Genomic DNA, 144,179 nt, shown 5'->3' with positions numbered 1-144,179 from the left:
CTTTGTTGAGCACCTAGAGATCCAGTCTCTGAGGAATCAAGCCATGTAATACCCACAAAAATCATCCAGTAGGTATATTATATTTTACATATGAGCATTTAGAAAGATTTAGGGTGTTTATTGCAAACTATCAGTTAATTATTATCTGGGTCTGGCTTTTGCTACTTTCTGATTAGGTTCTCAGAGAGCTAATTCACCTCCAACTCTGGGGGTGTTGCCCTGCTGTTACCTAACATGAACTGACCACATTAATAACATCACACAATGTAATTTACAAAACTGAAATTTAATAGGTTATATTTAATTGTTAACAAATTATTAGAAGTGGTAGAATTAGATTTAGATTTTCTGCCTCTAAATCTAGCAGTCTTCTCTGATGATTTCTAAAATGTGATCAAGTGGATATAATACAACAGAAAAACATTTTTTCCTTTTCATCATTTCTGACATGTAGCTAGAAACGAACTGGGCTATCCTTTTGACACACTAATGTTTGGCCACTTTGTTGATTTTCCCTGCAAGGATTCTATGTTTTTCTGTGTCCACTGTGTTCTAGAAAAGATGGGGTTGTGGTAACTACTTACAATTTTAGAGAAAAAGAGAAATGAGGAATGATTTGGATGATGTGCTTTTTGTCCTGGTCTAAAACCAATAGGAGAAGAATCATCCTGTAATCCTGACAGGAAATTTTCTCTTTGGTAGACTGCTTTTATAATATATCATGGCTCAGAAAGCCTGGAATTCTACTACTGGCCTATAAAATATAAAGAATTGGGACAACTGTTCTGTTCAATTGAGACCGTCACTGCTATACCTATGGGAACTTCCTAATTGATACATGTTCAAAATAATTTGGAATTGAGAAAAAGAAAACACCAGCTATTTTTGAAATAATGAGACACTTTCTCAGCTATTATACACCAACTGAAACCTGTGCCACTGCCTAGAGTATTATAATTCCTGCATGAACAAAATTGGCCCAAATAATTATCCAATGCTTAAGGCAACATAAATAAAAGTTCTTACACTTCTAGGTTTCCAGTTAGTAAAAGATGTGCAGGGAAGGGAGAAAAAGAGAAAAACACATTTGGCAGTGATCAGGTTAAAAAAAATAAATAAATTCACGCTCAGCCTTGCCGTTTAGCAAAATAGTGAAGTTGTTAAAGTTTCTGAAACTCTTTAACCCCACTCAACAGCTCTCCTTTCAACATACAAATGACTAGTAGATGGTTTTTCTTGGTCTCTTGTTTTATATATTTTGCATTCAGAGGGTTGTAAACTAAAGGACAGTATTAACCATCAGTTAGGGTATTGCCCAGTTAAGGTGACTGCCACATCAGAAGAACGTGCATACAAATGAATGCTTTTGAAAGCTTTAAAGACTTAAATGAGAACTCTACTGGTACATAGATGGAAATTAGGCTGTGCAGAGTGACGGATGATCTTGTCAATCATATGGAGGTGGTAGTTTGTCACCACATAGGGAACGGGTAGCTCAATGACAGGCATCCAGAACTTTTAACCTTAGGTAAAACTATCATGACTGGATCAGAACTTTCAACCTGGTTTAAAATGGTAACACCTTTTGTTTTATTTCCTTGTATCTACCGCCTTAGAAAGAAAGAACACATTTGTTTTCACTCTTGTTATTTTCTGGCAATTGCCTAATTATGTTTAATACGGATGAAAAGGGGACTGACTTTCCATTCACTGATTATTTGAGTGCCACTTTAATGGGCCACCAGAGTTTTCTGTAAAAGGAAAAGATGAACATTATAGTTGGGAGTTTGGTAAGACGAGAAAGAATAAAAGAAGAAAGAAGGGCAGGAACATAGGAGGATAGAGGAACATGACACTGGGGTCACCAGGTGGGGCCCAGAAAGCAGGCTGCTGGTACCAGTCCAATAGAAAGGCGTCTATCTTTCTATATGACCGGTTAGTGGACCTGTATAAGGGGTATGTGAAGGACACTGCTTGAATATTCAGGAGCCCTACAAGAGGGAATTTTCTGCCAGTTAATTGGGCAGCTTCAATAAAAAAGAGAAATTCCCATGTTCAGTAGACAGGGTTGACACCAGTGTATACTCGTCCCAATGCAGATGAGAATTCTGCCTCATCTGAACCAGCTCCTCACCTGTTATCTACCCCATCGGTGGGATGCTTGGCTGGATCCCATGGCTATTCCCGGGCTCCATCTGACCACAGTTCATGTTACATATGAAGATGCTTGTTAATGCATAAGAGGATTGTTCTTCAGGTACCAGGTAGAAGGTGGTATTAATATACCAGGCTAGTCACCTTTCATTTATTTAGCAAATATGTTAGGAAACTTTCCATGTGCCAAGCACCCTGATATATTATTGGTGATAGATGAAGCACTGTGTGTTCCTACCTCAAGCACTGTTTAACCGGGAGGAATTAATTACAGCTTTTATTTTCAGTGCCAAAATGGAAATTAGGCCAAAGGGCTACAAAAGTTTCTCCCTGGAACACAGCAGAGGGAAGGGGATCCATTCTTCTTGGGAAGAGGCAAAAAGGGAAATCATAGATCACAACATATTTTTTAAATTTTTTTTATTATACTTTAAGTTCTAGGGTACATGTGCACAACATGCAGGTTTGTTACATATGTATACATGTGCTATGTTGGTGCGCTGCACCCATTAACTCATCATTTACATTAGGTATATCTCCTAATGCTATCCCTCCCCCCTCCCCCAACCCCACGACAGGCCCCGATGTGTGACGTTCCCCTTCCTGTGTCCAAGTGTTCTCATTGTTCAGTTCTCACCTATGAGTGAGAACATGCGGTGTTTGCTTTTTTGTCCTTGCAAGTTTGCTGAGAATGATGGTTTCCAACTTCATCCATGTCCCTACAAAGGACATGAACTCATCCTTTTTTATGGCTGCATAGTATTCCATGGCGTATATGTGCCACATTTTCTTAATCCAGTCTATCATTGATGGACATTTGGGTTGGTTCCAACTCTATGCTATTGTAAATAGTGCCTCAATTAACATACGTGTGCATGTGTCTTTATAGCAGCATGATTTATAATCCTTTGGGTATATACCTAGTAATGGGATCACTGGGTCAAATGGTATTTCTAGTTCTAGATCCCTGAGGAATCGCCACACTGTCTTCCACAATGGTTGAATTAATTTACACTCCCACCAACAGTGTAAAAGTATTCCTATTTCTCCACTTCCTCTCCAGCACCTGTTGTTTCCTGACTTTTTAATGATTGCCATTCTAACTGGTGTGAGATGGTATCTCATTGTGATTTTGATTTGCATTTCTCTGATGGCCAGTGATGATGAGCATCTTTTCATGTGTCTGTTGGCTGCATAAATGTCTTCTTTTGAGAAGTGTCTGTTCATATCTTTCACCCACTTTTTGATGGGGTTGTTTTTTTCTTGTAAATTTGTTTGAGTTCTTTGTAGATTCTGGATATTAGCCTTTTGTCAGATGAGTAAATTGCAAAAATTTTCTCCCATTCTGTAGGTTGCCTGTTCACTCTGATGGTAGTTTCTTTTGCTGTGCAGAAGCTCTTTAGTTTAATTAGATCCCATTTGTCAATTCTGGCTTTTGTTGCCATTGCTTTTGATGTTTTAGACATGAAGTCCTTGCCCATGCATATGTCCTGAATGGTATTGCCTAGGTTTCCTGCTAGGGTTTTTATGTTTTTAGGTCTAACATTTAAGTCTTTAATCCATCTTGAATTAATTTTTGTATAAGACATAAGGAAGGGATCCAGATTCAGCTTTCTACATATGGCTAGCCAGTTTTCCCAGAACCATTTATTAAATAGGGACTCCTTTCCCCATTTCTTGTTTTTGTCAGGTTTGTCGAAGATCAGATGGTTGTAGATATGTGGTATTATTTCTGAGGGCTCTGTTCTGTTCCATTTGTCTATATCTCTGTTTTGATACCAGTACCATGCTGTTTTCGTTACTGTAGCCTTGTAGTATAGTTTGAAGTCAGGTAGCGTGATGCCTCCAGCTTTGTTCTTTTGGCTTATGATTGACTTGGCAATGCAGACTCTTTTTTGGTTCCATATGAACTTTAAAGTAGTTTTTTCCAATTCTGTGAAGAAAGTCATCGGTAGCTTGATGGGGATGGCCTGGAATCTATAAATTACCTTGAGCCAGTATGGCTATTTTGATGATATTGATTCTTCCTACCCATGAGCATGGAATGTTCTTCCATTTGTTTGTGTCCTGTTTCATTTTGTTGAGCAGTGGTTTGTAGTTCTCCTTGAAGACGTCCTTCACATCCCTTGTAAGTTGGATTCCTAGGTATTTTATTCTCTTTGAAGCAATTGTGAATGGGAGTTCACTCATGATTTGGCTCTCTGTCTGTTATTGGTGTATAAGAATGCTTGTGATTTTTGCACATAGATTTTGTAACCTGAGACTTTGCTGAAGTTGCTTATCAGCTTAAGGAGATTTTGGGCTGAGACAATGGGGTTTTCTAGATATACAGTCATGTCATCTGCAAACAGGGACAATTTGACTTCCTCCTTTCCTAATTGAATACCCTTTCTTTCTTTCTCCTGCCTTATTGCCCTGGCCAGAACTTCCAACACTATGTTGAATAGAAGTGGTGAGAGAGGGCATCCCTGTCTTGTGCCAGTTTTCAAAGGGAATGCTTCCAGTTTTTGTCCATTCAGTATGATATTTGCTGTGGGTCTGTCATAGATAGCTCTTATTATTTTGAGATATGTCCCATCAATACCTAATTTGTTGAGAGTTTTTGGCATGAAGGTTGTTGAATTTTGTCAAAGGCCTTTTCTGCATCTGTTGAGATAATCATGTGGTTTTTGTCTTTGGTTCTGTTTATATGCTGGATTACGTTTATTGATTTGCGTATGTTGAACCAGCCTTGCATCCCAGGGATGAAGCCCACTTGATCATGGTGGATAAGCTTTTTGATGTGCTGCTGGATTTGGTTTGCCAGTATTTTATTGAGGATTTTTGCATCAATGTTCATCAGGGATACTGGTCTAAAATTGTATTTTTTTTTGTTGGATCACAACATATTTGAACTAGCTCTGGAACGATAAAATAGTGCATTAGGCAGAAAAGGAGCAAAAGTAATCTAAGACAGAGCGGGCAGTATTCGCAAATCTTAGTGGCATGAACATGCTTAGGGAATTGGAGAGTCTTGCTGAACACAAGACATGGGAGAAGAGAGCAGAAACTGGGTGTGGAAAGAGAAGCAGGGGCTAGATTAAGAAAGGTCTTTATAATGTATCTTAGGGGCATAAAGGAGCTATCAAACCAGTTTAGGAAGAAAAATGTCAGGATGAGAATTATGTTTTAGTGATATGAAGCTGGTATTAGTATGCTGGATGACTTAGTAGACAGATTATACTCAGAAAGTATATCAGATATTTCTCCTGGGAAAGCCAGGAAAAGGAAAAATAGGTGTGCAGACAGAAAATAAAAGACAAGTCAAGGTCTAGCGAAAGATTAGGGGTGAAGGGTGTCATGGAATCCAGAAGCAAAGAGGCAAAGGAATGAGGTGACAAGTAAATAAAAATAGCCCATTTGGTATGAAAACTAGAGAGGAGTTGACTTTCTGGAGGTATAATTCCAATGGAACATTGAGGTGAAATGTGTCTTTGTTTCTTCCAACCCCATATCCACTTTCACCACCCTTCTTTACTTGCCTGAAGCCTCAAAAAGCTGACCTGCATATTTCATCAATGTTTTCCCTTATTGTCTGGCTTTTATTGGGTTTTTCCAAAGGGGAATGCCAAGAAGAATAGAAGGAGGAAGGAGACAAAAGTCAGGATATCTGTTTCCCAGCTTCTCCCTGTAGGGTCACTTTGGGCTGGTATGGTCCTGGAATCACCATGCTTCTAAAGTGTCCTGTCTATGACTTTTTCCTTCTGGGTTCCAGTAAGTACTTCATTTTCTTATCTTCTTGGGCCTAGTGGTGGCTCTCATGGCTCTTATAATACTTACCCGGGGTTATTGCACCACCTCTTGTAAATATTATCTTTGTAAATAATATTTTCTTAAATCATTCTAACTTGAGATGATGTGTTTCTTATTGGCACTCAGGCAGATAGGGTGGAAGAAGTGATTTTAGGAGTTAATTGAATGTAAGAGAGTAGAGACAACACATACAGGCCACTCATGGAAGATAGTTATGTAAAGACACAGATTGTAAGTTGAATGGGGACCATAATGGAAAGAAAGTATTTCAGATGGAGAGAGATGACTATATTTATATGTTGAGTCAAGGATACTCCCTTTTCTTTAAGTTGGCAGCTTAATTAGAATCAAATCATCTATGTAGGAGGCCTCTCATACACCCTAAATTTTGGCAAATTGTCACCTTTAATTCTATTCTTTCTTAATTGCCACATATGGGAGGTAGAAAATGGGAGTCTCAATGCTTGTTTTGAACTTAGAACCCAGAGAATGAATGTAGCATTACCAGTCCTAATTGCTAAGCAGAATGATAAAAGTCACTTTATAATCACTGTGAAACCATGAAATGACAGTGAAGAAAGCTGCCACATGATTAAGCGAGGCAGAAACAGGAGTAGAGTTAATCCTAGCCAGAAGATTAGTCACAGAAAAAGAATGAACAAGAGAAGGAGGCATCAGTGGGCATGATAAGGGATAATAATTACGTCTGTAGATTGACCACTGCAGAATTTTGACATCATTTAGTGACATTCACATCTTAGAGGGCTGCTGCAGTGGGCAAGTCGTTGTATTTTTTCCCCAAAATTTAGCCTTTTGCTTCAGGTACTTGCCTTCTTTGAGAATGTACTTGATTAAGAGAGAAGCAATCAAGGCTCTATAACATAGTGTCTCAAGGCATTTAGAATACTTTTTCACCGAATGAACAGTGCAAGCAATAAGTGCTATGAGTTCACACAGAGAGAAAGGACCACTGAATAACAGACATGTACAAATGACTTATCTATATTTGCAAATCCATTGGACAATCCATTGAGTGTGAGAAGGAGGCAATGTTCTCATTTTGTATATAAAATTCATTAAAGTCTTATGGTCTTCATTGCTTTGAAGACTTCCACAACTTGTATACAGACTCAGAAAACTGTGAACAGCTTTATGTTTTTTTTTTTTTTTTTAAACCAGCCAACCCCATTAATTACCTAAGAGTGCTACATGCTGAGCACAATATCAGGTAAAATATAGCCAGCCCTGAAAGTCCATGGTGTTTTTTATTTTGCTGATATTTCTAAAATGTTTCAAATAACTGTGATACACAAAGAAATAACCATAGGCTTGAGCTTGGAAGATGTTAACAGAACGATATCAAAATAAACGGTTTTTCTCCATATAAGTGATTTTACCTCCAATCCTCCCAAAGAAAAAATAAGCATAGAACATCATAATGTGATAATTATAACACATTACTTAGTACTGGTCCTCAATTTTTGATGACATCCCTGAAGCTCAGATATTTATTGGAAAAGTTAGGGCAGAAATTCTGAATAGAAAGAAAGGCAAACTAAATGTAAATAGTATGAATTGCTGTACAGGCTTGAGGGTATCTAGCATACTCAGGTCTCTTATTTTTTCAAATAAACTGCTCAATCTCTCACCTGCTTGACATCAAGAATGTCAGTGTCTAATTCCTTTTCTATTTAATTGTAACAGAATCCTAGGGAGTTTTTCATTCTATAGGAGTTTCTGCACCATTGAAACCAGGTTGCCACTGTTTCTCACTGCTACAGTGTGACAGCTGATGACTGGTAACTTACAGGCTGATGGTCAGGTCAGCCCACTCTTCTGACGGTGTTACTGCTTGTTGAGGTTCTGCAGAAGCCACAGTAGTTTTTGAAAGAGAAGGATCCCCTAGCCTCCAGGGCAAGTGTCATCATTCCTCAGGTTCCCAGGATCATAGCTCTTAATAATCATCTATTTAAATTTATACACCTAGCCCCAGACTCAAAGTATTGGATCAGGACTCATGCCTCTGTCTGCATCCTCCAACATCTGGAAAAATTATCCACTTTTCCTTCTACTGACCACCTCTCCCAGGCTGTGGTACATTTTTTTTTTTAATCCCCACAAATCAATGGATCTTGTTATACTCCTCTCTATGTGTAGGATTTGCTCAAATAAAACCTCCTGTTTAAGGGTGGCATCTCTCAATAATTTTTAAAAAATTATATGTAGATTATAATATAAAACGTAGCATTTCTCTAGCATGAGAAGAGGGGAAAAAAGAATAACAAAGTCTAAAAAAGACAAACAAAAATGAATTCTTTAGCAGTGCATCCTCTGGCAGGGCACCTGACCATATAATATCTTATAATTGTACTAATTGCTTTAAAATATTGTTTTGTTTAAAAGGTTCCACTTTCCAGGGTACAAAAAATAAAATCAGAGTGGTGGATACTTAAGGTGACACATCTACTGACAGGCATATGTTGGGACTTCATCTTGATGTATGAGGTCACAGCCATGTTCCTCATCATGTTTCTGATGTGCTCTCTCCTAATAGTGGGTGGGGCATAAAAGAAGTCCATCCCACAGTCCTTGAAGAGTTTGCATTAATGGGAGAGAAGGAAAATTCTATACTTATACATATAGAAGAGTTGGATACTAATATAAGATAGCACATAGCACAGTAATAAATTAAATGCAAGCATCTAAGGTATTGAGAGAACTTCTCAGAGGAGTTCCACTCAACAATATTTATTAATAGTAATAAAAGTATAATTGACTGACAGACTTTTGCCTTTAAAACCCCTTTAAAGTACAAAGCACTTGGCTACACTGTGCAGATTGGCTCACTCAATGCCAATGCCAACTCCTCTTTAGTGTATCTCCCTATCTTTTAGAAGCTGGAAAGCTAAAAAAATTTCAGCAGGCTTCTGTGTATGACCTAAATTCCACAAGCAAAGCCATCACCTGAGACAGGGAAAGAGGAATTTGACAATGTGAAGGGGCAGCATGGAGACTGACTCTTTGGATAATGCAGAATGGCACAGGTGTCATCATAAAGTAGAAGTGACTGTGGGTTTTGTTACAAGAGTCCTGTTTTACTAAAAGCCTTTTCTCTTGCCTCTATCATCTAGCCTACTAGAAATTCTGAAATGAACCCTTTTCTGCCTAGTATAGCTGCAGGAGACTATGACATCTGCAACTAAGAAATTCAGAAAGGTATAATAGTATCAGAATGTTTTCAGGTGAGACAGATGAAGGACATGGAGGTTGGAGTTGTTTGTCTGACCTACTGGGTTGAAGGTAGGGTAGACTAGTTAGCAGTAGAGATTGGAATGCTGGTAATCTGTAGCATCTACTGATGGAAGAATTATTAAATTATTGCCTTTGGTTACTGGGAAAGATGCACCTATTAAAGGCAATGGCTATGCTTAAGTAGGCCATGTTGATAGGTGTGAAGAATATAATGACAATAGGCCAGGCTGTTGCTTCCAACTGAACTGAAGAGCACAAAGCAAGAAAGTAATGGGGTCAGGTTTTAAAATCCTGATTCAAGTCCTGAAAAAAGAACTAAAGAGTTTCTATAAGTGCCCTCAAAAGAATCTTGTATTCCTTTGGGTTTATGTAACTAAACATCAAATCCAGAGACTGATTCTGAGTTGATGAAATAAAATGGAGACAATTTAGAGTCTTGCCAGGCCTTGACTAAACACACAAGGGTATTGGCTGAAAAAAAGTTAAGCCTAAAAATTCTTAGGTATTTGAGGTGACTTAGTTGATTTTGAGTATTCTGAACCTCCAAACTTTACTGACTGTCTCAGACAGCACTAGCAGCTACTCCTCACCACCAATACAGGGCTGATGAGATTCTTCCTGTTTTATTTGAAGACCTTGTAATCAGTGCTTTTGCAAGAGAACACCTACACTCTCCATATCCCACCCTACCGTCTATATGATCTCAAACATGCCTCAGTTTGACTTGCAGGACCAAAAAGAGATTCAAGTCCAGGAGGAGAAACTGTTTGCTAATTCGTATTAGCAAATATCTAGGACTTGTTTACTGAAAACTAAATATAACAGTGTCTTATGTTAAGTGAAGTTAAGATATCAGAAATTCCTTAGTTTTGTATACTAAATGCAAAGAGCTTAAAAAGATGGCACGGTCTTATCAAATGCCAATGGCTCACCTGTACTTAAACATGTACACAAAGATGAGAATGAAAATGTCCATTTCCTATGACAATGAGGAGCATCAAATATAGTATTAGTTCTGATTCTCTGACAGAACTTTGACTGATCCAATGAGTCAACAAGTCATCATATGTGCTATTTGAACTGTTATCATGAACTTGTAAACCACAGAGCTGCATGTGCTCAGCAGGACACCAACATCAATAGGAAATGAGATAAACAGGATTGGGCCTAAGCGTGTTTAAAAGGTCTCAACATGTTACATAATCAGATTACTAACACTCCCAGTGTGCCCAGTTCTGTGGGTTCACTGTCACTTTTTATAGCCAAACTATGACTTCATAAAGAGTTCCTCTAGTATCAATTGACTGAGGAAAAATAAGTAAGCTTTATTCATAGATGACTTAATCTAATATGTTGACATCAGCCAAAAGTGTATTGTCTCACTCAGGGATACTCCTGAATAACAATAGCTATGATAATACACCTATTGGGCAAAATGTAAAAACTAATTATGATGATCACTTTGTTTGAAAAAAGAAACGACTGAGGCTTTAGATATACATCAATTCCATGGGTAGGAGTCGATCATGGTTTGGAAAGATGGTTAGAAACTTGGAATCAAAGAAATATCAGAAGATTATTAACAAGGCCGTTTTGGTAATCGATTCACGAATGAATTTCTTAAAGTTGTCCAGAACGTAAGGGCATTTTGTATTAGTCCATTTTCTGCTGTAAAGATACTGCTGGAGACTGGGTAATTTATAAACAAAGGAGATTTAATTCACTCAGAGTTCTGCATGGCTGGGGAGACCTCAGGAAACTTACAATCATGGTGGAAGGGAAAACAGGCACGTCTTAGTTGGCAGCAGGCTAGAGAGAGCGTGGGAAAGGGGAAAAGCCCCTTATAAAATCATCAGAGTTTGTGAGCACTCACTATCATAACAACAGAATGGAAGAAACCACCCCCGTGATCCAATCACCTCCCACCAGGCTCCTCACTTGACACGTGGGGATTATGGGGATTAAAATTCAAGATGAGATTTGGGTGGGGACACAGAAACAAACCATATCACATTTGTACCCCAGGTGGATGCTCCCATGGTTATTGTGGCCACACTAATCACATGAAAAAAGTAATTATCACTGTTGGTATTATTCAGCCTCTCTTCCCTGACATTCCATATTTGCTCACTGGACTCATGAATAAAGGTGGCTATGAGGACAGTGAGGAAAGTTAGGCATAGGGTCAAAAACATGGATTTCTTACTAGATTGCTCAGGTAACTGCCACTGCTGAGAACTCCATCTGCCAGCAGTAGAAATTAATGTTACATCACAGCAGGCTCAAACCCCAGGACACTAACTGGCAACTCATGGCAGGTCAATTACATGATATTCCTTTTTGTCCACAGAGAAGAAAGTGATTTATTGTCACTGGAATAGATATTAATTTTTGTACTCTGCGAGAATATGGATTTGCCTTTCTTGCATTCTCTAAGTTTTGGCCCTGGGGATTTATCAGATGCCTTGTTTACTGTCATAGTATCTCCCACAACATTGCTTCTGACCAACAAACCATTTTACAACCTACCAGGGATATCTGGATTTATTCTTACTGGGACCTGGAGGAAACAGAGATAGAGATACATGATTAAAAAACAAAACAAAAACAAAAAAAAACCAACAACAACAAGAAAAAGGTTGGGAGGGAAGTGCAGTATGGTGGAAAGTGCTTGAGGCTCAGAGCCCAAGAATGTGAGTTTGTGTCTGATTTCTACATCTTTCTAAGTCTTTGACCACTAACAAATTACATACCCTCTATGGGTTTGAGTTACCCTCACTGTAAAATGTGTAAATAATAGGTAATTCATAGGATGGTTTCAATAGAAAATGTTAATCACAAAAATTATTTTTTAAAAAAATTTAGAGTCTTATCTTTACCCACGATACCTGAGGATGCATTTAAATTATTTGAGAGAAAAAGTCTCAGAACCTGGGAGGAAGGGACATTTGGTTACAGGTCACTGTTAGGTATTCCCCTACAGCATGTAAATTCATGTTTGGTTTCCAATGAACATAGTCCATAATATCATACACCGTAAAGATAACATATATGTTCTTTTGTTCCTAACCTTGAGGGCCACTTCTTTGATTCTTTCTAGTTTCAGATGAAATCTCTGGCTATTCTATTGAACAAATCTAAAACTAGAAAGGACTTGCTGGTGCTTCATGCCCTCTGTGCTTACTTGTTACAGTCATTTCTATTTCTCTACTCCTGAACCACGATGGGATGACAGAGACTTCCCTACAAAAATTTCTAACTATTGGAGTTGTATTTAACGTGCCCCCTTTGTTCTGGCCTGCCCATGCACACTTGGGTTTCTTTAGCATCCTCTTTCAGATGTGGCCCTGGCCTGTATAGTTAGTCCATATGGGCTCCTGTACAGGATCTCTCAGTATCAGAGCCCCTTTACCCTTTCTGGCTCTCCTCTCCTCTTTCATCATTTTTCTCCAGACTATGGAGTCTTTTTCTAACCTGAGGACAGGGTGAGCTGACTCCCGTTCTTGTCTTCCTTAAGCTATTTTTATGGATAAAACTTAGTCCTTCAAATGTTAAACTCTTCAAACTAAAATATATCCAGATACTTCAAATCCTGTCCTCTTTGTGAGTTTCAAATATCTATGTTGAAATTTTGAAAGTGAAGAATTATTTTGTTCTCTCTGCTTTATTTTCTCTCTTTGCTGAGATATTACTTGGAAAACTCTGGCAAAATAAATGGGAAATAGGTAAAATAATAAAAAATGGAGAGAGAAGACACACACATTTATAAAATCCGTATTATACCCCACTACAAGTAGATAGAAGTCAAAACATCGATATACAAATAAACACTCATATATACCAGGTATGTATTTGTGATGAGATAACTAGACATAGACTTTTCAAGAGACCTAAATTTAAATGTTTTGAACAGTTTCTATAGATAAAGAAAGCAAGTTACTTTGAAATATACCTTTTTGTTTTGTTTTGGAATAGCCAACAGAATCACTATGTCATCACTCAAATATACGACACATATTTTATTCATTGTTCATGGTGAAGACTCTGCATGGTGGAATGATGCCAAATATGAATCCTTCAGTCTAGAATGTTAACTATTCTTTTTATAAATATAAAGCACTCCTCAGTGATGAAAGCTGCACTCCTTTGTGTGAGGAGCCTGTTTGATTCTCTATGTGGGTGTTAGAGAGCAGGGCTTTCGTTTCTCCTATGGAGGCAGTTTGACAGCAAAGCAGAGGCCTCAAATATGAAGGTGAGGGCCTGTGTGCTCTGTTATTAACTGCGGAGAAAACTTGCAGTTAATCCAGGCAGAGAGATAACACTTTGTATTAGACAAGTCATGGGAAGATGAACAATGTGCAAAAGGCTCTGAGAAAATAGCACCTTAGGGTAGAGTCAACAGATGAAGGTGACAAAAGACTGGTAGAATGATTGTACCATGTAAAAATACCTTTGGTGAGTCTCAGAAATAATGGGAAAACCATGTTTGATGGAGGGCTCAAGTTCATCAAACTCGCCAATTTGTTCAAGACTTTCCTGGTTTGAGGACTGACAGCCCTGCATATCAGGGAAACTTAGTTCTACAAACAGAGGGATGGCTGGTCCTTGTACCATCTGCAGATGTTGTGACTTACTTATTCTGGGCTAGGAGGAAAAAAACTGAGGATTACTGATATATGCAGATATGGCTAGATGAGTGGTGTTGGGGCTGGATTGTGGAGGCCCTTGAATTTCAGGCAAAGGAGTCTGTGCATTGTTTGAGAGGATTCAGTGCTATTAAAGAGCACTAGGTTATTGAATGGCAAACCCGGGAATGGTAGATTAGAGGGAAGTTGGAAGAGAGGCCGTTTGATCATTACACATTCTATGCATGTAAAAATAATGACATGTACCCCATAAATATGTACATATATATCAATAAAAAAAAAAAAAGAATCAGGCAGTTAAAGTGGGCTAAGATAAGAGTGGTTGTGGGAATGTGAATGTCTTCCAAAGGGAAGAGTTTGACTAATCACCTTGTATAAAGAGTAGAACGAACAATGTAGATATCTTTTCCCCTTTTTGTTCACAAAATAAAAACGACCTGGGTCAGGTAATCATTATTACATAATGTTCTCTAACTTCAGGTTATGTGACAGGTAGACCATCTTAGAGACATAGAGGAAGGCTTCTATGACCTTTCATGGCCTGGCCTTGCATTGTATGCCGTAAAAGTGTACAAAATCACATTCCCTATTATGAATTTCCTTTGCCCTTGGAAGGCAAAGATTTGCTTTGTATGTGCACATTTGTGGTTGACAGGTAAAAATATTTGCAGGAAGGTCACTAGGCTGTGTAGAGCATAAGGGAACAGGACATTTGGAATAAATTTCAGAGCCAGAAAATATACTTACAGATTCAGAAATACACAGCACACACAGTGTTCTTCACTCACACACAAGTATATACACTCACACATGTTCTTACACATCGTCGTCCACACACACATGCACATGCTTAGACACACATACCTCTACATTTCTTTTTAAATATCAGGCCTGCTGTAAGCAAAAAAAATTTGAAAGGAAAATGGATCAAGGAAAAAAAATCACCTTCATTTTGTAGATTTTTTAAGAAACCTTTTTGAGAAGGATATTGGTTTATCATCAGGTAAATAGTTTCATCTCTCATGAAATCCTATAGACCCTACAGCTGTTCCTGAGGAAGCTCTTAGCTACTGGTCCCTTGGAGGTGGCAGGTAGCAAGGTATCAGATCCCATAATCAAAAGAGGCCTCCAAATCCTTTAATAGCCAATCATCATGTGAGAAAACTGACTCTTCAGGTTTCTTCACTAAAGAGACAATGACTGGTTTAAGCCTCGGGCAGAAAACATTCTGTCCTTTAACAAAGGGACAAAAGGTTGAGAACAGAGAGGAGAAAGAAAGATATTTGATTGAATGTGCCCTGCAGGTAAATGAATGATTCTGGTGTGAGTGTAAAAATAGGGATAGGCAATTTATATTGAGACATAAATAAATACATTAATATATAGATACAGATACAAATATAAATATAGCTTTATCTAGAATAGAAATAAAGAAAGAAGTAAAATCCTAAGGTGGAGATTTAGGGCAGGTTTATTCTGAGGGTATAGTATACCATTTTCTTTGGAGAATTTTGAGAGTAAAGAATAATCTTAGGTGAATTACAAAACAATGAAACTGAAAAAGACTTTAAAGGTTCTTGTTTGACAGAGTAGTCAATGTTCACAGAGGTGGGAAATGGTCATATGCCATCATTAGTTGTCTAACCACTAATCCAGTAATCTTCCATAATAATCTGCTCAAGAAGGGGTGGAAGAGGCCACCCACAAAGTTATCCTGAGAGACTGATTATTTAAAACCAAAGTAGAAATAAAGAAACAGACAGTGACTTGGAAGTAGCTAGGGAGTCTGTGGGGAGGAAGAGGAGGAGAAATTTTTTTCATCTAAAGCCAATTAGGGGGGAAACAAAACAAAACAAAATAAAACAAACATACAAAAGAAAAACAAAATCAAACCAGCACATACTTAAGTCCATTAGGGTCTCCTAATTTTATCAACGGTGGACAGGGCATTCCTTCCGTGCCTTTCCTGGAAGAGAGGAAGGAGGTTGGAGCACTTCTGGAATGTCTAGAATGTCTTTCTCTCTGTTCTTGGTGCTAACTAGTACCTGACTTCCTCTGATCAAATAAAGTTGTGTGTGTACACCTAGCATGAATTTCTGTGAGCTCCTTCTTCCTGGAGTCTGTCTTAGGCCTCACATCTTGGAGACAGCCAAGTAAACATTTTACAATTGTTAAAATTAGTATAAATTACAGGGCTCTGGGACGGTCACAGCTTTGAAGGAGGGTAGTACAGTAGTTCCATGGGGGCAGTTTATCTTTTTGTGTGTGTTCTTCATGGTTTGCCTCCCCTCTGGTTTCCTAGTGATTACAAACCCTTAGCCATACCCTCCTCACTTTCCCTTCTCTCCAGGGCCAGCTTTGTAACTGACTGATCCTTGGCATCTATCTGCTCAGCACTCTCTCCTCTGCTGTCCAAGGTCTCATAGTCATGACTCCCTTACCACACTCTCCTTCTCCCTAACCCTGTTATTTCTAAATCAGTGCTCTCTTATCTGCAACCTCAAAGAAGGTTTAATAATCCATTTGGGGCCAGGCGCGGTGGTTCATGCCTGGAATCCCCGTACTTTGGGAGGCCAAGGCTGGTGAATCACATGAGGTCAGGAGTTCGAGACCAGCCTGGCCAACATGGGGAAACCCCATCTCTACTAAAAATACAAAAATTAGCTGGGCATGGTGGTGGGCACCTGTAATCCCAGCTACTCGGGAGGCTGAGGCAGGAGAATTGCTTGAACCCCGGAGGCGGAGGTTGCAGTGAGCCGAGATCATGTGATTGTCACCAGCCTGGGTAACAAGAAGGAAACTCTGTCTCAAAATAATAATAACAATAATCTGTTTTGAACATTGGTGAATAATAATTGTAATAGGCTATTTTCCCCCCATTTGCACCCTATCTGGGAACTTGCATGCCTGCTATTTGAAGCCAAAGGACTAACTCCTCAAGGACTGAATTTTAGGCAGCCTATGATTCCGGTAAGGAAGATAATTTTAGGCAAGAGGATATTCAAGAATTCTGTAAATTATACCAGTTTTGATGATATGTACCATGTTTATTTACCTTCCCCTAAGTGTGTTAAATAAGCAATGCCTATCCCTACCTGCCCTCATACCTAACCTCAGGGTAGGGAACTGGGGGCAGATGTGACTGGAGGACCTTTAGGAGTCCTCTCTCTACTGCATTGTGAACATATCACAACTTCTGTCTACACTGAGGGTTTGCCTTTGCTGTCTCTCATGTTCCCTTTCTCTTTTTTCTGTTCTCTAAAACGTACACAAGGAAGAAGGCAACCAATACTGGAGAGACTCCTCAGGAGAAAACAACAAGCAGGAGAAAGGAGTGGCCCCAGTCCATTCATTCTCTCCACTGAGGGTGACTTGTCCATGGTCACGCAGGACAAGACGGGCAGCCTGAAACCAAGGACACAGGGCCACTCCCTCCCACCATAGCCACCTCTCCTACACTGATGCACTGTGCTCTACACAATGTTCACTTTGGGGAAATGGAGAAGCAGAAGAATGGACCCTGTCATAGAGGAGATGCGGCTTCAGGTTGACTAGGTAGGAAAGGATATTCTTTTCCTCTTGTGTCTTTTTAGAAAGTGGCTCACATGGGTTAAAATTCTAGTCAGTAGTGTCATCAGAATAAACCCTGGGCATAGGTGACATCAAGAGAAACTCAAATGGAGTGATTCCTAAGGGTAGACTCATGGTAATAATAATGTCAATAATTTTCATTTATTAAACACTTTAGATCTATATGTATCTGTGTGTGTATACAGACACACACATACACACATATATAATACATTTAATTTCAATCTTCATTTTACAGGTAAAGGTCCTAAAGATTAGTGATTTGCTCAGGGTCACTCCAAGAATGCTGGAGATAGCAGTTGAACCCAGTTTGTTCATTTACAAGCCTATGGCTTATTTTTTCTGTATTCTGTCTCAGATTCTGTGATCACAGGCTAATCTCAAGACTACTCAACTGCAGCTAAAGTTATGCTAGGCCTCTGCACAGAAAGAAAGGAATAACTTCTATAGCAGACACAACACCAGGAGTTTGTGCATATCCTATTTAATCATTGCAGTGACACAGTCAGAGACTTATTATTATTATCCCCATTTTATAGATAGAGGAGCTGAGGTCCAAAGGGTTTCCAAGTTAATTCAGCTGCCAAGAAGACTACACATAATGGCAATATTTATGATGGCTTCTTATGTGCTACGCACAATGCTAACTTTTTCATATTTCCAAGCCAGTAGGAGGTCTGAGAAGTGAGCCATCTCCAAGAATTTAAAACATTGTTCTCCAAAGGCCCATGTGAAAATGCAAACATTTTATTTATGATTAAAGAAAGTCCTCACTATCAGCAGGGATCAGTTTGCCAAAATGCTTACCAGAGGAGAGGGCCATATGGCATGTAGATATTTGATTGAGGGAGAAGTAAACTAAGACACAATCATTCCAAGATGAAGAAGAAATACTATAAAGGTAACTGATACCTTTGCTGATTTGAATATTTATTTGAATAAATTATGAATATTCATTTTTCAGTGTTTTTATTCTTAGAAGGCCTGTTACTGGTGGATGGAAACTATGTGGTTCCAAAAAAAGTTATGTGGTCTTGAAGTGCTTTTTCAGGGGGATGGCTGATGTTTCCCTGGGGCATTAAATAGCATGATTTCTCTTTGTGGTCTCATGTCATAATGGTGTCAGTGCATTTCCAATGATAATTCATTGAGTTTTCTGACTGGTCCTTGTGATATGGAAGGGAAATGCTGAGAAGGGAAGGGTGTGGCCCCTTTAAATGATAGGGAAGGGGGAAGGGAACTGCTGGGTAGAGGAGGGAGTGGTCCTTGGCTAGGGCTCCACCCCCAGGCCTTTGCCCATGGACCTAGGTGAGGACAGGGATTTTTGCTGCACAGGCAGCTGGACATCGAGAGGAATGCACCAGTGTAGGATCACACTGGCACGCAGACAGGCCATCAGGCAGCAAACCAAGGCAGTTTGGCCGGGGCAGTTGTAGGAGAGCCGAGGCCAACAAGTGGCTCGACTCCAGGGGAAAACCATCTTCCTTCTGGCTCCCCCAACTCCTGAGAGCTACTTCCACTCAATAAAACCTTGCAGTCATTCTCCAAGCAATGTGTGATCTGATTCTTCTGGTATACCAAGGCAAGAACCCCAGGGTACAGAATGCCCTCTGTCCTTGTGATAAGGCAGGGATCTAACTGAGCTGACTAACACAAGCCACACATGGATGGCTAAACTAAAAGAGCGTCCTGTAACACACGCTCACTGGGATTTCAGCTGGAAACATTCACCCCTAGACACTGCCATGGGGTCAGAGCTCCACAGCCTGCCCTTCCCTGTGCTTCCCTAGAGGTTTGAGCAGCAGGGCACTGAAGAAATGAGTCACACCCCCATCATATGCCCTGTGAGAGGGACAAGGGAACTTTTCCCATTTCACTTGCATTTGTGTAGACGAGTATTCAGTGGTGCAATAGACCCATGACATACTTGGCAAAAATGAATACACAAAACACTTCCAAATGGAATAGATGGGCAAGTAACTTTGGGAAGCACTGCATTTTATATTCTTCTTCTTTCTTAGGGATTTATAATTTCCATCAGTTTACTAAAAGTTCTGAGAAATCCTGTAGTGAAGAAACCAGTCTTCCAAATTTATTTGCATTAGGATCTTTTGGAGTGTCCAGTGGGAGGAAAATCTCCTGGTGTATTATCAGACTCTATGATCACAGAGAATTCCAAGTCCAGTTATCTATTGATGTTGCTGCTTTTCTCCAAAGTAGCTGGTGACTTTCTACAGGATGGATCTTTACTGAAAAATCCTTAACCAAGAATCTATGCCTGCTTATCTTTTTTTTTTTTTTTTTGACAGAGTCTCGCTCTGTTGCCTAGGCTGGAGTGCAGTGGCGCTGTCTTGGCTCAGTGCAACCTCCGCCTCCCGGGTTCATGCCATTCTCCTGCCTCAGCCTCCCGAGTAGCTGGGACTACAGGCGCCTGCCATCACGCCCGGCTAATTTTTTGTATTTTTTTTAGTAGAGACGGGGTTTCACTGTGTTAGCCAGGATGGTCTCAATCTCCTGACCTCCTGATCCACCCGCCTTGGCCTCCCAAAGTACTGGGATTACAGGCATGAGCCACCACTCCCGGCCACTTATCTTTGTTTTTACAGAATTCCTGCAAATCAGTGAGTAAGCTGGTTCTAGGCGTTGGATGTTATTTTGTGGGTTTTGTTTACATGGCTTTTTCTATATTTTTTCCTACCCCCTCATTTAATGTCTTCTTTAGGATTATTTATCTTCTCTCACTTATTTTTCTGCTTTTACTTTTTTGGACATAATGCAATCAAGGTCTATTAGTGAAGAGGTTGATAATTTTAACATGCATACATAATTTTAATAAGATTATAATTAATCAACATTATCTCTTTTGCCCTCAACTCAGAAAGAAACATGGATTTTATTCTAATACTCCCGTCTTATGTATTATTGCCATCAACAATTTCTTAGATTTACCTACACATTTTATAATTTTTAACTCCTCCTTGCTGCTTTTTTTTTTTGGGGGGTTTTGTTTTTTATTTGAGATGGAGTCTCCCTCTGTCACCCAGGCTGGAGTGCAGTGGCACGATCTTGGCTCGCTGCAACCTTTGCCTCCCAGGTTCAAGCGATTCTCCTGCCTCAGCCTCCTAAGTAGCTGGGACTACAGGCATGCGCCACTACACCCAGCTGATTTTTGTGTTTTTAGCAGGGATGGTGTTTCACCATATTGGCGAGGCTGGTCTCAAACTCCTGACCTCATGATCTGCCTGCCTTAGCCTCCTAAAGTGTTGGGATTATAGGACCACGCCCGGCCGCTTCTTATATTTTAGCTCTTCCTTCAGTGTTTAATTTCTGTCTCAAAATATATTTTTATAATTTACTTTTCTAATAAATTTATATTCACAGTAATTTTATCTCAATATTTTCAAATATTATTTCATTGTCTGATAGCTTCTGTGGTTGATATAGAGATACTCACTATCAGTATAATGGAAATTCCATTCCAGAAAAATCTATATGTTATACACAAAACCCTAAATTGGTCTCTAAGTTCTAATCCTCCTGCACTCACCCTTTATAATCCTCTCCCTCCACACATGGGAGAGGTGGGATAACACTCCCATGATTGGTTACTTTATTGGGCAAAGTAGAAGAGATTTTGCAAATGTAATTAAGTGTCAAGCAAGTTGACTTTAAAGTAAGCAAAAGAGGAATGATCTTGAATGAAACTCACATAATGAGGTGAAAACTTTTTTAAACTTTTGTGAGTACATAGTAGGTGTATATATTTATGGAGTAGATGAGATGTTTTGATATAGGTGTGCAATGTGAAATAAGCTCATTGTGGAGAATGGGATATTCAACCCCTCAAGCATACAACCACTGTGGAAAACAGTTTGGAAGTTCCTCAAAAAACTAAAAATTTAGCTTCCATATGATCCAGCAATCACACTATTGGGTATATGCCTAAAAGAAAGGAAATCTGTATATTGAAGAGATGTACACTCCTGTGTGTTTTGAAGTACTGTTCACAATAGCTAAGATTTAAAAGCAACCTAAGAATCTATCAACAGATGAATGGATAAAGAAAATGTGGTACATATAAACAATGGAGTACTACTCTGTCATAAAAATTAACGAGATCCTGTCATTTGCAACAACATGGATAGAAATAGAGATCATTATGATACATTAAATAAGGCAGACACAGAAAGGAAAACATGTTCTCACTTATTTGTGGGATCTAAAAGTCAAAACAATTCAACTCATAGACATAGTTCTTAAAAGATGGACATGGACCTTTCTAAACAGAGAGGTACTCTTCTGTTGCCCTTAAACAAAAATTTATGCTGTGAACTGCCTACAATGAGGACAGGCCTGTAGAAGCTGGGGACTTTAGTTCTAACAATTGCAAGGAACTGAATTCTGCCAGGAATCTGAAAGAGGCCCTCAAGATCCAGATGGGAAAAGTACCTGGCTGACAACTTGATTGCATCCCTGTGAATTCTGACCAAAGGACGTAGTTATGACGTGCTCAGACACACCATGGAAACCATGAGATAATGAATTTGTCTAGAAGCACCAAGTTTCTAGTAGTTTGTTAGCAATAGAAAACTAATATATGGCTGGGCGCAGTGGCTCACACCTATAATCCCAGCACTTTGAGAGGCCGAGGTGGGCGGATCATGACGTCAGGAGTTCGAGACCAGCCTGCCCAACATGGTGAACCCTGTCTCTACTAATACAAAAAAAATTACAGAAAATTAAAAATATAAAAAATTAGCCAGGCATGCTGGTGCACACCTGTAATCCCAGCTACTCAGGAGGCTGAGACAGGAGAATCACTTGAACCCAGGAGGCAGAGGTTGCAGTGATCTGAGATTGTGCCATTGCACTCCAGCCTGGGAGACAGAGCAAGACTCTGTCTCGAGAAAAAAAAAAAAAAAGAAAAAAAAAGAAAACTAGTATATTACATGTTCTTTCTTGCAATTTTGAAAATCTTTTTTAATGGCACTCTGCAGTTTCACTATAACATGCCTATGTGTGAATCTAGTTTTATTTATTTTACTTGGAACACAATATATTTCCCATACCTGAGGATTTTTAGTTTTCATAAAGTCTGAAAAAAATGCGGTCATTATATTCTTCTTATATTCTCTCTACCTCTTGATATATTTTCCTAGCTTTATCATTCTGTGACTTATTCTGTGTACATTCTTTAAATTTAATCTCCAGCTTACTAAATCTATCTTTAACTGTGCTGATGCATTATTTAAAGAATCCAGGCCGGGCGCAGTGGCTCACGCCTATAATTCCAGCACTTTGGGAGGTGGGTGGATCATGAGGTTAGGAGTTCGAGACCAGCCTGGCCAACATGGTGAAACCTCGTCTCTACTAAAAATACAAAAATTTGCTGGGTGTGGTGGCAGGTGCCTGTAATCCCAGCTACTTGGGAGGCTGAGACAGGAGAATTGCTTGAACCCAGAGGTGGACGTTGCAGTGAGCCGAGATTGTTTCAAAAAAAAAAAAAAAAATCCACTGATATTTTAAAATTTCAATGACCTTAGTTTTTATTTACAGAAATTGTATTAGGTTATTTTCAAAGTATGTCTTATCTCTTTAATAGTAGATCTTTTTTTGTCATATTATACTTTGTTCTTTATTAAATTTTAAACATAATTATTTTATATTTTTATCCAATATTATATTGTCAATGATTTTTTCCAGATATAATATTACTCACAATAATTCATGGTAATTTGTTTCCTTATGAGTTATTAATTTTATACTTTGAGCTCAATTCAAAGTGTGACCTGACTGATTGGTCTTTGCTTCTGCCCAGGTTGTTTGGGCCTCTTTTCATGTGAATACTCAGTGTGGTGGATTCTGAATCATGTAGAAGCCCTAGTGGGTTCAGGGCTGAGTTTATAACTTCTCTGGGAAAAAAAAAAATGCCTTAATTTTTTTTTTTTTAATTAGAGTCTGGGTTAAGATCTTCAAGCTTCCTTTTTTCCTCTCTAAGGTGACCCTGCATTTTTCATTTTGTGCATCAAGGAATCTGGCTTTCTATCAGGATCTCACTTCTATCGTCACCTCCATATGAGCCCAACATTCACCTATCATTTTGATGTCATTTAAATTCACACCTCTTGGTTAATAAGATAAGTATATGTTGTTAGGGCAGCCAGAGCCTTAGCCTACCCACTCTAGACTCAGTTCTCCTTCAGGGTCTGGTAATTTGAAATTTCCCTAGCTTTCCTATTTCATCAGATCTGTATCTTAAAGTATGTTAGTAGTATTTCTTCAAAACATCACAATTCTCTTTAGAGAAAAGTTGTTTTATTCTTATTAACTATTTGGCTATATTGTTGAAAACAGATTTTAGAAATGTCTTAGAGGTCATCTAGACTAATGCATTATCCAGTGTTTGAATTCTCCTACTTCTAGTAATATCACTGTTTACGGAAAATTGATGTGTGCCAGGCAGTTTGCTAAGTGTTTTCATGCATTATTTAACATATCCTTACAAAAAATTCATGATTTAAAAAATTATTTGTAATATATATAGAAAAAAATGAGACTGAGAAAGATGAAATGTTCACATGCCAACAAAGCAATTGCAAAGTCTGGATGCAAATCAAGGCTTTTTCTTTTTTTCTTTCCTTCTTTGTAGCCCATTGGTTCCTACTGCAGATTCCATACTACAGTTTTGGTACTAAATGCTTACTCAGATTATTCTTAATTGCTAATAATAATGTCAAATGTACTGCTTTATTTTATGTAATATCATTCCATGTAAAGAATTAGCTTATTGTTATGTTATTAGTAGTAATTCTTTTTTCTAGTGAGTCACAGTACTTCACGCATTGGTTTTAATCTAAATCTTTGAGTTCACACCATGTCAGCACTTCAGTATTGAATATTTAAATTTTTTTATAGTTCCTCATATAAAATTTTTTATCTTTTCTGGTCATTCTCTAGATGAGCTCCAGTTAATCTAATATCATTCAAAAAATGTTATCAAGGACTGAATATAATTTTCTAGGTATCAGATGAAGAGTAATGTGTGGATTTGATGGACATTTCTAAGATCTGAATTTCTTTGATCACCTTGTGGTAGCACTCTTTAGAAAATTATATTTGCCACTGTTTATTTTCCTTTCTTCTACACTTGGTGTGAATGGCTCTGGATTTTTTTCCCCTTTTCTACTGAAGTCAGCTCATATTTCAAAGATCACCCATAAGTACAAGTCTTATAGCCAAAGTCTTTTATCTGTGCCTTACTGAGACATTTTAATGTCTTTGGTCAACACCTGGCAAGACAAGTTTTAATGAATGTCATGATAAATATGTGATGTGAATCTGTGAGTTATTCTGTCATTTACTTCTGTTGGGGTAGATCATGACCTTCTTTTGAGACAAAGCTTTGCTATGAGGTTGGCAAAGATGGAGTGGTCAGGAGTGATTCTTGCTAATTCAGTAGGTGGGTGGGGTGATGGTTGGGCTCAGTTCAACTACATATTTGTGGGATGTTTAGGTTGAGGTAATCAACAAGTAGTCTTCTATGTAATTCTGGAATTCAAGAGAGATATGGGGACAAGACTCAATGCTTGAAAGTTCTTAATATATTGGAGATATGTTAATTTCCTATTGTTGCTATAACAAATTACCATATACAGTAGCTTAAAACAATATGAATTTACTATCTTACAGTTCTGGAGATCAGAAGTTTGAAATCAGTTTCATTGGACTTAAAGGTGTTGACAGACCTGTTTTTTTGTTTGTTTGTTTTTTCCTGGAGGCTCTGGAGGAGAATCTGCCTTCCTTAAATTGTCCAGCTTCAAAGGGTGCCTATATACTTTAGCTTGTGGTCCCCTTTCTCTCTCTCATGCCAGCAGCATAGCATCTACTCTTCTTTCTGGTTTCTGATTCTGTTCTTATATCTTCTCTTTCTTGACCATCTTGCCTTCCATGAGGCTCTTGGGATTACAGGGGGTCCACCTAGATAATCCAGGATAATCTTCCTATGTCAAGATCTTTCACTCAGTCATATCTGAAAAGTCTCTTTTGCTACATAAGGCTATAAATTAATAGGTTTGGGGCACTAGGATATGTATATCTTTGTGTTGCAGGCAATTGAAACTGTAAAACTATAACACTACACAAAGAGTGTGTAGACTAATAAAAAGAAAAGAGAAGATGATTTGGAGAACATTAACCTTTAATGAGCAATAGAAGAAAGAATCTTTAATATAAGATCATTAAAAAAGTGATAAGAAAAGTTGGAGGGAACTGTGATGTGGGGGTATAACCAAGACCAATGGAGAAGAGATTTTCAAGAAGGTGAAATAGTCAAGTGTGTGGAGTTTTTAAAAGACGTCAAGGAATAGGAAAGGTGACTATTGTTTGACATATTTGGCCATTAAAAGGTTCCTGAAAGTTCATAAAGAAAAGCCTTTATATGTTCAAAACCCTGCTATACAAGGTAAAGCCATAGAGCTTGCATATTTTCAAAGAATTTCACTGAAAAAATTAAAAATTTAGAAAGTGTTGACATTTCCAGACTTATAACTTAGCAACCTGAATGTCTGAACTCTTCAGCACTGTGGATTCCCTCAACCAGCATGTTATAATGGATAGACTTTGGTGTCACCAGCACTCTTGATTAAATTGTAGTTCTATTACATCCTAGCTTTGTGTCTTGGGGTTAAATACTAAAGCTTTTAAATATTTACTCAGTTTTCTCTCCTATAAATTAGGATAATAATATTTAGTTTGTAAAGTAATTGTTAATACTCCAATGAGAACAATATAAAATGCCTGGCACACAGTAGCTTCAATAAATGATATTTAATATTATTACTACCACTATGGAAGTACTTTCTTAAAAATATGTAAAGTGTAACAAAGAGCAACTGTTATAATTTTAAAAGTTTTTGTAGATTTCAAATCAGGGATGGTGTCAGCAAAAGTATGTGCACGCCTAATAGGCTTTAATTCAAGCCAATACCATGTCTTACAATTACTATGTTCTCTCTTTAGAAATAGAACATCAAATGAGAAGATATTTTTGTTTTCTCCCATCACCAATGACAGCAGTCATTTTCAGGATTTCGACTGATAAGTTTCAGAGTTGCTTTGCCTAAGGTTCATGTCCCTGATCTGCACCTGTACCCTGCCCAGCCTCACCCTTTTTCTGCCCAAATAAATCAGTCTGGGATTAATCTTTGCAGCTTCATTCCTCACTGCTCCCCTCAGTGAATAAAATTTGGGCCAGAGTGGGGGAATTCCTGAATGTGCCATGTTCTTTCATGCCTCTGGGACTTTCTTTTCCCAATCCAGAACATTTAGTGCATCTGTCTGCCTTTGAGATTCCAAATGGCCTTCTTGGATCAGCTCAAACGATCCTCCTTGATGGTTTATGTGCCCTTGAGTTTAAATTTGTGGCTTTTATGTATTAAGATCTCTCCAACATATTAAGATTTGTTTCCAGTCATAAACTAGCTTTTTTTTTTTTTTTTCAGCAAAGCTTCCCTTTCCAAGCCTGAGAGAGAGATAGCTAAAGGGCAGAACTCAGAAGTGGTTCGTTTTCTGATATTTATTATTCAGGAATGCTTGTTAAAATAGTAACCTTTCCTATTAATGAAGAGAGTTGATACAAGGGCAACAAGTGACAAAAATTGCTCTTGTTCAGCTGTAGAAGGTAGCATCTTAGTAACCCAGAGGGTTAATTCATCAAGAGGATATTCAGAACGGTTTGAATACACAGATGCATTTTGCAGAAGGCAGAAATAGATCTGTCGTTTCCTTCTGTTTTCTCCAAGACTCCAGTGGCATTGAGGAAAGCAGGAGAAACTAATTTAATGTTTTATTTAAATATTTCAGGTATTTTTATTTGCTCAAAGCAAAATATCTCATTCAATATCTTATTCAATAAAGGCACGTCAGGCCCTGGAACTGATGACAGCCAGGTGAAAAGTTTGTCTGGATAGGTAATAAGGCTCAAAGTCCTGATTTTCCTGCTGCAGATTCAAAAGACTAATAGGAGAAAAGAACAGGAGTTGTAATCCATAAGAACATTCAGTTCTTCCCTTGTACTGACATCTCTGGGTTACAGAGCTCTTTGAAAAAGAGTTCTCACTTTACAGGGGTTTTTTGGTTTGCATCTAAAGAAGTTGAAACTAAGGGCTGGGCAAAGTCTTAGTCTTGAAGAGGCTGACTTCAGATTATGCACAAACACACACTTTAGAGTAGAGACCAGATAGGTTTGCAAGTGAAATGTTTTCTGGTTTTATTCAAAAAATAATTTTCATGAGATGCTGTGCTTACTTATACAGGAAGCAGAATCTTTTTTTGTTCAGCAAAATACTTTGGTTTGTTAGTTTCAGATGACCCAACAGGCACTTGCTTACAGGAATTAGGGGAAACAATCAGGTGATTATTCAGTTCCTATGTACATTGAGGTCAACAAAGTGTGGTCTAATAGCCTAATAACAGTTTGCTCCTGAGCATGACTATCCAAGGACAATGTTAGAGAGGCAGTATTGCATTACAGGTATAGGGTATAGGAAGGAATAGAAACAAGAGATCAAGAGTTGAAAAGATTAGAACACTTGGTGAATATCACAATGCAGCATGACCCTAAATTATCTGGGACATAATTAAATAACAAAGCTAAGGTGCCATACATTTATTCTTATTGTGTGCTGGTCACCCTATATACAGATAGTCTGATGGATTTAAAAGCAGAGAGACAGGATAGAAATAGATAGGAAAGAAAGCTGAAAAAGAAATTTCTACCAGTTTTCTGCAGAAACAAGTCTAAAATCTAGAGTGTTATCAGAATTTTACTCTAGCTACTTCTGCCAAGTAGCTAGAGCTACTTTAACTTCTTACCTTCCTGTTCTTTATTCCCCAGCCAAAATAAGATATTCATCTCTGTGTTTCACACATGCTCACACCCCTCAACCCTGAGGCGTCAAATACTGCCCTCGTAGAGTCACTAAAGGTTTCTGAGTAGCGTTCAAATCTCTCTTCCAATTGACCATCCTGGTGGGAGTGGGAAAGAAGCAGCTGGCACTATGGAAATTATGCTACATGAAAGAATTTGGACTAAAAATGTAGACTTTTGTGCAATCAATACAAGAGTCAGGGTTAAGGCAATGCATGAGTGAGTTCACCTGGAGAATATAATAAGAAAGAATATAATGAGAGAAATAGAATATAATAAGAGAATATAATAAAAGAGAAAGAAAAGCCATAAGGACTGTCTGTCCATCCTTCAGTGGAAAGAGAAATTAAGACAGGAAAAGAGTAGTCAGAAAGAAAGGATGAACACAGGGAGGAATTTCAGAGTGACTGATCATTAGTGTCAATTGTAATAGAAAAATCAAAGAGGATTGGGGCTGAGAAAAGTCCTCCTGGACTGGGAGAATTGGAAATTAAATTTTTATGTCAGACGTTTGTTACTGTGGTGGCAACAGGACAAGATTGGCACAAAGTGAGTAGGGAATGAGAAGGAGGCAGCAGGGGAGGCCGTTGAGTAGTGACAACTATTTTGAGAATATTATTTGAAGAAAGGAGACAGATGGGACAGTAGCTTGAGGGTTGAAGTGAGATTCAAAAACCCACTTCTTTAGTAAAATTTCTCAATAACACATTCATCATAAAATATTTTTGTTTGATTTTTCCCAAAGCATTCCTAAAGGCCATCTACTATATATGTGGTTGAATCCTGGAAAAAGTCTTGAATTCTGGACAAATAACTAAATCTTGGCACCCTCCATATTTTCCACCTGAAAATAGGGATACTAATTATTGGTGTTCAACTGTATGTTGTGAACACTCCAGGAAATATAAAATCATTTTTAAACTGCAAAGCCCATACAAAATATGGTAGTACTATCATTGTAATCAACTATGTAATTTTTTAACATCTAATACAAAAGATTCCAAAATATTTATATATCAAAACATTTTAATAGAAAGTAGTTTGATATGTAACAGTTTGAAATTAAAGTAAGAAAATGACCATTTACAAAGTACTCATGCTATATGCCAGGCATAGAAATAGATGTGTAAAATTATTCTTTTAATTCTCTTTAGGGAACAATAAGGTAAGTATACATTTGTTCATTTTATTGATGGAAAACAGATCTGTGAGATATTAACTAGTACTCTCAAATTCACTTAACCAGTTACAGAAGAGTCAGGATTCAGGATTAAAACCTATGTTATAAAGTTATAAATCCACTTTGCTCAATCAATATAAATGTTTGTTTCTCAAATTTCATTGTATTATACATATAAACAAGAACTCTAATAAAACAGTTGTTTGATTTGGCTGGACATATTCATTAAAATAACTGCTTATATAATTATGAACTAAATTCAAATTTGAAGAAGAAATTCTTATGAAATGTAAAGCTTTCTGGGTTTTTTCTCTGTATGATTCTTTTTAGATGTCCTGTGTTGCCTGCAGAATTTAGGATCAGAAGTCCCAAACAAAAAATATTATTTACAAAGTGTTGTAAATATATTTTTAGTACAGAAATCCCAACTGTTTCTCATTAAAATGTTCCATTTCCATGCCTTGTTCTCCAAAGTGGTGCTAAGGGTGACTAACGGAGTCCTATTCCCAAATCAAATACTCTCAGTTATATAGAGGTGTAATTAGTAAGCCTGCTTTCGTATATTTGAAGAACGATGTGAATGCTATTTATCCCTATTTTCACTATTATATAATAATGAAAATTCTAACTTTATTAGGGACAAAGAAGATAAAGGGCAAGGATACAAAGATAATGCAGATGAATGGAAGAAGAAAATTTATTCCCATGTAAATCCCACTATTTCCTTTAAGCAGGAGAAGTGGCACAGAAATATAATGGTTAAAATCTGGGTTAAAATCTGGGTTTAAATCTAGGCTCTACAATTTACCAGCAATTTTGGGCAGGATTACCAAATTACCAGCGATTTGGGGCAGGATTACAAATTACCAGTGATTTTGGGCCAGATATTTAGCTGCTTGTGTTTTGGTTTCCTCATCTATAAAGTAAAATTTTATAATTATTAAATGTGAAAGAGTTATAAGAATGCCCAGCCCATAGAAAGCCTTATATGTATTATCTATTATTAATATTTTATTTTCAAAGTTACTCTGAAGATCTTTCTCTTGAATTTCTTATGAATAACCAAAACAAATACTGCTATCTAGAAAAACTAAATTTTCAGCTCTACTTAATAACAACATAAGGCTCCTCGAGGTAGGCATAAATTTAAAGAAACAATATTCGATCTTATTTAAGAAGAGGAGTTCTTTAGTTATAATCTATTCATTCATTAATTTATTCATATTTATTCAACAATCATTGTCTATTGTGTGCCTCCTACCCTACATTTATAAAATAACAGTCATCAATTTCTTCTCCACCTATATGTGCATGTCACTTCTCACATCAAGGGCTGGTGTCTATTAACTTTCCCTTGAATCTGGTTAGACTTCCTTTTGCAAATAAAATGTAGCAGAAAAAATGATGTGCCAGTTTCCTCCCAGCTATATGTGTATATATATATTATAATATATATTATATTATATATTATAATATATATTATATATTATATATAATATATATAATTATATATATTATATATAATATAATATATAAAATTTTATATATTATATATAATATATTATATATAATTATATATATTATATATATAAAATTATATGTATAATATATAATATATAAAAAATATATATTATATATTATATATATGTATTTTTTTTTTAGATGAAATCTCACTCTGTCACCCAGGCTGGAGTGCAGTGGCACGATCTCAGCTCACTGCAAGCTCCACCTCCTGGGTTCACGCCATTCTCCTGCCTCAGCCTCCCAAGTAGCTGGGACTACAGGTGCCCGCCACCATGCCCAGCTAATTTTTTTGTATTTTTTTAGTAGAGACGGGGTTTTACCATGTTAGCCAGGATGGTCTCGATCTCCTGACCTCATGATCCACCCACCTGGGCCTCCCAAAGTGCTGGGATTATAGGCATAAGCCACCGTGCCCAGTCCCTCCCAGCTTTTAAGATAACTGTCAGCTTCTACTCCCTGCCTTGGAACACAGTTTCTATGTAAGATGTTCAGCTACATTGAGACCCCATGTACTGTGAGAAAGCCCAAGCCAGACATATGGAGTGGTCACATGAAGAAGAGAGAGAAGCTTGTCATGTCCACAGTGGTTCTAACCATCCCCAGACATGTCAATGAAGAAGCAATTGCCATTCATAACAGAGTTTCAACCCCCTCAGGTGCCATGTGGAACAGCACAGCCCAGTTAAACCCAGCTCCTACTGCAGATTTGTGAGAAATAGTAAGTCATTGTTTTAAGCCACTTAAGTTTAGGGATGGTTTGTTAAATCACTAATGGGTAACCAAAACAATGCTTTAAACCCAGAAGCAATACGATGTGAATAGTACCTCTAGGTATAAAGGCTGAGTTGCAGCTAAGAGGTGAGATAAAATGAAATTTATAGAAATCTGTAGAAAACAGAGGGTAGTATATTAGTTTTAATGTCTTCTCATGAAGGCAGGTCTAGATACATTTATCAATACATTTAGAGATAATAGTCTAATAACTCAGAGTGCTAATATACTAATATATTATCCCAAATGACCCAGAATATATCCTCATCAGCACATTTACCCTGTGCCCCTCAAGCTACGTGGTCATCTTGTCATCAAAATGTTTCATGGAATCCAACACGAGGAATTAGCCGTATATTCTTAATGGCACCTAAACTGGATAAGCCAGATAAGGAGTGGAGAATATGCATATCAGCTCCTCTGAAAACCCTGTCTAGAGGGTTGCTGGACATACATTGCCAAATTCAAGTCATCTGATATTTTTTTAAAAGGCTTTATGCTGCATGCTCCTATTAGTTAGCATAGCCCTTTTTTTCTTTTTTGACAGAGTCTCTCTCTGTTGCCCAGGCTGGAGTGCATTGGTGCGATCTCAACTCACTGCAAGCTCCACCTCCCGGGTTCACACCATTCTCCTGCCTCAGCCTCCCAAGTAGCTGGGACTACAGGCGCCCTCCACGATGCCCAGCTTTTTTTTTTTTTTTTTTTAAGTAGAGATGGGGCTTCACCATGTTAGCCAGGATGGTCTCGATCTCCTGAACTAGTGATCCGCCCATCTCAGCCTCCCAAAATGCTGGGATTACAGGCTTGAGTCACCGCGCCTGGCCAGCATAGTCCTCTTTTAGATAGGGTATACAACAACTGATTATGATTCGGTTAGTTTTTCCCATTTACTACAATTGGGTTATATAGATTGACCCAAATATATTCTCTTGAAACAAAATCAAGAACACTTAAATGGCAACGTAAGCCCCTAAAATTCCTCATCCTTTGATTTCTGGCTAATACTTAGGGTAAAGTTTTCACTTTTTTTTGTTGTTGTTGTTGAGAGAGAGGGTCTTACACTGTTGCCCAGGCTGGAGTGCAGTAGGGGTGATCCTAGCTCACTGCAACCTCAAACTTCTGAGCACAAGTGACCCTACCACCTCAGCCTCCTGAGTAGCTGGGACTACAGGCATGTGCCACCATACCCAACTAATTAAAAAAAAAAAAAAAAGAAAGAAAAATTGTAGAGATAAGGTCTCGCTATGTTGCCCAGGCTGGTCTTGAACTTCTGAGCCCAAGCGATCCTCCTGCATCAGCTTACCAAAGTGCTGGGATTACAGGCATGTGCTATTGCACCCAGCCCATTTCCACATTTTTGCTATGCACATTTATACCCACATGTTGCCATCGTTTAGTATGTTATCTTGGCTGCATGTTTTACCACAGAAGCTTTTATGTAGATTCCCAGGCTTCTTTATTGCCTATTTGTGATAAGATTGCCTGAAATGTGGCCCTCCTGCCTGGACACAGAACTATACTTGTACCACTTGACTAATTTTTTTTTAATGGATGACTTCACTTTTTCTCAAACATAGCCATGGCCCAGGATTTTATTCTTAGGCCTCATCACTTCTTTTTCTACATGTGCATCTTCTCAAATTGTGCCCATTACAATAACATCTGTGTAAAAAACTTCTGTTTAAGAAAATTTCAGATCTTTCTGTTTATCCTGAATCTCTTCCAAATCCCGTCCTACCAGATAACTTTATTAAAGGCTTCTCCTGAAGCTTAAATAAACATGTTAAGTGTAGAATTTTCATAGTTCCCCTTAAGTCCCCAGAAACTATCTTTTCCTTTGACTTCATTTTCCATTTAATATTTTTTTAAGAGCATTCTAGGCTTGAAAACGAAGGGTCTTTTTATTCCCATTTCTCTAAGAACATGCAAATTATAACCAAAGTCTTCTAGATTTGGTCTCTGTACTGTTGCTCAAGTCTGTCTCTTTTCCATCTTCACCACCAGCATTCTAGTTAGGGCTCATTGATGTCCCTCCTAGAATTGCTGCAATAGATCTTTAACTTCCTCTCACCTCCAATTCGAGTTTTCAAATTCCAATTGATTCTCTGCAGACTGCCAGTCTGCCCTTCTTAGCCATTCTCCAATTATTCACTGCTTAAAATCCACCAGGGCTCGTCTTAGTTTAGCAAATAAAATCAGCATTTTTCAGTTTGAATTTCCAGACCTTCCACATTTAATCTCCTTACTCCCATGTGTATGTCCTGTGTTCTGAGTAAACTGGAATCTAGTAGTGTTTACTAAATATATTACACATTTTTTCAGTGTTGTGCACATACTTTATATCGAGAAGGCTCCTTGTCATCATTCTCTTACCTTAAAAAATGGTATATACCTCTAAAGCATACTGCAAACACAGGTTCTTTCCAAGTTTTTTCATAATCCTGTTTTCTACTTTTTTAAGTGATTGTAGCAAATCAATTTATCTGTATTTCTTACAATATTACTTGTAACTCCAGTCACTTAGGCACAAGACTATCCAATCTTTTCTGCTAAGCTCTAGGATTCTTCAAGAAAGCAGCTGTACCTTATTCAATTTCATAGTCTTAATGACACGCACAGTGCCTGGCACACTGTAGAAGCTTCATAATGTTTGTTAACTTGGAATAGACCAGAGTTAAGTAGGCTACATGGGAATCAAGTCCGTGACCTCTGTCTCATTATCACTGATGCCTGGCCACAAGAAAAATATGTAAAGTGGCAAAATTCTTGTTATACTGAAGCTTTAATTAAAGTACATTTAATTCTCAAGACAAGTTCCAGTTTAGTGACCCTGAAGAAGAATAGAGAATGTCGTCTATTCATTAACTGAGCAGGGGTAAATGCAAGTTCCTCTAGGAATTTCCATTTTAAAACAGCCAATATTGGCCAAGACAAACTGACAACAGAGATAAGTGCCTAGAGATAGAGACGTGGGCAGTCAGAAAGCTTTTTGAAGCTAAATGCATTTGATAAACTAGCAATGTTGTTACTTCCTGTGTTCTTAGACTAGCTTTAAGTAGTGAGAAGGATTAAAAATAAAAAAATGCAAAACATAAAATTGTTATTCTCAAAAAGTAAATGCTTCTCTTCACCTATTTATTCTGTGCCTATGTGTGTGTGTAGTTTTTAATGTTTACTTAATATAATGTATAATCTACTTACTGCTTATTGTGCATAACTTGCTCATATTTGCCTCTCTGCCACAACATCTCTATTCCTTAATACCTGGTATACCCTTCAATTGCATCTATGACAATCTAGGTAAGGATTCAGCAACATTTTTTACAAAGGCCTAGATGGTAAACATTCTAGTCTTTGGGGCCCAGGAATCCACATACGCTCTCTGTAGCAACTACTCAACTCTGTCATTGTGGGAAAGCAGCCCTGGACAGTACTGAGTGGACAAGGATGGCTGTGGTCACGGGCTGTACAGAATACCCAGAAGTCTGGATTTGGTCCATAGGCTGCAGTTTGCTGACCTAGATTATTCATAAGCTCCAAAGGTTTCTCCATCCAAGAACCCTTTGATATTTGGCTCTATCTTATTTGAATTTTTAATTGACTTTATTATTGGTTTGGTAGAGATGTAAAACCAAGAGACAGTGGAAAGGGATTGGAGACAAAAAGATAAAGCAAATGAGATGTTTGGTCAGAACATTATGGCAAGGATGAGGGTGAACCAAGGATAGAGACAATATCAGATAAATTAAAACATTCCGCTTGTTCTTTCTTAGGAGCCAGGGAGACTTGGGTCAAACCTAGGATCTTTCTGACACAATAAGACTTTCTTATTCATTATGGACAAAATAGCCACTGGCATAATCAAGAAATAAGCAACAGAGCCAATTCAAAGCCCCCTGAGCCTCCACTGTTAAAAGTAAAATCCTCTGAGCAGGAAGAAAAGTCAGCTGAGGAAGAGGATCAACATTCAATTCTTTCTCATTTTTACAGACTTGCTGCTCTGAGTTAGCTTGACCCTCCACTGTTAAGGTGGGGAAAGCAATTCAAGCAGCAGATTGTGAAACCACTCCAAAACATGGGGACACTGAGTGTCAGTTTCCTAGTCAGGTTTCATGTTATACGGGATTTCCTTCCTAATAACTATGCCAGCCTAGACCAGGCAAAATAAGGTGGATTGAAGCCATATGTTATAGCAGCGAATATTAACTGTGATTAAAATCAGCAAAAATTATCTGAGGCATGTGATACTCATTTAACCTTTAATAACCTTTAATCCCTGAGATTTAATTTTCTTCACTATGATGCAATCTTTTCTTTCTTTTTTTAAATCTGTGGAATACAATATTCCTTAATTCTTTTCTTTTTAATCAAAAATTCTTCTCAAGTGAAACTAACTAGGTAACATTAAGGCCTTGCCACTAATTAATTTTACTGTATGTATGGATTTTTACTGGAATGTTGATATTCTAAATTAAAGCATGGAATGAGACCTTACATTTCTTCTGGTTCTTGGTTACCTTCACTTTTGTGGTTAAAGTAATACACATCCATTCAAGTTCTGCGTATTGTCTATTACCATTTTGTTTTTCTCTCTTCATAAGAATTTACTTTCCCTTAAGGTCTCAATAACTAGCAGAGTTTTTTTTTTCTAAGTTTAATAGTTTACATATTTGATGTCTGCATCCCTCTTTCATGTAATAGATTACTTTGCTGATTGGTACTTACTACTAGTGGTATAAATTGTTAACTGTTTACCACAATCATTCCGTTCTCCTTCTGGACACAGAGCTAGATTGTATTTCACAGACTCTGTCACAGTTTAGTGTGACCGTAAGACTGAGACATTGAGATGTGGTGGAAGTGATGGCTGTCTCTTTCAGACCTGGCCTATAAAAACCTCTTAGACCACCCTTACTCTTTCCTGGCCACTGACTGACAGTGAAGGACTTAGAAGTCCTGAAAGATGGTGGGTTCCTAAGATGGAAAAGACTGGGCCCCTAAATCACCCTGTGAGAGTTCACCTCCTGATCATGCTCATTGAATTGTCACCAAGACAGTAATTTTTATTATGGTAAACCACTATGATTTCTGGGGATTTATCTATTACAGAAGCAAGTATTACCCTAATTTATATGCCACTTAGCCCTATTATACATTACACTCCATGTTGCTTTCTAATATTTCATTTTTCCCTTCTCTGTAATCTTCTTCATAGAAGGTACTTGACCCCCAATGAGAGGGATTTTGAAATTCAAAGTAAAATATTACAATGATTTTCATTCCATGTTATTTCAACAACAAACCTAAAATGCAGCTGTTGTTTATCCTTATTCTACAGATGAAGACAAGGAGGCACAAAGAGTTAAGTGGTTTTTCAAAATCATACAGCAAATTTCTGAAAGGCCAGTATTCGAATACAATCTAGTCTGGTGCCAAAGCTCAGGCTTTTTACATTATGTCACCTTTTCTATCATGTCCTGGAAACCTCTAAAGATGCTTTAATGTTATCACAACTCCAACTGTCTCTTTCTCAACCTACAATAAATACTAAACTGCTGGAGAATCATTTATGCCCTGCAATGTCAGTGAGACATTTAAGAATTAAACAGTAATAGGAGGGCCAAAAAACATTTTCTTAAACTTTATTAATAATTCACTTTGGACAACATCCAAGAAGTCTGGTTGTGCTGCATTCTGCACTTCATAGGGCTGGTTGTGATTCTACCTCTGTACCTAGGCCAATAAAAACATTGTAAAACTTCTGAATCCCAAATGCAGAAATTAGGACCAAACTCCAAGGACTTAAAATAAGTTGTTAAATATTTTTTTGAATGTGAAAATCTCATAAATCATGAGTTCTATGAGGTGAGGTGACACCTGACACTGAGATCTACACATCCTCTTTATAGATAAGTCACATCTCTTATTTGTACAGCATTTTGATGACCTTGCTAGCACCTTTCTTGTGAGCCCCGTGACTGTTCTCATCTTCCAAATGTCTTGTGATGTTCAGCAAGGAAGCTGTTGTTATCCCCAGTATAGTGAAAAAAAAGGTTTCAATCACTGATTCTCAGCTAAGCTCATTCATAAAGCCAATTGACAAAGGAATAGTTCTAAGGTTTGGGCATTTATTGAGTTTCTTTGTGCCAGTTATAAACTTGATAAATGTCATTTTACATTATCTTTACATTTCTTTAAATATTTATCAATCCCTGTTTTTCAAGTAGTATTCTTTGTGTGTGCTAGTATGCAATAGTGAACCAGATGGCAATATTCTTGATTTAAGGGTACTTATAACAATACTTTGAAAAAAAATATGCTCATCATTCTGATACAGGTGAGGACTGAGGCTTATAAGAGTAAAACAGCTTATTCAAGCTCAAATAGCTGAATTTATAGAAGCCAGAATTCAAATTCATGACCATTTGATATTAAGTGAGTAGTAAACTTGTCACCCAGGACAGGTCTAAGTTGAAAACATAGAAAAGAAAGTGGAAAATTTCCTAATTTTATGGAAATAATAACCTAATTAAGAAGAGAGTACTTACATACAAAAATTGAAGATAATATAATTTAGGAGAAAACTGTACTGGCAAAATGATAAATGTTTTAATAGATTCGTGATGAAGTTTAAGAAAAGGGATAAGGTTGGGTAGGTTTCAATGGAGAATTCTATTGTTCTTTGGGTAGAGGTCTACAAGGTAGTGAAGAGAGAGAGCCCAGGGGAGGTACCCCAACATGTTGGAAAATGCAGAAAAGGCAGAGATTTATACTCGGATGATGAGAAAATAAACACAAATAGAGTAGCTGGTTTAGAAAAAAACAAGTTTAGAGACGTAGATGGGATCTATTTGGAGATTGCTTTGAAAGCCAGGGAAAGAAGTTGATATATTTTAGGAGGATATTAGAAAGCAATTGTATTGATGTTTGTGCAAAAGTAAAGTACAAAAAAGTCTTCAGAGGATGTAGGCAGAGCAAAATGGTAGAACAGAAATCTCCGCCAGTCATCCCCACCCCCCAATTCCTGCAAGGACACCAACTTAAAAACTGTCTATACAGAAGAAACACCTCATAAAACAAAAAATCAGGTGAACCCTCATATAATCTGGTTTTAACATTGTTTCACTGAAAGAGGCAGTAAAGAGACAGAAAAAAATAGCCTGGAATAGTTGACATCACCCGTCCTCTACACTCCCCCACCCCCAACCCAGCAGCAGCTGCCTAGTGTGGAAAGTGTCTCTGGGTACTGAGGTAAGAAGAGCACAGCATTTGTGAGGCATTGAACTCAGTGCTGTCCTGCTAGTGCAGAAACAAAAATCAGAACAAAGTCAGTTGATGCCCACCCATGGAGGGAGCATTTAAAGCAGCCCTAGCTAGAAGAGAACCACAGATCCCAGTGGTCCAAACCTAAGTTCCCACAAGCCTCATCATTGAGGGCTAAAGTGCTCTCGGTTTCTAAGTAAACTTGAAAGGCAGTCTGGGCCATAATGACTGCAACTCTTAGGTGAGTTCTGGTGCTGAACTGGACCCAAAGACAGTGGACAGGAGCAGTACACACAATATAGTAAGATGCCAGCTGGGGTGACTAAGAAAGTAGTGACTCTCTAACTCCCTCCCCTAACTCCAGGCTGTACAGCTCACAGCTTTAAAAGAGACCCCTTCTTTCAGCTTGAGGAGAGGAAAAGGAAGAATGGGGAGAACCTTCTCTTGCATCTTGGATACCAGCTCAGCCACAGCAGGATAGGGCATGGTCAGAGTTGTGAGGCCTCTGTTCCAGGTTCTAGCTAACAGATTACATTTCTAGACACACCGTGGGCCAGAAGAGAATGCTTTTCCTTGAAGGGAAGGACCCAGTCCTGGCAGCATTCATCAAATGCCAACTGAAGAGCCCTTCAGCCCTGAATAACCAGTAGCAATACCCAGGTACTATATTGAGGACATTGGGTGAATCTCTGAGACCTGCTGGCCTCCGGTACCATCATGGACACAGGAGGGTAGAGCACCAAGTGGGCTCCTAGGGTCCCTGATTCCAGAATTTGGCTCTTAACTGGCATTTCTGGACCTGCCCCAGGCCAGAGGCAAGCCCACTCCCCTGAAGGGTGAATCCCAGGCCAGGCAGCATTCACCATAACTGACTTAAGAGTCCTTGGGCCTTAAAGAAATATCAGTGGTAGTCTGGCAGTACTCCCCATGGCCTGTGATAGTGGTGGCTATGGGGTAAGGTTCCTCTGCATTTGGAAAGAGAACAGAAGAGTAGAAATGACTGTGGTTTAAGTGCCAGCTCAGCCACAATAGAACAGAACACTAGGTAGACTTCTAAGGATTTGATACTAGTGCCTGCATCCTGGACAGCACCGCTGGACCCTCTTAGGGCCTGTGGGAACTCACCAACCTAAAGAGAAGAACATAGGCCTGGCTGGCCTTGCCAAGTGCTGACTGTAGACCCTCAGGTCCTTGAACAAACATAGGCAGTAGCCAGGGAGTGGTAACAGCAAGCCATGGGCAAGACCCAGTGCTGTGCTGGCTTCAGGTCTGACCCACCACAGTCATAGTAGTGGTGACCACAGGCATGCTTGTGTCAATCTAATTCCAGATTTAGGTGGCTCAGAACAGAGAAAGGAACTGTTTGTTTGGGAGAAACTAAGGGAAGAGAACAAGTATCTGTCTGGTAATCCAGAGAATTCTCCCAGATATTGTCCAAGACTGTCAAGGCAGTACTTCCACGAATCTGCAAGAATCACATTGTTACTGGGCTTGAGGTGCCCCCTAAAGCAGATACAGTTTAGATCACAACACCCAAGTCCTTTCAAATACCTGCAAAGCCTTCTCAATAAGGATGGCCACAAACAAGCCCAGAGAGTGAAGACTACAGTAACTACCTAACTATTCAATGCCTTAACACTGAATAACACCTACCAGCACCAGCACCATCCAGGAAAATATGGCCTCACCAAACGAACTGAATAAGACACCAGGGACCAATCCTGGAAAAACAGAGATATGTGACATTTCAGGTAGAGAATTCAAAATAACTGTTTTGAGGAAACTCAAATAAATACAGGAGAGCACAGAAAAGAAAGTCAAAGTTCCATCAGATAAATTTAACAAGTAAATTGAAATAATTAAATAGAATCAAACAGAAATTCTGGAGCTGAAAAATCTAATTAGTATAATGAAAAATGCATCATAGTCTTTTAATAGGAGAACTGATCAAGCAGAAGAAAGAATTAGTGAGCTTGAAGGCAGGCTATTTGAAAATATATAGTCAGAGGAGACAAAAGAAAAAAGAATAAAAAGCAATGAAACATGCCTACAGGACCTAGAAAATAGTCTCAAAAAAAAAAAAAAAAAAAAGATCTAAGACGATTAGCCTTAGCCTTAGAGGTAGGGAGAGAGAGAGACCAAGGTAGAGCGTTTATTCAAAGGAATAAGAACAAAGAACTTCCCAAACCTAGAGAAAGATATCAATATCCAAGTACAAGAAGGTTATAGAACACCAAGCAGATTTAACCTAAAGAAGACTACTTCAAGGCATTTAATAATCAACCTCCCAAAGATCAAGGATAAAGAAAAGACTCTAAAAGCAGTAACAGAAAAGAAGCAAATAACATGCAATGAAGCTCAAATATGCCTGGCAGCAGAATTTTCAGTGAAAACCTTATAGGCCAGGAGAAAGTGGCATGACACATTGAAAGTGCTGAAGGATAAAAACTTTTACCCTAGAATAATATATCTGCCAAAAATATGCATCAAGCATGAAGGAGAAATAATGACTTTCCTGACAAACAAAAGCTGAAGGATTTTATTAATACCATACCTGTCCTACAAGAAATGCTAAATGGGGTACTTCAATCAAAAGGCAAAGAATGTGAATGAGTGACAAGTAATCACCTGAAGGTAAAAAATTCATTGGTAGTAGTGAGTACACAGAAAAACACAGAATTTTATAAAATGATAACCTGATGTGTAACTACTTTTATCTTAAGTAGGAAGAACAAGCAATGAACCACTAAAAAATAACTACAACAACATTTTAAGACATTGATAGCACAATAAGATATAAATAGAAAAAAACGAAAAGTTTAAAAGCCTGGGAACAAAACTAAGGTGCAGAATTTTTATTTGTTTTCTTTTTATTTGTTTATGCAAACAATGTTAAGTTGTTATCAGGTTAAAATAATGGTTTATAAGATAATATTTGCAAACCTCATGATAATCTCCAACTCAAAAAACTTACAAGAGAGACATAAAATTAAAAGCAAGAAACATTTTTTTTGTTTGTTTTCATTTTTTATTCTTTTTTTTTAATCACAAGTAAAAAAAATCATCTTCACTAAAGGAAGACAGGAAGAAAAAAGGTAGACAACAAAACAATTCAGAAAAATAAATAACAAAATGGTAGGAGCAAGTCATTACTTAATAATAAAATTGAATGTAAATGGAGTAAACTCTCCAGTCAAGAGACATAGTGGCTGAATGGATGAGCAAAACAAGACCCATTGATCTGTTGCTTACAAGGAACACATTTCACCTAAAGAGTCACATAGAAAATAAAAGGATACAGAAAGATATTCCTTGCAAGTGAAACCTAAAAAGCAAGAGTAGCTATACACATATGAGACAAATAGATTTCAAGATAAAAACTATAAGCAGAAACAAGGAAGTCACTATATAATATTAAAGGGATCAATTCAGCAAGAGGATATAACAATTTTAAATATACGTGCACCCAACAGTGGACCACCCAGATACATAAAGCAATATTATTAGAGCTAAAGAGAAAGGCCCCAATACAATAACAGCTGGAGACTTCAACACAACACTTTCAGCATTGGACAGATTTTCCAGGCAGAAAAGCAATGAAGAAACATCAGACTTAACTGCACTATAGACCAAATGGATCTAATAAATATTTACAGAATACTTAATCCAATGGTTGCAGATTACACATTCTTTTCCTCAGCACGTGGGTCATTCTCAAGGATAGACAAGGTCACAAAACAAATCTAAAAACATTCAGAAAAACTGAAATAATATCAAGCATCTTCTCTGACCAAAATAGAATACAACGAGAAATTAACAAGATGGATTTTGAAAACTATACAAATAAATGGAAATTAAACAATGTGCTCCTGATTCACCAGCAGGGTCAATGAAGAAATTAAGAATGAAATTTCTTGAAACAAATTGTAATGGGAAAACAACATACCAAAACCTATGGGATACAGTAAAAGCACTACTAAGAGGAAAGTTTATAGCTATAAGTGCCTATATTAAAAAAAAAGCTTCAAATAAACAATCCAATGAGGTATGTTAAAGAACTAAAAAATCAGGAGTAAACCAATCTGAAAATTAGAAGAAACAATACAGATCAGAGCAGAAGTCAATGAAATTGAAATAAAGAAAACAATACAAAAGATCAATGAAACAAAAAGTTGGTGTTTTGAAAGAATAAACAAAAATTGACAAACCTTTAGCCAGACTAAGAAAACCATACAGAAGATACTAATAAATAAAATCAGAAAAAAAAGAGACATTACAAGCAATACTGAAGAAATTCAAAGACTCATTACTGGCTACTGTGAGCAACTATATGCCAATAAATTGGAAAATCTAGAAGAAATGGGACAAATACCTAGACACATCCAACCTACCAAGATTGAACCAGGAAGAAATCCAAAACCTGAACAGACCAATAACAAGTAACAAGATTAAAACAATAATAAAAATCTTCCAGTAAAGAAAAACCCAAGACCCAACAGCTTCACTGCTGAATTCTACCAAACATTTAAAGAAGGAATAATACCAATCTTATTCAAACTCAAATTCTGAATAACAGAGGAAGAGGAACTACTTTCAAACTCATTCTACAAAGCCAGTATTACCCTGATACCAAAACCAGACAAAGACACATCAAAAAAGAAAACTACAGACAAATATCCCTGAGAAATATAGACTCTATAATAAAAACTATAAAACACTGATTAAAGAAATTGAAGAGAACACCAAAAAATGGAAAAATATTCCATGTTCACAGATTAATCAATATTGTTAAAATGTCCATTTTGGATGCAAAAATCTTCAGCAAAATACTAGCAAACTGTATTAGTCCATTTTCACATTGCTGATAAAGACATTTTTGTCAGAGGCACTCAAGTCTCTAGAGAGTTCCAAACCTTCCCACATTTTCCTGTCTTCTTCTGAGCCCTCCAAGCTGTTCCAGCCTCTTCCTGTTACCCAGTTCTAAAGCTGCTTCCACATTTTAGGGTATCTTGTCAGCAGTGCCCCAATCGACTAGTACCAATTTACTGTATTAGTCTGTTTTCATGCTGCTGATAAAGACATACCTGAGACTGGGAATAAAAAGAGGTTTAATGGACTTGCAGTTACACGTGGCTGGGGAGGCCTGACAATCATGGAGGAAGGCAAGGAGTAGCAAGTACATCTTACATGGATGGCAGCAGGCAAAAAGAGAGAGATTGTCCAGGGAAACTCACCCTTAAAAAACCATCAGATCTCGGGAGACTGATTCACTGTAATGAGTACAACATGAGAAAAACCTGCCCCCATGATTCAACTACCCCCAACTGGTTCCCTCCTACAACACTTGGAAATTCAAGATGAGATTTTGGTGGGGACACAGCCAAATCATATCACAAATCAAATTCAATGATACATTAGAAAGATCATTCATCATGACCAAGTGGGATTTATCCCTGATGTGCAAGGATGGTTTAACATATGCAAATCAACCAATGTGATACATCATATCAACAGAATGAAATGTAAAAAATTACATAATCACTTCAATTGATGCTGAAAAATTATAAAATCAATAAATTGAATTTATCAAGGAATAAAATTCAACATTCCTTCATAATGCATACCCTCAAAAAACTGGGTATAGAAGAAACATACCTCAACATAATAAAAGCCATATACAACAGACCCAAAGCTAATATCATGCTGAATGAGGAAAAACTGAAATCCTTTCCTCTAAGATCTGGAACATGAAAAGAATGCCCACTTTTACCACCGTTTTTAAACATAGTAGTGGAAGTCCTAGCTATAGCAGTCAGAGAAGAAAAAGAAATAAAGGACATCCAAATTGAAGTGGAAGAAGTCAAATTATCCTTGTTTGCAGATGATATAATCTTATATTTGGGAAAACCTAAAGACTCCATAAAGAAACCATGAGAACTTCTAAATAAATTTTTAAAAGTTGCAGGATCCAAAATTAACATACAAAAATCAGTAGCATTTCTATATGTCAACTGTGAACAATCTGAAAAGAAAATTTAAAAAGCAATCCCATTTATTATAGCTGTAAATAAAATATCTAGAAATCAATGAAGGAAGTGAAAGATCTCTATGATAAAAACTAGAAAACACTGATGAAAGAAATTCAAGAGGAAAGAAAAAGGAAAAATATTCCATATTCATGGATTGAAAGAATCAATATTGTTAAAATGTTCACACTACCCAAAGAAATCTACAGTTTCAATGCAATCCCTATGAAAATACCAAAGAACCAATGACATTCTTCACAGAAATAGAAAAAATTATCTTAAAATGTATACAGACCCACAAGAGACCTATAATAGCCCAAGCTATACTAATCAAGAAGAACAAAATTGGAGGAATTACATGACTTCAAATTACACTACAGAACTACAATAAGCAAAAATACATGGTACAGGCATAAAAACAGACACATAGACCAATGGAACAAAATAGATAACCCAGAAATAAATCTAAACATCTACAGTGAACTCATTTTTGACAAAGGTTGTAAGAACTTAACACTGAGGAAAAGGCAGTCTCTTCAATAAATGGTGCTAAGAAAACTGGATATTCATATGCAGAAGAATGAAACTAGACCCCTCTCTGTCACTATATACAAAAATCAAATCAAAAGGGATTAAAGATTTAAATCTAAGATCTCAAACCATAAAACTACTATAAGAAAACATTGGGGGGCCGTGCGAGGTGGCTCACGCCTGTAATCCCAACACTTTGGGAGGCCGAGGTGGGTGGATCACGAGGTCAAGAGATTGAGACCATCCTGGCCAACATGGTGAAACCTTGTCTCTACCAAATATACAAAAAATTAGCCGGGCGTGGTGGCAGGCGCCTGTAGTTCTAGCTACTCGGGAGGCTAAGGCAGGAGAATGGCATGAATCCGGGGGGCGGAGCTTGCAGTGAGCCGAGATTGCGCCACTGCACTCCAGCCTGGGCGACAGAGCGAGATTCTGTCTCAAAACAAACAAACAAACAAAAAACATTGGGGAAGCTCTCTAGGACGTTGGTCTGTGCAAAAATTTCTTGAGCAATACCCCACAAGCCAGGCCACCAAAACAAAAATGGAAAAATGGGATCACATCTAGTTAAAAAGCTTCTGCACAGCAAAGGAAATAATCAAAGTGAAGAGACAACCCACAGAATGGAAGAAAATATTAGCACACTACCCATCTAAGAAGAAATTAACAACCAGAATATATAAAGAACTCAAACAACTCTAGGAAAAAAATCTAACAGTCTGATCAAGAAATGGGCAAAATTTTGGAATAGACATTTCGCAAAAGACACAAATGGCAAACACACGTAGGAAAAGGTGCTCAACATCATGAGTCATCAGCGAAATGCAAATAAAAACTACAATAAGACATGTTACCCCAGCTAAAATGGCTTATGTCCAAAATATAGGCAATAACGAATGCTAGTGTGGGTGTGGAGAAAAGCGAACACTCTTACACTGTTGTTGGGTATGTAAATTAATAAAACCACTAGGGAGAACAGTTTGGAGGTTCCTCCAAAAACTAAAAATTGAGCTACCATATGACTCAGCAATTCCACTGCTGGATATATACCCAAAAGAAAGGAAATCAGTATATTGAAGAGATATTTGCACTCCCATGTCTGTTGCAGCATTGTTCACAATAGCCAAGCATTGGAAGCAACCCAAGTGTCCATCAACAGACAAATGCGTAAATATTTTATCCATTTTCTTTATTCATTAATCCATTGATATCCATTGGTACATATACACAATGAAATACTATTGGTACAATGGTATCCATTGGTACATATACACAATGGACGACGGGATATAGAGTATGGAAGGATTGTTACCAGAGGATGGGGGTTGGGGGGAGAAGGTGGGATGGCTAATGGGTGTCAAAAAAAGTAATTAAAAGTGTTAATAAGCCCTACTATTTGGTAACACAGCAGAGTGACTATAGTCAATAACTTAATTGTACATTTTAAAATAAGTAAAAGAGTGTAATGAATTGCTTGTAACACAAAGGTTAAATGCTTGAGGTGAAGGATACCCCATTCTCTGTGATGTGATAATTCTGTATTGTATGCCTGTATCAAAATATCTTATGTACCCCATAAATATATATACTTACTATGTACCCAGAAAAATTAAATAAATTAAAAACCAAAAGACAAAAAAAAAACTTTATTTTTTTTTTCTAAAAATGCATCAGCCTCTACCCAGGTATAATAGAGTGGAAATTCTCAGGTTGTAATTCCCTTTACGTAAATAATATTTTAACTCAAAGGAGAAACTCTAGTGGAGATTTTTTTTTAATTTATTGAGATCAATATGAATGGTATGTTGACACAATGTGTTTCTCTAATAAGTTCTGCTTCTAAGAATTCCAAATTCTCTCAATAATATGCATGTTATATTCTGTTTGTTTATAGCTTGAGAGTTTTTTTCTTTGACATTTCTATCTTCAAAATGATGTGTTTACCAAGACAAACAGTGGTATGCAAAAGAAGAAGGACAACAATAAAATTAAATAGGAAAAATAACACCAAAGTTTATTAGGGAGGTTAACCTAGTAAGCTACATAAGGTAAACAGGAAGTTCATTTTGTAAGTTAAATAAATCTACTTGAAACCAACTTTGCAAAAGTTATAACAGTGAAAAAATTATGATAGTGAAAGAGGTCTAATCTAACCAACCTCCATCTTGCCTTTAATTGCCAAACTGCCCTTAAACGTTCTTGGGCTTGGGTCAAGCTAGTTTTGTGAGACATTTAGTTTATAGTTTAAATTATAATAGCCCTTCCCCAAAACTTAACCACTTTTGTAAAGCTAAGAAAATGCCCTAGGTAAAGAGTATGGAAGGTACCTGAATTCTGCTAAGGTCTCGGTGGAATGATAACCAGACATTATTCTAGAGGTCACAAGATTTGCAGCTTCCCCAGTTACTCCTACAGATAAAATCACTATTGTAGAACGTAAAAGTGGAAATATCTTTTCAGATTTTTGCATTTCTGACCACTGATGGCTCCAGCTGATCCAACAACCATTTCTGTGCCCCACTCAACAGTGGACTCAGCCCACACAAGGACCATTTTCCACTACTCTAGCAACCTCAACCACTCAGCAACACCAATTCCCTGGCCTACCAAACAATCCTTGAACAACTCTAGCCTCCAAATTTTGGAGGAGGCTGATTTCAGTAATAATAAAACCTGGTCTGCTTAGCCAGCTCTGAATGAATTAAACTACTTCTCTATTGCAATTCCCCTGTCTTGATGAATTGGCTCTATCTGAATAGTGGGCAAAATGAACCCAATGGGCAGTTGCATAGTTGTAGCTCCTATTTAAGGGAGTATTTTCTAGCATGGTAATTACATTAGATTTTGCCCTATGACATATTTAAAAAAATAGTGGTTAGAAATATAAACTTTCAATTCAGATTGCCTAGATTTATATCATAGCTCAGATATTTGCTATGTGGACTTGGGCATAACTACCCTTATAGGATTGCTATAAGAATTACATCTTAAAAATTTATTTAAAGAACTTAATACTGATCTTATGAGGGAGAGGCCAAGATGGCTGAATAGAAATAGTTCCAGTTTGCAGCTCCCAGTGAGGCCAACACAGAAGGTGCGTGATTTCTGCATTTCCAACTGAGGTATCCAGTTTATCTCATTGGTTAGGCAGTGGGTGCAACCCACAGAGAGTGAGCAGAAGTAGGGTGGGGTGTTGCTTCACCTGGGAAGTGCAAGGAGCCGGGGACCTCCCTCCCCCAGCCAAGGGAAGCCATGAGGGACTGTGCTACTCACCCTGGTACTAGGCATTTCCCACAGATTTTTGCAATCTTCAGATCAGGAGATTCCCTCATAAGCCTACACCACCAGGGCCCTGGGTTTCAAGCACAAAACTGGGTGGCTATTTGGGTAGACACTGAGCTAGCTGCAGGAGTTTTTATCTTACCCCAGTGGTGCCTGGAACCCCAGTGACACAGGAGAACTGTTCACTCCCCTGGAAAGGGGACTGAAGCCAGGGAGCCAGTGGTCTCACTCAGTGGGTCCCACTCCCATGGAGCCCAGCAAACTAAGAACCACTGGCTTGAAATTCTCACTGCCAGTACATCAGTCTGGAGTCTACCTGAGAAGATCCAGCTTGTTCAGGGGAGGGGCATCCACCATGACAGAGGCTTTAGAAGGCGGTTTTCCCTTGACAGTGCTTAGGAGACTGGGAGGTTTGGACTGGGCGGAATTCACCACGGTAAGTATTTAACAGTAAGTTAAATAAATCTACCTGAAACCAACAGCAGAATTCACCACAGTAAGTATTTAACAGTAAGTTAAATAAATCTACTGAAACCAACAGCGAAGCAATGCAGCTGTGGCCTGACTGCTTCTCTAAGTTCCCCCTCACTGGGCAGGGCATCTCTGAAGGAAATGCAGCAGCCCCAGTCAGGGGCTTACAGATAAAACTCTCATCTCCCTGGTACAGAGCACCTGGGGGGAGGGGTGGCTGTGGGTGCAGCTTCAGTAGAATTAATCTTTCCTGCCTGCCAGCTCTGAAGAGAGTCACTGATCCTGACAAGGGGGATTCTCCCAGCACAGTGCACCAGCTCTGCTAAGGGACAGACTGCCTCCTCAAGTGGGTCTCTGACCCCTGTGGCTCCTGACGGGACAGACCTCCCAACAGGGGTCAACAGGCATCTCATACAGGAGAGCTCTAGTTGCCATCAGGCCAGTGTCCCTCTGGGACAAAGCTTCCCGAAGAAGGAGCAGTCAGCAATCTTTGCTGTTCTACAGCCTCCACTGGTGATACCCAGGTCAACAGGGTCTGAAGTGGACCTCCAACACACTGCAGCAGACCTGCAGAAGAGGGGTCTTACTGTTAGAAGAAAACTAACAAACAGAAAGCAACAACAACAACATCAACAAAAAAGACCCCCCGACAAAAACCCCATCAAAAGGTCATCAGCCTCAAAGATCAAAGGTAGATAAATCCAAGAAGATGAGAAAAAAAAACAGTGCAAAAACGCTGAAAATCCCAAAAGCCAGAATGCCTCTTCTCCTCCAAATGATTACAACTCCTCTCCAGCAAGGGCAAAAAGCTAGACAGAGAATGAGATTGATGAATTGACAAAAGTAGGCTTCAGAAGGTGGATAATAACAAACTCCTCTGAGCTAAAGGAGGATGTCTAACCCAACTCAAGGAAGCTAAGAACCTTGATAAAAGGTTACAGGAACTGCTAACTAGAATAATCAATTTAGAGAGGAATATAAATGACCTGATGGAGCTGAAAAACACAGTATGAGAACTTCGTGAAGCATACACAAGTAGCAATAGCTGAATCGATCAAGAGGAAGAAAAAATATCAGAGATTGGAGACCACCTTGCTGAAATAAGGCATGAAAACAAGATTAGAGATAAAAGCATGAAAAGGAATGAACAAAGCCTCTAAGAATTATGGGACTATGTGAAAAGATCAAACCTACAATTGATTGGTGTACCTGATAGTGATGGGGAGAATGGAATCAAGTTGGAAAACACATTTTAGGATATTATCCAGGAGAACTTCTCTAATCTAGCAAGACAGGCCAACATTCAAATTCAGGAAATACAGAGAGCACCACTAAGATACTCCATGAGAAAATCAACCCCAGACACATAATCATCAGATTCTCCAAGGTTGAAATGAAGGAAAAAATGTTAAGGGCAACCAGAGAGAAAGGTCGGGTCACCTACAAAGGGAAGCCATCAGACTAACAGCAGATCTCTCTGCAGAAAACCTACAAGCCAGAAGAAAGTGGGGGCTAATATTCAACATTCTAAAAGAAATGGATTTCCAACCCAGAATTTTATATCCAGTCAATCTAAGCTTTATAAGTGAAGGAAAAATAAAATCCTTTCCAGACAAGCAAATGCTGAGGGACTTTGTCACCACCAGGCCTGGCTTGCCAGAGCTCCTGAAGGAAGCACTAAATATGGAAAGAAAAAAAACCGGTACCAGCCACTGCAAAAACACACCAAAATGTAAAGACCAATGACACTGTGAAGAAACTGCATCAACCAATGTGCCAGATAACAAGCTAGCATCATGATGACAGGATCAAATTCACATATAGCAATATTAACCTTAAATGTAAATGGGCTAAATCCCACCAATTAAAAGACACAGACTGGCAAATTGGATAGTCAAGACCCACTGGTGTGCTGTATTCAGTAGACCCATCTCACGCAAACACACACATAGGCTCAAAATAAAGGGATGGAAGAATATTTACCAAGCAAATGGGAAGCAAAAAAAAGCAGGGGTTGCAATCCAAATTTCTGATAAAACAGACTTTAAACCAATAAAGATCAACAAAGACAAAGAAGGGCATTACATAATGGTAAAGGGATCAATGCAACAAGGAAGAGCTAACTATCCTAAATATATATGCACCCAATACAGGAGCACCCAAACTCATAAAACAAGTTCTTAGAAACCTACAAAGAGAATTAGATTCCCACACAATAATAGTGGGAAACTTTAATACCCCACTGTCAATATTAGACACATCAATGAGAGAGAAAAGTAACAGGATATTCAGGACTTGAACTCAGCTCTGGATCTAGTAGACCTAATAGACATCTAACTCTTTAACCCAAATAAACAGAGTACACATTCTTCTTAGCACCACATGGCACTTATTCTAAAATTGACCACATAATTGGAAGTAAAACACTCCTCATCAAATGCAAAAGAACAGAATTCATAACAGTCTCTCAGACTACAGTGCAATTAAATTAGAACTCAGGATTCAGAAACTCACTCAAAACTGAACAACTACATGAAAATCAAACTACCTGCTCCTGAAAGACTCCTGGGTAAATAATGAAATTAAGGCAGAAATAAATAAGTTCTTTGAAACCAATAAGAACAAAGAGACAATGTACCAGAATCACTGGGACACAGCTAAGGCAGTGTTAAGAGGTAAATTTATAGCACTTAATGCCCACATCAGAAAGCTGGAAAGATCTTAAATTGACATCCTAACATCACAGTTAAAGAACTAGAGAAGCAAGAGCAAACAAATTCAAAAGCTAGCAGAAAATAAAATACATAGGAATAAAACATGAAGGACCTCTTTAAGGAGAACTACGAAACACTACTCAACGAAATAAAAGAGTATACAAAAAAATGGAAGAACATTCCATGCTCGTGGATAGGAAGAATCAATATGGTGAAAATGGCCACACTGCCCAAAGTAATTTGTAGATTCAATGCTATTCCCATCAAGCTACCACTGACTTTCTTCACAGAATTAGAAAATAACTACTTTAAGTTTCATATGGAACAAAAAAGAGCCCATATAGCCCAGACAACCTTAAATAAAAAGAACAAAGCTGGAGGCATCACACTACCTGACTTCAAACTATACTACAAGGCTACAGTAACCAAAAGAGCATGGTACTGGTACCAAAATAGATATATAGACCAATGGAACAGAACAGAGGCCTCAGAAATAACCCCACCCATCTACGACCATCTGATCTTTGACAAACCTGACAAAAGCAAGCAATGGGGAAAGGATTCCCTATTTAATAAATGGTGTTGGGAAAAGTGGCTAGCCATATGCAGAAAACAGAAATTGGACCTCTTCCTACACCTTACACAAAAATTAACTCAAAATGGATTAAAGACTGAAATGTAAAACCCAAAACCATAAAAACCCTAGAAGAAAACCTAGGCAGTACCATTCAGGGCACAGGCATGGGCAAAGACTTTATGATTTAAACACCAAAAGCAATTCCAGCAAAAGCCAGAATTGACAAATTAGATCTAATTAAACTAAAGAGCTTCTGCACAGCAAAATAAACTAGCATCAGAATGAACAGGCAACCTACAGAATGGGAGAAAATGTTTACAATCTACCCATTTGACAAAGTTGTAATATCCATAATCTACAAGAAACTTAAATTTACAAGAAAAAACAACCCCATCAAAAAGTGGGCAAAGGATATGAACAGATACTTCTCAAAGGAAGACATTTATGTGGCCAAGAAACACATGAAAAAAAGGTAACATCACTGGTCATTAGAGAAATGCAAATGAAAACCACAATGAGATACCATCTCAGGTCAGTCAGAACGGTGATCATTAAAAAGTCAGGAGACAACAGATGCTGGTGAGGCTGTGAAGAAATAGAACACTTTTACACTGTTGGTGGGAGTGTAAATTATTTCAACCATTGTGGAAAACAGTGTGGCAATTCCTCAAGAATCTAGAACCAGAAATACCATATGACCCACCAATCCCATTACTGGGTATATACCCAAAGAATTATAAATCATTCTGCTATAAAGACACATGCACACATATGTTTATTGCAGCACTATTCACAATAGCAAAGACTTGGAACCAACCCAAATGCCCATCAATATAGACTGGATAAAGAATATGTGGCACATATACACCATGAAATACTATGCAGCTGTAAAAAAGAATGAGATCATGTTGATTGCAGGGACATGGATGAAGCTGGAAGCCATCATTCTCAGCAAACTAACACAGGCACAGAAAACCAGACACCATAGGTTTTCACTCATAAGTGAGAGTTGAACAATGAGAACACATGGACACAGGGAGGGGAACATCATACACCAGGGCCTGTTGGGGGGTGGGGGGCAAGGGGAGGGAGAGCATTAGGACAAATACCTAATGTATGTGGGACTTAAAACCTAGATGATGGGTTGATAGGTGCAGCAAATCACCATGGCACATATATAGCTATGCAACAAACCTGCATGTTCTGCACATGTATCCCAGAACTTAAAATTTTAAAAAATAACTTAATACTGTGCTGTGCATGTTAGTATAAGGTGTAATTATGAGAGCTTAGAAAGCTCTCAACAAATGTTAGCTAAGCTATTATTATTACTAATGAAGTCAAGGCCAGGCTTTATCATTTTAATTTATGAATAATTTAGAACTGCTACGGATCTTGTCTACTGGTTTTTGTTTCAACACAGTGACCATCGCTCTTTGCCCAGACTCTTCTGCCTTAGAGTCAGTACCACCAGACTCTTGACTGTAAGTGACCCAAAGCCAGTGTTAGATGGCTTCTAACTTAGCCTTCTGTTGCTGCCTTGATTCTTTGGTTTTGCATTGCTTCCATAAGCAAAGTCCCCTTGGAATTGCAGTCCTCTAATAAAAGAAAGGAGCTTGACCTCTGAACACTTACGAGGACTTGGGCACTGCCTCTACTATCCAGCCTTCTCTCTGGGTCTGTGTATTCCGCCTGTTAGATCAGTCTGAAAGCATCTCATCCACGGAAAAGTGGGAAGTCTCACATCCTTCTCTTTCAATAGCCTGAGACATTGCATAGCTCTTCCATTCCTCAAGGCCAAGAGTGCTCCAATTCTTTTCTGAAAAAGGACTGAATAACTATCTCAGTCTATGAGACTCGTATGGTCTCTGTAACAACTGTTCGACTTTTCCACTGTTGCACAAACACAGCCATGGAGAATACATAAATTACTAGGCATAACTGTTTGAATTTATTTATTTTTTTTTACAAAAATAAAATGCATGTAGGGTCTGTGGGCTTAGTTTATGGAATCCAGTTCTGGGCCAGTGGCAGGCTCTTCCCCTTTGAGAATAAATTCTGTTCGACTCCACAATCTCAGAACAACCATGCAGGGCCACTGATTGTGCCAACAGTATGACATGAGCCACAAGTAGAGCAAAAGTAAATTTATTTCCCCTTTTTAATCTTTTTTAAAAAATACATTTTGGAAATGACACTTAGAATGTATCTCAACCTTGTTTTTTTTTCCATTCTCCATTAATAAGTAACTCAAGCCTCTGCTCCCAGGATTAGGATCTATAAGCAACATAACCAGAAGCTGTCACTGGTGGTTAGGGACACCCCAGAGGGAGTGTGCCTCACATTTGCAGTATTGTCTTAAGTTTGCTTTCCTATCTGGAAGCAGGTGGAGTTTCAGGCTTCTCATCATTGTAAAAATAATGTAATCCTCATCTCAAATTGGAAAAGGCTCTCAGGAATCAAACCTTAAATATGCTGCTGCTATTTCACGAAAAGAGAAGCAGGTCTTAACTGAGAAAATGGAATTACCAACCTCTAGTGTTGCTCTTAAGAGTTAATGACAGAGCTGGGAACTGCTCCTCCTATAATCTGGGGCCAATCCTCATATTGAATTTCTGCTTTGGTCTCATGAATGCTAGCCTGATCAGACACCATGCTGTACTGCTTAATCCCTTCTCTTTCTCTTGCGTATTCATTTACTTCCTCTCAGCTGAATTGTTTCTAAACACACTGGAGTTCCTCCCAACTAACACGAAAACAAAAATAAACAAATCTTTCTTCTTACCCTTTCCCCATATCTTCTATCTCCCCTTCGGTTGTCTATAATCATTGTCAGCGTTCATGCCACTTACCTCTCAGTCTTCCAATCTAGTTACTATCCTCATCTTTCCACAAAATCATCTTGTTAAAGTAACCCGTAACATATAGTTTGTTAAATTCAATGAGCATTTTTCTCTTCTCAGTTTATTTGATTCTCAAAAACCTCCGATACAATTGACCTGTCTGTGAAAACATTCTATTAAGTTGGTGCAAAACTAATCATGGTTTTTGCCATTGAAAATCATGGCAAAAACTGCAGTCACTTTTGCACCAACTAAATACTTCTTGAGTTTCCATGAAAAACCTCTTCCTACATATTTTTTTCTTTCTCTTTCTGGCCACTCACACTGCCCATTTTAGTGCTACATTTTCTCATCTTTACTACCTGAGTGTCATGAGGTTCTTACTTCATGCTAACCACTAGGCAAATATTAGAATACAACCTATATTAATAAATGAAACTCTATAATTTTGATATATTAAGGATTTAGTGTGTGCTGCTCCCAGCCCCTCTTCCTTCCTGAATTCTAGTTCTTAAAAAAAATAGTCTTGTTTTTGAATTCTGAGTATAGTCTTACTTTTCCATGATAGCAATTGATATCAGAGGGGCCCAATGGAAACGTTGTATTCACTTAATCTTTAATTGACTCTCCCTCACCTAAAGCTTAAATTCCACCATGACCATATGCCCCTCTGATCCCTGACACATCTGTTGGGGCCAGTTCCAAATTATGTAGCTCCCTCTCTCTTGACTTTATGACATCTGTCAGTTGAAGAATAATTTTAAAACCAAAAGACTTTTATGACAGCAAATCATACTAATGGTTCCAATTGATTCAAGTACTTACAGGACAGGTTTCATGAGAGAATAAGACTCTAATTAAACCACTAATATTACAGGTAAAGGGGCCCAAGGCCCCAGAATATGGGCTGTGAGATGGGTGGTATGATGGAAAAGGCAGGCAAGTTCAGATATACCAACAAATAGAAATCCAGAAACATAGTATGAAATGATGCTTAACTTAATTGAAGTAAGTCCCAGATAAGGAAAATAAGTTATGCCACCAAATATTTCTACTCCATTATTTTTGCCTAAGACTCTTCTTCGATTATGCCCTGAGAGCCACCATTCAATCTTAACCTTGAGAATATACTGACTGTTTTTCTCCAGGGATACAATTTTGGCCTTCATTTCAGGATAATATAATGTCTGATAACTTCATGTCTTTGGGTCTCTGCTGTATTGTCTGAAAATTAACCCATGGATCAAGAGTTATAAAATAGAAAAGACAAACAACTAGACAGTCTCAGTGAGACCTATAACAACACTCCAACGGGATGGTGGCATTTAAGATAGATGGCAAATGCCAATTCTGAGGCACTTCTGTAAGAATCTTGTGTTTCCCATTAGAGAAATAATGAAGCTTCCATATAATTTGCAAGTTTAAAATTGCAACTCCAACTCTTGGGAGAAAATTGGGCGAATCACAAGTGATTGTTGCTTAAGTTTCACATGAGTAAATATATTGGCTGTGTTGGTATTATTCAAAACTCGGAGCCACAAAATACATTTTTGTATCATTTTATTTGTAGAAGAATGACACAATTATTTTCAGAATAATTAACTCCTCAGTTTAGTGACAATTATGTTCCATTATAATAATTAAAATCACACCCTGCTATTTGGATGAACTCAAGAGAATAATGATTTCTTAGGGGAAGATTTAATCGGATCATTATTTTTCTCCAGCATTACAAATATCTGTAAATTATTTCAACTCATTGTACTACTGCTTAATTTTGAATTTTCTAGCTGTCCTATGGAAAGAAATATCATAAGAAAGATGGCATTCTCAATCCACCCTTGAACTACCTGTGCATAATAATTGTTGCTGGAGGCATTCCAGGATGTGGTAAAATGCAGAACTGATGGCTTGGCATAGCAGCAGGGCCACAGATGGTGGGAGTACCTGAAATCAGGTGGGTAGGAGCAGGTGGTGAGCTGAATAGTGGTATTTCAGAGTGGGCCATTGAAGGAAGAACTCACTCTGGTAAATAAGTGGGAGAATAAGAGTAAATATCAAATGCTTTCCTGTGGATGAAGTTGGTTAGAGCTTGGAAGGGTATTAGGACCCTAGGCAAATAGGTTGGAATTCAAGAGAGTGCTCCTGCTTGAAGAAGAAACTGAAGTATAAGGCAGAAAACTGAGTGGAAGTGGGGAATGTTCTAGACCAATAAGTCAGGGGTAGGGAAGAGCTAAGCCCTTTGAACACTATAATGTTCTAGTTTACCCTGAAGTACATCAGGTACGGAAATAATAGTAGTGAGATTATCAACCCTTCTTAGGTAGACCATATATTGGTAGGTACTACTACAGCTACAGCTATGTCTTAGCTTGAATTATATACTGAATGCAGAAAGTGGGAAATGACTATTCAGGTTCACTTAGGGAGGTGTTGGAGGTCTTAAAAAGAAAAGCATATGGTATGGGCATGGTGGCTCACACCTGTAATCCCAGCACTTTGGGGGCCAAGGCGGGCAGATCAGCTGAGGTCAGGAGTTCAAGACCAGACTGGCCAACATGATGAAACCCAGTATCTACTAAAAATACAAAAATTAGCTGGGCATGGTGGTGGGCACCTGTAATCCCAACTACCCAGGAAGCTGAGGCAGGATTAATTGCTTGAATCTGGGAGGTGGAGCTTGCAGTGAGCTGAGATTGTACCACTTAAATCCAGCCTGGGTAACAGAAGGAGACTGTTTTTCGAGAGAGGAAAACAAACAAACAAACAAACAAAAAACACCCTAAACCCAAGGCTTTAAGGCAAGAGAGTAAGAAGCAATAAACCCTGAATTGTGCTCATTTTTTAGAAAAGGGTAGGCTGCTCGGCAGCCCCCTGTGTATGCCCTTTCAGTGTGAATGACTTGGGACTAAGAGGTAGTTTGTAAACCAAATAGTCAGAGCCCACTAGACTGAAAGCTCTAAGCACTTAACACCATTTGCTACATAGTAGGGGCTTTACACATCGTTGTTGAATAAAAATGAATTGATTAATAAAGGACTGCATGTGAATTCTCTCACTTGCAGAGTTCCCAGACTCTGTAGACATGGCAGTGGAGTCAGGGATCATGGTCCTTTGGGTGGTTCTTTTTTATTTCATGATTCTGTTTCTAAGCACTTTCATTTTCTTATGGTGAATGCGTACCTCATGAAGCTAAAACTTTCCAGCCTCCACAGGGACAGGGAAACATTCTGAATCCTGGGAGAGCATAATTGCTCCAAAGACAATAGTACAAGAGGAGAGGGGGCAAAGTTTCTAAAGCAGAGTTGACCTGGGAACTAGGGTGAGACAGGTGTCTCTGTAAGAATTCCTATTTATAACATAAAAGAACCTGAGAAGGTAAACAGGCATCTTTCTTCAGGAGACCCAGGTGTCCTGGACCTGATTTCTTGGCTCTGAGTTAGTACAACTGAACTCACTCCTAACGGAGGGACTCGATAGTAACATGACCTAGGAAAGAAGAAATTCTTGATCTTCTTATTCTATAGAAGAAGCTATACAATCTTCTTGTGGTTCAGTGCTGGGATGAGATGACTAAGGGTTTTATTTTGCTTGGTTTTTGACTTTAACAATTTAGATAGTCAGGACTGACATTGTCTAGAAGGAAGTTTATTCTGCGAAACAATAGGGATCAGAATCCCCCTGATATAGTTTGGATATTTGTCTCCACCCAAATCTCATGTTGAAATGTAATTTTCAAGTTTAGAGGTGGGGCCTGGTAGGAAGTGTTTGGGTCATGGGGGTAGATCCCTCATGGCTTAGTGCCATCCTCACTGTAGTGATTTCTCGTGGTAGTGAGTTCTTGTGAGATCTGGTTATTTAAAACTATGTGGCACCTCCCCCATGCTCTCTTGCTCCTGATTTTGCCATGTGATATGTCTACTCCTACTTCCCCTTCTGCCATGAGTACAAGCTCCCTGAGGCTTCCCCAGAAGCCAAGCAGATGCCAGTGCCATGCTTGTACAGCCTGCAGGGCCATGAGCCAATTAACCCTCTTTTCATTATAAATTATCCAGTCTCAGGTATTTCTTTATAGCAATGCAAGAACAGCCTGACACACCCCCATAGTCAGTGAGGCAAAGTCTCACTAATGTGGAGTCTAGTAAGATCATCTAAGGACAATCACGCATCCTCTGCACGTTGTTTAGAATTGGCACCACTTATGTCCCACATTTTCATCCATCCATAAAATCAAGCCAAGTATGTCTGCAATCACCTTTTTAAAGTCATTCACCCCATATCCTTATTTGCTGTAAACTAAACTCTTTCAATTCTTCCCACCACAATGACCTCAAATATTTATTTCTGCACTGTACTACTGTGTCTCTGTCAGGATCCTTTTCTTGGTGATTACTGGGCCTAACTCTGATATTTGAGTCTTTGTCTTCCTGTAATATCGTTAACACCACTTTCTTCCAATCATTGTATTGATCATGTGAAACAGATGCTAGAATTTTATCTTTTCCATTGCACAACATTTTACAGAGTGACGTAACACTTAACTATAAGCTTGAGGACATGAAGCTTGCATTCTCATCATTATATTCCTAGCCCCTGGCACAATGGTTGTCCGTTAGTACATATTGGTTGAATGAATGAATGAACAAATATAGATCTTCCTAATATTTTGAGTTCTGAGAGTTTATAAAAAGTGTTCTTTATAAAATGAAAGCTGGGATAGTTTTTGAAAGATTCTACAACTTCTTGGCATCATTATTATGTAGTGTGGCATGTTCCTTGCCCTTGAATATCCTTCTTGTCTACTGGGGAAACTGGATATCTAACTAGTATGTAGGTGGGGCCATGGTAAAGATTTACACAGGGTGCTGTGAGAAGATAGGGGACAATCATACAATCCTTTAAGGTCAGGATGAGAAATTCATGTTTAATAAGAGTTTTAAATATTGAACAGTAATAAAACAGATGGAGGGGAGTGGAGAGTGGTCTCTGGGAGGGTTGGGTAGGGAAAGGTATAGCATTTTACTATCAGAGGGTCATTACAAAAAAGGCGAGAAGTATGACATAGGGTAGTTGCCTACAATCCAGTGCTCCCGGGGCATCAAGTTCCAAGCAGAGAAAGAACTAAATGAGTCTGAGAGGTAGAAGAAATCAGATCACAGAGGGCTTTTATACTTGACATAGATTTTAAGTTTTATTCTGTGGACAGTTGAGGATGGCATGGATAATTTGCAATTCAGAAAACTCTGGAAGATGAGCAAAGGATTAATGAGGTGGGCAAATCTCAAGGAACGGAAACTAGTTAGAAAAATATAGCAGTAGTTTGCAGGAAAGAAATATGAGAACCTGAGCAAGGCAAAAATAGATGTGAAAATAAAGTGTCTAAACTTGGTGCTTGAGTGGCTAGAGGTCTGAAAGTTATGCTGGAGTCAAGAATAGTTTTCAGGTTACTAATTAGGGAGAACTGTTGGAGGGTTGTGACACTAATTGAAACAGAGACTGCAAGAGGAGGAAAGTGAGGAATTCTGCTCTGAATAAGGTGTCTGCAGAACATCCACATGAGCATGTCTGCTATGCAATGGACTGTAAGAATTTGAAGTTTGAGGAAAAAAGACTGACAATGTCAGTTTGGAAATCATTAGCATATAGCAGTTAAAAAACCATGAGAATGTATGAGCTCACTCAGTGAGTGTATAGAAAAGAGCATAGAACTGAGCACTGAAATGGAGTAAATAACTACATTTGAGTAGTGCACAGAGAAAGAAACATCTATAAATTTAACCAATAAATATCAGATTTGCCTTAGGGGACAACATAATATTTGCCCATACATAATTCCCTACCACCCTCTAAATTCTATAACCCACCATTATCTGGCTTCTGGTACTCAATCAACTTTCTGTTTTCTGGGTTTTTTTTTTTTAATTACACTTTTTGTTTAGAGATAATTGCTGATTCACATGTGGTTGTATGAAATAATACAAAGAGATCCCATGTGTAATTTATCAAGTTTTCCTTAATGGTACGTTCTTACAAACTATATCACAACCAGGATATTAGCCTTGATATAGTCAAGATACAGAAAATTTCCTTTACTACAGATCTTTCTCATGTCGTTTTCTTGTTTTTAGCCAAAGCTGTTTCCCTTTCACTCTCAACTCCTCTAACCCCAAGCAAGCACCAACACATTCTCCATTGCTCTAATTTTGTCATTTCATGCATGTTATATATAAATGGAATCATACCATATGTAACCTTTTGGGATTGGGTACACAACATAATCTCTAGAGAGCCAAGTTGTTGGAGGTATCAAAAGTTTGTTCCTTTGTATTGTTTGAGCAGTATTCCATGGTATGGATATTACAGTTCGTTTTACCTTTCAACTGTGAGAGATTTATTTCCACGGGTTTTTCTACTATTAGGAATAAAGCTCATATAAATATTGTGTACTGCTTTTGGTGTGAGCATAGGTTTTCATTTCTCTGGGATAAATGATTAGGACACAGTTTCTGGGTTCTATAGTAGTTACATATTTATTTTTTTAAGAGACTGCCAAAGTTTGTTTTTGAGAGCTACTCAAAAGCTACATTTTCTTCAGCAATGTGTGATCCAGTTTCTGTGAATCCTTGCTAGAATTTTATGTTGTCACTATTTTTTGTTTTAGCCATTCTGATTGATGTGTAGTGACATCTCATTGTGGTTTTAACTCACATTTCCCTAGTAGTTAATGATGATGAACATATTTTCATGTACTTATTCACCATCTGTAAATCCTATTGGGTGGAATGTATCTTCATGTCTTTTGTTCAATTGTGTAATCAGATTGTTTGCTTTTTTACTGTTGTGATTTGAGTTATATATTCTTGCTATTCTTCCTTTGGTGGCTGGGTGGTTTGTAAATAGTTTCTCTCACTCATTAGCTTGTCTTTTTCAGCTTAACAGGACCTTTTCCTCACCACAAAAGTAACGAAGGAAATGAGCTAATGAAGATCATTTGATTAACTTTTCTTTTTATGGATCACGCTTTTGTGCTAAGTATGTAAATTCTTTAACCACGTATCTTGAAGATTTCCTGGTTTCTTTTCCTAAAAGTTATATAGCTTTGACTTTTACATTTAAGTCCATGATTCATTTTGTTAATTTTTATGAATTTAGGTCAAATTACATATTTTTTGAGGGGAGGCCATGGATGTCCAGTTGCTTTAGCACCATTTGTTAGAAAGGCTATCTTTCCTCCATTGACTTGCTTTTGCACCTTTGTGATGTGAACATCAGTTGAACAACCTGGTATGGGTCTATTTATGAGATCTCTACTTGTTCATCAATCCCTTATGTGTCTGTCTCTCTGACAATACCACATGCTACTGATTATCATAGTTGTAAAGTAAGTATTAAATTAAATAGCCTGATTTTTCTTTTTTATACTTTTTAAATATAAAATTGTTTAATCTACTTTAGTTCTACAGTCTTTCTGTATAAATTTCAGGATAACCTGATTTATGTCTAAAATAATCTTGCTAGTATTTTGATAATAATTGTGTCAGTCTTGCCAGTATATCTTTTGGGGGGAATATATTTACTGGTTTGATTATTTTTCAATCCATTAACATAGTATCTCTTTTCATTTATTTATATCTTATTTGATTTTTTCATCAATGTATAGTTTTCAGAATACAAGTCCTATATAGGTTTTATTACATTTACACCAAAGAATTATTTTTGAGCTGTTTATATGTGGTATGTTTTGAATTTCATTGCCCATGTATTTCTTGCTAGCATGCAGAAATAAAATAGATTTTCTAATGTTTATCTTCTATCCTGCAACCTTTAACTCACTTATTAGCTCTAAAAATTTTGTAGACTGCTTGGGATTTTCTCTATAGACAAGTGTGCTATCTGCAACTTAGAAAAGTTATGTTTTTTCTGATCTGAATGTCTTTTATTTCTTTTTCTTCTAGTGCTACTAAAAACACATAGCACTGTGTTAAATAAGAGTGGTGAAAGAAGGCATCCTTGTCTTATTCACAATCTTCGGGTAAAGTATTCAGTCTTTCATCATTAAGTATGATGTTACCTGTAGAACTTTTTGAAGTCACTCTTAGTCAAGTTGAATTAGTCTCTATTTCCAGTTTTCTGATAGTTTTTATTATGCATCAGGGTTGATTATGATTTTTCTGCATCAATTGACATGATTATGTAATCTTTCTTCTATAGCTTGTTAAGGTGGTGATTTTCATAGATTGATATTTGACTATTTACCTAGCCTTGGACCAAGATACCACTTGGTCATGATTATAAATTATGTTTATGTATTGCTAAATTCTATTCATCTATGTTTATATGTATTGCTAAATTCTATGTTGTTTCAAATTTTTATATGTTTATAAAGAAATATAAATAGGAGGTTTGTAAATATTTTCTCTGTTTCACTGCCTGTATATTTTTAGGTGACGTTGTTCTTTAATCTTTTATTTTGTACTGTCTTTCTATTTTAGTATCAAAGTTATACTAGATTCATAAGATGAATTGGAAAATATTTTCTCCTCCATTTTTTTCCTGGAAGAAACTGTTTAAAACTGGGGTTAGTAATTTTTAAAACATTTGGTACATTTATCCAGTGATTCCGTCTGGGCCTGAAAATTTTGTGGTTGCGGGGAGAATCTTTAAGTGATTCATTCAAATAGTTATAGGGTTATCCGTATAAATTATCTACTTCATTCTGAGCAAATGTGGTAGTTTGTTTTTCCAGGAAGTAGTTCATTTCATCTAAGTTGTCAGATATAGTCGTGAAAAACTTCCCATGGTAATCCCTTTTTACCTATTTTTTGTCTGCAGGGTCTATAGTTATAGCCTATTTCATTGCTGATATTGGGAGTTTTTTAATCTTCTTTTAATTTGCCAGTCTTTCTAGATAATTTTGATATTATTAATCCAAAGAACCAGCTCTGTTTCACTGATATTTTTCTATTTTCTGTTTTCAATTTTATTGATTTCTGCTCTTTATTATTTCCTCCTTCTGCATATCTTGGGTTGATTTTGCTTTTCTGTTTTTAGGTCTCTGAGGTGGAATCCTAGATTACTGATTTGTCACTTTTCCTCTTTGTCTAACATATAAAGTTAGTGCTATAAATTTCCCTGCTAGCACAGCTTTAGTTTTATGACATAAACTTTGTTATCCTGTATTTTCCCTTTTACTTATTTCAATGTAATTTATTTTTCTTCTTGACCTATGAACTATTTAAAAGTGTGTTATTTTTAAGTATTTGAAAATTTTCCTCTTAGCTTTTTTTATTTTTTTCTAGTTTGTTTTCATCGTGATTAGATAACACACTATATGATTTCAACTATTTCATATTTAGTGAAGTTTTTTATAACTTAGGATATGATCTATCTTGGTATATGTTCTGTGGTCACTTAAAATTATGTATATTTATATTTTTTGTTGGTTGGGGGGGTGTAGTATTCTATTAATGTCTGTTAGATCCAATTAGTTGGTGGTATTACTGAGTTCTAAATATTTCCTACTTTTCTATCTGGTTGGTCTATCGCTTGTATTAAAGTACTGTTAATATATCTAACCACAATTGTGAATTTGCTTATACTGTTTTCAACTCATTTAGTTTCTGCTTCACTCATTTTACAGCTCTTATTTTGTGCATACTCATTTAAGATTATCTTCTTGGGGGATAGACTTCACATCTTTGTATAATTTCTCTCTCTGTCTATGGTAATGTTCTTTGTTTTGATGTCTACATTTTTTATATTATGTAGCTATTCATGCTTTCTTTTTATTAATATTTGCATGATACATTTTCCAAACTTTACCTTCCAATCTGTCTGTATATTTATAATAAATTCTTATATACAAGCATATAGTTGGCTTATGTTTTGTAGTCCCCTTTATGATTTTCATATTTTTAATTGATATATTTAGACCATCCATATTTAATTTAATTCTTGTTATGTTAAGGCAGAAGCTTGCCCATTTATTGATTGACTGTTTTCTTGTTACATTTGTTTTCTTTTTTCTTCCTTTCTCTGGGATGCTTGAACATGTTCTACAATTACATTTTTATTTGCCTCTAAGTGGTTTCTTTTCTTCAAAAATAACAAATATGTCTTTATAGTATATATTTAAAGTATACAACATGATATTTTGATTTATATTAATGAAATGATTACTAGTCAAGCAGATTAACATATCTATCACTTGATGTGATCATCACATCATCTCAATTAGAAAAAAGTTTTTGTGGCTGGGTGTGGTGGCTCACGCCTGTAATCCCAGCACTTTGGGAGGTGGAGGCGGGCAGATCGCAAGGTCAAAAGATAGAGACCATCCTGGCCAACATGGTGAAACTCCATCTCTATTAAAAATACAAAAATTAGCTGGGCAAGGTGGTGCCTGCCTGTAGTCCTAGCCACTCAGGAGGTTGAGGCAGGAGAATCGCTTGAACCCGGGAAGTGGAGGTGGCAGTGAGCCGAGATGGTCCCACTGCACTCCAGCCTGGCGACAGAGCGAGACTCCATCTCAAAAAAAAAAGTTTTTGTTGTGATGAGTGCACTTAAAATCTATTTTTTTAGGAAATGTTCAGTATACAGTATTAACTATAATCCTCATGTTGTATACATCTCTAGAGTTATGCATCATACTTAAATGCAAATTTGTACCCTTTTACCTATACATCCCCATTTCCTCCTTCCCCTCACCCATGAAAATGAAGACTCTACTCTGTTTCTATATATTTGACTTTTTAAAGATTCTACATATGAGTGAGATCATATAGTATTTGTCCTTATGTGCAATATTTGTGTTTCTTTCAGGTTGTTTCCCTATCTTGGTTATTGTGTACCATGCTGCCACAAACATGGGTGTGTAGATATTTCTCTGAGATGCTGACTTCATTCCTTTTTGGTATATACCTAGCAGATGGAATGCTATGTCAGAACTTTCAACAAGGCCACCAAGACCACACAATGGAGAAAAGATAATCTCTTCAATAATTGGTACTGGGAAAACTGGACAGTCACATTTAAAAGAACAAAACTGGACTCTTATCTTACAACACACACAAACATCAACTCAAAATGGATTAAAGCTGTAAATGTAAGACTTGAAACCATAAAACTTTTAGGAAAAAAAATAGGAGAAAAATTTTGATACTGGCCTTGGCAATGGTTTTTTGTGTATCACACCTGAAACTTACCCAACAAAAGCAAAAATCAACAAGTGGGACTAAATCAAATTAAAAAACTTCTGCAGAGAAAAATAAATAATTAACAAAATGAAAAAGCAGTCTACTGATAGGGAGAAATATTTGCAAACCATCTAACTGATAAAAGGCTAATCTATATAAAATATAAAGAAATACATACAACTCATTTAATAACCTGATTTTAAAATGGGCAAAGGAACTGAATAGATATTTTTCCAAAGAAGACATAAAAATGGCAAACAGGTATATGAAAAAGTGATAAACATCATTAATCATCAGGGAAATGCAAATCAAAATGACAATGAGATGTCCCTTCACACCTGTTAGAATGGCTATTATCAAAGACAGGAGGTAAGTTTTGTAAGGAGTGTGGAGAAAAGAGATACTGTGTTCACTGTTGGTGAACACCAAGAGAATGTAGATTGGTACCATCATTATGGAAAACAGTACGGAGGTTTCTCAAAAAATTAAAAATAGAACTACTGATAATGTTTGTGAGTCTCTCTTTGTATGTTAATGGTTGGCATTGTATTACACTTTATATGAAAATTTTTTCACAGACCAACAGTGTTATCATTTACCAGTTGAGAAACATCCCCTGACTTTATGACCCTTTACCTTCTCACATTTCTAATGTAATTTCCTTAAGTATTTCTCCTATATAACATTTAAAATCACATCATTGTAATAATGTTCTGTCAGCAAATGTAATTTAGAAAACTCACAGAAAAAATCATTTCTGTGTTCTTTATTTCCCCATGATAGTTCAATGTTTATTCTTTTGTTTTCCTTCTATCTTGAGAACTTTATTTAGCCATTTTTTTTTTAGAGTAAGTGTGCTAGTGAGAAATTCTCTTCCTTTTCTTCATCTGAGAGTGTATTTTCTTCCCTCCATTTTTAGGGATATTTTGGCTAAAGGATCTGCATTGACAGTTCTTTTCAACCCTTGAAAATCATTTTGCTTCCTTCTAGATCCCAAGGTTTCTGATCCACTGTCATATAAATCCTTTTTCCCCAAAGGTAAAGTGTCATTTTTCTCTGGTTTCTTTCAAGATGTATCCTTTGTTGTAGTTTTTAGAACTTTGATTGTAATGTGTTTAGACATTGATTTATTAGGTTTTATTCTATTTGAAATGTGCTCACATCCTTGAATCTGTAGGTTTACATCTGACAAATTTAGAAAATTTTCAGACATTATCTCTGTTTTTGGCATTTAAAATTTTATAGCTGTTTAGTTCAAGTTTTATTTTGGATTTGATGAGTATATGTGCAGGTTTACATGGGTAAATTATACATCACAAGGGTTTGGTTTACAGATTATTTTATCATACAGGTGATGAGCCTAGTACCTGAAAAGTAGTTTGTTAATCCTCCCCCACCTCCCTCACTCCACCCTTAAGTAGGCCACATTGTCTATTGTTCCCTTGTGTTTATGTGTTCTCAATGTCTAGCTCCTATTTATAAGTAAGAGCATATGGTATTTGGTTTTCTGCTCCTACCTACATTAATTTTCTTAAGACTAATGACTTCCAGCTGCATCCATGTTGCAGCAAATGATATGACTTCATTCTTTCTAGTGGCTGTGTGGTATTTTATGGTGTATATGCACCACATTTTCTTTATTCAGTCCACTTTTGATGGGCACCTAGGTTGAGCCCATCTCTTTACTTTTGCAAATAATGCTGCGATGTACACACACATACATGTATTTCTATGGTGGAATGATTGATGTTCCTTTGAGTATATACCCAGTAATGGAATTGCTGGGTCACATGGTAGTTCTGCTTTGTTTGAGAAATCTCTAAACTGCTTTCCACAGAGGCTGAAATAATTTATATTCCCACCAACAGTGTATAAGCATTCCCTTTCTCTGCAACCTCGCCAACATCTGTTATTTTTTGGCTTTTTAGTAATAGCCATTTTGACCAACGTGAGATGGTATCTCATTGTGGTTTTGACTTGTATTTCTCTAATGATTAGTGTTAAGCCTTTTTTTCATATGCTTGTTGGCCATGTGTATGTGTTCTTTTGAGAAGTGTCTGTTCATATTCTTTGTCAATTTTTTAATGGGGTTGCCTTTTTCTTGTTAAGTTACTTACAGATTATGGGTATTAGACCTGTGTCAGTTGCATAGTTTACAAATATCTTATCCCTCACTCTGTAGGTTGTCTTTTTATTCTGTTAATAGCTTCTTTCACTCTACAGATCCTCTTTAGTTTAATTAGGTTCCACTTGTCAATTTTTGTTTTGTTGCAATTGCTTCTGGAGTTATCATCACGAAATCTTATCTAGAGCCTGTGTCCAGAATGGTATTTCCTAGATATTCTTCTAGGATTTTTAGCTTTAACATTTAAGTCTTTAATCTAGAAGATAAGATGATTATAGGTGTGCAGCTTTGTTTCTGTGGTCTATATTCTGTTCCATTGGTCAAAGTGTCTGTTTCTGTAGTAGTACCACATTTAGGTTATTGCAGCTTTGTGGTATAGTTTTAAGTCAGGTAGTATAATGCCCCCCACTTTGTTCTTTTTGCTTAGGATTGCTTTTGCTATACTGGCTATTTTTTCGTTCCCTATGAATTTTAGAAGTTTTTTTCTAATTCTGTGAAAAAAAAAAGTTGGTAGTTTAATAGAAATGGCATTGAATCTATAAATTGCAATGGGCGCTATGGCCATTTTAACAATATGGTTCTTCCTACCCATGAGCATTGAGTGTTTTTCCCTACCTCCAATTTCTTTCAGCAGTGTTTGATAATTCTTATTTAGAGATCTTTCACATCCCTGGCTAGCTGTATTCCTAGGTATTTTATTCTTTTTGTGGCTACTGTAAATGAGATTGTGGGGGTGGCTTCAGGTGAACACGTGCAATGTGGTGGCAGGAGGCTATGGGGCAGGCATGCACCAGCAGGGTCCCATCTACAGTTAGGCAGGGTCTGCCTGCAAGGGGCTTATGGTAGCAGGTGCCAGAAAGTACCCTGGTTTGGCATCCAAGGCTGAGCAGGCACAGCCAGGAAGGAACCCTGGGAGAGGCTGGCAGGCAATGAGGCATGAAGATCAGACTGGCCACATCTCACAGGCAAGACTACCCTGCTCTGTTCAGGTCTAACGGTCAACAAAGGCCAATGCTGTCTTGAAGAATGTGGCAAGCCTTAGGTTTGGGTAACACTGGCTGTGCTCCACTGCAACCATTCTGGCACCAAACACTCTGGGCTCTGCACAGGCTGGAGTCCTGTTTCTGTCAACTCCCTGAGCAGCTCCCTCGGTCAACTAAAATGTCCATGAGGGTTGTGGCGTCTTCTGCAGCTAGGATTCTGGAGGTGTGTGGTGACAGTGAGCCACTCCACGCCTATTTAATTCACCCCTTCCCCAGAAGCTGCTCAGGACCAGGAATGAGTCCTGGTGCTCAGCAACCCTCTGCAGAGTTCCTAACTTCCTCTCCCTTCAGCCCAAGGTCTGCACCCTCCCTCCATCTATTCTCAATGCCTTTCTTCTGAAGATCTGCTCAGAGTGGGCTAGTCTTCTTGAGGGTCTGGTTTCTCAGTGGAGGAAGCTCTTCTGGGCTGCATCAAGTCAGCCATCTTGGCTCAGCAGCAGGATGCTCTTGGTGGACCTTTACTCTCAGCCATTAGCTCTGCATATTTTCTAGCCCCATCCTTTCCTACTTTCCAAGTACTCTAGTGACATGAATGTCATTTTCTTATAGTCCCACAGATCCCTGATACTGTTTTTAACAATTCTAATTGTAGGTATTTATGGCGTACACAGTGATGCTTTGATACATATAATGTATGTATCCGATCAGGGTAATTAGCATATCCATCATCTCAAACATTTATCATTTCTTTGTATTGGGGGCATTCAATATCCTTCTAGCTATATGAAACTATATATTGTCCATTTTTATTCAGCCTATTTTATCTGTTGTTCAGGTTGTATCATTTCTATTCTATTTTACATCTCACTGATCTTTCCTCTGTCCTCTTTATTCTGATGTTTAGCCCATTTGCTAAGCATTTTATTTTGGTTATTATATTTCTTCAGTTCTAAAATTTCAACTTGGTCTTTGTATCTCATATTTATTTGCTGAGACTTTCCATTTCTTTAGTGAGACTTGATAATTTTCCATTTTTTAAGCTGGATTGTAATTGCTAGTTGAAGCATTTTTATCATGGCAACCTTATAATCTTTGTGATATAATTGACATGTCTGCCCTTTAAGTGTTGGTATTTATTTCTTGTCTCTTCCTCTCTCCCCCATTCAGTTTGGGATCCTTCTGGTTCTTCACATGGCAAATGATTTGTTAAAAATTAGACTTTTAAATTGTGTTATGTGATACTCTAGATCTTAATTTTTCAGCCAGATTTTCTGACATCAGTCTGGCAGAAGAAGGGGAGCAGATAACTGATTTGTCATTGTCAGATGGGGTAGAAGTCTAGGGTCCACATTTGGCCATTGCTGATGCTTGAAGGAGGGAGGTCCGCATTACTGCTGAATGGGGATGGGACTTCCAGTTCTTCATATCATCTCTACTGACTCTACAATGGAGTTGACTTCATTACCACCTGGTAGTGGTGAAAATCCTGGCTCTCCACTAGACTCCCTTTTATTCTAGCCAAGCAGTGAGAGGGGGGGCACTTATCTACTGCTGAATATGAATGGAAGTTCAGAATTTCCACATTGTCTCCACTGACATTGTTGGGGATAGGAATGTGCTTGTGATTTGACATGGAGGATGAATGTTTTGGGTGCCCACATAGCCTTTTTTGATACTACCACAGTAGGAGTGTTGGGGTACTTTGTTATAGCCTCGTGAGAGTGGAAATCTAGACTCCCCAACCAATCTTTGTTGGCATGGATTGGCACCAAAGTATTTTCTGTACTGTTTGAATGAACACTGGGTGGTTATTTTCTACTAATGTTTTGTATTGTGAAGCTGCCCTTTCCTAGCCCTCTGGTTAGAGACAGCAGATTTGTGTTGGGGCATTTTAATTTTATTTTTCCTATATCTATACTTCTTGGTATTTCTAGATGTCAGCTTCTCCAGTTACAAGCACATGTAGGATATATAAGGCAAAAAGACAACCCAGGGAATTCATCACTTCATTGCTCTAGTCTCAAATTCTTTAGACAATATGCCTCCTTTCCATTAACTGTGTCTTACATTGGTTTTATATATCATGACCACAGTTTTAAGTTGTAATTGAGAGAGGAACAGGGAGAAGTACATTCACTCCAGCTTCCTAGAAGTAGCAATATCTTTTTGATTAACAACTTTCAGTATACTGTCAATGGTTCCCAAATTTCCAAAGCTAATGGATTCCTTTCCATTTTTAGAATGAAAATATTCTTTAGAGCTTAAGAACACGGCAAATACATGATTATTAATTGTATTCTAGTTTTCTAATTTAGCAAACACTTCAGAAATTGTACCATCTTGAAACTGTCTTCTGCATAGTTCTTTGACTTCTACTCTTCTCATTATATTAGCTGTCCCAAGTATCTAGCAACTAGAGTAATAAGAATGAAAGCCAGATAACCAGGAATTGAAGCATGAATATAAGGTAATTTAATGGGAAAAGTAAGGATGGACAACTTTTCTGAGACATTTGAATGAGAAAGGAATAAGAGTACAAGATTGATCAATAAAATAAAGATTTTTAAGAAGAAAAAACTTGAGCATAGTTTATAGTTAATGGACAAGAAAGCTGAAAATTAAAACTAGAGAGACTAAAAGGTAAGGAGGTGAAATAATCCTGAAGGAAATATAAGGTTTGGGGTTTATATGCAGGAATAGGTATTAACTTTGAACAGACAAACTCAACTCAATCTCTGACTAAATGTGTATGAAAATTAGTAAGTGGAGAGACTGGGGCTTGAAGAAGATCATCACAGGTAGTCACAACTGTTTGAGGGAAATTTCAGGCACCATATTTTCATAAGATGAAGAAAAGGTGGATATATTGAATGTTAAAGTCAGTAGTGAAGTTTTAGGAAAGTTGGCAATGGAACAGGACATGAAGTTTATCTCCATCACGTGTAGTGACTGGCATAATGGAGACCAGACATTATTTATGATATTATGTATTATTTTGTGTATGTCTCATCATACTTAAGTTATGCAGGTTTAGGGTTATTGAAGACAGTCCTTATTTATAATCCAAAATTAAGATACATAGCTTACTGAGGAATGAATATAGGCCCACAAGGATAGTTGTGCTAATCAGAGATGCTCGGAAGATAAACATACCCAGGCTAGGAGGGAAGAGCCCTCAAAAGTCCAGATTGATTATAAGAACAACAAAAAAAATCAGAAAGCAGAATGGCTTGTGATATTAAAGAATGACTTTAATGAGAGAAAGAAAGCAATAAATGGAAGGACAAGAAACTGGGCACATAATAGGGCAGTGATACAGATGTCTACCTGTCCATAGAATGTTCTACCTTCCATTTGCAGTGGAAGCATTAATGCCCATATCTCTGAATGAATCTATAGAGCACAGTCATGTTTTCTCTCTTCTACTTAGTCGATCAAAATCACCTATTTTGGATGTTTGTTCATAAATCAACAACTAATCATCATGTTAAGAAATTGAGATATACAGTTTACCTGTTACAATAACAAAATATATTGAATAAGATATTGGATATCAAGATTTCTGAGGTATGGCTGATTTGAATGATGGTTAGTTCCACAGGTTGGGAAGATTTGAAAATATCCCTTACTGTGATTCTCTATAAGTTTAATCTTTACCACTGGGGTTTGGTAGAAAGTCAACATTTACCTCTTGAATTTTATATACATTGACCCTAGCTTTAATCTTTAGGGTTAACATGTAAAATTTCTATTTCAGTCTTCCCAGAACAACTCTTAAATTCTTTGAAGAAAGTTACAATGTATTTTATTGAATAAAATAAGTTATTTTAAAACTGTAAGTTTCTAATTTTTCCAATTATTTTTCATAAATAGTGCTTAACTTGGTAAAAGAGTAGCACAAACTCCTGGCCCTTATTGATAAGGGACACTAAGAAGACTGAATATGTAATGAGTAGGGTAACTTTTTTTGCAGTCTCTGTCATGGATAGTACTATATGTCTGGTTGGATGGTATGCTTTAAAAAGCTGTTTACAGTGGAGTAGTGAGGCAATTGAGATACCCTCCCAAGGGGAAACCTTGAGCAAAAATAAGTTATTCATATATGTTTTTCTAAGGGAGTTGAGTCTGGTTATTCATGACCTTTGTTTGGCTGGATGGTGTACACAAGTTTGGTGCCAGTGCATACTTGCTTGGCAAAGTGGAATACTGGTAGAGAGCTGTCACTAGATGGCCTAATTCTTTAATTTTCCTCCCTGTATGCTCAGACTCTGCTCTGAATTAAGGTTAAGCAAATATTTAATAAAATTTTCTTTAAAACTCTAGAAAATTATCTAGTCTAGTAAATCCTCATGACCTAGTCTAGTCCAGATCACAGTACATGATTTCTAGACTTCTCAATATCTTAATCTCTTAAACTTTCATTTCAATATGTCCCTATTAAAAAGAAGACATCAAAAATGAAATATTTGGATATGGCCTTGGCAAGCAAAAATAAGACTATCACCTTTCTTATTGTAAATACTTTATTTCAATGGATTTGATCATAGACTATACTAGCTTTTTTTGCATTTAACTCATATTTAGTTTGCCATGACATATTAAATTACTCTTACCTTTGTCTCTGTATTGAGCTTTATTTTCTCCCAACTTATACCTAGGAAGTTCAGTTTTGAACTTCCATGATAGGATATTTTAAATGAAAATGTAAAATACATAGCTGTTCAAAAATCATACAGAGTTATACTTTATAAAGGAGTATACAACCTCAGTATGCACTGAAATGACAAACTGTAAGATACCAGACACAACAGATTTCTATTTTAGTATGCCTACTTTGTCACAAGCTCTGCATGTGAGGGTCTTTGCATACATAGATGACATGATGATGTATTGTTTTCTAGCTGTTGTAGTTATGCCCATTGGGTAAGTACTGGTCAGGCAAATCAATAAGCACAGAATACATTAACTACTGTACAAGGAATATGGATCTTGTAACTATATGTGCAAATATCACTGACGCTTCTGACCTTAACTACTCTTTTCTTTCTCACTTAATCACTCAATCCCATTATATCCACCCAAGACTGCACAGATGCTTTGACTCAGGAATATATTGGAGGTTAAAAAAAAAAATCTTCATCAAATTTTCAGAAATATTTATTCACAGTGCTGTTCTACAAATAAGATGTAAAAATAGTTCCCACAAATATAACTAAGTATTAGTAACAAAAACTAGAGAAAAGATGGCATTTACAAATAAATTTTGAAGATAATAAACATATCTACTTCTGGCCATGGTGGAATATTATAGAACTTGCCCACCTATTGAAAACAAATAGAAAACTGGTTAAAATAAGTAAAACAAATGAAGCAGACATTGAAGAAGCAGCAGCTCAGGACTAAGATCCTTGAAAGAAGGGAAATAGAAAGAGGTGAGCTCTGCCTTTATGTTTGGAGGATATTCCTGAATTTTGGCCCAGGACAGGGTAATCTAATCAGAACACAGTGATTTTGTTGAGCTGAGGAGACAAAGATTCAAGTTTGGGCCCTGCGCAGGGGCTCATGCCTGTAATTCTAGCACTTTGGGAGGCTGAGGCAGGCAGACTGCCTGAGCTGAGGAGCTGGAGACCAGCCTGGGCAACACGGTGAAACCCCTTTTATACTAAAATACAAAAAATTAGCTGGGCGTGGTGGCGTGCGCCTGTAGTCCCAGCTACTCCGGAGGCTGAGGCAGGAGGTTGCAGTGAGCCAGGATCACACCACTGCACTCCAGCCTGGGTGACAAGGTGGAGACTCTGTCTCTTAAAAAAAAAAAAAAAAGATTCAAGTTTGGAGAGTGATGTAGCTGGACTTTGCAGGGCAGGGTATTGTAGAAACAGAGAAAGTGCTCTGGAAGTATCCACTGGGTTTTTCCTGGTTAATACACCAAAAACATCTGGGAGAAATTTGTCATTAGCAGTCAGACTACAAAAGTGTTTTTTAAAAAAATACATTAAATAAAATATAAGCCAGTAAAAACTCAGGTCCTCACAAAGGAAAGAAAACATTAGAAGTGGTATAGATGTGAATAAATATAGGTTTTTCTATTGTTTAAAAATAACATAACTGATTATTTGACTACTTAAAGCAAAAATAACAATGCTTTGAGGGGTTTATGATATGTGGAAAATCATATGTGATCATAGGACAACGTATGGGAAAAATAAATAAATACCTAATAAGTTTCTTAGATCATGTGAGAAGTGGCATAACGTTAAAAGGTAGAGTATGTTAAATTAAAGGCTTATTTTGTAAACTCTGAGAAACCACCAAAAATTGTTAAAGGAGTATAGTAAATATGCTTGTAGAAGAGACAACATGGAATACTAAAAATGATCAATTTTTAAAAAGGCAAGAGACAATTCAAAATAAACACATGAGACAAATAGAATATAATTATAAAATCCAAATCATGGTAGGCTTAAACAGAAGCACATCGATACTTACATTAAATTTAAATAGTCTACATATTCAAAGTAAAAGGTTAAATTTTTGACTGGAGAAGAAAAGCAAGACAAAACTAAGTACATTTTAAATATAAAGCCCGAATAGAGGAAAAGAAAAAGTATCAAAAATATACACCATGATAACCCTATTGAATAGAAAGCTGGTGTGGTTATACTAATATCTGAAAAAAGCAGATTTTGGAATAAAGAATGTTATTGGAGATTTTTTAAAAAGAGTATTCAGTCATAACAAAAGGATTCATTCCTTAAGTAATTATTCTAAATGTGTATGCCCTTAATTACAGAGCTTTAAAATACATGAAACAAAATACTGATAGAACTGAAATAAGAAATTGAGAAACCCACCATTACAATTAGATATTTCAACACTTTTCAGTAATTTATAGGAAAGAAAAGATGAAAAATCAGTTAGAATATAAAAGAATTTAACAACACTACCAGTCAACTTGACCTAATTGACATTTTAGGACGTCCCAAACAACTACAGAATATTTATTCTTAAACGCACAAAAAGTTAACTTAAGACTACATTATGGGTCATAAAACAAAACTCAGTAGAGTTAAAAGAAATAAAATTATACAAAGCATGTCTTCTTTTAAATAGCAAATTAAGATGGAAATGAATAACAGATATTTGGGGAAAAAGTCACCAAATATATGGAAATAAAAAAACATACTTCCAAATAACTTATGGGTCAAAAAAATACAAATAAAGATATTTGATCCTAGTGAATGCTAGCGAAATATAAGATGTAAAAATTTTTGTGATGCATTTCTAGCAGTGCACAGTAGTTTATATTTTTAAATACTTACATTTGAAAAGAAAGATTTAAAAGCATTGATCTAAATTTCTATCTTAGTAAGGAAAAAAGATGAAATATTAAATCCAAAGTCAACAGGTAAAAAGGAACATAAAATTAGAAGTTTATAAATTTAGATATACAGACATAATAAGATAAATAAAGAAACCCAAAAGCTGGTTTTGAAAAGACCAATACAACAGGTACAACTACAATGAAAACTGATCCAGAGAATGACAAAGAAAAAAAGTCCAAATTACTAATGTCACTAATGAGAGAAGACATCATTACAAATCCTACAAATATTATAACAATATAGCATTATAAATCATTTTGCTAAAAACATTTCCTGAAAAACTCAAATTTCTGAAGCTGACATGATAAAATTTTTTTAAATAAAAAAACTGCTCTATCATTTAAGAAATTTGAATTTGTAATTAAACAAAGAAACAAAACTTCTCACAAGGAACACTCCAGATCCAGAAACCTTCACTGGTGAATTCTATACAAGTTAAGAATGATATGTTATCAATCCTTCACAAATTATTTTAAGAAAATAGTGGTGAAGGGAATAATTTCTAATTCATTTTAAGAAACTAGCATTTCATTGATACTTAAGCCTATAAAAGGTACTTTAAAAACTTCAATATCCCTCTTCAACGTAGACACACATCTTTAAGACAATAACAAATCAGATTCAGCAGTATGTAAAAATAAAAACATAAACCAGGGTTTGTCTCAGTGATGCAAGTTTCAATTAACACGTAGAAAATCAATTAATGCAATTCACAATAAAATAAAACAAACAAGAAAAATAATGCAATAATTTAATAGGCATTTGGTGAGAATCACTACTGGTGAAATCTTTCTGCACACTAGATAGAAGAGGAATTTCTCAATTGGGTAAAGGGCATCTACAAGAACGTAAAGGTAAGATCTAGTTGGTGAAAACCGAATGTTTTTCTCAAAAATCTGGGGGAAAAACGCATGGCTATCCCTTTCATCAGAACCATTCAACATTATACTACATATACTAGCTGGTGCCATAAGGCAAAACAAACTACCGTCATACATTTATTTTTGTGTAGGATAGGTAAAATGTCCTGTTTACATGTGACACAGTCATGTAGAAAGAAAACCTCAAGCAATCTCCAAAGAGTACTAGATAAAAGTAAGTTTAACAAATTAGAAGGATACGTGGTTTATAAACAAAAAGAAATTAAACTTCCATTGCTATAAATATTTAGAAAATAAGATTAAAAAGCCAAAAAATATAAATACTTAGGAATAAGTAAACAATATTTACAATATCTGTACCAAAAAAATCTTTCAAAACATTACTGAGCAAAATCAAAGATCAGATAAACAAAAGGCATCATATGTTCATGGATATAAAGATTTGAAACTGTGAAAATGTTAGATTTTTTTCTAATCTGTAGATTCAACACAATCCCTATTAAAACTCCAATTCATAGATACTGGAATATGATTCTAAAATGTGTACAGAAAAAAGGATCTAAAACAGGCAAAATAATCTCCACTCAGGTGAAAGAAGTATGACACCATACTTAGTTCCAAGACTTACTATAATGCTATGCTAATCAAAACTGTGTGCTATTGTTAGACATGTAGATCAATGAAACAAACAGAATCCAGGAAAAAGAATCAAACTTATATTGCCAGTTGATTTCTAATACATGTGCCAAGTTATTTAAATGGGAAAAAAGGTGGAACATCTGGCACTCAGAGGAAAAAAATAAAATAAAAACAGAAAGAAACTTAACACTTACCTTGCCCTAATAACAAAATTGACCTGAAATAGATCATAGAGCTAAATGCAAAAACTAAAGCTATACAATCTCTATAAGTAGATCTAGTTGAAATTCTTTACAACCTTGGCATAGGCAACAGTTTCTTAGGACACAAAAAGTACTAACGAAGAAACAAAAGAATAGATGATGCTTGTCATTTAAAAAAAAGTTCTGCTCATTAAGAATATGGTGAAGAAAAATAAAACAATGAAACACAGACTGGAAGAAAATACTTGCATTTTAGATATAATTGGCAAGAGATTCTATTTTGAATACAAACTTATGTTGCAACTATGAGAGACAAACCATTACAAATTGGCAAAAGATTTTAATAGACATTTTACAAAAGAACATATAAAAAAGGCCAATGTGCACAAGAAAAGCTATTCAACATCATTAATCATCAGGAAAGTGTAAGTTATGATCATTTTTACAGTATATTTTTCTAATTCTCACTACATAGCTAAAATTAAAAATAAGATCAACATACTAGGCACTGGCAAGGATATAGAGCAACTGAGGTTATATATATATATATATACACACACACACACACTTCGCTGATGATAGTGTAAAATGATACAACCATTGTAGAAATCAGTTTGGCACTTGCTTAAAAGTTAACTATGTGACATAACACTTCCCCTACAAGATATTTTCCCAAGAGATAGTATCCTGTGTCCATAAAAAGATTTGAATATGAATGCTCATTGCAGCTTTTGTTTCACAGAACCAAACACTGAAAACAACACGAGCATTCATCAACAAATATAGAGAGAAAAATTGTGATATAATCATACAGTAAAATACTACTCAGCAATAGAGAAATACATGTGATGAATGAATTTCAGAGTAAATATGCCAAGTAATTAAAGACAAACAGTAAAGTATACATACTATGTAACTCATTGATATGAAATCTTATTAAAAGTAAAATTAACCTATAGTGAAACAAAGTAGAACAGTAATTGCTTTGGGCAGAAGTGAACTGGAATTGTTACCATGGGGCAAGAGGGAGAGAAAAAGCATTCTATATTGTATCAATTTCCTGCAATTGTTGACATAAATTATCACAAAAGCAGCAAAATAAAGCAACACTTACTTATTTCACAGTTGTCTAGGCATGACATGGTTATCCAGTTCTCTGCTCCACATTTCAGGAGGCTGAAATCAAGGTGTTGGGAGGCTGTGTTCCTTTCTGGAAGCCCTGAGAATAAATTCACTTCCAAGTCGATTCAGATTTTCAGAAAATTCAGTGTCAGGCAACTATAGGAATGAAGTCACATTTACTTGCTGGCTGCCTGCCAATGGTCATTCTCAGCTTCAAGAAGCATTTTGTGTCTTATGACCCCCTCCTCCAAGGGAGGAATCTTTGTTGAATCTTCGAGATATCAAAGCTAGGTTAAGTCCTTCCCATATTTCACATCTCTGACCTCCTGTTCTGCCTTCCTCTTCTACTTTTAAGGGCTTCTGTGATTGAATTGGGTCCACCTGATAATCCAAGAGAACCACCCTCAGCTGATTAGTAACCTTAATTACACCTGCAAAGCCCCTCACAGAAGTACCTAGATTAGTGTTTGACTGAATAACCAGGAGACTAGAATCTCCATGGGAAAGGGGGAGACTCTTTAGAATTATGCCTAACCCGTATATCTTGATGGGGTAATGGCGACATTGGTATATTCATATGCCGATGTGAGTCAAACTGTTTATTTAAAATGAATTGACTTTATTATATATAATAGACCTTAATATACTAAATTTGAAATGTAAAAATAACAATCTAGAGAAATTCATAGTGAAAATACAAAATAAAGGCATAAAGTACGCTTTAGAATAAAGGATAATGTCTTCTTACATTCAGATGTCTTTAGTAAAGTGTAGTCCATGATATATATATATATATATATATATAAGGCATATATAATTCATTGTTATATATAACTATATATAACAATGAATATATATTCAATTAACTGATTAAAAAATTAATTCAGTTGTTTCCAGGATGACTCTTCTCAGATTACTTTTGTTTCCCTGATTTGAGGAAAAAATAAAACAACAGGAGCAAGAACAACCAAATTACAGATAACTGTAAGTCACATGCCTCTTGAATAACTTGTGTCAGCTCTCCATGAGCTTGTATAAATACAGATGTCATGCAAGACTAGATGAGTATGAAACTAGATGAGTATTTCTATTACTGTCCAGTAGAAATGTAATGTAAGCCACATAAATAATTTTAAATATTCTACAGATACATTATAATGAACCTTAGGAAAAACAGATGAAATTAATGTTAATATACATTGTCCGTCTTGTTAAGACCATTTGTCTTTACCAGACTATTCCTTGATTAAATTTATCTGGAACCCATTTACCTGACCTGGAATTCCAACACACAGATTCTTGATAAAATTAGTAGGTCAATTTATTAAAAATAATATTCATGAGCATGCTGACATTTTTAAATGCTCTAAATTATCTACATACAAGTTTACTTCATTAGTTTTTATAAATGTTTAGTTTATTTGATATTCAACACAAACCTAATAAAATTGCCTGGGCCTTTGAAAGGATAGTTTTCGGGACAAATAATTTCTTTAATAAAATGCAAAAGCTATCTTTAAATCATAGATTATAAAGCCAGAAAATTGCTTCAATTCTTTTAGAGCATTAGTTGGCAAGCTACAGCTGGCTAGGACAAATGTGGCTTACTGCCAGATTTTGTAAATAAAGCTTTATTGAACCATAGTCACACCCATTTATTTGTATATTGTCTAAGGCTGCATCTGGGCTGCAATTGTAGAGTGAGCAGCTGCAACAAAAACCATATGACCTGGAAAGCCTAAAATATTTACTATCTTGTCCTTTATAGAAAAAAATTGCCAATGCTTACTCGACCACTGTGGTAGCCACTGCTCACGTGTGAGTATTGAGCACTTAAAATGTGGCTGGTACAACTAAGGAACTGAAGTTTTAATTTAATTGAAATGTGCTTAAAGTATAAAATGTAAATTTACAATATTGATCAGGGTTCTTCACAGAAGCAGAATATATAGGAGATGTATTATCCCACACACATGCACATACATAGAGAGAGACAAATGGACAGAGAGAGAGAGAAAGAGATTAAAGGAATTGGCTTATGTGTTTATGGACTCTGGCAAGGCCAAATCTGTAGTATGGGCTGGAAGTTTTAAGACCCAGGAAAGACAGTGATGCCAATGAAGTCCAAATGTAGTCTTCTGGAAATCCCCTCTTGCTTGGGGTGGTCACATTTTTGGTTAAATTCAGGCCTTCAACTGATTGAATGAGCTCACCTACATTACGGTGGGCAACCTGCTTTACCCAAAGTTGACTGCATTAAAGGTCACCCCAAAAATACCCTCCAAGTTGACACATAAAACTGACCATCATACTTACTATTTTAAAGACATAAAATTGCAAAGACTTTTTTTCTAAATGTAAAATATCTCATTTTTATATTGACTACCTGTTGAAATTATCATAGTTTAGAAATATTGGTTAAATAAAATTGCAGAGTTCTGTTCCAGTATTATAAGTTCCACCTAACTTTGGAAACTGAGCAGAGATTGAATCCAATGCCAACTGGAAAAGAAGTTGCCAGGTGAGGAAAGTCAAAATGACTCTCTTATCTTCAGAGTGATTGTGAACTCCATCAACACTGTGCACTGGGATTTTGCTTTGGGATAACTTCTCAGACATTGACCTTGACTAAAATCAGGCAGTGTCTAGACAGAACTGTCACTATGATTACTTTGTCTGAATGGATGGTTAGATCAAGTAATTAGCTAATTAATTAGACAATCAATCTTTAAGTGATGTAATTAATTAACTTGATACTTAAAATGTGAGACATAGATGCTCCTAAGGGTAAGGCATGTTCATAAAATGTAGTTGCTGCCCTCTAAGAGCTTTCTCTTATTTCTGTTTGCTTCCCTAATTCTCTCCTTCTCTCCTTACTTCCTTACTTTTCCCTTCTCTGCCTCCTTCTCTCCTGTCTCCCTCCCTTTTCCCTCCCTCCCTTCCCTCCCTCCCTCCCTCCCTTCCTTCCTTCTTCCTTCCTTCCTTCCTTCCTTCCTTCCTTCCTTCCTTCCTTCCTTCCTCCCTCCTTCCCTCCCTCCCTCCCTCCCTGTCTCCTTCCTTCTTTCTTTTCTTCCATTTTTATAGCTTGTTTGTTGTGGACTTTAATCCAGGATGTAATTCTGGTTCACACATAATCTTTGGTTTTATGCAAAGGCACATACCTTTTGGATGAACTACTTTATTTAGATTTGGGCTCTTGAGATTTTTCCCGTAGATCTGAGACACTTGTATATTCTTTGGTTTTCATACCCTTCCCAATGTAAATAGTTTGACCTTTCTTTCAATTCTTCTTACAGAAACTTATATGAAACATTTGGCAACTATTCTGGCTTTTCTCCCCCTTGTCTTATTGCTAATTATCTAAGAAGTGTCTGTTTAAGGGTTTAATAAAATTTACAATAGGCACAAGTCTCTAACTGTATGAAATAATAAATTCTAGCTGATATAATTGGAACTGCTAAGCCACTATTTTTCCTGAGCTAGTCAGATGTGTTTTTGACAGAGAGTTAAGCTTTAGGTATTACAAACTGTTGGTTACATTGTCCTTGTTGCCAGTGGGACTTTGAGTAAGCTGAAGACAGCATGTCAGTGGTTCTCAGGTTTCATAGCCAAAATACTATGCAATCTTAATCTCACCATCCATTTCCAGCCACATTTATGAAAACCTTCCTTTGATTAACTTCTTTGTGAATCACTTTATTTTCTGTGATAACTCTACCTCCCATGATTAAACAGATAGTACTTCCTACAGCAGAAGCTGTTGTTATCTCATGTCCTCTCAGCCCTCCTCTAAATTCGACTATAGCCAAGGCCGCAGTGTCTGCTCATGTGGGCAGCCTCCCCTTCAAGGCCTGTGTCTCTAGGAGGGCGTGGTTCTAGGGCTGTGAGATCTGGTCAGCAATCATGGCTGTTAAGAATGACTGGGGATAACACCTCAAGGGATAATGGCAACACACAAGGAACTCGAATCAGTGGGTAAATGCTCTAGCTTCCCATCTTTTGTGTGGAAATACTGAAATGCATTTATAGACTCAAGAGAGGTGCCCAGGAGGGAGGAGCCCTAATTGCCCACAGTGGAGACCTGCTCATTAACACATCCTTGATTGATTTTCTTCCTTCCTTGGTCCACTTTCTTCACTTCCTTACTCATGTTTCATGAAAAACCAAGTAACCTGCCAGCAGCCCCATCAATTTCCCAGAATAGGCTTGGAGGGAATCCTACATAAGACTCTTCCTTTGTGGTAATAGTACACCATAGAAACTGTGGTCATCTAATTCTGTGAGCTCTGTAACACTGTAGGGCTGAGTGAGTCATCAGGAGAACACCAGGCCATGACTCAGCTGTAGTTTTATTGTCTTCTTACTATTCTTACCACATAAGACCTACAGGTACACACAAAGGGAGACTCCTCTTCAATTTTCTGAGGCAAGGTTGGAAACTACATAATAGTGGCTTCTTACATTAAGCAAAATACATTCATATGCTTATGTCATTGATTCTTCCCAACACTTTGAAAAGTCAGCGTATTTAACCAAATTGACAGATAAAAATACTGAGACTTCGATTAAAGGACTAAGAAAACACAAATATGACATGGAGTCTGAAAGAGCATTTCAGTAAGAAAAGAGGTTTTCTAACTCCAACATCACTGACTACTATCAGACACTATTCAAGATGTGAAGAGATTACCTAGAAAACTGAAATTTCAAGGGAATTTCACTGTTTATTTTCACTGTTATAACCATTCTTATGTTATCCTGGAAAACAAAAGAAAACGAGACAATTTTGCTTTCAAAGTTCAACAGTGTGGTGATTCAACAATCTCCCTTGTCCTCAGTTTTAAAAAGTGAGGGGTGTGGATGGGGGCAGGACCTTAATGTAGATGAAATTGGCCGTATTTCTAGTTCCCAAAGTGGGCCCATTTCCAACTATAAACAGCTATTCTCTCATAATGTCGCTGCTGTCTTCAAGATATTTCTTCAGTCTTTGCCTGCTACCTCAGATGTTAACTGCTTTGCCTGGCCTTTGAAGTTAGCCAGACATTTTCCCTCCTACCCGCTAGAACCTATTGTACTGCTGTTTGGTTACAACATAAACCTTCCTCTAGGGTCAGACCAGTCTTCTTACTATCAAAATATATCCCTAGTTTCTGCCTACTCATGTCTGCCTCCCTCCATTCAAATCCTGCCTGTACTTCATGGTCTAGGTGACATTCTCTCTGCTCTGCTCTAAAAGATCACCATTATTCCCATCCTCAGAACCATCTTCTTTTCCTAGAATGTTTACCATGTGCTATAGACTGAATGTTTAGTTTATACCAATAAGATGGTATTAGGAGGTGGTGCCTTTCGAAGGTGATTAGGTTTAAAGGTGATTAGGTTTAAATGAGGTTATAAGGGTGAGACCCTTCTTTAGCACCCTTAAAAGAAGGGTCATGAGAGATTGCTATGACTCTCTGCTTTCCATCATGTGAGGACATGAGAAGATGACCACCTGCAAACCAAGAAGAGGGTCCTCGCCATACACTGGATCTGCTGGCACCTTGATCTTGGACTTCCCAGTCTCTACAACTTTAAGAAATATATTTCTGTTATTTAAGCCACCAAGTCTATGATAATTTGTTATAGCAGCCAGAACTAAGACATCACATATCTTAGTTTTCATTCAATTTAGGGAAAGGAACAGGCCATGATGTTCCCAGATTTCTCATATCCTTTGCAGCCTGCTAAACACAACGTAATTGTGTAAAACACATCTTGGTTATTTACAGGCAAAGAAAGGAGGAGAAGTTCCAAGGTGGAAAGACAACCAGCTACATTTCTGAGACTTTGTCTTCCTCCAGGATATCATTAACCAACTCTGTTTATCGCTCTGGGCCTTAAGTGAAGGCAGTGCTAAAAAGAAAATTCCTTCAATGACCCCAATTCTGAAAATAGTATGCGTTTTCACGCACAGAAGAAATACATAACTCAACTCTAAAATACCTAATACTCATTGTTCACTTACTGTATAAGACAGGTGCCTCTATATTTCTGGTATTGGGCTTTAAATTTTTCACTGAAGTGGATTCCATGGAAGACCTTTGAGGCTTTATAGAAAAAGAATATTGCAATCATCTTGCAAACATTTGAGACTTGCAAGGGGGAGAGTAAGCATTTTGTGTGGTTCGAGTGTAAATAAGGGAAATTTCCCTGGAGCTGTTTAGGATGTGAATCTGGCCCAGTTTTAAGAGAGCTCCTGCTCTGCTCTGCAACCTCTCCAAGGAGCTGATTGAGAGAGCCGTCTTGAAATAATTTGGAAATAGCTTAGAGTTTGGGTCAGCTCTATAGAGAGGATGAACAGAAAGAGAAACAGCTGTTGAGCTAAATGGATTATTGAACTAGGAATTGAAACAGAGAGGCACATGAGTGAGGGGCAAAACAGAAAGGGGCTGCTCCTTAAAAGAGGGTGCGGAGAACCTGCAGAAGACTGAAGATGCTTTTTCTGCCAACACTACTGGTTAACTGTTGATTTCTTTGCTGTGCTGTCTTTGCTTAGAGAAAGATTTTTGTGGCCGATGTTGTCTCAGACATTACAAATAAAACTACAAACAATTGTACTTGTCATAGCTAAGAAAAAGCTTAGAAAAGGGCACACAGGATAGATCGTAAGGAAAATGATTAAACAGATGAAAGCCAAGAGCTGTCAAATGAGGGAACGGCCTAAAAATAATAAAACAAAGATTTAACTCTGTAAAGTTAAAGTTTAAAGGAAAATTGCCAGCCACTCAACAAATTATAATTTGTGACTACTGTGTCCCAGGCACTTTGACAGATGCTGGGACTAGCATGATAAATTGGTCAGACTATGATATCTACTATCCCAGGAATTCATGTTCAAAGAGTACCTGGGCAGAAAAGGATTAAGAGATTCTCTAGTCTACGAGCAAAAACTAGAGACCTGAAAATACATACTGTTTGTTTCTAAAACTTGAGTTTGAATGCTGAAAGTCTTTAGACAAGGTTTGTGAACTCTAGTTATTGTAGTTCTAAGTCTTTCTTGTGTTTTTGAGCCACTGAATTTCCTTACATGCTTTTGTGGTTTTGAAAGCATCTGAGTTTGCAACAACTCCTGCATATCTCCTGTTATGAAACTAGGAGACATGCAGAAGTTTTGCAATTTCAGAAACTGAGGGTAAACTATATTAATGGATTTTCCTCCATTTTCACTGCTAAGGAGGAGCAGAGGCAAGACTAGAATCCAGGTCTCATTACTCTTTGTGCAGCACACTTGTATCAAGGCTATTAGTGTTCTCTGTCATCATGGGGATAGAGAGCATCAAGTCTCAAATGACTTTCTTGGGTTATTCAGAATACTGGTGTCAGAACAGAGTATGACTTCAGTCTATTGCTCTAGTTACTCAGTATTCCACGTCCCAACCCACTTTCCCTATTTTCTCCCTTTCCCAGGTGAATAAGACAATGAAGCAATCTCAGACAGGCTTTAGAATGGTTGGAGCAAACTTAGATGGACTGCTCCAAAAATCAATTACTGTTTCAGCTCCACTGCAGAGAGATGGCATGGCTAGTGATGGCAGCCTATACCTGTCCCTTTTCCCCCACTCCTGAACTAAACTCCTTGTCCTGACTTCTTCTACTCTGCAGGTTCTATTCTCCCTGCTCTTTAGGTGTCACATCTGAGCAGTGCCCTGATGTGGACTAGATATTACAGCCACCTTTCTCCCAATATCACCTCCCAGAAGCTGTCAGCATGTAATGATTTTCAGTTGCAACTGACTGGGATGAGAGTATTGTTTTAATTGCTATTGAATAACAGTAAATTAAGCAGGGCAACATAGAAGAGGCAATGAGAATGAGAATTGTACTTTTGTTCAGAAGCATAAATTTAGGACTACTGCAGTTGTATTGTAACTCTGAAAACTGAGAATTTATGATTTTTTTTATATACTGGGAAAACTTCTGGAGTAGATTGCATTTTCTTTCTAATAGTAGGTTTAGTTTGTTCTCTATAGAAAAATGACAAGGCAATAAAAGAGGTCCTTGCTTTATGACACCAGAATATTTTAGATAAGACTCAGTACTCACCCTTAATTGATTTTATGCTGGTGGAGAGCAACAGCAGAGCAGCGAGAGGCAATGGAATGATGGTGTTACAACCCCCAACCAACTTAGTCACAGTCTGAGAAACAAAAGAGAAAGGAAATTAGCATTTTTTTGTGTGTTAGAAAAATTAACAAGCTTTTCACCCACTGACTGTCATGTGCCCCTCCTTGGACTCGGTGCTTTGGGACACTAAATAAAAATGACAAGAAAATAGAAAGGCAGCCAGGTGCAGTGGCTCACTCCTATAATCCCAGCATTTTGGGAAGCCTAGGCAGGTGGATCACGAGGTCAGTAGTTCAAGACCAGTCTGGCCAACATGGTGAAACCCCATCTCTACTAAAAACATAAAAATTAGCTGGGCGTGGTGGTGGGCGCCTATATTCCCAGCTACTATGGGGGCTGAGGCAGGAGAATTCCTTGAACCCAGGCAGCAGAGGTTGCAGTGAGCTGAGATCACGCCACTGCACTCCAGCCTGGGCGACAGAGCAAGACTCCATCTCAAAAAAAAAAAAAAAGAAAAGAAAAGAGAATAGAAAGGCTTGGTTCAGTATTGTATTTAATTGTTTGAGGTACACACATAATTATGTAGATTATTAGTTATTGATTGCATAAATAATTATGTAAATGTTTGAAAAAGAGAAAAGATGTTTAGAATCAAAGACTAGGTTTTGTGATTCTACCAAAATACATGATTGTGAGAAAGGGAAATGCCATCATGTGTTAGAGGAATGTAGGACGTTTTCTTGCACAGGGTGGGCCCTTAGAAGACCTGAGGAGGTGGAGAGAAGCTGGGAACAGGGAGGGGGCTCAGAAGATAAGGCTGGGGTGATATAGGTGAAGTTGGAACAATGTATATCTCCTCTGGCACTGAGGAGATATAAAAATCTAAAGCAATGCCTCTGTGTTAGAATACGGATAATAGATGGCTACAAATGACTGTCATTCAAAGACAGAGCTGCTAGCAGCTTTTTAAAAAGCCTCATCCCAAATTACCAATAGGCATAGCATCCCTCTCTTGGCAACAGGAAATAGGGCTATGGCCTAGCTGAGGTGGGAAGCTAGTTGGGTGGAATGCCTTCAAAACACTAGGGATATGTTTGGCCTCAAAGCTCTCTCCTTGACCTGCTTGATGATGTCTAAGATCATTTGACCAGGAGCAAAGCAAAGCAGGAAGAAAGGACCCACACAGGGAAGCCTGGCAATGTGGCAGACAGACCATTGCCATGAAGTTCAAACAGACCTGTGTTTTAAGTCCTGACTGCCAGCTTCTGTGCATGGGCCAGTCTTGAGCTTTTGAATAAAGATGACAAATTCACATTAGACTACAGAGCTAGTATATAAGTACATCATCCGGCACAATGCCTGTCATGGGCAGGCACTAAATACATAGTAGAAATTATTAATTTAAGGAAAAATACAAAATTATCACAAAGGAACTTTTCTAGCTTGACAATTGTGACAACTTTAATGCTGATAAAGGAGGAACTGAGGCTTAGTTGAGAAGCGATTAAAGGTCTCTTCTTGGTCTTTACCTAATGCTCCTCAATCTGCATGAAATCATGTCAGGGCTTCCTTCTCAGAGCTATGGAATACATCTGTTGTTTTTAATCTACCCAGAATCCATTTCTTCTCTTTCTGGTAATTGATCCTCAGTTTTCTTTGGTGGACGCATTCAATCTACTCTTGCTCCACAGAGTTAGTGTGGAATTGAGCCTAACTCCTAGCTGCAAGATGAGCAATTGATCCAGGCTTACCAAGTTAGACTAGTGCATCCTCTGGCCATCCTCCTCTTCTCATCAGGGATTTGAGTGTGACTTACAAATTAGTCCAATCAGAATAAGTCAAATGTCTTATAACTATTGGGAAAAAGAAGTTGTGTTTCTGCTACGGTTGCTGTGAGGACAGGCTGAAAGCTGACAGCTGGCAATCAAATTGGAAGAACCTGACAGAATGAAGACAACTAGAAGAAATCAGAGAGGAGAAATAAGAAACAGAGTCCTGATGTGAACAGAGCAAATATGCCACACTCTCCTAAGTGCCTTGAATATCAACTTTATTTAACTCTTTCAAAAATCCTATGAAGAAGTTATTATGTTCATTTTAGAGGAAAGAAAATTGAGTCAGTCACTGAAAGTTAAATAACATGTTCCAAGTTACACAGTAAATAGGTACCAGTACAGGGATTTAATTGCAGAGTCTGGCTTCAGAGTCCTTGCCTTAATAGATATACTCTACTGTCTTTTCAAGAGATGCTTCAGATTCTGGATCCCCTATAGTTTCAGTAATGTTAGCTAACACATTTCCTTTCTTGGCTTAAGCCAGTTTCTACTAGCTAGGATTCTGCCATTATCTCTCAAAAGCATGCAAAGTAATTTAACTGCACACCCAGTGTTCTCTGCCTTGCCCATGGTCTCAGTCTTAGCTCAGATCCTCCTTTTCACCTGCTAAAGACATTACCCAAATGCCTTTCATTCAAAATTTTCTACATTCTGGCACAAAACTGTGTTTGGATCTTACTTCTGTTACTCCTCTCCAAAAAAAAAAAATCCTTTTTGTTGGCTATTAATGATCTCTCTAAACCTACAGCTGAGAGCCAATCAATTACTTCCTACAAGTCCATCGACATCTCTGATTGCATGCTCCATCATATTACTAGGGAAAAAATCTAAAGTAGTATTTGGCAATTAAAAAAATCTCTCATTCAATATCCTTATTCAATAAATGTATTAGTCTTAAGAACTCTGCTAATATAATTTAGAATTTTAAATTAATTAAATTAGACACTAGAGTTCTTAGGACTCACCCCACCCCTTTTCTTCTTTTCTTGTGAAGGGGAATGGGTGACTGTAGGTTACCACCACCTCTCAATGCCCCAGTGCTCCTTGTTAGCTTTCAAACAGTAGTTGGAATGTGTTAAACAAGGTTTCCTTGCAACCATTTCCCCCCTCTTCAAAATGCACATTTATTTCTTCTCCTTTCTTTCATAGGCTACTTCTCACCAATTCTGCCATTAACTCAAGAAAAGTAGAATGTGCAGTTTGCCCTTGAACAATGCAGGAGTTAGGTACACTCCCCACCTCATGCAATTAAAAACCTGTATATAACTTTTGACTCCCCAAAAATTTAACTATGAATACTAGGTTGGTGCAAAAGTAATTGTTTTTGCCATTACTTTAATGGGAAAAAGCTGCAATTACCTTTGCACCAACCTATAGCTAACTGTTGAGATCCTTTCTAATAACATAAACAGTAAATTGACACATATTTTATTTGTTATATGTGTTTTAATACTTTAGTTTTACAACAAAGTAAAGCTAAATAAAAAATATTATTATGAAAATCATAAGAAAGGAAAATATATTTACAATTCATGAAGTGGAGGAGGATAATCATAAAGGTCTTCATCCTTGTCCTCTTCATATTGAGTAGCTGAAGAGAAGGAGGAAGAGGAGAAGTTGGTCTTGTCATCTCAAAGGTGGCAGAGGTGGAAGAAAATCAATGTATAGGTAGACCTGCATAGTTCAAAGCTCCTTTGCTCAAAGGCCAACTGTATACTCCGTGTGTGTGTTTACATGAATCTATAACAAAGAGACCATATTAGGTTTAACCATGGCACTCATTTTTATTGGCTACTTTACTTTCTCTCTGAACTTCTTAATCTATTAATATACTTAGTTGTCTTCCTAGCTATATATTTTGAGGCTAATCTGTAGTGCAAAGGTGAAAAGAATTATTGGTTAACATAAAAGCTGCTATTTTCATCTGTGGTTGGGAAAGGCAACATTTTTAAACGGAAATCTACAGGACTGAGACAGATTTCTTGAGAATGTTCATGGTTTTCCATTTGACCACATGAATTTGTTTGGAATTTTGCCCTGCCTCAAAGGTATAAGAGTAATCTGTCAGCAGTGGACACTTGAATTGCCTTCTCACTCTGTGTGCTTTAAAATGACCCCAAAATTGTTGAAGCAGGCTAAGTGATTTCCCCCAAGGTGCTGGTTATACATTGCCAGGTTCTTAAGCTCCATTCATAGCCTCCCCATTTTCTGCTGACCCCATTCCATGATTTTCCTGTTTCAATAGATCTGCAAGCATAGAAACTATAACCTCAAACCTATTTGCAACCACTCAAAAAAGACACAATAGGCTGAGGCAAAACACACACACACACAAACACACTGCCACCACCACTACCACTAACAACAACAACAACACAACCCTAGGAGTTTGTAACAAAAAAGAGTTCTGCTCCTACCTTGGGAATATCCTCACATGCCATCTCCAGAGAGGAACAATTGTGATTTCAGATGGTTGAGAAGGATTACTTTGCATTATCGCAGCATTGAAATGGAATTTCTTCATAAGACAGGATGAAAATCCTTCTTTAACATAGTCTCTTTCCTGATGACAGGTTATGGCACGGTCCTTGTGTCTGAACAGCAGTGGTGAGAGTCTCTCTGGGAGACTTCATGGTGGTGAAGACCTGAATGGAGATACCTTTGAATCTGCCTGTCAGCAGAACTGACCAATACAGGCTCAGTTCAACAGCAGCTGGATGTAGCTGCTTCTAAGGATGAAGAGCTGCTCTGCTCCAACTCTAGAGCCTATAAAGTGCTTGAATTTTGGGGAGGAGTGGGGGGTGGAATATGAATAGACCTTATGCTTTCACTTACCATACCCTGAACATAGATAACTAATTTTTCAATGGTTTTCCCATAACTGAGTGAATGTACCCTTATGAATTTCTTGAACAACCCTAGTGAAACTTTGTCTTGAACTCATATCACAAGAACAGATATAGAACTTATGTATCTTGGATGTTTCAGCACTATCTTGAGTCACACGTCTTAAGAAGTGTATAATTATTTTTAATTCCAACAATTTTTGTTGAACTGGCCAATTACATTCTTTTGATTGTGAGCCATTTAATCAGATTTTCTAGTGCCCTGGCTACATCACAGAAGGAAACTCATTTTTGTTCTTTTCAGTTCATTGGGTAAGTGAATGCCCAATTACCTTCTGGGGCCATCACTGCTCATTGCCATTTTGGAGTTTTTGCCTCCTGGCTCCATTCCAGTTTCCTCTCCAGTTACCTTATCTCATTTCCCAGTTGCTCGGCCAAGTGAGGCTTCCAGGACACAATGCCAATCTCAAGGTACAGAGCTGCAGGGTAAAAAATGTTGTACCTAGTTACTATTGTAGTTCAAAATATAGAAGTCACATATACCTCACTCCTCTGTATTATTAATTATTTGACCCAAATATCCTATTGCTTAAGTCCTTTGCCTTTATGTAATTCATCTTACATTCAAACTCCCAGTAATTAATAACAGGGTAGCCTTTTCGTTCTCCAGGGAAAGAAAAGTATCACCTCTCTATACATGGGGATTAGGTAATTAATGCAATGTTTTTCACTGGGAATGCCTTAATGAACCTTTTGGTCTTGTTTTTCTCCCAGAATTACACTCTACAATTAAACTGTAGAAAGAGATTTAATTGTTTGGAAATAAAGAGAGAGTCATTTCTGGAGTACATTAAAAAGCATATTGTCAGGGATCTGAGATCTATAAGGAATCACATGTTTAGTCATGCAATTTCAACAATATTAACCCAATTCATCTCATTAGAAAATAGAGAGGGAAATGAATGGAAAACATATTTGGTGATGTAGGTGAGGGTATATGTAATGCCATTGAGTTTATGATATTTTCACTGTAGAAAGGAAGTTAATAATTGAGAGTAATTCCCACTGACTTCTAGTGCATGTAGTAGGCACCAGCTAGATTTACTCAAGAAAAAAATAACTTTGAAAAAGCAACATTTTACTTTTTCAATTATCATTCCTGGTACATAATAAAGAAAATTTAAAAGATTATATAAAAGTGAGTTAGACTCACTTTTCACTAATACTTTTCCAGTGTTAAGCAGTAATGGCACAATTTATTTACAACCATCTGTAATCAGATCTTTGTCTAAACCTGTATATTTCATCTTTTTATTGTAATGAGTGACCCCAGACTATTTTAAATGCTGGGAGTGAAGGGATTTCTTTTTATATTCAATTTCTTAGTAAAGTAAAGAGGATATTTAATATGATTCACTCTGAAAATTAAATGCTCCCAAGTTGCTTTTTAAGACATTTAGCATAACTCATGTTTTAATTCTGTGTTTTTGAATGTTCAGGGACTTGAGTTTCTGCTCTCAGCAAATCTTTGCCTCAGGAGACTCTTTTTTGTTCTTAGCTTTTCAGAAAAATATTTCCAACTAGCTCATATTCTGGCTCATTAATCCTCTCTTCAGCTGTGTCTAATCTGTTATTAAGCTGATCTATTGAGATCTTCAACTATTGTGGCTTTCAATTGTAGAATCCATTTTCATTCTATTATTTCTTGTAGATTTTATTTCTTTGATGAAAGTTTTTATTTTGGTTATCTATTTCTTTCAACATATTAATCAATGTTAATTTAAAGTCCATAACTAATAACACTGAGGTCTGGATTATCTATGGTTCTGTTCATAATTTTTGTTTTGTTTTCCCCTGTTGGTCTTGTTCTTGGTAATTAACTTTAATTAAATGTTAAATAATGTATTTGAAAAAACATAGTGCCTCTGGATAATATTTTTTCCTCCAGAGAGCATTCATCCTATCCCCTGGCAGGTAGCAGAAGGAAAGATCCCCTCAATCTAGTTAGGGAATGAGCTAACTTGAGGCTGCTTCGAAGTGCTTGTGAGACGTTCTAATATTGACTCAATGGCATTTCCCTGGGACAGTCCTGCAGAGATAAAAATAAGAGCCTGCATTGTTATCCATGTTTCTCCCTCCTTGTGGGTCCTGATCTCCATTTTTCCTCTCCCTAGGACTAAGAAACAATGAGAATCTCTGCTCTGATATTCAGCCACTTTCTCCTTGTTTTCATATCTTCTTGTTCTGTACAACTCTATGAACAAATGTCTTGGGGCAAAAACCTGCTCCTAGTTTCAGGCTTGCTTCTCTCTGACTCCCTCCTCCTTCTAGGATCTTGATCTCTCAGTCCTGCCTGCCTTGGCAACCCCAAACTCGAAGTTTCACTTCTCATTCCTGTGAGTTCTCCTAAAGCTCTGATAGCTTCTCTGTATCTCAATATCTGCTCTGTGTCTGGATTCTCAGCCTTTTGACTCATGCCAGGGATGAACAAAGGCTGTGAGGAAAACAGCAACATTCAGAAGCTATGCTCACTTTGATGACATTTCCTTCTCTCCAGGTCCTAGTCTCTCAAGTCCTGGCTGCTTCAGAAACTCTCTGAGGTCTTTGAACAGATTTCTTTTTAAGTTCAATCTGGCTTATCCAGTTGATTTTGATTGGATAATTTGCCTTCTGCAAGCTTTTTTCATAGATCCAGAACAGAAATCTCTTTATGCAATTTGAAAATGCAATTTTCAAAAGGAGTTAAGAAACAAGTGCTTATTTCCCAGGTGTTCAATTATTTTCACCAAGGTTATGTCTTTCAATTACAAGCTAAAATAGCCTAGCCTTTTAAGCATATTCTCAGATACTTTTTGCATATTTTTTATACCTTAAAACAGAAATTTCTCTTGTGCCAGTTCTCCTGGGCAAAGAGTGACATTTTTTGTCTCCTTGTGTTTCCTAGCCTCGTGTCTCTTTCAGTGTTCACCAGTAACATCAAGTAATAAATTGGAAAAACAAGCCTATATCCAACTGTATTTTGCAGTACTTCAGAATGTTAATAATTATTTTATGTAAAATGTCTTTAGGGCCTCAAGGAAGTTTATTATCTGAATTTTGCTACATGTGACATTTCTTTGGCAGGAATTCTCAGAATTTTAATGCACTATTTTGAATCTTAATGAAATATATATAGTGTATAATGTTTCTCAAACTTACCTGACCAGGGAAGCCTTTTTCATAGAATATCTTAGAGGTTAAACATACAGAAGAAAAGATTTAGAAAATATATTCTTAAACATAACCTGCTCTATAAGTTTACAAACTGGATTACCATGAAAAGTAGCAAGGGCTTATGTATTTTATTCCTATATTATGTAAGCTGCCACTTTAGTGGCAAAACTTTGTTAGGCAGAAGTATTTATTTACCAGGAAGTATATTTTTTGTAGTTCACTATTGTTTTAAATTATTTAACATTTGTGAATATGCACTGATGCTGCTTTTCAAGTAGTACTTATTAAAGAGGTGCCAGTTTCCTTTAGTTCACAATTTCCTTTGAACCATGCAATAACTGCTGTTAAATAAATGATACATTTATTTTAAAAATGAGCAGACTGAGGCTAAAAAAATTTAAATAACTTTTCAAGGTTATAGAAGTATTATATGGCAGAATTGGGATTTGTCCTAAAATAAATATATTAATAATTTTGGTCCCACAATACTAGATTAAGAAGTATTGAAAAAGGACAAAGGGAAAATGGTGAGATGGGTTTGGGAAAACAATCATTGAGTATATCAACATTGTATCTCTTAATATAAATTTATATCTCTTTTCCCAACTATCTTTAGTAACCCATGAGGTTGAAAATTTCAGAATGGAACAGTGTACATCCTGATGGTAATAGTACATAATAATATTATAGCTAACACTTTAGTAGTGCTTATTTTCTGTACAAGACAATATTATAAATGATTTACATATGCATATTAACTCATTTAATCCTCACAAGAATTTTGATTGTATTAGTAATAATTGCTGTTACAGGAATCATTATTATTGAATATTTATTTTGTGATAGGCCAGGCTTTTTATAGTTTTTAACTGGCTTTTTAAAAAGTTTTCACAGTAAATAAATGAAATAAAAACTAATTATTTTTGCCATGGTTATACTGAGACATAGAAAGTTAAATGGATGTCCAAATATCACCTGATTAGTTATTCCAATCCCAATTGTATGAAAGAAAGCTGGTATGTTTAATCACCATACTACACTTGAGCTAAGCCTTGAGGGTTATGGTAATGGGAACAAAAAAACTGTGATGCACTGCTTAAATACTATGCCTTTTTATGTTTTCTCATTTAAAGTCCCATAAAAGATTGATGACCAGCACCTAAGCAATTGTATTGTTTTGTGTTATTGTTATGGTTAAATAATAAATGTTATGGGATCTAGATAGAATTAATCATAATAGTAAAAACATGTCTCAAGAGCAGATTCTGCAATCTTTTACTCTGGCAAAAATTGCAACTCAACTCCCCAAAGATAATAAATGTAATTAATTTCTACCATCAGTAAGCATAGGATTCACTTGAGAATGGCAAGTTTAGGAGAGAATAAAATGAGTTTATAGCCATAGAAATAAAAGCACAGTGTTCTTTGCATTTATATTTGAGAGAATTAAGTCACTATCCCTTTATCACCACACTCTTCTACTTCCAGTCAGGTTGGGGAAGAAGATAATATTTTAACTAAGAATTTAATTCCTAAGAAGTATGCAGGTCAATATTTTACCTCTGTGTAGCTAAAATCAGACATTAAGAAACCCCATAAATGCACAAATACAAGACAAGGTTGCTCCTTAAAATGTTTACTCAGAAAAGTTTGTGGTAGATTTTGTTTTTGTCTTCAGTTATCTGCTACCCTCCCTGTGAGAGGTTTACATATCCCTCCCAACTGCCATGTGACTTGCAGTGCTTCTCTGTGGGAGGAATATACTTCCCATCCAGTGATGTTGAGCATGACCATTTGACTTGCTTCCATTAATTGAATGTGAGTATACAACATCTAAACAGAAGCTTTAAGTGCTATTGAACAATTCTTCTACGGGAATGCATGTCATTGGCAGAGCCTACTCCACCCATCTGGATTGCAGAATAACGAAGATACCTGGAAAAACAGCATGGAACTGACAAATAATGTGAATAAGAAATAAGCCTGCTGTGAACAATTGAGATTGTAATGTTACTTGTTACTACTGCAAAACCTATCAGAAGCTCACTGATACAAAATTACCTTATGTAAAAGTCCTTACGATTTTTTCATTTGTAGAGTGCTGTTTTAATTACTTAATTTGAAAAAATAAGCGTGAGTTAGTAAAATAAACAAATAAAAATCCTCCAGCAAGGTTACTTGTGGATGTCTCTGGGGTTCTCTTCAGTGAATTGATTGAAAAAGAGGCACAAAAAGTTAATGCAAACTTAGTAATTATTTCTAAAAATATGAACTCACAATTACAAATATTAAATGTCATTGTAAGTTGGTATTTCAGAAGGTTTCAAAGATTATTGTAAACAGCAATATATTCATGACGACTTTGCAAAATTTAAGAAGATATACTTCTAAAATTAATGGGATAAATAACAATTATGTATCACCAAGAAAATAGTTACTTCTTACTGAGAACATTTTCGGTGAAAAAACACACCAAGCTCAGATTTTTGAAAAATGGTATATTCAAACAAATTGGAAAGCAAGGAATATGTTGTATTCTGGAAATCTTGTTAGATGACTCAAAAATGACTCTAATGAGTATAGCTATACTGATTTTGAGGATGCGTGTGAAAAAATAGAATATTATCAATTGTGGCTTTGATTATACTAGTTTGGAAAATTTATGTACTAGTTTGGAAAATTAATGTTTTCCCTTGAGTAATGGAAAGTGTGTGTTTGTGTGTGCGTGTGTGTGTGTCAAAGAGACAGAGAGATAGACAGCAGTGCCCAAATTAACAGCTTCTTTCTTGACAAATCAGCAATTCATGCTGGTGAACACATTTTGAAACGATCTTGTTCTACAAGACTTAGAGTACCAACACTCACCTTGGATTGCCTTTCCGGAGCACTTGAGGATTTATCCTAGACTGCGTGACTTAGGCTAGAGGAAATGTACTTTTAGGGGAAGATGTCGAACCATTGAAAAAAACCAACACTTTTAATAAGGGATAGAATTTTCTGAAAATACAGAAAGCTATATGTGAAAATTTGCAGGCTTGAGGACACAGAAAATATAAAAACCAAGTTGAATCCATTTTAATAACCATTTCCTGATTGGGTTATACTACCTACCCAGAAGCCTTCAGACCTGCTTTAGCCCTGAAACACCTGATGTTTTCTACAGAAGATAACTGTTCTCCGTAATGTTGACAATGGTTATCAGGAAGCTTATTCATATAACCTTATTCCTTATTCTTTTGACCTGTTTATTTGGCTTCATTTCTTCAATAGCATACCAAATGCAACGATGGTGTTTTAACCCAGGCAGCCTGGCAAACCATTCTGAGATACTGGGTACAGGGTCCCACTTCCCTTCTATCCTTTTACAAGGTTTAGCTTAAAATTCTGATGTACAGGACTTTGGAATCAGCAAAAATTTTATAAGTCTACCGCTAGATTAGATTGTATTGTGAAATCTGAAATGCGGAAGTGACACAAGAAATAGTTAAGTCCAGCCACCTTATCAAGACACATATACACATAAATTCAACTGATTGGAAAGACAAATGTGCTTCAGGCATCAGTGTGTGATCTTGGTGTAGCATTTCCTTCTTCAGAATATTCTTAGGCTCTTCAAGTTTTCATTCCATGGCATGATCCCAAACCATCAAGATTCTTAATGGATATTGTAGTGTTTTGAATTGTGTCCTCCAAAAAGATAATTTCAAAGCCTAACTCCCTGTACCTGTCAATGAGACCTCATTTGGAAATATAGTCTTTGCAGTTGTAACTTAAGAATTTCAAAATCATACTGGATTTAAGAAGTTCTAAGGAAAGCAGTGTGCTGAATTACATTTTGTAAACTGTTTCTTTTAGAGCTTTTGTAAATCACAGAGTTTCACTCTCCTGCAATATATTACACTGATTATGTGTCTCCTTTATTTTGCGAATCTATTGGTCACAGATTTTATTTCTTGGCTGCAATCATTTGATAAAATTATCTTGTGTTGTGTTTATGGCATGCTTATCAAATAGCATTCAAATATTTGTTATAGTTTTATGTTGCAAAATTGGGCTGTAATTATTTATTACACTATAATCCTACAAGAAAGACTCAACACTTTCTGGTGGTTTGATGGAAAATTCCCAGGAATATATGCCTGAACTATAATAATATTCATCAAACATGGATAGAGAAGAGAAGTTTTAGAAATCCTCATGGACACCAATGTTGAAATAAATTATTCATGATAATATCATTTAAATACAAAATTTTATAAAAGTTTTAAGCATGCAAGTCCATGACCATAAAGCAAAGCAAATGATAAAATTCAAAATAAAACTAAAAATCCGTTAAAATTTGAATAAACTATATTAACATGATAGATGATATTGTTTTCCTGAAACTAAATTGGTAATCTTTAATTTACTAATAGAAATGTTCTTGCATATTCTATGTTTCACTTGGGACTTACTAGATTCATTGGATTTTGAGCATGGTGAATCAGCAATTAAATCATCCTCATTATTATTACTCTTACAATTACTTCATTTTAACCACAAATCCATAATTGTAAGTAATTTACTTGTATATGCTAAAACACAACATCGTAATAAAAACTTTCCACATAAATTACTTATTGTCCAATTACTACTATACTTTCTGTATAAAAAGTAATTTTAATTGACATGGTCTGTTATAACATTTGTTTTGTAGTGGATAGTATTATTAGAATTAGGCATTTTTGCTCTTTCTTTGCATTATGTTTTCTTAGAGTTTTTGTTAGAAATGACTGCTGAATTTATCAAAAGCCCTTTCAGCACCTGCCAATGGTGTGTGTGTGTTTATGTGTATCTGTGTGTGTGTGTGTGTGTGTAGTTCTAATCAATTTTGTCACTTGTAGATTTATAAAGTTACTGCCACAATCAACATACAGAACTCTTCCATTATCACAAAGGTTTCCCTTGTGCTACCCCTTAATATTTGTACCCACTCCAATTTCTGTCCCCCTGGCAATGACTAATATGTTCATCTCTATAACTTTGTCATTTCAAGAATGTAATATAAATGAAATCACACAGTGTGTAATCTTTTGAGATTGGATTTTTTTTTTACTCAACATAATGACCTCAACTTCATTCAAGTAGTTGCAGTATATCAACGATATATTATTTTATTGTGTGGAGTAGCATTCCATTATATAGATTTGCCACAATTTCTTTAATCATTCCCTCACTGAGGGCACTGGAATTGTTTTCAACTTTTGATGATTTTGCAAATAAAGCTTTACAAATACTCTGCTATGTTTACAGGTTTTTTTTATGGACATAAGTTTTCAGTACTCTGCAATAAATGCCCAGGAGTGTAATTGCTGACTTATATAGTACGTTTTGTTTCATAAGAAATTTCTAAACTATTTTCCAAAGAAGTTGTACCACTTCACATTTCTACCAAGGATACATCAAAGATCTACTCTCTCTCATTTGGTATTGGTACCAAACGCTGGTATCAGTACCATCATTTGGTATTGTCACTATTTTTCAATGTTACCTGTTTTAATATATATGTAATAATATGCTTTTTAGCTTGTATTTGCTTAATGGCAAAATATTTAATATCTATTTCTATGCATAATTGTTATAATATCACATTTGTTGATATTGTTGAACTTACCATAATATCTCAAGACAACTTGTTAATGAAACAAAACTGAATTTATTTAAGCTCACTGCAGTAAGGGAGAAAAATACTTAACAGAGATTTAGCAGTGCCTCAGGAGGAAAAGTCAGAATTGGTATATTTATAGGTCTTTGGTGTCTGGACTCAGTGGTTTAAAGTAGCTCTTCCAAAGTAGAGGACTGATGAAGATTGGGCAAGTTTTAAGATACAATAGTTTTAGACTGGTAGACATAGCAAAGTAAAGGCCTTGAAGCAAGTTTGATAAGTAGAATGTCATTTAATAGGTAAACAACCCAGGTCAGAAGACCCAGGTCTTTGATAAATAGCTCTGAGAGAATTTTATTAAAAAAAATAAATAAAATTATTTTTTAGCTTGTGGTTCTTTCCTGGGCAAGGTTTTTCTGAAACTAATAGCCAGGTCATGTTGACATAGATGGTCTAGTCTCATCCAAATCATGCTGACACAGACACTGTCAGTCCTCAATAATGAATTATATTAGAAATTTCCAGCTACTTATCTACTCTTGAATTTGTGAAATAAACCCTACTTTTTATGAAGTATTTTACTCTCTTATGAATTATTAGATTTTACTTAAAATTTTAATCAGAATTATTATATATACTCTTAAGTGCAATTGACTTACAAAGTTCTTTTTCGCATTATAATTTTGTCAGGTTTGGGGATTAAAGTTATGCTGGCTTCAGAGTATGAATAAGCTCTCCACCTTTTCAACACTCTGGTATATTGTAAATACATTTGAAATTATCCAGTCTTTGAAGGTTAGGTGAATTCATCTGTAAACTCATCTGGTCATTGTGCTTTTTTCCCATAAATTTCTTCATTCACCTTTCAATTTTCTTCAATGGCCATAGCCTTTTTTTTTTTTTCACTTCTTCCAGGCTAAATAATCTTGAGTTGTTCCCTTCTCCTTTGTTTTTTAATGTCTTTCTTCCTTTATTTTTATGTGCCTTCATGCTGGTTCCTCCTTCTATTAGTCTGATTCTAGGATAGGCATAATTCTCATCCTAAGAGAATTTATAAAGTCAGAAAGTCCAGGGTTGAATTTCCTGTGCCTACAAACTGTGGGTTGTGTAAAAATAGAAAATACAATTAAATTGGCTAAACCTCAATTTTTGTCATAAATAAATTTAATACATGTTGTAGGTCAGCGTACAGACCATGATTTCAGGAATGAGGCATTCCTGACCCCTATTTGCTAATGACTCCCAGCTAAGTGCTTTTGCAGGAATTGCCCTCAACCATTGGTAAACTCCCAGCTCAATGAGTGGTCAGTGTGCAGACACAATGTCCTAGCCATTTTGCCTTAACTCAGGACAAATCTGAAGGGTAACCCCCACTGTGGTGTTCCCCTTGAGATCACCTGATGCCTCTGTTGCAAATGCCTCACAGTTCAACTCCTCCCTTTGACCAGCCCTGCAGTACTCATCCATTTACAGGCATTGTTCCCGAGAGCACTCCCCAGTAAACCTCTTTCCAGCAAGTCTCCATCTCCGAATATATTTCCTGGCTTACCCCACCTAAGTCAGAAAATTGGGTGATACTAATGCCCACCTCTTAAAGCTGTTGGCATGTACAATGAGGTTTTAGACACACAATGTTCGTAAAATGAGCATTTAAATGTTACTCATTATTTTTACAATAGAATGTTAAGAAAGAAACTTTTCTCTACTCAGACTTTTGGCTACTGCCACAAAGCAAAGGAAAATAGCTGATTAATTTTTATATGTTGTTGAGATAAATGGTAGCCACATCCATGGAGAGCGTAAAAGATGCCAGAACTGGTCCTGCTTTGTCTATCACTATCATCTACTTTTCACCTTTGTAAAGACTAGAAATTCTAAAGGAGATTGTTTCAAAGGAGTTTATACAAGTATAGATATACTTGGCTTACTGCTCTGTCCCCCAACCCTAAGCATACACATGAGACTATGAAGCATGACCAAAGAGATTTGGGAAAAACTTAAATGCTGTCCCTGGCATTTTGAGGGCATACATGAACAAAGAAGCCTGCACCTGCTTCTCACACAGGGAAGGCTGAAGGAAGGAAGCAGCTTGGATCTGCCTGGGATGGCAAGACAAGGAAAGTGCAGATAGTATTGGACAAGTATCACTTCTACTATTTGACAAGCAAAGAGGCATTTCTTACCAGTGGAAAAGTCACTGCTACAGGGCACAACTATGCCTCCCCATCATGGTGATGGTAATGGGCAGGTGAAGGATGGGTAATGGGAAGATAATGTGGGTGGTGGTACTAATACAGTCTGGACTTGGAGAAGAAGCCTGTAAGGAGATAGCCAAAACTGTAGTACCTTTTCAGGAAACTGGGCAATGTGGAAGGTAGCTTCAGAATAAATTTCCAAAGATAGAACAAATGGATCCATGAAAGATGTTTGCCTCACGAAAGATGGATGTCTGCCATGGCAGAAATGATCAACAGCCAGATGATGACTTCTTATTCTCTTTAATTCCTCCTCCCTAAGATCCAATCCTGGAAGAGACAAAAGGAGCATGAAAAAGTTGTGGTAGTTTTAAATTAGATTTGGATTTTTTGACATTCCTCCAATCAAAAGGTGACATCTAATTTCCCTAGCCTTGAAATGAACTAGCATTATTATTAAACTAATCAAAATTTCTGTATTGATGCTTTAGTGGAGATTCTATTTAACACTATATATATGAATTGGGATATTTTTTTAAAACTCCATTTAGAGCCCTTTTTAAATTTGGAAAATTAACCACATTAAACTAAACAGAGTAGGTTTTTTACTCTTACTTCAGTTATATTATTTTGTTTTCTATTTTCTTGTTTTATTTTCTTCCTACGTGTTGTATAAATTAGGAATAGTTTTTTTCTAGTAAAATGACTTGTTACAGATGGATTTTATCCTATATATGGTTAGATGCAATTCTTTATAAAACAGACGAGTTGGTGGGTGCAGCGCACCAGCATGGCACATGTATACATATGTAACTTACCTGCACATTGCGCACATGTACCATAAAACCTAAAGTATAACAATAATAATAATAATAATAATAATAAAAGAAAAAAAAAGAAAAAAAAACATTTAAATCTATATTTCTCAATTTAGCAACATTGAATATGAGACTATCATTTGAGTACACGGAAATGATGAAAATATTAGTCATACTTGTATTTCCTTTTAACTATCCCTCATAATCTTGCCCTCCCATTCAATTTTTATATTTTCTACAATGTTGATTTTCTTTTCTTGATCTATAATATAACCTATTTTTACTATGGTATTTTTTCCTTTCCTTAAATTCTTTCTTTAAGTAGGTCATTGTTATTTGTTATTGTAGTGTGTACTCTTATCTCTTATTCTCCCTTACTTTATATTAGCTGCATTTTATTTTGCTTTCTTTAAAATCACAAAATGATGTCAAGAATGCACTTCTGATACATGAACCAAATATTTCTAAAACATATGCAATTCTCATGCCTCCTGTATGCCTTATTCAAATCCTTTTATTTCATAGAATCTTTTCTTAAGTTTTGATTGTTTTGATTTTTGTTGGTAACAGAAATTTGGTGGAGACTTTCCCTTTTGATGTCAATTACTGCTAAAATCTCAAAGCTTCAATAAATAGATAAGCACCAACACATTCTAAAAGGTGGTTGTATCTCTTTGGGGCTGGTTTAACTATTTAGCAGACACATCCTAAGGTGACCCCCAATATGTCATGCCCACCCTTGTATATTCCCCTACCCTTTAGTAGAGGTAGAATCTATGCTTTGCTTCTCAACAAGAGAAAAAGGCAAAGATGACGGAATACCAATTTCTTGATTAGGTTATCTGTCAAAGTGATTGAAAATCACTTATATAATTTATATATAAGTATTTAAGACTCTATTTCTAAGACTCCCACTCAGCTAACTGCAGAAAAATACCCTGCTTCTAGATTTCAAGAGGCAAAGAGTCATATTGAAAATTACCTACAAGAAGGTTCACGTAGCAGGGAACTGTGGGCAACATCAAATACCTAATGACAGCCTCCACCCTATAGACAGTAAGAAGCTGGGGCCCTCATACAGGTGTAAGGAAATGAATATTGCCAACTGTCTGCATGGGCATGGAAGCAGATCTTTTCAATTTTAGTCTCCAGGTTAGAACACAGCCCGTCCAACACTTTGATTATAACCTGGTAAGACCCTAAGTCGAGGACTCAGTCAGGCCACCTGACCCAAAGGAAATTGTGAAATAATATGTATTGTTTTAAGCTGATAAATTTGTGGTGGTTTGTTACATAGTAATAGAAAACTGATAGAATTATTAATAGTTCTGTGTCTGTTCCTCAATCATCCAGCTCTAGCCTTCTTTATATGAATAAAGAAGAGACTATAAACTGAAAAGAGAAGTATTGAGATAGTGTAATGTAACCATAGCTAGTGGGAATGAGCTTTGAGGTTTTTTTTTTTCCTCCTTATGGAGGAGAATTGTTTTGCATACCCACCCAGCCCAAGTCAAGTGAGTAGAGATCTAAGAAAACTATGGAGATTGTGGGTTTCTGAAGAGCTGGAACTGACCCACCTCGTAGTAAGAAATTTTTGTAAGAATGTTTCATGTATCACTGGAATTTGAAGAGGTATATAAACAAGGAGCTGTTCTTGACCTTGTTTGTAAAAGTCTGGCTTCTGTCAACAACAATTCAGGAAGATAGGGTTTGAGAGGAAAGACAGTAAGCAATCATTTGTCAGGGCAAAAATCTCTGAATTTCTGCAGAGATGAGCCATTATTTTACCATCCTGAAGAATACCCAATCCAAGATGTGGTTGGCCAGGCTGGAGACAAAGGTCTAAGGTTGTAGGGTATAATTTTAAGAGCAGAACTGATATGGAGGCAGTGAAAGGTCACTCAGCAAACTTATTCTCCAGGTCAGGAAACTCTACCGTGCAGAAATCCATATGGTGCTTCCAAATAAGCCCACAAATACATCACATAAGACAGCCTCTACTAGCAATCAAGTGCCTGCCACAGAAGACACTGACAAAATTATACCAATAGCAGTGATTTAATACTTTTCTCTCTTTTCCTACGAAAGCCCCTTCCACTAATTTGGCACTGGGAGATCCAGCAGGAGGAGAAGAAGATGAAGGACAAGTGAATAGACAGATCATGTTTGTTTTGTATTTTCTTCCCCGCATAAATTCCCTAAGCCCTGAGTCAGTTATAAAATTGGAGTAGAAGAGAAATTTTTGTCCTTATGGGAGTTTGTTATTTTAAATTAAACTCTGCTGGACTTGAATTTGTTTTAACCCTGTGAATGATCAGAAATAAATGGGATTTGTTGTGGTATCACCAAGGGACAGAAAAAGGGAAGGTAATAGGACCAAATCAAAGGCAGTAGTAGGAGAAAAATAGAAATTGCTTTTTCTGGCATTTTCCCTATCAAGTACAGCCATTTGTATTATCTAATTGCCTCTTTTCCCCTTGTTTATTTATTCCTAAAACAGGGAAGATCCCTCCAGAACCCTACTCAATGAGGGGAGATCCTCTTTGCATTCTTTCACTCATGTGCTTTTTGATTCTTTCAATCAAGTGCTTTTTGATTATTTCAATCAAAAGGTAGACAGGACTGGGAGATGCTGTAGTTTTCTGTCACCCATCCAATTGTTAACCAGTCTGAGGAAGGTAAGATGCAATCTATAATTATGAGCAATACTAACTAGAGAATGCTGCTTCTACACAACTGTTTTTCTTAAATTGACTAAAAAGTATTACACTACAAGCAGGCTTTTTAACTCTGGAGTTCTGTTGTCTTATACTCAAGGTATAAAGTGTTGGTAATTCTGATCTCCTACCTCGAATTTTGTTGACCAGAGTTGGGGGAACACTACATCCTGGGAATGATGCATTGTACCCCCAGAGTTTTGAAATGTTTTACATCAGAATAGCTGGGCCATGTTATCATGAGGTTTGGCTGAACCCAGCTCAGTTGACTATCAACTTCTTAATAATATGGCTGTATATTATGAAGCAGTTCTCCAGCATTTGCTTTGATATCTGTTGGCTGGAAATGGCAAAAATAGATAAATTCTGTCCATTTTTACCCTGAACATTTGCTCCATGCTCTTGCTCCTCCAAATTAGGAAATTTTTCTTCAGGCTTCACACATATTCTGCCAGGCTGAAGAATCTTCTTATTATTTATAAGTAAGTACTATTTTATTTATTTACAAGTAGAAATGGCTGAACACTTAGATTTATTGAGGACACTCCTTGTTCACATTTGTTGTTTTCATGACATAACTATAAATAGAGCCCCTTTTATCAAAAGTAACTTATTTGTGCCACAGTTTATATCCTTATCCTATTGAGAAATCAAGTCAAGCATCACTTTAAGCTTTTTATTACACAGCCTAGCACTTATTCTCATAGCCTGCTGATGCTGTCTCAAAATGTTCATGATTCTTGTTGGATAAAGGGGCTGTGATATGGTTTGTCTCTGTGTCCCTACCCAAATCTCATCTCAAATTGTAATCCCCACATGTAGAGGGAGGGACCTGGTGGGAAGTGATTGGATTATGGGTGAAGTTTCCTCCATGCTGTTCTCCTAATAGTGAAGGACTTCGCACAAGATCTGATGGTTTTAAAGTGTTTGGCAGATTCCCCCACCCTCCCGCCTTCTCTCTCTCTGTCTACTGCTGCCTTGTGAAGAAGATGCTTGCTTCCCCTTCTGCCATGATTGTAAGTTTCCCAAAGCCTCCCCAGCCATGTGAAACTGCAAGTCAATTAAACCTCTTTCCTTTATAAATTACTCAATCTCAGGTAGTATCTTTATAACTGTGTAAGGATTGACTAATACAGGCTCCAAGTAGAGTAAAGTTAATCTCACTGCCATCACAACTTGCCTTTGCCTTCGCCTTCAGATCTTGACCTCCATCACTACAATTTTCACAATGGCATATTACTTTTTTCAGGAAAAGGAGTTATAAGTCCTTTGGTGACTTGGAGTTATAGTCCACTGGTGACTTCTTTCTCAGTTTGTTCCTTTCTACTCTATAGATTGTCAATATTCCTATTTTATAATGTGTAGTTCACTATCATCTAGTTTGATAACTCACAAAGATTTATTTTTTCCTATTTAAATTTTCCTCAACCATTTCAGTCAATTTTTAAGAGGAGTATTTAGAAATGTATTCTACAAGGTTTTTTGTGTGTTTGAGCTTGAAATTATTTGAGTATAAGATTAAAACTTTACAAGTTCTGCTGAATATATAATCTCATTTAAACTAATGAAGACTTTTCTTGTTTGGCATGTAAGAAAAAAATTAGTTTTCATACATATATGGCAACTCTTCCCAAAATATTTCTTCTTCTGAGGTCTAATTTACCAGCAGAGGATTTTTTTTTTTTTTTTGACAGAGTCTCACTCTTGTCACCCAGGCTGGAGTGCAGTGGCCGATCTCAGCTCACTGCAACCTCTGCCTCCTGGGTTCAAGTGATCCCCCTACCTCAGCCTCCCGAGTAGCTGGGAGTATAGGCACGTGCCACCATGCCTAGCTAATTTTTTATTTTTTTATTTTTTATATTTTTAGTAGAGACAGGGTTTCACTGAGTTAGCCAGAATGGTCTTGATCTCCTGATCTCGTGATCTGCCCACCTCGGCCTCCCCAAGTGCTGGGATTACAGGCGTGAGCCACCATACCCGGCCAGTAGAGACTTTCTTTTGGGTAAAACATTTTACATGCTAGATTATTTTAAAATAGAAATTAGTTAGGGAATTTGACTAAGGCATTAACTCCATAATGCTTTCATGTGAGTTAATTCAACTCAAAATAACAAGAAAACTTGGAAGTAATGAGACACAAGAGGTGGGAATGGCTGCACGCAGAGAACAGAAAGAGGCATGAGGAAGTTTAACAACACCCAAACATGCTCCGTGCTGTTTATAACACACAAATACATGAACAAAACAAGGAAACACTCCCAAGGACAATTATTGTATTATATTTGGGCATTAATCTCTCCCTTTCAGTTATACCTTCCTCTCCTCCATTGTATTGAATAGAAAGTTGAAGTAATCTTTTCTTCACATTATATCCCTGAGGAGATTTCTAGCTGGCAAGGGCAGCAGATGTAGAGGTAGCAGTAGTACTGATCTTCAGAAGCCTTGGCAAAACCAATAGGAAGTGGGACGACCATAAGGGAAAATTTGCATTTGGAAATCAAAGAACTTTAACCAATATTCTCTACATCCTAAGAGGTTCAGTCCATAGGACTGCTCCAGGGGAAGGTGGTACTTCGGTGGAGGGAGCTGGCCTTAGCAGACCTTGGATTCACAATTTTCTGGCAGAGCCTTTCCAGTATAAACCATATTGTGAAAAGCAAGCAGGAAAATATACTCATAAATACCAAATTTCCAAAACTCACTATGATTCTGAAGTTCTGCCTTTCTTCCAGAGAAATTGGAGGGTCTAAAAGAAAAAGATGATGGTATTTATATTCCCTCTGATTTTATTCCCTAGATTTTGCAGAGTTTTAGTTTTCTGTGTAGGATATTGGGCTGTGTAGACAATAACATAATTCACAGACTTCGGGGCGTCTAATGAAACTTCAAGATTCTTTAGTCCAGTGGTTTACCTGGCTAAAATCGGAATACTTCAGATGAAGATCACAGATTTGTGTTTTATACAAGATCTTTAGGTGTTTTGGATGATTGAAGAGCTTTGGAAATTACTGAGCTTGTCTTATTTTTCAGGTACTTGAATGGCCTGATTGGTAAGAAATCAGTATGCAGTTATACCTAATTTACAGCAGAGTAGAATAAATTTGTGTTTGGATTTGATCCTGTGTCTTGCAGGATTCTACTCCCCTCCTGTAATCCTTCTCTGAAAAGTATATTTATAAAATAAATGATGGCTTGAAGTTTTTTGTTTTAAGTTTGATTCTATCCTCATCTCTGGGCTGCAGTCTAGATGGATCAGAGTCCATTTGTTTTTCTTCTTTCAGTTGTCACTGAGCTTAAATTGTTTTTTACCCATAGAGAATATTTCTCTCCCTTAATGTTATGGATGAAGATGCGCTACTCATTGAGCTGGCAGGAGTAAGAGTAGTAGGATTAGTTTGGTTTCAGAAATGATATATGGCTGCAGGATATAAAATCAACCGAGATTTTTATCCTGGAAGACTAGTTAGTCTGTCGTGACTGCTGTCATTATTTTTCAGTCCACAAATCTGCAGGCAAAGCGTCAAGGTCAGCTACAACTATTTTTGAATTCTCTGGTTTTGTTATCCATAAAATTGATTAATACTGCCTTCCAACAAGTGTAGTATTGTTAAAGGAGGCAGAGATAATCAAATGGTCACGTGGAAGTATTTGAGGAGTCAGACTAAGATAGGTAAAGCTAATGACTAATGAAAATATAATATAATTCCTTTTACTCAATTAACTTTGTAGGTGCTCTGATACCTGGCCAAAATATGAAGTTAGTAAAAATATTTCTTCTTCCAACTATTTTGACCTTTGCTTCATTTTCTTCCACACAGCTAAGGGCTGGAGAACTGGTTCCTTCCTTTTTTTATAAGCATCTAATACTTTACATTAGCCCTCTTTTTTTCACTTGTAAGCGAAATCTAGCTTCAGTCAATTGATTAATGGATGGTCATATCCCCTGGTACCAACTAGTTAGGAGAATACGGTTTTAGATTAGTGTTTTCTAACTTATAATTGAGCCTATAGCATAAAGAGAATAGAGGACCCTCCTGGTGTCGAGAAACTTTCAAAATTCAGAGTTGCACTTTTCCTCATCAAAAAGATCAAGCTATTTTGTTTGAACATCACTAAAATTCAGATAAATAATTTGTTTCTTCCTCAGAGCAAAGTTTCCTCTAGAATCATGATTGAAATAATGCTATTCTCATTCTAATGAATTTGCATAAACATCACACCCCAAAGGTTAATGGTAATTGCAAAATGGGTAAACCTTTAAATAATTCAAGGCTTTCCGATTCTAAAATTACAGGCTGATTATTTGCTAACATGTCCATTGCTCTTTAAAGCTTACAAAAGGCTGTAAAGTACATGATCTTATTTAAATTTCATCATAGGCCTTGGAGATGAGTTCTATTGTTCTTATTTTATAGATGAAGTAACTGCTCAGAGTTGAGGGCGGTAACTGAGGACCCCAACCCAGGTCTTCTGACTCCTAGTCTATTGATTTCTCCATTGCACGAATCTCTTCAATCACTCTGTTTTGATGGTCTGTATTTTACAAAATGCAGTAAATATTGACAACATTGCAGTTGTTTAGGAACCTGGAGAATATATTTTACTGACAGTGAAGCAAATTCATGTGATATAGAAGAAAAAGCCCTACACTGAGTATTTTTTTAAAAACTGTGTAACACAATCTTGATCCTATCTTTTACAAATCATATGACCTTGTGAAGGTTGTCTAAATTTCTGTGTAATTTTCGTTTCTTTTTTTTTTGAAGAGATGGTGACAAATCCTGATGGGCCACAGTTTCAGTTGCTATTGCTGTATAAAAAAACACCCCAAATTTAAAAGAAGAATAATTTGTCATTTCTTATGACCCTTCTGTTAACAATTCAAGTAAAGTTCAATAGGGAGGTTCTTCTGCCCACTTGGCATTAGCTGGGGTCATTGGCTTGGCTGCATTTAACTAGCAGCTGGCTTGGGCTAGAAGGTTCAAGAGAGTGCCTTAACACGTCTGGCACCTCAATACTTCTCCATGTGGTCTCCACCTCTGTCTTTGTCTCTCTCTGTATAGTATCTCATCACTCAGTAATCTTTCGTGGTCTTTTTTTCCACAGGTAGTTGGCATCTAAGAGAGAGGTTGAGCACGGTGATATATTTCGTAAAGGCCAGGGCTGGAACTGGCACATCACTCTCTTCACATTCTATTGACCAAGCCAACTCTCCAGGCCAGCTCAGATTCAAGGGAAGGGCAAATAGATTTTATTTTGTGATGGGTGGAGCAGTAGGCACATAGAGGGAAGGAAAAGATTAATGGCCCTCGCCCTTGGAAACTATACTATGGTCAGCCTTAGGTAGCTATTTGATTACTCAGTAAGAGACTGAAAGTTGTATTTTTCAAACACAAATCATTATTAGATACATTCTGTAGCCAAGAACTGTTCTATGCCACGGGTGTATAGTTGGAAAAAAGAACAGATGCTTTTTTATGCCTCATGGTAGTAGAAAAGGCAGATATCAACTAAATGAATGTATAGATAAGCACTGAATTACAAATGTGGGTAAGAGCTATCAAGGAAAGCTGTAGAGTGCTGTAGCACAGTGGCCTAACTTGGATTAATGGGCCAGGAAAAGCATCTGATCAGGTGATGTTTGTGTTGAGAGCTGCAGTCTGAGTTGAAGTTAGCTATGTGAACAGGAAAGAGAAGAACACTCCAGACAGCAGCCACAGCATGTGTGATGACCCTGAGCTATGTTGTAAAGATGGAAAAGTCGTGGTGACTAGAGCATAAGGATCCAGCAAGTGTGGACCTAGAAAGGCAGGTGGCCATGCCATTGTTAATATTAGACGAATTTTTCCTATTTCATCCAGATGTTTAAAGACAGTACAGAAAAAGATTATATCCATGAAACAATATTATAAAGTGATTGTGTGAGGCTTATAGTGTATGAACACTCAAAGAGCTTCTACAGTTCCCGTGTTTTTTGTTAAATATGTTCCCACAGTTACTGACAGGTGTGTGTAGGCAGAAAAGGAAAGGGAGGAAAACATTTTTTCAAAGGTAGAAATTCAGAAACTTATTTACTAAAAATGCTCATTTTCCCTTCTTGAGCATCTATAATTTTTAATGTTATTACTTTTGCGTTTTCTACATCATTAAATGAATCTGTGATTTTCCCTGCTTGTTCAATCTCTTCCAGGCCTACACACACAAAATCACATTAACTAACATTGTAATGGAGTTGACAAAGTCCTCATAAAAATGACTACCTCTTAAATTTTAATTATGAATGTAGAACAAATAATATGTTCCAAATTTATTTATTATTTTTCAAAAAAAAGAAATCTCAAAACTAAATGATAAATTCAAAGCCAGAGAGAACAGGCCTAACTCATTGCAGGTCTTGGATATCTCCGCTTAGTACAGAAAGAATAAACTGAAAAAGAAATATTGCCTCCTGATTGATAGAGGGAAATGATCTGCTAGACAGTAATTCACATCAATTTACCACTTGTTCACCGCATACTTATTGTGTGCCTAGCCCCATGCAGAGTATTTGCTGAGGATAAAAGGAAATATATAATGCTGTGGAACTCACAGTTCTGCTAAATGGACAGCAGCCGTGTAATCAAGAAGGCAAAATGGAAAAATAATGTACCATAAAGAATATAAAATCTAGTTATATTGACAAAAATGTTCTTGAAAATTTAGACGACAGCCCCTCATATGCAAAGACAAAAAAGAATTATTGAATCTGTTTAGGTCTGAAAAGTAGCCACTGGAATTAGACACCAGGATGTCATATCTTTGTTGCCTTCCCAGCATTCAATTCCTTTTTCCTCCTTCCACCTGTAGCTATGAGTACGTAACCTACAGTAACCAGTCTATGCCTTATAACTACATGGCTCAGTGATCAGGTGAGGTAGGATGTGTGATTGGAGGGAATCTCAACAGTAGTGCTGGGAATGCAGGTATAGATCTTGTCATCTACTGGCTATGAAGAAAGGATGGATGTCAGCCAAGAATTGCTGACCACCACAAGGGGAACATGTGGAGATAGCTGCCTGAGAATGGACTCTATACTAAGCAATTGTTGAGACGAGATTTGATATATAAGAAAATTGTTGCCTGAAGGTACAATTGTTTTTAATTATTTTATTTATTTTTATTTTACCTTTGGCAGCGCAAAGTAATCTAACTGAGAAGAAGGCTACCACTTATGTGTTCTGCATTTGTATACTTCTTGGACAGTTCATGTTGCTTAATCAATACCTGCTTTCAATTACACTGTGTAGGAAGGATGGTCAAATAACCCTTAAGACTCTTATCTTGAAGCTCTATGGCACTTATCTCCTTCCTTTTTTTTTTTTTTTTTTTGAGATGAAGTCTCACTCTGTCTCTCAGGCTAAAGTGCAATGGCATGATCTTAGCTCACTGCAACCTCCACCTCCTGGGCTGAAGCGATTCTCCTACTTCAGCCTCCTGAGTAGCTGGGATTACAGGTGTGTGCCACCACACCCAGCTAATTTTTGTATTTTTAGTAGAGACAGGGTTTTGCCATGTTGGCCAGGCTGGTCTCAAACTCCTGACCTCAGGTGATCTGCCTGCCTCAGCCTCCCAAAGTACTGGGATTACAGGTGTGAGCCACCGCGCCCAGCCTATGGTGCTAATTTCTTACGAGTCACTTCCAGTACCAGATCTAACCAATTTTTCCAAGTGGAAACCAGTAGTCATAAATCAATTACATTAGCTGGTATGGAGACTTTGGGCCAAAATAAAAAAGAATAAAAATAAGAAAGAAAACTCAATTCCTGGCCACATATTTAAGAATATTAATGATGCCCAATACCGTTATTCAGTGCTAAAATACTAATTTATAATCATAAGTAATTCATATTTTATTAGCATATGTCAAAACTATTTTTTTATTTCATACTGGACTGTACTTTGTCTAAAACAGACTTCATGTCATATTCAACTACGTAGTGTCAGAGCCTAGCATGGTACCTGGGTTTCTGGTGAAAAAGATTACATGGTTCCTCAATGTGTCAAGAATAAAAGAGAGTTGGATGCCAATACCCTATGTTAGCTTCAATAAAAAAATCACAAGTACAGTAGAAGAATGAGATAAGTATGTGACTGCAAAGATGTCTTTGTCTTAGCAACAAGAGATAAAATGCTAAAACAGATAACAGAAATAAGTTAGGCCACTCTAGGAGGACAATTTTGAAAACTGTTAAGCCTCCATACTATTTGGTATTCAACAATGTATAAGAATACTAGCTTCATTGCTCCTAAATTTTTAATATTCTTCCTTAATTAGTTCTTTTTTCATACCTTCCCTGGAAGGCAAGCTCATATTATTAATAGTAACCCACAATATACAAACAAGATGATCTGTATAAATTATCAAAGGCAAATGTAGCCTGGAAGGTGCTTACTCTGAAGAGTGTTGCATTGAAATACATTTTTTAAATGAATTTCTAAAAATAATTCAAGTGCCACATTTATCATTTGCAATGATATTGATTCTTATCTTGTTTTAGTACTTCATAGTTTACAAAGCACTGTAGATACTACTAAAGATCATCCTAAAGAAATACCTCAATTCATAACCTCTGTGAATACAGGCATATGTTGTTCCAGTCAGGGATTGTGAAAAGGTAGGCTTGTTCTAGATAAATAAGAACTGCTTGCTAGGTGTGTTGACTCAGAAGCAAAAAAAATAACTGACTTGGCTGAATGTGACAAATTATTGGGATAAAATGATGATTTTATCACTGATGATTCCTGCTTCATGAAGTTAAACCATCAACATGCTCTGCTCCCTATAAACTCCACTGATAAGCTAAGTTTTAGTGGCTACACAAATATGCCCTTAAAGTGAATGGGAAAGTTACTTTCTAGGAGTCAAACAATGAAATAATAAGCTCAGAATTTAAAAAAAAATGAAATTAAAAGTATCCCTGTGTCCAGGAGACATGGAACATACCCAAGCCCAATTAATGTGACCAGGATGTAATGCAAACTGAATGTCATTAAAGTAAATGGTAACCTAATCAATACTGTGTAATCCTTCTGTTTCTTTATTTATTCAAGTTTTTTTTTGATCAAAATGTTAAGTGACAGCCATCACAATGTTAGAGGCTGGAGATAACAAAGATAATTCAGACATGACCTAGGCTTCCAGGATTGACAACACAGCAAGAGATTCATGTGTGCAAACATATAATAACAATAACATGTGGAAAATAATATAATAAGGTCATTTATAAAATGTAACATAGAAAAGGAAATTCTCTTTGAAATCAAGAGCAGTTAAGAAGGGACTTACAGTGGAGATTTTATATGAGCTGGTTCTTCAAGATTGAGTGTTGCAGGGATCTCTAGTGAAAGTCCCAAAATAATGCTCAGGGATACTGAGAATGCCTTATAATAGAAATTTCTATACATCACTAATTTTAATATGAAGAATAATTTATAGTGGTCACTGTTGTCTAAGCATGTGGGATTTTCAGGCTGGAGGTTTAAGAGGTGTTGATTAGGTAGGAGAAAAATATGCATAATCAAAAGTGACCTTAGAAAAGTGAATTCTGATTTAGATGTGAGGGATGGTTGGGTACACAGAGACAGGTGGCATAAGATTTAGTTTAAAGAACTAGAAAAAAGAATGTTGCCATGGCAAAAATTTAGGCATCATTTAAATCTAAAGTGTTATTTTTGCACAATGTAAATGAAATATAGCAGGTGTACCAGAACTATCATTAATTAGAGAAAATGCAATGTTGGCAAAGGGGCAAAAGATATAGATGGTAATATGCTGGAAAGTGTATAATTTACTATTAAATTTCATGAGTTGATATTTAGGGAACTCTTTGATGTACAGAGGTATATAAGATATTAATATTGTTCTCTCCCCAACTTTATTACATTAAAGACCTTGGCAGCCTTTCAAAATCAGTGTTTGGCAGATTGATATACAACAATCATTAGTCTCTTCCAGGGCAAAAATTGGGAAAAGGTTATTTTAAGAAGACATATAAGTTGGGCACTGTGGCTCATGTGTGTAATCCTAGCACTTTGGGAGGCCGAGGTGAGTGGATCACGAGGTCAGGAGTTCAAGACCAGTCTGGCCAACATGGTGAAACCCCGTCTCTACTAAAAATACAAAAATTAGCCAGGTGTGGCAGAATGTGCCTGCAATCCCAGCTACTCAGGAGGCTGAGGTAGGAGAATCATTTGAACCCGGTAGGCAGAGATTGCAGTGAGCCGAGATCGTGCCATTGCACTACTGCCTGGGTAATAGAGCAGGACTCCACCTCAAAAAATAATAATAATAAATAAATAAATAAAAGAAGAAATATATAATGGGCATGAAAGAATAGGGAATGTTTAGGAAACACCAAATTCAGTTGAATATGTAATCTGAAGGAGGAAATATTGTCTAGTACTTTGGGATGTAGAAGAAAATGGGTGAGGCAAAGATAGAACTGAGGTGAGTCATACAGGTTATAAAGAGAGCAGACGGTGCATGAAGAACTGGTTCTGCCATCTCTGTGGAGGGCTGATTTAAGAAGAGAGTTGGTTCCAGGAAAAAAGACCTTAATGAAGAAAATATTTGTGTACAGTTTTAGAACCATTTCTAGCTTAAGGATGTAGACAGATGTTGAGGCACCCAGAAATTAGACTTTGTTGCCCATAGGAAAGATAAAAGAAAGGAAATAATAATACAGGATCCTGATGAGAGATAACACCATGTAGGAGGAGCCTGTGGCAGGAGCAGTGGTGGTGGTAAGTTTACATCAAAGTGAGGAGGGAGCAGGGGCAACATTCCCCAATGTTTCTTTCTTCCCATACTCCAGTTTCGGCTAGTACTTCCCATTGACTGAGTCCAATTTGAAACTAACCAGAAGCACTCACCAGGTGATTCAGTCCATAGGGATCAGCCTTCTGGGGCACAGAACCTGATGATAACACTATGAAGGAAGAGCAACAGTGACAAACGGAAATTAAAAGACACAGCAGACTGGCAACAATAATTCATTGGCTTTTCCACAGATTAAGCAATATTCTACCCAACATCTTTCAATTCCTAGTGTTCTGTTTTATTTTTTTTCAAGAACGAGTGTTTTCATGATTCCCTTGACTTTCTGTGTTTCTTGATGGCCAGAGACAAGGGTCTTAGTTAGCCAATCCAACTATTTTGGACAGAAGTATAACATATTGACTGTTGTCAATAAATATATTTATCAATGTCTCATCTATTGGTCTTTTTCTAAGATTTGTGAACAAAAATTATTCTTCAAAAACACAGCCATCTTTGGGTACTGCTTTCAAACTAAAAAGACCTGGTCCTTGGGCAAGGTAGTTCTATCAAATTCATAAACTCCTGTAAATACCTTGTTAAAGTATAATTCTCAAAAATGTAAAATCATCCAAATTGGAAAAGAGGGTATCAATTGTCTCTTTTTACAGACAGCATGATCTTACATTTAGAAAAACCAAAAGACTTCACCAAAGAACTGTTAGAACTGATAAATAAATTCAGTAAAGTTGTAGGATACAACGCCAATATATACAAATCAGTAGCATTTCTATAGACCAGTAATGAAATAGTCAAAAAAGAATTCAAAGTGGCAATTACATTTAGAATATCTACAAAAAAAATGACTAGGAATTCATTTAACCATGAAGGCAAAATACTTCTACGAGGAAAACTGTAAGACATTGATGAAAGAAATTCAAGAGGTCACAAATGGAAAGACATCCCACGCTCAGGGGTTGGAAGAATTAATATTGTTAGATGAACATACCAATCAAAGCAATCTACAGATTCAATTCAATCCCTATCAAAATACCAACTTTCTTTTTCACATAAATAGAAAAGAACAATTCTAACACTCATATGGAACTGAAAAGAAGCCCAAATAGCCAAAGAAATACTGAGCAAAAAGAACAAAGCTGGAGACATCATAATATCTGACTTCAAAATATACTACAAGTCTGTACTAACCAAAACAGCAAGGTATTGGTATAAAAATAAACACATAGATAGATCAATGAAACAAAATAGAGAACCAATAAATAAATTCACATACGTACAGCCACATATTTGATCTTTGACAAAGAAATCAAGAACATGCATTTGGGAGAGGAAATCCTCTTCAATAAATGGTACTGAGAAAATTGGATAACCACATATAGAAGAATGAAACTGGACCCCAGTCTCTCACCAAATGCTAACATCAACCCAGGATGGATTAATGACTTACACACAAGACCTGAATCTATAAAACTGCTAGAATAAAACATAGAGAAAACTCATCAGGACGTTGGTCTAGGCAAATATTTTGTGGCTAAGACCTCAAAATCACAGGCAACAAAAACAAAAATAAACAAAATGGGACTATAATGAACTAAAAAGCCCCTGAACAGTCAAAGAAACAATCAATAGAGTTAAGCGACAACTTGCTGAATGGAAGGAAATATTTGCAAATGATTCATCTAACAAGGGACAAACATCCAGAATACTCAAGGAACTCAACTTAAGAGTTAAAAAAAAACCAAATAATCCTATTAAAAATATGACAAACGATATGAATAGACATTTCTCAAAAGATGACATACAAATGCCCAACAGGTATATAAAAAGGTTCAACATCACTAATTATAATTTTGGTTTAATGCAAATCAAAAACACAATGAAATATTATCTTACCTCAGTTAGAATTCCTATTGAAAAAAGACAACAAAAAAACAGATATTGGTGAGAATGCAAAGAAAAGGGAACTTTTATAAACTGTTGATGAGAATGTAAATTAGTATAGCCACCATAAAAAATAGTATGGTGATTTTTCAAGAAACTGAAATCCAATAATCCCATTACTCCACTACTAGGTATTTATCCAAAGGAAAAGAAATCAGTATATCAAAAGGATTCCTGCACTTGCATGTTTATTGCAGCACTATTTATAATGGCAAAGATATATATCAACTTAGGTGCCCATCAGTGGATGAGTAGATAAAGAAAATGTAGTTTACCTAATTGACCTAATTAACCTTCAATGTAAATGGGCTAAATGCCCCAATTAAAAGACACAGACTGGCAAATTGGATAAAGAGTCAAGACCCATCAGGGTGCTGTATTCAGGAGACCCATCTCATGTGCAGAGACACACATAGGCTCAAAATAAAGGGATGGAGGAAGATATACCAAGCAAATGGAAAGCAAATAAAAGCAGGGGTTGCAATCCTAGTCTCTGATAAAACAGACTGTAAACCAACAAAGATCAAAAGAGACAAAGAAGGCCATTACTTAATGGTAAAGGGATCAGTTCAACAAGAGCTAACTATCCTAAATATATACGCACTTAATGCAGGATCACCCAGATTCATAAAGCAAGTCCTTAGAGACCTATAAAGAGACTTAGACTCCCACACAATAATAGCAGGAGACTTTAACACCCCACTGTCAATATTAGACAGATCAATGAGATAGAAGGTGAACAGGGATATCCAGGACTTGAACTCAGCTCTGGACCAAGCAGATCTAATAAACATCTACAGAACTCTCCACCCCAAATCAACAGAATATACATTCTTTTTAGCACCACATAAAACTTATTTTAAAATTGACCACATAATTGGAAGTAAAGCACTGCTCAGCAAATGTAAAAGAAGAGAAATCACAACAAACTGTCTCTCAGACCACACTGCAATCAAATTAGAACTCAGGATTAAGAAACTCACTCAAAACTGTACAACTACATGGAAACTGAACAACCTGCTCCTGAGTGACTACTGGGTAAATAACGAAATGAAGGCAGAAATAAAGATGTTCTTTGAAATCAATAAGAACAAAGACACAACATACAAGAATCTCTGGGATACATTTCAAGTAGTGTGTAGAGGGAAATTTATAGCAATAAATGCCCACAAGAGAAAGCAGGAAAGATCTAAAATTGACACCCTAATATCACAATTAAAAGAACTAGAGAAGCAAGAGCAAACACATTCAAAAGCTAGCAGAAGGCAAGAAATAGCTAAGATTGGAGCAGAACTGAAGGAGATAGAGACATAAAAAACCCTTCAAAACATCAATGAATCCAGGTTTTTGGAAAGGATCAACAAAATTGATAGACCTCTAGCAAGGCTAATAAAGAAGAAAAGAGAGAAGAATCAAATAGATGCAATAAAAAATGATAAAGGGATATCACCAGCAATCCCACAGAAATACAAACTATCATCAGAGAATACTATAAACACCTCTATGCAAATGAAGTAGAGAATTTAGACGAAATGGATAAATTCCTCGACACATACACCCTCCCAAGACTATACCAGGAAGAAGTTGAATCTCTGAATAGACCAACAACAGGCTCTGAAATTGAGGCAATAATTAATAGCCTAACAACCAAAAAAAGTCCAGGACTAGATGGATTCACAACCAAATTTTACCAGAGGTACAAAGAGGAGCTGGTACCATTCCTTCTGAAACTATTCCAATCAATAGAAAAAGAGGGAATCCTCCCTAACTCACTTTATGAGGCCAGCATCATCCTGATACCAAAGCCTGGCAGAGACACAACAAAAAAAGAGAATTTTAGACCAACATCCCTGATGAACATCGATGTGAAAATCCTCAATAAAATACTGGCAAACAGAATCCAGCAGCACATCAAAAAGCTTATCCACCACAATTATCCCTGGGATGCAAGGCTGGTTCAACATATGCAAATCAATAAACATAATCCGTCACATAAACGGAACCAATGACAAAAACTACATGATTATCTCAATAGATGCAGAAAAGGCCTTCAACAAAATTCAACAGCCCTTCATGCTAAAAACTCTCAATAAACTAGGTATCCATGGAACGTATCTCAAAATAATAAGAGCTATTATGACAAACCCACAGCCAATATCATATTGAATGGGCAAAAAGTTGTGCCCTTTGAAAACCAGCACAAGATAAGGATGCCCTCTCTCACCACTCCTATTCAACATAGTGTTGGAAGTTCTGGAGAAGGCAATCAGACAAGAGAAAGAAATAAAGAGTTTTCAATTAGGAAAAGAGGAAGTCAAATTATCCCTGTTTGCAGATGCCATGATTATATATTTAGAAAACCCCATAGTCTCAGACCAAAATCTCCTTAAGCTGATAAGCAACTTCAGCAAAGTCTCAGGATACAAAATCAATGTGCAAAAATCATAAGCATTTCTATACACCAATAAAAGACAAACAGAGAGCCAAATCATGAGTGAACTCCCATTCACAATTGCTACAAAGAGAATAAAATACCTAGGAACCTAACTTACAAGGGATGTGAAGCACCTCTTCAAGGAGAACTACAAACCACTGCTCAACGAAATGAAAGAGGACAAAAACAAATGGAAGAACATTCCATGCTCATGGATAGGAAGAATCAATACAGTGAAAATGGTCATACTGCCCAAGGTAATTTATAGATTCAATGCCATCCCCATCAAGCTACCGATGAGTTTCTTCACAGAATTGGAAAAAACTACTTTAAAGTTCATATGGAACCAAACAAGAGCCCACATTGCTAAGACAGTCCTAAGCCAAAAGAACAAAGCTGGAGGCATCATGCTACCTGACTTCAAACTATACTACAAGGCTACAGTAACCAAAGCAGCATGGTACTGGTACCAAAACAGAGATATAGACCAATGGAACAGAGGCTTCAGAAATAACACCACACATCAACAACCATCTGATCTTTGACAAACCTGACAAAAACAAGAAATGGGGAAAGGATTCCTTATTTAATAAATGGTGCTGGGAAAACTGGCTAGCCATATGTAGAAAACTGAAACCCTTCCTTACACCTTATACAAAAATTAATTCAAGATGGATTAAAGACTTAAATGTTAGACCTAAAGCCATAAAAACCCTAGCAGGAAACCTAGGCAATACCATTCAGGACATAGGCATGGGCAAGGACTTCATGACTAAAACACCAAAAGCATTGGCAACAAAAGCCAAAATTGACAAATGGGATCTAATTAAACTAAAGAGCTTCTGCATGGCAAAAGAAACTACCATCAGAGTGAACAGGCAACCTATAGAATGGGAGAAAATTTTTGCAATCTACCCATCTGCCAAAGGGCTAATATCCAGAATCTACTAAGAACTTAAACAAATTTACAAGAAAAAAACAAAAAACTCCATCAAAAAGTGGGCAAAGGATATGAACAGACGGTTCTCAAAATAAGACATTTATGCAGCCAACAGACACATGAAAAAGTTCATCATTACTGGTCATCAGAGAAATGCAAATCAAAACCACAATAGGATACAATCTCATGCCAGTTAGAATGGCAATCTTTAAAAAGTCAGGAAACAACAGGTGCTGGAGACGATATGGAGAAATGGGAACACTTTTACACTGTTGGTGGGAGTGTAAATTAATTCAACCATTGTGGAAGACAGTGTGGCAATTCCTCAGGGATCTAGAACTAGAAATACCATTTGACCCAGTGATCCCATTACTGGGTATATACCCAAAGGATTATAAATCATGCTACTATAAAGACACATGCACGCATATGTTTATTGTGACACTATTTACAATAGCAAAGACTTGGAACCAACCCAAATGTCCACCAATGATAGAATGGATTAAGAAAATGTGTCACATATACACCATGGAATACCATGCAGCCATAAAAAAAGATGAGCTCATGTCCTTTGCATGGACATGGATGAAGTTGGAAACCATCATTCTGAGCAAACTATCACAAGGACAGAAAACCAAACACCGCATGTTCTCACTCATAGGTGGGAATTGAACAATGAGAACATTTGGACACAGAGTGGGGAACATCACACACCGGAGCCTGTCATGGGGTGGGGGGCTGGGGGAGGGATAGCATCAGGAGAAATACCTAATGTAAATGACGAGTTGATGGGTGCAGCAAATCAACATGGCACATGTATACCTATATAACAAACCTGCACATTGCGCACCCTAGAACTTAAAGTATAATAAAAAATAAAATAAAAAAATGTAGTTTACCTAATTGATGGAATATTATGCAGCCATAAAAGAGGAAATTGTGTCATTTGCAGCAACATGGACCAAATTGGAGGTCATCATGTTAAGTGAAACAACCCAGGCACAAAAAGACAAATATCACATGTTCTTATTCATATGTGGGAGCTTAAAAAGTTGATCACATGGAGGTAGGGAATGAATGATTGATACCCAAGGGAAGGGAGTATGTGAGAGTTGCAGGGCTAGGGGGAATGAATAGAGGTTGTCTAATGGGCATATATGTAGAAGAGATAGAATAAACAAGTTCTCGTGTTTGATAGCAAACTGTAGTTGACGATATTTCCAAATAGGTGGAAGACAGGACTTGAAATGAATCTAACATATAGAAATGGTAAATACTCAGGTGAAGAACACCTTAAATACCCTGACTTGATCATTACATAATTAATGCATGTACAGAATTTCACATGTACCCCATAAATATATGCAAATATAATATATCCAAAAAAACAAGTAAATGTAAAATCAAGACTCATAATGAACTCATGAAATTAATGAGGTAAAAAGTAAGATGTTTAAACCAATTGAAATGAGAATTGAGGAACTTGGTTTCATAGGCAACTAATTAAGAAATGTTAGGAAAAGACAGGTGCATTTAAGAAAATGGTTAGAAGTTCTAGAGAGTAGCTGACTGCCACGTTTAAGGCTTTGTTTTTCAGCAGACAAAAATTATTGGCAACTTTACTGACTAGAAGTTACAAGTTAATCTCAGGCTTACAGAGTTTTAAAATAAGGCTGTCAAGAGAAGGCCAATTGAACAGGCAAACACCAAGGAACTGAAAGAACACCTGATAATTTCCATTGCCTATTTCCAAGTTTCAGATATGTTTTTTTTTTCTGAAACTTGGAGTCAATTTAAGAACCCACCAAGCTTCCTGCTCAGATTTCTCTACTTTTAGAAATCTTTTTAGGAGCACCAAATCATCACAGTCACAGAGGAATTCTGGTTTGCCTGAATATAAGAAGTTCCAGATTACTTTCTGAAGAAAATGACTAAAGAAAGACAAAGAAAAATAACTTTATTATCTTTTTTATGGTAAATTTTTTTTGTTTTTGTGTATATATATATATACACACACACACAAAATGCATAGATATAAAAATAGATAATATTAAATATTATCTTGTTTTATATAGGAAATATATATGTGTTTGAAATATATATATATATTGGGCAGTATTTTCCCATTAAACTTGTCTGACCTTTATTTATACACCTGATTTATCATTTCTCCAACCTGGAGAATAGAGAATTTCAAGAATGTCAAAATCTTTTGTTTAGATGCTTACCATGGCAATATACATGGTTGTTACATGTAGTGATGTAGTCTTTATTATTAATTAAATATTTTAATTTTGCTTCCTTAGAAGCCTGGATATCTTGTTACCTGGAGCATTCTCAAATTCAGCCTCTGATTCTTTTGGCCCTTATGTGAACCAGATAAGCGTCAATTTGGGTCTCCAGACATTTGACAGACTAGTCAGTAGTTCTGGTTTGAATGTCTGCGTCTGTTCTTTCTTGTTGTTTTCTACACACATTCAGTACCTATATATAGTTCAGCTGAGTAGCATGCTAAAATCTCACACCTTTCTTCCAACTGGGATGTGAATCATCCCTTTGTTCAACATATTCACGATACATAAATGATCTGCCTATTAACCACTTAGTGGCTACCTCCTTTATCAGATCAAAAAAACATAGTGTTTATAGAATTTGTACCATGTGCACGTTTTAGGCATTCACTGGGGGTCTTGGAATGTATCCCCTGTGGATAAGGTGGGACTATTGTTCTTGTTTGAGCCAGACAGTAATGTTTTCTGGCTATGAAGACAGACTCCGTAAAGGTAATCATGAGGAAGAGTGGCTCATGGGAAGATTAGAGGCCACTATTATTCTAAAACTGGATCCTTCAAGATCCACCTTCAAGCATAACTTCTTTTTTTCAGAAAATACTTTCCATGCTGACCCTATAACATTACTGCACAAGATCTGGTATTCAGTTTGAAAGCACAAGTGTTGTATCTCTTATTATGCCTTAAAGCATAATAGATGTTGCTCATCTTCTTCTTTTCATTTGTCCTCATCTCTAAAAATCTTAAAATATTTAGGGAGGGGCCAAGATGGCCAAGTAGAAACAGCTCTGGTCTGCAGCTCCCAGCGAGACCAATGCAGAAGGTGGGTGATTTCTGCATTTCCAGCTGAGGTGTCCAGTTCATCTAATTGGGTACCCAGTTCATCTAATTGGGACTGGTTAGGCAGTGGGTGCAACCCACTGAGAGCAAGCAGAAGCAGTGTGACTCTTCGCTTCACCTGGGAAGTGTGAGGAGCCAAGGCACCTCCCTCTCCCAGCCAAGAGTAACATGAAGACATTCTCCTCTGCATAAGCCTACGTCAGACCAAAACATCACACTGACAGTTAACAGTCCAATATGCATAATTAACAAATAAACCATTATTACCCCCACTGTTAACCCAACACAGGCATGCTCATCAGGAAAGGTTAAAAAAAGTAAAAGGAACTCGGCAAATCTCACCCCGCCTGGGAAGCACTGCCAAGGGAAGCAGTGAGGGACTGTGCTACCTGCCATAGGTACCACACTTTTCCCACAGATTTTTGCAATCTGTGGATCAAGAGATTCCCTCATGAGCCTACAACACCAGGGTCCTGGGTTTCAAGCACAAAACTGGGCAGCTGTTTGGGCAGGCACCGAGCTGCAGGTGGTTTTTTTTGTTTTTGTTTTTGTTTGTTTGTTTGTTTGTACTCCAGCGGTGCCTAGAACTCCAGTGATACAGGAAAACTGTCCGCTTCCCTGGAAAGGGGGCTGAAGCCAGGGAGCCAAGTGGTCTTGCTGAGTGGTCCCACTCCAAAGGATCCTAGCAAGCTAAAAACCACTGGCTTGAAATTCTCACTGCCAGCACAGCACTCTGGAGTCTACCTGGGAAGATCCAGCTTGGTGGCGGGAGGGGAGATCACCATTCCTGAGGTTTAGTAGGCAGTTTTCCCCTGACTATACTAAGGAAACAGGGAGATCTGGACTGGGTGGAATTCACCACAGCACACCAAAGCTGCTGTGGTGTGAATCTAGAGACTGCTTCTCTAAATTCCTCTTCACTGGGCAGGGCATCTCTGCAGGAAATGCAGCAGCTCCAGTCAGGGACTCACAGACAAAACTCTCATCTCCCTGGGACAGAGCACCTGGGGAAGGGGTGTGTGCAGGGGCAACTTAAGTGGACTTCATATTTTCTGCCTGCTGGCTCTGAAGAGAGTGACTAATCCTGACAAGGGGAATTCTCCCAGCACAGCACATCCCTTAGCAAGCTAAGGGAAAGACTGCCTTCTCAAGTGGGTCCCTCACCCCCTTGCCTCCTGACTGGGAGAGACCTCCCAACAGGGGTCGACAGACACCTCATACAGGAGAGTTCTGGTTGGCATCAGGCTGGTGCCCCTCTGGATGAAGCTTCCAGAGGAAGGAGCAGGCCGCAATATTTGCTGTTCTGCAGCCTTCACTGGTGATACCCAGGCAAACAAGGTCTGGAGTGGACCTCCAGCAAATGGCAGCAGACCTGCAGAAGAAGGGCCTAACTGTTAAAAGGAAAACTAACAAACAGAAAGCAACAACAACAGCATCAACAAAAAAGATCCCTACCACAAAAACCTCATCCAAAGGTCATTAGCCTCAAAGATCAAAGGCAGATAAATCCATGAAGATGAGGAAAAGCCAGCGCAAACATGCTAAACGTTCCAAAAGTGAGAATACTTCTCCTCGAAATGATTGTAATGCCTCTCCAGCAAGGGTGCAAAACTGGACGGAGAATGAGATTGACGAAGTGACAGAAGTAGGCCTCAGATGATGGGTAATAACAAACTCCACTGAGCTAAAGGAACATGTTCTAACCCAATGCAAGGATGTTAAGAATCTTGAAAAAAAGATTACAGGAATTGCTAACTAGAATAATCAGTTTAGAGGGAACATAAATGACCTGATGGAGCTGAAAAAAACAGCATGAGAACTTAGTGAAGCATACGAAAGTTTCAACAGCCAAATCAATAAAGTGGAAGAAAGGATATCAGAGATTGAAAACCACCTTGCTGAAATAAGGCATGAAAACGATTAGAGAAAAAATGACTGAATAGGAACAAACAAAGCATCCAAGAAATATGGGACTATGTGAAAAGACCAAACCTATGATTGATTGATTGGTGTACCTGAAAGTGATGGGAAGAATGGAACCAAGTTGGAAAACACATTTCAGGATATTATCCAGGAGAACTTCTCCAATCTAGCAAGAGGCCGACATTCAAATTCAGGAAATACAGAGAACACCACTAAGATACTCCACAAGAAAATTGACCTCAAGACACATAATCATCAGATTCTCCAAGGGTGAAATGAAGGCAAACATGTTAAGGGCAGCCAGAGAGAAAGGTCAGGTCACCTACAATGGAAAGCCCATCAGACTAACAGTGGATCTCTCTGCAGAAATCCTACAAGCCAAAAGAGAGTGGGGGCCAATATTCAACATTCTTACAGAAAAGAATTTCCAACCCAGAATTTCATATCTAGCCAAACTAATCTTCATAAGTGAAGGAGAAACAAAATCCTTTACAGACAAGCAAATCCTAAGAGATTTCGTCACCACCAGGCCTGCCTTGCAAGAGCTCTTGAAGGAAGCACTAAATATGGAAAGGAACAACTGGTACCAGCCACTGCAAAAACACACCAAAATATAAAGACCAATGACACTATGAAGAAACTGCATCAACTAGTGTGCAAAATAACCAGCTAGCATTGTGATGACAGGATCAACTTCACACATAACAATATTAACCTTAAATATAAATGAGTTAAATGCTACATTTAAAAGACACAGGATGGCAAAATGAATAAAGAGTCAAGACCCATCAGTGTGCTGTATTCAGGAGACCCATCTCACATGCAGATACACATAGACCCAAAATAAAAGTATGGAAGAATATTTACCAAGCAAACGGAAAGCAAAAAAAGCAGGGGTTGCAATCCTAGTCTCTGATAAAACAGAATTCAAACCAACAAAGATCAAAAAAGACAAAGAAGGGCATTACATAATGGTAAAGGGATCAATGCAACAAGAAGAGCTAACTATTCTAAATATATATGCACCCAGTAAAGGAGCACCCAGAGTCATAAAACAAGTTCTTAGAGACCTACAAAGAGACTCAGACTCCCACACAATTATAGTGGGAGAATTTCATATCCCACTATCAATATTAGACAGATCAATGAGACAGAAAATTAACAAGGACATTCAGAACTTGAACTCAGCTCTGGATCAAGTAGGCCTAGTAGCCATCTACAGAACTCTCCAACTCAAATCAACAGAATATACATTCTTCTCAGCACCACATAAAACTTATTCTAAAATTGACCACATAATTGAAAGTAAAGCACTCCTCAGCAAATGTAAAAGAACAGAAATCACAATAAACAGTCTCTCAGACCACAGTGCAATCAAATTAGAACTTAGGATTAAGAATCTCACTGAAAACTGCACAACTTCATGGAAATTGAACAACCTACTCCTGAATGACTCCTAGGTAAATAACAAAATTAAGGCAAAAATAAAGTTCTTTGAAACCAATAAGAACAAAGAGACAACATACCAGAATCACTGGGACACAGCTAAGACACTGTTAAGGGAAATTTATAGCACTTAATGCCCACGTCAGCAAGGTGGAAAGATCTCAAATCAACACCCTAACATCACAATTAAAAGAACTAGAGAAGCAAGAGAAAACAAGTTCAAAAGCTAGCAGAAGACAAGAAATAACTAACATTGGAGCAGAACTGAAGGCTATAAAGACACAAAAAACTCTTCAAAAAATTAAACCCAGGATCTGTTTTTTTTGAAAAAATTACCAATATAGACCACTAGCTAAATTAATAAAAAGAAAAGAGAGAAGAATCAAATAGATGCAATAAAAATGATAAAGTGGATGCCACCACTGATCCCACAGAGATACAAACTACCATCAAAGAATACTATAAACACCTCCACATCAATAAACTAGAAAATCTAGAAGAAATGGTTACATTCCTAGAAACATACACCCTCCCAACACTAAACCAGAAAGAAGTCAAATCCCTGAATAGACCGATAACAAGTTCTGAAAATGAGGCAGTAATTAGTAGCCTACCAATCAAGAAAAGCCCAGGACAAGATGGATTCACAGCCAAATTCTATCAGAGGTACAAAGAGGAGCTTGTACCATTCCTTCTGAAACTATTCCAAACAATTGAAAAGGAGAGACTCCTCCCTAACTCATTTTATGAGGCCAGCATCATCCTGATACCAAAACCTAGCAGAGACACAACAAAAAAAGAAAACTTCAGGCCAGTATTCCTGATGAACATCGACGTGAAAATCCTCAATATAATACTGGCAAACCAAATCCAGCAGCACATCAAAAAGCTTATCCATCACGACCAAGTTGGCTTTATCCTTGGGATGCAACGCTGTTTCAGCATATGCAAATCAATAAACATAATCCATCACATAAACAGAATCAATGACAAAAGCCACATGATTATCTCATATATGCAGAAAAGGCCTTTGACAAAATTCAACAGCTCTTCATATTAAAAACTCTCAATAAACTAGCCATTGATGGAACATATCTCAAAATAATAAGAGCTATTTATGACAAACCCATAGCCAAAATCATACCAAATGGGCAAAAGCTGGAAGCATTCCCTTTGAAAACTGGTACAAACAAGGACGCCCTTTCTTACCATTCCTGTTCAACATAGTATTGGAAGTTCTGGCCAGGGCAATCAGGCAAGAGAAAGAAATAAAGAGTGTTCAGATGGGAGAGGAGGAAGTCAAATTGTCTCTGTTTGCAGACAATACGATTCTATATTTAGAAAACCCCATCATCTCAGCCCAAAAACTCCTTAAGTTGATAAGCTACTTCAGCATAGTCTCAGGATACAAAATCATAGTGTGAAAATCACAAGCATTCCTATACACCAACAATAGACAAGCAGAGAGCCAAATCATGAATGAACTCCCATTCACAATTGCTACAAAAAGAACAAAATAGCTAGGAATACAGCTTACGAGGGACATGAAGGACCTCTTCAAAGAACTACAAACCACTGCTCAAGGAAATAAGAGAGGACACAAATGGAAAAACATTCCATGCTCATGGACAGGAAGAATCTTTATTGTGAAAATGGCCATACTTCCCAAAGTAATGTATAGATTCAATGCTCTTTCCATTAAACTACCATTGACTTTCTTCACATAATTAGAAAAAAATTACTTTAAATTTTGTATGGAACCAAAAAAGAGCCTGTATAGCCCAGACAATCCTAAGTAAAAAGAACAAAGCTGGAGGCATCACGGTACCTGATTTCAAACTATACTACAAGGCTATGGTAAACAAAACAGCATGGTACTGGTACCAAAACACATATATAGACCAAGGGAACCGAACAGAGACCTCAGAAATAACACCACACATCTACAACCATCTGATCTTCGACAAACCTGACAAAAACAAGAAATGGGGAAAGATTCCATATTTAATAAATGATGCTGGGAAAACTGGCTAGCTATATGCAGAAAACTAGAACTGGACTCCTTCTTACACCTTATACAAAAATTAACTCAAGATGGACTAAAGACTTAAACATGAAACCCAAAGCCATAAAAACCCTAGAAGAAAACCTAGGCAATACCATTCAGGACATAGGCATGATCAAAGATGTCACGATTAAAACACCAAAAGCAATTGCAACGAAAACCAAAATTGACAAATGGGATCTAATTAAACTAAAGCGCTTCTGCACAGCAAAAGAAACTAGCATCAGAGGGAACAGGCAACCTACAGAATGGGAGGAAATTTTTGCAATCTAGCCATCTGAAAGAGGTCTAATATCCAGAATCTACAAGAAACATAAACAAGTTTACAAGAAAAAAAAACAAATGACCCCATCAAAAAGTGGACAAAGGATATGAACAGACACTTCTCAAAAGAAGACATTTATGCGGCCAACAAACATGAAAAAAACTCATCGTCATGATCATTAGAGAAATGCAAATCAAAACCACAATAGGATACTGTCTCACGCCAGTCAGAATGGCAATTATTAAAAAGTCAGGAAACAATAGATGCTGGCGAGGATGTGGAGAAATAGGAATGCTTTTACACTGTTGGTGGGAATGTAAATTAGTTCAACCATTGTGGAAGATAGTGTGGCAATTCCTCAAGGATCTAGAACCAGAAATACCATTTGACCCAGCAATGCCATTACTGGGTATATACCCAAAGGAATATAAATTATTCTACTATAAAGACACATGCACACGTATGTTTACTGCAGCATTATTTACAATAGCAAAGACTTGGAACCAACCCAAATGCCCATCATTGATAGAGTGGATAAAGAAAATGTGGCACATATACACCATGGGATACTATGTAGCCATAAGAAAGAATGAAATAATGTCTTTTGCAGGGACATGGATGAAGCTGGAAGCCCTCATCCTCAGCAAACTAACACAGTACTTGCCTTCATTTCTAGGCTCCAAGACTATTCATTTTTGGCAATTATTCTCAAATCAGTGCCTATGAGAAACCCTGTATCCCTGTATTTTATGACTTTTTTTTTCTACTTCAAGTTCTGGGACACACGTGCGAACATGCAGGTTTGTGCTCTCCCTCCACTTGCCTCCCACCCCCTGACAGGTCGCAGGTGTTTTGTTTTCTGGAGTAAAGGAAAGGAAATTTCTGAAATTTGTCATAATACTGTCAAAGTATTCTTATGTTGCCTTCTTTGCTAACTAAAGTTTCAACTGAGTGTTTACTCATGGCTCAATATTAATATCTTCTCAATTGCATTAAAACTTACTTCTGCTAAATACATTCCAACAGTTTTAGATTATAGTCTCTGAAACCCAGCATGAGAGACTGAATAAGTTAATCAAATGAACTCAGACTATTATTTGTGAAGGAGTTACACCTTTTAAGAGGTAGAGTTTAAACCATTAAAATATCTTCTAACAGCCCCACAAGAGGTCTATAATTATAATATATACCTGATACCTCATAGATTATCTCTGCCTATGAATGGCAGACTTAATGATAAAACTGTGTTTGGGAGGAGCTAGAAACATTTAAAGTCATTGATAACTATAATTGATCACTAGGGAACTTCTATTCATTTGAAATATTGAAAAAATGTTCTCTTAAGTTTTTAGATTTCAGTTCAGCATATAATACAGTATGCACATTTATCACTTTATTTTCCTCTTGTTGAGTTTTAATGTTACTTTTATGGCTTTATTTCAATATTTTTCTAGTGTGAGTCCCATTACACTATACAATATCTGGCTCTTGTCCTTTGCAATACCATTCCTTTCCCTCATCAATTCTTGTAAAAAACACTACCGAATGAATGAAACACTATGATTTTGTTCTAGACTTTCAGCTTGTCAGTTTGGCATTGAGCTACAAATATTCTAGAGCTAAAATTTCCACAGTGTCAATATCCAAGTGTATCTGACCAAATCCAGAATTGAGTTTCTTCTTCTGAGGGGCTTTAACCCTTAATCCTCTCCCTATATGTGAAGAGTATCATGTTGCTTGAAACCAGAACTCATGTCCATACTTACAAATTTGCCTACTCACTAAAATGTCTTTGTAATGAATATTCATAGTATTTTTGCCATCATTCAAGGACATATACAAAGTGATAAAAAAAATTGAGTCACTCATTTCTTCCTTTCCCAGATGAGGTCAAACAAAGTAACACTCTGCTTGTGTTTCAGCTCCCTTACAATGATGACAAGAGGATAAAGACAGGAGGAGCGGCGCAGTGTGGTACCAGAAGCTCCAGCTGGATCCTATCTGTGGCATCTAGTGGGGCAGCCTCAGGAAAGTCACTTAATGCTCTGAATCTCATTTTATCTTTTGTAAAATAAAAGAAATGGAATCTATCGAGATGAGTAGTTTTTAAAAATTAAGATTATAATCTTTGTGAGATAAATGTATAATTGTATTACATAATTACTCTTTATGATTGCATATAATATCAAATTATTTAATGTAATATATATATAATTTTCCCTTAGGAGCAAAGGATTTGTATTTACTATTGGTGATCACTGTAACTTTATAAAAGCATAACCACCAAGATTAATGAGAATTAACTGTACATAGGCTGACTAAAGACAGTTTTTAACAGGAAGTACGGTGTCATCTCAAAGTAACAGATACTAGAAAACCCAAGAAAAAACTAAAATCTATTATAAATGTTAAAATAATTTAAAGTGTTAAGATTAAAACATGTACAAAAATCAATACCTTTCTCATATACCACTATTATGACCTAGAACCATTTTATCTATCCAACAAGTATTAGACTTCAGGAAAATGACAGTAAGTCTCCAATTATTAGAGGTATATGGAGCTCAAATCTTTATTCCCAGGAAAACTGTCTAACAAGTCTGACAGATGTGGATGTGAAAGGGGCAAGGAGCCCTTTCTATTTGCGGACATTGTATTACTTACATGGACAGTAAAATCAAGAATAGTAAAGGTGATGTCTCACTACAACCCTTGTCCCAACAGCAGAAGAGGGACAACACCAAAATGAAGGAGGCAGATGACAATGCAACAGGAGTGGTGGGGCACCCTGCTGCTGAGGAGCTAAATATACACTGTAGCTAACCAGTGTCACAGTGTGCAGCTAGATCCAAAAGGAGAAGGCAAGCCAAAAATTCTCATACCTTATCAGAACCTGGGAGATGAAAACTATCTCAGAGGTGGTTTCTATGGGATAGACAGTAGGCGAGAAGTGGGCTCATACCAACTCCTCCTAAGACCCTGATGCTTTACATTCCAGGAGAATCACAGGGCATTCTGTGAGATCAGCTGTTTTTAAGCCTTCCCTATGTTGCCAGTGTGGAAGTGTGCAAGGTCATTGGGACACCAGCCTGGAAGAGCTACTGTTACTGCATTGTATTTAATAACAAAATTAGGACTTAGATCAAATTCTGACAGGTACAAATGGTTACTATCAAGTATTCAAAATTGATCAAATAACTAGTTCTTGCATCTCAAGGCAAGATATACTCTGACCAATATCTAGCTTAAAAGACTCAGTCAGAGGTGGACATAATGGCATTCTGATAGGTGGGCAAGTCAGCTGGGTCATCCCATGGATTGATATGTGAAGTGGAGAAACACAAATTAAGTAAGACTCCCTATCTTAGGTGCTGCTACCAAGCTTTGGGAAACAGGGCTTGCTTTTCCTGGGATATTCAACCTCATTTTTGCTAAGGCAGTGGGGTTCCTTAAAAGCTTTTCAGCCTTATCACATAACTTAAACTCTATTAGCCTAATTATAATAGGTAACATATATTTCTGACATCTATCTTAATAGTCAGTAAATCTTCTGGTATATATTTCAATAACAGTATTTGAAGTGATCACGTGATATTTTTGAGTATATATTTCTGATACACTAGCATCTTTAAAAACTAATTAACCAGTCCTATGGTAAGGGTTAAAATTAACTTATATCATGCACACACACACACACACACACACACACACACACAGATCCAGCGTATATTAAGTATATATTACATTGTTTCTACTTAAACATCCTGAAGGGAAATCATTTAAAACCATGTAATAGAAACATCCAGATAGACCATGTAATGGAAGAAAAGCTCTCATTTACCAAAACAATTAAAAAATTAACTAAATGAACAGACTACCTATGAACTTACATGCTGAATATATAAAGAAAAAATTCAGGCCGGGCGTGGCGGCTGATGCCTGTAATCCCAGCACTTTTGGAGGCTGAGGCAGGCGGATCACTTTAGGTCAGGAGTTCGAGACCAGCCTGGCCAACATGGTGAAACCTCGTGTCTACTAAAAATACACAAATTAGTTGGGTGTGGTGGTGTGCGCCTGTAATCCCAGCTACTGGGGAGGCTGAGGCAGGAGAATGGCTTGAACCCAGGAGGTGGAGGTTTCAGTGAGCCGAGATCATGACACTGCACTCCTGCCTGGGTGACAGAGCAAGACTCCATCTCAAAAAAAAAAAAAAAAGAAAGAAAAAAGAAAAAATTCAAATGTTGCTGAAGGATTTAAAAGGTGATTTGAAATAGAAAAAATATATCATGCTTTTGATTAGGAATGTTCAATATCATGAAGATGTCAGTTCTCCGTAAATCAATCTATAAAATTAATATGATTTTGTAAAAACAACAATACCAATTGGACAGGATCTTTTAAAACTTTATATTTTAAAAAAAAGCAAAAACAATTTAAACCCCATAACTTTTTTAAAAAAGGTATAATGGGGGATAGTCCTATTAGATATTAAACTGTACCTTCTAATTTAAACAATGAGGAGTTAGCACATTAAGAGTTCAATGGAAAGTCCCCAAAGTGCAGACATAGAAGACAAAATATATAGAGGAATTTTGTTTATAATAAAGTTTACATTTGAGATCATAGGTGAAAAAACAGAAGATTAATAAATTCGATTGGGACAACTGGTTAGCCAACTAAAAATATTATTTCTTTATAATTTACATGAAAATAAATTTCAGATGCATGAAAGACTTAAGTATGAAAAATAAAAAGAAGGAAATTAAAAAAAAATTTTATATTGGAAAGTTCTTTTAAATTATGGAGTAAAACAAGTCATAAAAATGAATTTGATTATATAACTCTAAATTATTCTACACAGCAAATAAAAAATACACAAAAACATCAGAAACAAAATTTAAATTTTTAATTCATATAATATGAAATTGGTTAATTTTTCTATTATGCAAAAGTTTTCTATAAATTAATAAGAACACATAAGAGCAACCCAGGTTAAAAGGGGAAAAAAATTTAGGTAAGTCAGAGAAATGCAAATAGAGATGGCCCTTAAGAACATGAAAAGAAGCCAGGCGTGGTGGCTCACACCTGTAATCCCAGCACTTTGGAAGGCCCAGGCGGGCAGATCACGAGGTCAGGAGATGGAGACCATCCTGGCTAACTCAGTGAAACCCCGTCTCTACTGAAAATACAAAACATTAGCCGGGTGCGGTGGCGGGTGCCTGTAGTCCCAGCTACTCGGGAGGCTGAGGCAGGAGAACGCGTGAACCCGGGAGGTGGAGCTTGCAGTGAGCCGAGATCGTGCCACGGCACTCCAGCCTGGGCGATACAGTGAGACTCCGTCTCAAAAAAAAAAAAAGAACATGAAAAGATGCTGAAACTCAAACGCCTTCATAATAAGATAAATAAAAGTTAAAATTACGAAATAATTGTTATCAAGTAGCAAAAATTAAAATGCTTACAAACACATTGTGTTGGCGAGGGTATGGAAAGCAGGCATTCACACTTTTTCTAGGAATATAAAATGGTACTATTTTATGGCAATAATTTGGCAATATCTATAGAAATTTGATGCTAAATATGTCCATATATTCATTGCAGCTTTATATTTGTAATAGCACAATATTTTTAAAAATTCTAAATAATAGGATTGGTTAAATACATTATATAACATTTATATAATAGAAGAGTTTGCGTTACAAAGAAAATGAAGGACACCATTATATATGAATATATAACAAATACATACCATCAAAACACACACTAAGTGACAAAAGCAAAGTACAGAAGAGTTTGTTGAGTGTTTGTCAAAAGAGAAAAAATAACATACATGTCCACCTGTCCACATACAGAGAATGTCTGCACAAAGGCACAAGAATTTGACTGGTGGCAGCTCCCGGAAAAGGAAACGCAGTTGCTGAGAGATCCAATTGAAAGAGAAACTTACTTTTTATTTTACACTTTCTTGTACCTTTTGCTATTATATCATGTGTATGTGATACGTATTCAAAGAAAAAGTAAGACTAATATTATCAAACATTTCAAAATAATGTGTAGTGATTTACGAGGTTATCTTTCACGGAAGCGTAGTGCCAAGGGAAAGAGCCATATTCGTACTCCGGAGAAACAAGGTATCTGGCGAGGTAACTATCAATCAGGAGTGGAGCCAGAAAATTGAGCACAAAGGAAGTTTAAGAGCTAAATCAAGGAATACCAACTGTCTGCCCTTGCATCAGCCAACCTTATTTTAGGTAACATATATGGCTGTCTCCAGGGCGTGATTCAGCCTGTCTTGGCAATTTGAAAATCATTTTAATAATACCCTTAAACTTTAAGGGACTAAAATCAATAGTGTTTACTGTATCTGATTTATTAATTTCCACTCGCCATCTACTGGCACAGATGTTTTTAAACTAATTTTAGCATCAGACTTTTTTAAAAAGTAAAATATTGTTCAGGATCTCAATATCTATATAAATAAAATGAAGCTGTTCCGTTTCTATGAGGGAAGAGTGGTGGAGGCCCACCAGCCCATCTGCTGAAACTTCCTGTTCATATACTCTTCTCAGCAGCCCACCCACCTTAGTTTCATTGAATGCAGCTCAAAAACCTTTGTTTCATGGGGGATAAAAGGAGTAAAGGTAAAGAACAACAGAGGTTTGGTGTGGGTAACATAAGAATTCTCCAGCAAGTAGCAAGACAGGCCACGGGTGGTAGTGGTTTTGCTGGCACTGTATTCTGCCTCTCAATATTGATAAAATATTTTATTTTGTGCTACAAATAAGATCTCTCTAAATACCTTTTCAGCCCTCCTCCAACCTATGTGTGTGTATACATACATATGTATGGGTGTTTATATATATATATGTGTATGTGTGTGTGTGTGTGTATTTAAAGCATATCTATATATATTATATATGTGTAGGGGAAAATAATATCTTTTCCAAACCTGTTACTGAGACCCCTAAAACAAAAGGCAGATTACCAAAAGAAAAGCATAATATTTTATTTAAAAAAGAGCTTTAGGTGACATGGGAACCTTCAAAAATGAAGACCCAGAGACTCAGGGAAAACTGTATCTTTATGGACAGTCACACAAAAGTGTGTTTGGAGGACAAAGGGGTATAATTTAATAGTAGTAAACCAGGGGGAACTTAGCAAGGCTTGTTTGTTCAGATTCTTCTTAGCGTCTGTGTGTGTCATTGTTTCCCTCCAGATACAGGACAGAACTACTGTCACATGAGCGTCTTCATGGGGGGGAGGAAAAGAGAATGACCTGCTTGCTTATGTGGTTTTCTCAGTTTCTTTCAGCTTAAATTATTCATTATGCCAAGGTATAATGTTCTGAGCCCTGACGCACACACATATATACGTATATATATATACATATATGTGTGTATATATATACATATGTGTGTGTGTCATATATATGTATATATGTATCTATATGTATATATGACACACACACATATATGTGTATATATAGAATATATATGTGTGATGTATATTACTGTATATAATACAGATATTACATAAATAATCATATATCTCTCTCACACACACAAATGGCTTTCTGCTCTTCAGTCTTCACATGTAATAATTTATACTCATGAAGTGTGTTTCCATTGCACTCTTGAGTTAGAGGTTCAGTTGCTATAATATGTCGTGATTGGTTGGTTGAGTAGTATAGGCTGAAAAATCTGACATTTGCCCAAACCATTCTCTGTTACACTGTGCAGAATTGAGCAAGTTACTTAACCTCTGCCATCCAGTTTCAATATTGGGAATGCAAGTGTATTTACTAGTAGTGTTTCTATCAATGTTAACATTAATTCATGTATGTGAAGAGCCTGACATGGTAATTGTTTAACAAACTGTTTGTAATCCCAGCGCCACTCTCCAACCCTCTTCTTTTCTTTGTCGACTAAAGGAAGAGTAGCAATAATCAGGGAGAATTAAAAATACTGTTTCTCAATAGAATGGAAATATCTGTATCTTTATTCTAGCATTTAGCTAACACATACAATGGAAAAATATCACATATATAAAGATGATGGACATAAAATCTATGTTAGTATTTCACAAGAATCATACATACTTTGTCGTGAGTTTGCCCACAGGTTTATTATAGCACTAGTGTCAATAAATAACACCGTGCACATATTTACAAGAATATATAAAATGCATGCCATTTCCTTGTCACAGCTGAAGCCTATCTCATGTAATATATACACTACGAAATCTTACAAACAAGGGGAATTTTTTTTAAACATCAATCCTTTTTGAGTCTTCCTTGGGTTGGACAAGAAATAGCATTTAAATGTCAGCTGTAATACATATCTGAATAGGATTTGTCATTATTAGTAAATTTGAAATATTCTGGAATGAGATATTACCTGGGAATCACTTTCATGATACTTAGTTGAGCCTAGCATATCTCAGAATACCTCTCGTCTTCCATCTGAGTTAGTCTTCCTGCTTTTGGTCTCTTCCTTGCTTAAAGAGTTATGTCTATTAATACTTAAAATTAAGATTAAATAATTTAACTAGTTGTTCAAGACTAGTTACTCCTAATCAAACAGTAAGTACCCTCTCATCTGTGCGTGATAATGCTAGTTAAGCCAGGAGTTGAGTTCAGGTTCTCTGACACCATATTCACATTCCATATGGGCTGTCACTATGCTACTCTATTAGCCTGGTTGATGAATCTCTTCACTCCAGCCTGGATTTTCTGTCTTCATTCTTACCTCTGAGATTTTCATCACATTTTTGCCCTTACCTGGAATCACATTACTCCTTCTCCATCTCCACATATTCAACTTGTGATACCTAGTTCAAGACTAGCTTTTTCTAAAGGATTACTTGTAGCAACTATACCTTCTCTGCATTTATAATTATAGTAACTCATTAACTCATTTGATATATGACCATTAACATATTTCTCTAAGTCTAATAGTTTTAAGATTATTAGTCATATCATGCAGGAATTGTGATTGTACTTTTTTTGAACCTCTTCAGCACAGTAAAGGAGTGAAGAGTGGCTAGTCTCTGTATTCGTGCCCAATTTATTTGGGTTGAATTCGCCTAAATGATTGCTTCATTCTTTTGTGTTTATTGTGACATTTATGTTTTAGAATTGGTTTTTCATTTTTCTGCTTAGATTCTTGCTACCATACATACTCTGCATACAGACTGTAATAAATTTTATGAGATTTAGTTTAGTGGTGTTCAAATTTTGGTGTACATATAGACTTTCCTGGGATCGTTTTCAAAATACACAAGCTGGTTTCTATTTCCCACAGTGTAGTGTAATAGACACTCTAACTGGCACTCTTGATTAAAACAAACTATGAATGTGGAAGAAGTACTAAAACAATAATTATAAATCCATTACTGAGCTGACATTTGCAGAAGCCAAAATGAAGTAAAAGCAAGGACTTATGAAAGTAAGGACCAAGCCAGCCTTTACTTTGTGATGCAGTGGTTCCATTTCAATAGTTGCATGAGAGGCAAGAGATTGGAAGCAACTATGATGGAAGTTTAGTAGAAGACTACTGCAAAAGCTGAAAGATGAAAAAGTAATAAATGGGCAAATACTAAGAAAACTAGTTTTTCTTGATCTTGATGAATTGAGAAGGGGAAGGAGGCTAGAATGTTCCCTATATAGGTTTATGGTCTGGACACATGCTACCAATGTATTTCAAAAAAACTCAAGAAGATAACTTAATTGAAAGTGCTCACAGGCTGGTATTGACCACAGATAACCAACAGAAGCAGAGAAAATTACTGTTTGAAGGAACACAATTTTAATAAAAGTATCAAAGAATTTCCACAGAGAATTTTTGAGGAACATTTGCTCAGAGTTAAAATGAACAAAACACAAAACAGAAGAAAACAAAGAAACATGAATAAAAGAGCAAGGGGCCATGGGGAATAGACTGTAGAATTAGATACAAAAGATATGTTTATTTAATGTATCTAATGGAGACTCTCACATTAGAAAATAGAATATGTATCAAGACATAAAAGAGATGCTTGAAGAAATAATCTACATATTAGTTTTGGTGAATATATATGACTGAGTATATTTGTCAAAAACTTAACTTATACACCTACAAAAGGTGACTATTACTGACTACAAATTGGACCTCAAAAAATCTGACTTGATTAAAGAATAAATATCTTTAAAGGTCTTTTTAAAAAACAAATAAAATGTGGGACAGCACTAAAGTGATAATTACAGGGATATTTATAGCCTTAAATGTTTCTAGTTGTAAAGAAAAAAAACTGAAAAGAGATCAGAAACATCAACTTTAGACAACAGGAAACAACAAAATATCTCTAAAGAGAATAGAAAGAAATAATAAAATAAATGCTTAAATTAATATAATAGGAAAAAAATATTCAGTAACAAATGCCAACAAGCAGCTAAATGTTGTTTTTTGGGGCAAGAACTAATTTTTTAGTTGTATGACTAACAAGTTACCACCAGAACGGGCTAGAAACCCACTTAGTTGAAGAGTGACAGCTGCTTCACTAACCGCTTCTGAAAGACCGCCAGCCACGAACAGACACACTCTGATAGCCACACTTCTACAACTAAATCTAACCAATCATTAACACCTGTGCCTGTGTTTGTGTCATTCTTGAACTCTGTGCTTGCCATAACCTTCTATAAATGTTCTCTGCTTGGCTCAGAGAGAATGTCATTAGTGTCGCCTTTTCATACTCAGTTGTAGTTCTTTCAGTTGTTACTGCACACCTCTTGAAAGTTTTCAGCAGGTTCAAGTCTCTTTCTGCTTTTCTGTACAACTTAGTGCCCTTTCTCTAGAAGACCCTTGCTGTTCACCTGTAAACTTGTAGCCCAGACCTCTTCTCTTTCTTGATATATAACCAACTAATGATCGAACATCACCTGTATGCTCTGTAGACACTTCAGATAGATGTGTGTAAACCAAACTCACCTAGCCCTCCTCTTCCTCTATTCCTTATTTAGTACCAGCATCAACCTAGTCTCCTAAGCTAGAAACCTGGGTTTCATACTTAACACCTGTGTTTCTTTACCTGCCCTATCAATCAAGCACCAAAACCTGTTCGTTCAGCTGCCTAAAAATGTCTTTATTTCAAGAGTTCACAACCTTGACTGCCCATTGGAATCACCTGGACAACTTTAAAATGTACCAATGATTCAGTTTAAATTTTGATTTAAATGGTCGGGGAGTGGGTGCTGAATTTCAGGATATTTAAAAGCTTCTTAGTATTCTAATGCGAAGTGAAAGTAGAGAACCAAGCATGGCTCTGTCTCCTCACCTCCGTTACCACATAACTTCAGGCCCCACAATTTCTTACATGAATTATTGAAACCATTATTAAGATCAGTCAGGCTCCTGGTCTCTAGTGTTATTCACTTCAAATTCATCCTTCACACAAAATAGTAGCATGTAGCTATAGAAATATGACAATTTATCTTCCTTTTAAAAATTTCTCCATGCCTGGCCATTAATAAAGTATAAAGTCTAAATTCCTTTAACAAGTCCTTCAGCTACTTCCATCAAGTGCCCCCAATCTGATGATGCATGGCCTTATTTCTTGCCACTTGGCTTTTCAATATAATCTAGCATCACTGAGATGTTTATTTTCTTATAGGCATCCTGTTGTGCTTTTTCTTTTACATAGAATGACTATTCACCTACTAGCAATCTAGTTAGACTGATCTACTAGTTTATAAAATAGTCCAATAATTCCTTCTCCAAGAAGCCTCCTTTAACTCTCT

Source organism: Pongo abelii, chromosome 12, assembly GCF_028885655.2.
Source record: "Pongo abelii isolate AG06213 chromosome 12, NHGRI_mPonAbe1-v2.0_pri, whole genome shotgun sequence".
NCBI classification, from domain to species: domain Eukaryota; kingdom Metazoa; phylum Chordata; class Mammalia; order Primates; family Hominidae; genus Pongo; species Pongo abelii.
Note: the sequence above shows the minus strand (reverse complement) of the source record.